Below are 144179 nucleotides of genomic sequence, written 5' to 3' on the forward strand. Positions count from 1 at the left end.
TATCGTCCAAACAAATTGCAGTTCGTCCGAACAAATAGCTAACTCGTCCGAACAAACGGACAAATAACTTCATCGGCAGAACAAATCCAAATTCGCCCGAACAAATAACTTATTCGTCCAAACAAATAGCTAATTCGTCCGAACAAATCCTAATTTGTCCGAGCAAATAGCTAATTTGTCTGAACAAATAGCTAATTTGTCTGAACAAATAAGATTTTTTTTATCTGGCCCTTCCACTCCGCCGTAAGGTTGGATAAAAAAATTTAGAACATGATCATCGCGGGGGTGTTCTTGACTTTGGGAATTAGGGGATACTGTTATTGAACATTTAGCAGTAACTGAGTACTTATGTAGATTTCTAGTTTTAGCTTAAGTCTGAGCTTGGGATAAATATAAAGATTGAAAACCAGTTATTGTTAAGTGCGCCTGATTTCTACAAGGCGTTAAAATGATTTTATAATATAAAAGATACCGTGTGTCATGTCTTTATATTTAGCAAAATGTTGTTGATAAATAAGAAATGAACTCAATGTCTACACAAGTTATACGAGTATAACCTGGGTTGGGACAGTTTAAGCTTTATAATCCGCGAAGCGGTTATTCCTTAAATAAATTTTGTTAAACTTATCTTATATTATATACAGAAAATTTTTGGCTATCCACGAACATTGACCCCCTCGAATAAAAATGATTTCTCAGTACGATTCACAACACTACAAAATATAAATTTCTCTTGTCTTCGTATAGCATTCTATGGGAATCACTTATTACATGAATATTCATTACATCTGTTTGAATTAACGAGGATTTACTGGTTTGAGAAGTAGTCAGGCGTTTAGCAGTGATGAACAAATTTCACGTACTTAAATGATATCTGAAATGACTGAAGGATTTTATGGTTAATATTTCTATATCGTGTGATAAACATTGTATTCGGGGGGGGGGGGGGGGTATATTAATTCAGTAAAAAAAAACTATTGTTATTTGATTTGATATACTAGAATTATGAATTATAAGATTGAAAAACCAGTTCTTCTGAAGAGTACCCGATTTGTTAGCTCTCTACATAGCGTTGATTTTACAGCATAGGGGTTACATACCGTGTGTCATGTCTATATATAGCGAATTAATCGAACAATAACAAGAGGCCCATGGGCCACATCGCTCACATGAGGAACAATTAGTATGATAAAATCAGCTTAATGGAATCATAATTACAAACTACCTGGTCAATGTTGTATAATACATAAATAAAAATCCACTAGCTCCTTGGATATTCTTATTCTTATTATCATTAGTCCCTTTTCTAACAGGATAATTTCTTAGTCATAACACATGTTGAGCATTGCAGTTCTCAAAAAGATCCTAAACAATTGCTTATGTATATGGAATATAAACCTACATCAAACTCTGAACCTCTTGTAACGCCCAAGAATTGTCCAGGGGCCAAAGTCTACATAATTTAAAAGAAACACACGGCTGATAAGTTTCTGAGAAGAAGGTTTTTAAAGAGTTACTCTACATAATTCTATGTAAAAATTCGTTTCCACTGTGGCCCCACCCTACCCATAGAGGTCATGATTTTCACAACTTTGAATCTACACTACCTGAGTTTCAGGAATATATAGATTATATATATCTTTAAAATCTTCTTTTCAGAAACTCATCAGCCAGGAAAGCTGAAACTTGAATGGATGCATCTTCAGGTAGTGAAGATTCAAAGTTGTGAAAAACATGACCCCCTCCCACCTCGGGATATAATGGGGCCACAATGGGGGGGGGGGGGGGGGCGAAATTATCTTTAAAAATCTTCTACTTAGAAACTCATCCGGCAGGTGAAATTGTTTAGACTTTGGCCCGTGGATGACTCTTTGGCCTCAGAATGGGTTCAGAGTCTAATGTAAGTTTATATCCCATGTATAAACAATTGTTTATGATCTTTTTGAGAACTGCAATGCTCAATATGTGATATGACTATGAAATCACCCTGTTAAAAAAGTGACAATTGATATATGTAATAAATAAGAATATCCAGGGGGAAAATATATATTTTTTAAATTTATACAGGATCTACAAGTATTATACAAGTATTATACTGCATTGTCCAGATACGGTATTTTATCATGACTCCATTAAGCAGATTTTATCATACTTATTATTCCTCAGGTGAGCGATGTGGCCCATGGGCCTTTTGTACATAATGTATGAGTCAGCTGGGCTATGGGGGAGATGATATATGGTCTGGATAAGGATTTATCACAAAAAATCTAATATGACCTTGACCTAAAAACTTGTTCAAGGTCACTAGAACCCTTTACCCAAATGCACTCTCTGTGGGTGAAGTATGAACCAGATTCGGCCAAGGGGAGAAAAATATGGTTAGGCAAGTAATGTTAGATGGACAGATGTTTGGACAGACTGATCATTTAATATATGGTTCCCTTGTCGCTGGGTGATGTTTACTTTACCTTTGCCTACGCTGTTTCGTGTTGGAGCTATTCAGTTATGATTTAATAGGGTTAAACCTGCTAGTGATTGTAGTTCCGTTCAAAGTTCTTGACTCTTAAATGCCAGATAAACCCCAAAGGAATGTGAATTCAATTCAAATGAAATTTCAACACGGGCCAAAAAGGATCAGAGAGCCTAACATGTTCCAAGATTTGCAGCCCATAATTGGCACTTGCTATCAAAAGATCAAGTCAAGATGATTTAATAGTTTCAACCTTTATAAAGAGTTTATTTATTCAGATATTTGGTGTAGAGAATCTTTTGGATAGAAAAAAAAGAGTACCTGTTTAGGACATGTTTTTTGCTTTGTTACAATGCACTTTCAAAATTTTAAGTGTGCGTGTTATTTTTGGACGAAGTCAACGCATTTTGAATTGTTTTTCAAAGTGCGTTAAAATCGTCGATGTTTACGCACTTTGAAAAGAACGGTGCAGAGTTTGGTCGAAATACTTAATTTTTTGTTAGACAATAGATGGTTGTTTTAACCTTGTTTAGCTCAATAGAAGCATAATATTTGTTCTCCGTCTTATACGTTTATTTGAATTTGCTGAATATCATATATTTGGGGGAAAAGATAAGGGATAGGGGGAATACTTCTTGTAATCAAATAAATGATGTACTGTACTGGTAATTGAACTGTATCTTTGGTAACCCCCCCCCCCCCGGTTCTCAAAGACGGTAAATCATATTCACTGGTGTTTACAAATAATCATACTATAAACAAATGAGAAGTCAAATTCCAGAATTTGTGGTTTATACATATTTTTAAGTGCATAAAGTGTTTGGATTATAAAAAAAGAAAAAAAGGTTGATGAACCCTCATTCACCTTCATATGACGCACTTCGAATTTTTTTTTCAAAGTGCGTAAACTTGGTCCAAAATTTAACGCACTTTGGAATTTTTTTTTCAAAGTGCGTATTTGTTTTCAAAGTCTGTTGCCACAATGCTTACTTAATACATTTATTAAAGATTTAAAACCCTGAAGTTGGTTCCAAATGATAATCTCAAAATCAGGTGTACAATGTACAACTATAAGTACATGCTTTACATGCACTATTACTAGAATATATATCATATAGTCAAGACATAAGAGTGTTAAATTTTAGGATACATAATTTTCGTCCAAAGGTAAGTTTTATATTTAGTAAAAAAAAAAAAAACGCCTCATGATGAACGCAATGACGAATAAATAATGAATTCGAATAAAAAACGTTCGACTTGTCTAGTATATTGGAAAATTTAGTTTCGGTTTCAACTTCTAGTTCTACAAGGTCCAAATTTGTTGTGTACAATTTGCTATATTTATGTGGTCTAATGGGCAACAGTCCCAGCAACAGTGACGACGAAGACGACAAGGAACCCAGAGAGGTGATGAAAATGTTCTATTTTATTGAAATCTGCGACTAGCGAAAACTATTGCTGTTATAGCATAACGCTACTGGGAGTCTTAGGGTTTTAACAAGTTAAAAATAAAAACAGGATTCAAATTATCATAATTTTTCGGACTTTCCTATCTTTACGAAATGCATATTCTTGTTGTATAGTTTGTGGTTATTTTTTTTAGGAGTTCCATCGAATAATATGTGCATTAGCTTTAGCATTGTTATTTTCATAAATAACTTATTAAATAAGATCTAATCATTTTCAGTTTTTATTGGTGTGTTATTCAAGTATTTTGTCTCCTTTTGAACAATAGTTTAATTTGTCTTATTTTGGTTAGGTGGTTTAAATCAAATCAATAACTAAATTTTTAACATCAGTACAATTCCCTTAAGAAAAATAGTATTGACATGCTATCAAATCAAAACTATGCATATAAGACTTTTTCATATGGAAAATGACTTGTCCTACCAATTACAAATTACATAGGGAACACTGTAAAATAAATTTGTCCTGTAAAGAGTTTTCTAGCCAAGATGTTGTTAATGTTTTAACATATATATACATATACTCAGTCTGTCAATACATGTAACATGTTATTTTACTTTCTTCTTAGATGGATGGAAATAGCTCTGATGGAAATGACTCAGGTAAGTTAATTTTGTTTGTGATTTTTTTCCAAGTTGATTATTATACATAGTTTTGCAAACCTGATTAATTTGATATCTAATTAAGCATTGTGTATACATGTACCCCTGTGTCTAAATTGGTTAAAGATCTATGATAATATTTATATTTATCAAAATTGATTTATGTATACTAGTGCTGAGACGAATGTGCGAATATTTGCGGTTGAATTGTAAATTTCCAATATTCGAATGGATAATTAGTATTCGAATATTCGGTCACATGTTAAACAATCGTCTGCAGCACTGTTATCTAAACAGCGTCGAGTTATTTATTACGATTGAAGAGAGAGAGGCTGGGTTTGGGAACATTTCACTCCAAATGAAAGTAACGACAATGCCATTTGCAAACTCTGTCCAGTTGGACCAAGTAGCATTGTATAGAAAGGCTCAACCTGATAATTCATCTAAAAGGCAAGCACCGATCGGTCTCATGATATTTGTTATTTTTATCATAAATTCAAAATTCTGATCTATGACTGCCATACTTGTTTACATTGAATGTAAAAGCAGGGTTTACATTTGATGGAGACAAACATTCCAGATATTAATATAAATAATGTATTAATAGCAGAAATATTAGAAATATTAAATATATTAAATATTAAATTTGTTTGAGCGAGTGCATGTGAGTTACAGAGTGAAAATATCAAAAGGTACATTGAAAGGTTTTTTAAAGATACAATTTTCAACTAGACGTTTCCTGAATCAAGATTTTATTGGTTTTATGAAATACAAATGTATTGCAATCAAACATGGCGGAAAGCATTGGGTTGATAATGTATCAGTCTCTGGAGTCAGGACTTTGTATTAGCCTATATATTTTAAAAGTAATAAATAATTTGATTGTAGTTGATTGATAGGTAATTTTTTTAATACCATTCGCATAAAAATAAAATGTGCCCCGAATTCAATGGATACTTCTACATTAAGTCTAGCTGACATGATTATACAGTCTACACATGCAACTACATATTAGCCAAATAAGATGACGTCTACGAATATTCGAATACAAATAGAATAGCAGTTACGAATATTCGAATATTGATTTATGATATTCGTTTCAGCTTTAATATATACATTTGATCTACCAAGGACTTTGCCATGAACTGATCATTGTGTAGGGTCATAGTCATAAGAATGGCATTGAAATCATATTTAGACTTTAAAAGTGTGATAGGAACTAATATACCTTATATCAGGTTTTTTCCACGTGTATCCAATTTCAGCTATGTTCGCGACGATTTCTGAATCGCGGAAAATAAATCAGCGTAAATTTGATACAAAGTTTTGTTTTTGTAATAGAGTTCTCTTTTTCCTGATAAAGTAAACAGGTAAGTAATAGTAGTGTGACCAATGTTCAGTTAGTTTAGTTTGAGGTACAAATTGCGGGATCGGAGGACAAGCTAGATAATAGATTTGTAAGCCTCGTTGTTTATATAATAATCCATTGACAAGCTAATAAAAACGGTCCCTTTCCTTGCGTAAACGGATGTCTAATTATACCTGAGCTACTGGTATATGTGACGGTACATGATCTATTTATCTATGACTGTTTGCGTCTCTAAAAATAATTCTCGGTAATTATTTCACATTAAGGAAAACGTGTAAATGGTTTCATTGTTCAAATTTTTCATTTCAAAGAGCGAAAATTTAGATACTTTTCCCCTCTTACCTCACAGGTTTAAACAATCGTGAATTATATTTATAATGTGAATTTGAAATAGTGAAAATTTGATTCGCGTAAATTTTATATACCTTTCTAGGCTCTGATTCACGGAAAAAACATGACGCGGAAAAAACCTGATATATGGTACTTTATATCAGAGGTAGCATTTGACCTGAAGTCAGATTACTTGTTCTTTACATATTATTTGTTGAAATTTCTACAGGTAAACAACCGCTAATTGAGTTGACATAGTTTGTTCAAAACTGTTTTGTTTTGTTTTCAGATGACGGTGGTAATTTGAACCTGACTGACCTGTCAGGGTTGTTTAGTCACACCAGTCTGAGGACTCTGGCCGCCAACATCAAGTAAGGATTTAGTTGGTTCCTGAGGATTGTAATATATGGGTCTATAGAATAACAAAACTTCTTCATAGATTCCCCAAATGTCACATCTCAAATGACAAAAAAAAGAATTATGTCAGAGGTTTGTTATTTTCTATACTAGCTTTGTAACTGTCTGTACTGTTGAGTGAAGTTTCAGGATCGAGTACTTTATAGCCAGGATTTTTCTGTCCTCATAATATTGTTAACTGCTTATACCTTACAGTGCATATACAACTCTCTTAGATATCCCACAATGACATAATTTGATATAACCGGAGTAATTAGATATTAATCGTTTAGGTATTGATTAGAAATATTGAATGAAAAAATAAATATATATGAATTAAATGAATACCAAATAAGAAGACTTAGCACATTTAGCATGCAGTTTTGATTTCACTTAAAAATAAATTAATCTTTTCAAATATTGTGTATACTGGTACATATTTATGCATATGTGATTATAATCAGGGTTCCTGGTTTGCATTGTTCAAAACTGGACACTGACAGTAAAGAAACCCTGGAGTATGGGGTAGCTGCAATGGTTTTTTGTTTACGTATGTGTAAATATACTTAGGTATAAAAATTGTGTCATACAAATGGAGCTTTTGCTGGTGATATCAGGGATTCTTCTTTAAATCCATTCTTAAATACTTTCCAAATGAATGTCGAATATTAGTAAACTTAGTAACAAACTGTATGAAATTAGCAATTACACGCCACAGCTATCGGTATATACAAATGCATATTAAAATTGTATGCACTATAGTTTGAATAAATTGATTTTACATTACAGCGAATTACAGAATACCAGTAGAGTTTTCAATAGTCTGCTGTATAGTTCAATAGGGTGTACAATTTTGTCTGCCAGGTATTATATTAGGTCTAAATCTAGGTCCTACAGTTACTCAAATGTACCGGTAGACTGTTATTACATATTCCAATCATAATTGCACAAAGAAAACCTCTAGAACACTCCTTTCTATAGTTAGTACGGTAAATCTATTTAAAGTCCTTTGAAAAAAACGTTCACCTGGCCAGCACTGGAAGTTCTTTTCAGAAAAGTACTAATTTAAAATATTTCAGATTTGTAATTATACAAAAATTTGTGAAGAAACAATATGGAAACAGTTTCAAGTATGTAGGATTATAAAGAGAGAAATTCTGTTCTTGTAAAAATCATTAATGACTTTTGGTAAAACAATGCCAAATTAAAAATACAGCACTAATAGTGTTTTTTGTGCTATGACTGATGGAATAGTTTAAACTATAGCAATATAATGTTGGATAAAGTAGAATAACCTTTAAATTTCAAAAAATATATTTAATATACACATCTATGTCCTTATTCAAAAAATTTATTTGATTTAAATTTTTCTTTAAAAGGAAGGAAAAATATTAGACGAAGTATTTATATGTGAACGTCGTGTGGATTTATTTCAACCTAAACTTCATGCCTTTTCCTTGAGGAAATTATGATATTTTTATACATTTATAACTATGGTAACCTAATTTGGTCATGTTAAGTATATACATGAACTTCCTTTCTTAGTAAGCAATGGCCTATAATCATTTCTATTTTCTAATAGGGAATACATTACACGTATTATTTCCTTTCGTAATACATCTACTTCTCAAGTGATTTGTATCAATTTTATCAGTACATCATATCAGACTTTAAGATCACTTGATCAGGTTTTTAAAAAAAAAAAAAATTGCAATTAGAATGTGTTTGGTTGGTTTACTGGGTATTTACATGTATGTAAGATGCCATTCATATGTAGATTTTTCTGTCTTTAACTGCAAGAACAAATAAGAGGTTCACAAATGTACATTTATATGCATGTATATTAGATATGTTGATAAATGATTACAAATCTTGAATAGAGTTTAGGTCTTACACATTTTGATTTGATTTAACATCATTCACCATTTAGATAAAAGCAAAGTCATTTGATCAAGGTCACGTCTTTTAGATAACTGATATAATAATATAAAGGATGCGCACTTTTAAATGATGTTTCATGACCCATACAATTAAAGGGGCATGGTCTTGATTTTGGTCAAAAATTATTTTTTTCGATTTTAATGTTTACAATGCTTCAGTAAGGCATTTTAGCGAGTTACAGAGCTTATAATTCTTCGCTATGTAAACAAAGATTTTGTTTACATTTTGAATGTTGATCGAAGGGAAAATTCCAGTTTTAGACCTTAAATGAATGTGGTAAACATTACGAACTGTTTATTTTTGCCTAAAATGAATAAGAAGATAGATAAACCAGCTTGTAAAAGATTTTTTACTAGTATATTGAACCTATCTAAACAAAAACAGGGCACGAGCCTTGTTTATATGACGAAGAATTGTGAACCCTGTATCTTGCTTAAAACTCATCGACTGACACCCAAATTTTATTTGATCACTAGAAATGCATTCCTAAAGCATTGTAAATAAAAAAATAGAAAAAAAAATTGTGACCATACCCCTATAAAGGTTATTTGATGATGGCAAAGTCTTAACTTGATGAAATTAAATTTGTGCAGTTTCTAAAGCTTTTAGCTCACCGGAGCCAAAAAATAAACTAGGATTAAATTGGACAATACTTAGTGAAATTAATTTTGAAGCATTACAGAAAGATTAGTTTTCAAGTTAAATCGTACTTTATTCTGTGAGGTGTCATAGACGCAAGATTTTGGAAGGGGTATGTTTCTTTGAGATAAGAAATTTTTACTTATATGATCTGGGTATAAAAAATTCAAAATGGAAGCTAAGTAGTTTGAAAGATATTCAAATTGATCTATACTGCTATCCATAAAAGTCATCCAGAGGGCACATAAAAAAATTAAAGAAAAAAGAGATCATTTTCTGTGAAATCTTTACTTATCCAAATAATTGTTTAACTCCTAAGGTCAGTGAAAGGCTTTTTTCTTAAGGGGGGGGGTGTCTTTTTGTATTGGATTGTATATGGTATGCTAAAGCTTGTTAGCTACCGTAAAGTTACATGTATAGAACACATTTTTTTTCAGCCAAAATTTGATCAAAATTGGGGGGTGCGTATTGTACATAGGACTAAAATTTTACACTATTTTTTCAATCCGTGATTCTTGATACCATGGGAGTATTGACTGCTGATATAGCATGTTATGCAAGTTGTGTGAGTGTATACTAAATTTACTGCATCAGAAATACCTTATTCTTAGTTTTATTTCCATGTATTGAAATATTTATCCTCTCAACACTATTCCTTGCATCAAACATATTTAGATATTGCCATTGTATTCGCCATTACGTAAGCAGCCACCTGTTGACTCGGCGTGTGGTCAATGTTTGTTTAACAATTTCCAGTGTCAGAAGCATGCACTGTCTTGTGTCAGACTTCACAGGGCGTTTTCAAGTGCATGAAGATTAGCGATTATTATGATTTTATTTAACTTGATTACTTTGTGTCTAGTTTTGCAGTTAAACGTTATTGCTTTACATAGAAACTGCTACAGACCCTGAAACGTGCTACTACACCAGTTGCACGGTTCGGTTCGTTACGCTTTTTGAACGGTACGGTTCGCTTTGTGAACGGTACGGTTCGTTTTGTGAACGGTACGGTTCGCTTTGTGAACGGTACGGTACGCTTTGTGAACGGAACGGTTCGCTTCTTGCACGGTACGCTTTGCTAAAAATAGCTGCACGCTTTGTGAACGGTTTGCGCGCTTTATTAATGAGGTAGGCGTGGCCTGAACGCTTTGATTTTTCTCGATATAATTTTGTTTAAATTTTGCCCGATCTACTTCAGAAAGGTAATACATTTAATTATGACAAGAATTTTTCTTTATTTATATGATATACTAGTATTTCAAAAAATTTTCAATTGATCTATTTAAAATCAAAACTTCCATCCGTTTCCCCGTTTTTGATACGTTGCGTGAAACGTATACTCAGTGACAACCGGGAAGCGGAGGTAATTTTAATTTTGATCAGTCTGTTATTATAAGTTTTTAATTTAGATAAATGTAATCATTAAGATATATTAAAAGAACTGTCTGACTTTAATCCGATATATTTTTGTTAATTCAGCGAGCTGTCGATAATTTTACAAAGCATCTTAAGTTTTCATTTCTATACATGTATTTGAGTTGAAGTCAATAAATATTTCTAATCAATTTAAAATTGCTATGAAAAATTGCCCCGACTTTATTCCGATATTTCTTTAGTTTCCTTTATCGTTGTCTTGATTCTCGGCTAGTTGTTATTATTCATAATTCGTATAATCATTCTTTATTGCGTATTACTGTAGTACTATTGTCGATCGCCGATTGCTCTAGTGAATAGACGATGTAAAATTAATGATAAGACAAACAACGAATTCCAGATAAGAAATCTTGAATTCAACTGTTATATAGTTTTTTGACACGAATTTTTATTCATTTAAATATTGATTCTATGATTTTATGCACTTGTTCGTTTACACAGATCATATCTACATGTAACCGTTGTCGCTTCTCTTATCTGAACTAAGATCGCGTGTATAGTCAAAATATGACTATTAGTTTTTGATTTTCCGTTAAACTATACATGTACATGTAACATATCTCTTACGATATGTACACAACTGGATATACACAACAAGTCAATAACTTTTTTATATATTACGGCGATATTTATCATTCTGTTGAACAAGTGTCCGCTCTTCACTGTGTGCATGCGATTTAGCTAACGTTTTACAAATGCTGAATAACCTGTTCATATTTTATTTACCTTTTTACACACATACACTTGTTGTAAACAGGACACGAAAAAATACCCGGTAATCAACAAATGAATGTTAAAAGTGATAGATATATAAGAATTTATGTAGTAACAAAAATAATACGACAGCGAGGGAAAACGACTCTGATCGCCAGTACATGAATTATAATCATGAAATCGGAAAGAAATTATTTTGAATAATTTAAAATAAGAACACTCTTTTAAATAGGGATTTAAGATAACATAAAACAAATTTCTTCTAGCCATATGGGAGGAGCCAAGTAGCACGCGGCACATGACGTGATCTGTACTGTTACACTTAAACTGATTGACAGGCGAAGCACGTGGAGTCCTGAGATAAAATCCCGGTCAAATGACCAACTATAGCAACGGTGCCTAAAGCGAAATAATTAAGTTCAGTGATAAAAATTTAATTTAAGTACGTTGTATTATAATCAAAACACAACACAAGCTCTCTCTCTCTCTCTCTCTCTCTCTCTCTCTCTCTCTCTCTCTCTCTCTCTGAGGGTGTACGTGATTGTGTGCAAACCATTTGGAATTATTAGATTTTTATTTGTATGAATTGAATTCATTTATTTTAGACACATGGTTTTCACAACGATTTCAACACAATGACTAGTTTGTACAGTGGACGATGTACATATAGATTGATCTCGACGGTTAAAATTTCGACGCTATTTCACATCACAGCATATTAGATTGAAAATAAATTTTAAAAGAGCTGTGTTTGTGCTTACATGTACTTGTTATATCATTCAACTATTTATGATGTAATTAATCATTTTTTGGTACATTAATGTACCCAGTAAATGATATTTTTTATCGCAAGTTAATATGTGAAAATCCCGCATGTACAGAGTCGCTGAATTGTTCTACGGCTCCACGCGCCGATAGTCTTACGTGTAGTTGTTTGTGTCCATTTCTACAGACAGTTCTTTTGTTTTATAGAGATTAAGAAAAGCCATGAAACTAACAAAGTAGAAGTAAGATATATTCAGACTATACACACGACAGATTGTGATGAGCTACCTAACACGTGTCCGTGGAAAGGTGTGAATTTACCGGCATCTCGTGTACACCTGTTTAAGCGTCCAAATATACAGAGTCACTTGTGAAGTACAATAACTGCTAAAAAAACAAAGAAAGACAATAACACCTATTGTGTATAGAACCAAAGATCAGCTTCTGTACACGTGTTTCGCACGAGTGATTTTTGTTCACGCCATTACCAGCTATGCAGGAAATAAAGTTGAAATCAATAATATAGAACGCGTGTACTTTTTTCCGTTCAATGCTTGCATTTAATTTACTAAGATTTTGTACATGTATTTATTTACAATTTATCATATGAGTGATTTTTTTGTTTATTTATTGGTACATTAATAGCTCAAGAACAAATCACTCGAGTCACCGGTAATATGTGGTCGTCATTCACTACAGCACATATATTTAATTTGTTTAGAAAAAAAGCGCATTACTTAAATTGATTTGAATTTTGATAATATATCAATTGACAAATAAATATATTTGGTAAATTAATTTGAATTTATCTAAGAACAAATTAATTAAAAGATACCCATTTACGATTACAGATCACAACTTCACGTTGAAAGCCCCGACAATTTTCTGGGTCTGCGTAACTTAAGTCGACATTCTTTTTTTTTTTTATTTAAAAAGGATATAAAATTATATATATTTCAACCTTTGTTTAGTCATAGTGTATTTATTTCTAAACATACGCTACTTTTTTAACGTCTCGGTAACGATCTCTCTCTCTCCTGAGAATTCCAGTCTGTACCCAATGTTTCAAACATTTCATAAAAACAATCAAAATAGTATAACCACGACTTGTGTGAACGTTAATAGTTTACAGTGTTTAAGAAATCGGCGATGCAAGTTTTGTCGAAAAACAAAGAAATGATTACGGTCTAAGAAAGGAAATATTTTTGTGACTGTTTTAATAAGAATAACAGTTTTAAATCTTTGTATGTGTTATCTAATCCGTCTAAAAAATCTAGCAAAATATTGAACTTATCTGGTCAGCGATAATATCCGTCCGTATTCATCGAAAGACATTAGGTCAATAAGCCGTATATGGAAGTTGCACGCTTATTGCACGGTACGGTACGCTTTTTTGTCCGTTTGGAGGCGGGTCTTGCATAAATTATCTTGCACGCTTTTTGCACGGTACGGTTCGCTTTGTGAACGGTACGGTTCGCTTTCTGAACGGTACGGTTCGTTTTGTGAACGGTACGGTACGCTTTGTGAACGGTACGTTTCGTTTTGTGAACGGTACGGTTCGTTTCTTGCACGGAACGGTACGGTTCGTTTTAGAGGTGTAGTAGCACGTTTCAGGGTCTGTAACAATACATCGATCATTTGTACGACTTGATAATGACAATATACAACATACAAATGTTTCTTCACAATGTTTATTTAACAATTATCAAAGAGTTGGACTATAATTAATCAATTAAATCATTTCCATTGATGTTGTTATGGTTTAAACTACAAAAATGATTACTTTTAAGCACTAAGCTCGAATGCCATTTTTCTCTACATATGATGATCTTCAACTTCTCCGCTGTTATATCAGAAACTCTTTACGAAGTGTCAAAAGATATTTGATACCGCCCATCTAAATCATGCCATCCTATTTATTAAAGTAAAATTGTAAGAAATTTGACTCTAATATCACTTGGGCCATGTTCCGATCACAAAGTTATAGGATTTGCACTTGGGTTATAAAATTATCATTAAACATTGATAATTATTTGGCAAAATAGCAGCCGTTGATTTTCATCGTCTGAGCTATGTTTCGATCACAAAATTACCGAAATTGCCGAAATTGCACATGATTATAAAATCATCATGAAACATCGATAGTTTTTGGGGAAATGGCGACCGTTGATTCCGTCAATTTTTTGGTGCGTGTTATACATAGGACTTGCTGTTTTTCGTTATTTTTTGGTCAACTTAGGGGGTGCGTATTATACACCATACTTTAAGGTATTTGGATGCAAGTTACACATTGTTGTTCTGGTGAGCAATGTGGTCCATGGACCTGTTACTTATCTTTTTGGATGTTCTATTGTATAACTGATTCAGGTTAATTTGATCACAGTTTTTTTTCTTCACAAAATGCTATTTGATACATATGTAGTACAGGGGTAGCATTTTCGTGGACAATTACCAGTATATGACATATATAAAATTCAGAAAATTATTTTGTGTTCTAGTTTATAATGATTAAATACTTTTCTTGATTTCTTGATTTAGTTTTTCTTACTCTGAGTATTTTGTTTATTGAAGGGAAGAAGTTCCAGAGAATGTGTTACAGCAGTACCGGTTTCAGATTCTTCGATGGCTGGAAGACAAAGAAAACAAGATGGAGGTGTTGTGTATTATCTGACAATTAACTTGTATTTAGTGGCGATAATTGTTTCTGCATTATGTACTTTCATTGACTGATATCATGATTCATTGTTTGATGCGTTTTATAGGTTATATAAGCTCCAGTATAATTTCCAGTATTATGAGATGTTTCTGTTTTTTGTGTGGGCTGTTCATTACACTCTATAAATTCTGTCACTGCCTCTGGTAATCACATGCTGCTACTATTTAAGGAAACGCTGACCATCTCCAAATTCTGTGACTGGCTCCAGAACAAGGGAGTATCCCGGGAGGAGGCAGCTAGGGTGAGTACCGACCCAGGGGACATGTAGGTCATCCCTGATGACAAAGAGGTTCCAGCTTTACTGTAAAATCAACTTCTGTTTCAGGCAGGGTTTTTTTCAAGATTGATGATAAAGATATCAAATCTATGTGTTTAAACATAATGAATTCAGACAATAATAGACTGGTTCATGGTGAAACATTTGCGACTACAAGATTCTTGCAAAATTTGGTGGATTTTCTTGCACATAAAAAAGGTTGGTCAGCATACATTGTATAAAAAGGGATGTTGAGGTACTGGGTATATATAAAAAAGCATTTAGTGATCAATTAAATACATCAAACCTTACCCATATGATGTGATTTGTGACATTTTTCCACATTTTATAATTTGCGTTTATTGGATTGTTTTGACAGACGTTCCAGCAATTTGACACGGATGGCAGCGGAATCGTGGAAGTCAGCACCATGCTGACGATCATAAAGTCCATGAATGGTCAGAACGTGATGGGAGAGCTAGGACGAAGCTTCAGGATGCTCCAGGCCTGCTCACTCACACCAGGTTCATCTCACTTCCTGTGGTTTTACAATTTATAATTTTGATGTTAAAATAACTGAATATTTTCATTGAAGTGCTTAAAAAACTGGATTATTTTAGTGAGGTGCATTATTTTTGGCCAAATTTTGCTGTTTTATCCCAACTGAAAAAAAAATCTGATTGTCCAAAATTTGTTTTTTGTATTATCCTTATATTCATCAATTCAGAAATTGCAAAAGTTATAAAATTTCAAAAATTAAATTTATCTATTTGGAAATAAAAGTGCAAAAATTTACTCCTGTAGAAAAAAAAGTAACCTATACTTAGTAGTCTAGAGACCCATTTCATTTGGGTATACTGTCTTCTAATTTGAAGAAATTTTTCTCTGCTTGTTAAGCTACAATTATGGTTAAATTATGATCTAGCCATTTATCGTAATCTACCGGTAATTCTATCAATCAACAGAAATGTGAAAAAATTCATTTGACTTTTATTTATATAATTTCCTATGTTTTCTATCATCATGATCATGATGAAAACTTGAAGATCAATATTTATTATTATAACAGTAACTTGATGCAAAGGATTTGATCACATCGAGCTGCCCTGCCGGCAGGCGCAGATCATCAGATTAAACGAGAGGCAAAGCGTTAAGTTTGATCTAATTATCCGCGCCTGGTAACGAGACTTGATCCGACGTTTTGGATCAAGTTACTGCTATAATGATAAAAATTTATTATATACCCTTGTCTATTTAAGATTTTCAATAATAAATCTATCTTTTTAAAATCAACTGTATGACATTTAATTATTCAAGCTATTTTAAAATGAACTCTTTTAAAACATGCTAAAATACAAAAGTTATATATTGTATACTACGTCATTAGTTTCAGAGAGTGGTGATATGTCATTGGATTAAAAAATCCACAGTGTGGTTTTCCGGAAAATTGGATCACAGTTTGAAAAATTAACAGTATCAAGAAAGGAAAAACTGATGGGTATACAATAATGATACATAGTACATGTACTGTTAAAATTGTGATTTCCTATGTTTTTTATCATCAGGATTTGTGGATGTGTATGCAAGAGACCACGATGCTGTGCAGCAACACGCAGAAAAAATACTAAAGGTCTGAACTGTATTCTAAGCTACAACTAATTATTGATAGATCAAGAGAGAGGAAGAGAGAGGGCAAATTATAAGATTTCAGAACTTGTGCTCTATCCAATTGCATAAAAAGTTGCAAGTAAATGTGTTAAAATCAGACAGATCACGTTCTTTTTTATTATTAAAAAAATTAACTGTTTTACAATTTATTGTATTTTTGTCTAATTTTATGAAATTCAGTTTTTTCTAGTTTTGAAAATAACTGGATTTAGATTGTACATTGTATTTGTTAATTCAAATCAGTCAAGTTTTGACCTTTTGAGTAGAAAATAGACGTTGATTGTGTTTGATGCCGTTTAATCAGTATTTATTTGTGGTTTTTTTTTCAGTATCTTACAAGAAACAGGTCCCCTAGCCTTAGTTTACCCTTTCCTTATCTTAATGGCTTCAACAACACAACCAGTATGAGAAATCTTGTGCTGAAGTCTGTGTTCCAACAGATAAAAGACAAAGGTAAACAGACTGAAGTCCTTGGACGTGACTGTGATGATAAAATCATTATCATATTATAATATTATATCAGGATGAATATCATACACATATAAGACTAAGGTAAACAAACATTGTGCCATGTGGAAAAGGTGCTGATTGGGATGTTAAATGGGAAATCAATAAGATGCAAGTGTTGAAAGTTCTTAACTATTCCAGCATTATGGCCAAATTAATTTTATCATTTTTTTCTGATTTTTGGGAGTTGATTTTAATCAACTCTCCTATGCACTTACTCGGGCAAAGCGAAAGTGAAACAGTGTTTGGACCTAAGCACAGATCAATACTGCTGACAACACTTAGTTCTTGAAAATAATTGATAAATTCGATGCTATGTATTTTGAAGCATTGTTTTTCAAGAAAACTTATTTACTAATACCATGAAAATAATAAGATTTTAAATTGTACCAACAGTTTAGATATTTTTTAAAGTCATATGTATTCCTACGCTAGATTTCAATGTAGTCTCGTTCAACCAGACGCTTGGCTGTCTCCGTTAATATCCGACAAAACAGAGTCTCCCTTGCTAGTCGGAGATAAACGGAGACAGCCGAGCGTTTAGTTGAACAAGACAAAAGTTCAATCTTGCATGGATCCATACAATTTCTCAGAAATATTTCTATTAATGATACTACTTGCCATGCAAAATCACATGTCGTTGATTTTGAATAAATGATAATCGATAAAATCAACTCCCGTTAGTACTTCAGTACTTTGATTGTATTTCATTTTCACATTTTCTGATAGAGTTGCATGTTCTTGCTTTGTTTATTTTCAGTTTTTGCTACGTGTTTACCTGATTTTATAATTTGTTATAAACAAAACATTGCTGGGTGTATTTTCCTGATGATTTACCTTTATGCATAAAAAAATAACCCTAGAGCATAGACTGAATTCATGTTCACTGATTTACCGGTGATGTAGATATACATTTGTTTTACATGTTAGTCTGACATAAATATCATTTTCATGAAGACCTGATTTACATGTACAAATGTACTAATGTGACAGTCCGACCGGTTCGAATACCAGCGCCAGATAGCTCAGTTGGTAGAGCACCTGACTAGAGATTCAGGGGGCCCGGGTTCGAATCCCAGTCTGGTCTGTCATTATTTCTCCCATCCCGTTACACTTGTATTACTGAAGGTTTTGGACACAGTCAGGGGAACCTGGAATCTGGGGAGGAGGTGAGGACAATCAACCCCTGCTTCAGTAACATAGAGGTCTCTTCCAACTATTCAGACGCCCACAGGTAATTAGAACTCATAACACAACTAATACATGTACACACTTGTTGTAAGATTATCTCTTTACAAAACTCCTGCTTCAGATACATATAGCTGCAATAATGTAGCCCTCTGCAATTTTTTATATCTGATGTTTACTGGAGAGGCCTCTCCCCCCCCCCCCCCTCCCCCCCCCTAAAAAGGAAAAAAATGGGGAGAGGACTACATTATTGCAGCTAGTAACATATATAGAGTTGTCCTCCAACACCTCAGACACTACAGGTAACTAGAACGGAACACAACAAATATGTATATACACACACACCTGCTTCAGTAACATTGAAGTCTCCTCCAATGTCCCAAATGCCTACAGTATCCTATGCAATAGCATTGCAACTGATAACCTCATAATAAAGGCCCATTATTTTACATATATATCATTTTTAATTTGTACAGTTAACCTAATACTTGCAAAATAAGGCTTATATCTATACAGTCAAAACCAAGACAAATTTTAAATCATCCAAGAAATGGTGACACTCTTGTAGTGTTTGTGTGAATGTTTAAGTGTGTAAAATGTCATGACACATCCATATTTCATAGTAGTGATGGAAGGGAAATTCTGTTGATTTATGTAGGTTAACCAATGGAGATCCCAGTACCTTTTGGCAGTCTGATGGGTCTGCCAGGTCCCATTGGATTAGGTAAGAGTCATTCTGATTGGTTTATTTCTATCAATGTACGGTTTATTTCTATCAATGTACATGTACTGAAAAGAGATCATGGTTTGTTTTTATTAGTGTATATGTACTGAAAAGAGAATGCATTCATGAGTTTGTGACCTTTTTGTCTTTTTCAGAATTTTGATTGTTGTTACAGCTTTGTATTTATTGTTATTTTTAACAGGCTGCACATCAAGAACAATGTGGTGATAAAGAGCTTGAGTGTGACTGTGGCGTCACCAGACTCCAGTTATATGCCAGAGGTCATCTGGGTGTCTGCTGGAAAAAACTTCCGCACCTTGAGAAAGATAAAGGAAGTCACTATACCAAGGTAGGAACTGACCAGTTTATATCAAATAACATAGTAGACGGCTTGGCTATTACGTGGAGTTTTATTTTGCTATTGATCTACATTGTATATCAGTACAAATAAATTTTTCTTTTTCACAGTCACATAACAGGGGATGTTACTTTGTTGCAGAATATGAAGCACTTTTATCCAAGTAAGTAGTTTTCTTGCCGTCCCAAGTTTTTATATTAATTTAGATTCTAAATTACGAAGAGCAGCATAATTTTTTTATCTACTTTCACTTTTGTTGTAATCATGTCATATCAATTTTTCATTTCAGTAATTCAAATAAACATAAAACGATGCAGGAATGATGGCTGTGATACAAGAATACATGGAGTCAAAACTGTTGGTTACAAGTAAGGAGATCTTTAATTTTCTAAAATGTAAAATATAACTCTTGTACCAATCAGAGATTTTTGATGAGAAGTTTATTTTAAAATCCTAACATGAGTATAAAATAGTTGCATCTATCTACAGAGTAATCAAAGAGGCTGGAATAAGTGTGGCTGATGCCTCTGCAATGTGGTATCTACAGGTCCTAGCAACCACGGTAACCATGACGATACCTCTGGCTCCACAATTGCGGATGAAAATTTTGGAACACACAAAGTACTTACTATATATTTATTACCTCTATATCTATTACCTCTTATTATTGTGTATCTCTGTGTTAAATCAGAGACATAAATAACAGAGATTGGCAACTGATCGAAATCTCGCGAAATCTCGTGGTTCCGATTGTAAAGTGTTCTCAGTTTAAATCAGTTTATCTTTCTGATAGACAATTATATCGAAATATAAACAGCTAAAACCTATTACCAAAACATTCAAAATATTATATTTTCATGAGTTTATGTCTCATAAACAATTTTAGGAGTTTTAGGAGGCAATTGGCTACCAGTCGTCTGAGATTTCGCCGATATTTTATAGCTGGCCATTATATTTTCTATATATTAATCTTATTTTTCAATTTTTTGTTTCAAATATGTCTAAAACCTATGCACATTTTTCATAAAAACAATATACTTTTAGTTTAAGATCATTATCTCAGTTTACTAATATGTAGTTCTCAAAGTAATGTTGGTCCCGTAACATTTATTCAGCAACAAAACACGCTAATGGCAGAGTTGCCAATTTATGTTATTAATGTCTCTGGTTTTATGTAGAATCCCTCTCTGCATCGCATCAGGTAACATGTTACTGATATATTTTTATTTTAGGAAAGCCCTGGGACTTATTCCTCCATTATCTCTCTGTCCAGTCAGCAATGACAGACCAAAGTTCCTAACCAAACACGTGCTTCAAGAAGTGGAGAAATTTGTGACGGACATTGCATTGTAAGTTGCTATGACTGTAAGGTCTGGACTTTAATATACAAATGGACTGTTGTTGTTATTATTGCTGTTGTTTTGGTTATTTGTTTTCAATTTAGAAGAAAATATCAACATGCTGTGAACAACATACATACATTTACGTTTAGGAAAGAAAAGACTGGTTGTGCGATCAATAATTGGTCTATACAATCATCTTCAAACCTTTTAAGTTTGCCTAACTAATCACAATTTTCATTTTGGCACACTAAAACCTCTTTTATTGTGGTCTATTTCATGTCTTATGCAATTAAAATTCATCAAACTCTTCTTTGTTTTGAGGTTTATAAATACTATAGAATGACCATTACTCCACCTAGCCTCATTAATGAGTTTGTTTTGGGATTTTTGTAAATATCAGATATGACGGAGAGGTCCTAACAGAAGGTCTCCAGGTTCTACTGTCCTTTAATTTGGCCAGAGGAAATGTGGGAGCTCTGTTGAGAACCATCAAACTGCTTCAAGGTAATGAATTGTTAAACAATCCGATCAACAGTTATTGGTTGTTTTTTTTTTATATTGAATGTTTATAATAAAGGTCAACAAATAATGATTTTTAGAAATCAATATTTTTTTATTTCAAAAAATTAACAAAGATTACCTGACCATCAATGACATTTATAATTAGATTGTTATATTATGCTTGATTGATACCTAAATTAAGACTCTAAAATATCTTGTTTCTCTAAACTTTTTTTTCTAGTTTTTTTTTTTAATGAAAAAAAAAAAATATATACAACATAAGAATAATTAAGAGCTGATATCAGTTTTTTAATTAAAAAAAAAGATACACGTTAGATCCATCAAATTATAATGTATTGGTGTATCCAGCCCCTTTAAACACACTTTCATTTAGAAGACGTCATAAATTACAGGCTTTTATCAACAGTTACCTCTTTAAAATTTGTAGAAAATCCTGAGGCCTCCTTACCATGTGCAGATTTACTTCGGCAGATGCAGCAAGCAAGAGATGCATGCTGGGAAAAAACTGGAAATCTATTGAACTTGACGTTAAGTGGTTCTGATGGAGGTCAGAGTGACGAAAACTCTGGACCAGAAAATGTGCTTAACCATACCTGGGCAATGCCAGTGCAGTGTAGGTGTCAGCCATAGTCATCGTTTGAATGACTTAAAAATAAAAAATAAAAATTTAATCATTTGTAGGGATTCATGCATGTTTAAATCAATAATTTTGAAAGTTTTTGAATTTTTTATAAGCCATTTTTAATTTGAATACTGGTAATGGTAATGATCTTATGAAATGTATGTAATATTTGATATCAGTAATTCATTAAAATGAAATTTTAGTCTTAAATGCATGAATTTATATTAGTAATTCATTGCATGATGACTTGTTTTCAGACAGTAAGTTTCTCTGGGACTTCTTTCAGTCTATTGTTACAGATATTCTGTCTGAAAGCATTGCTGAAAAACTTCCTGAAAGCTTGTGTTAATGGAAGATCAGCAGCCATTGAGTGGGATTGTCCAACCAGTAATCTTTTTGTGCATTAATATGCTTTAGTTTTTACAGCCTCATATCTTACGAGTGATGGCAACACCAAAGTCAACATGGTCTTCAAATCATCTGAAACCATACAATTGTCTAAGCTGCGCATACGAGTAAGAGACTTTTATATATTTCTATCAGAGCTTAGATGCTTGAGACTTTGTAATTTCTTCATCAGAAGAGGAAAGTTTTTCATATCAATGGTTATGTTGAGCTTTAAGGAATTTTCTCTCCTATAACATCTGGGAAAAAATCTAATTGCTAGTTTAGTTATCACATTTGAAAGATAACTACATAGCCTGACTTCACCTCAGAGTAAGATAACAAGGAAATGCATGTTTTGATCCTAGATAATGAATTCCATACATTGATATTTGCATGACTAGTTATACTGAATAGGATAGTGCATGGTTGGCTGGGTGTACTAAAAACATGGATATTTCTGTATCTTGTTAGTGTTAACTCTAGTGTTATCAATAATGGTTACTTGTTCCATATTCTCAAATTCTAAACTGTCGTATTTTAGCTTATTGAACTTTTATTTGGACATTACAGGAAAATGATAACTTTGTAGGTCTCTGTGGCCTATTGCAAATTAATGGAGGCATGGGGGAAAGGGAATTTATCTTCTCTGTATCAAATTTTAAATCTTATGTTCAAAAGTATTTGGAAACATATTGTCATAGCTTGTTTATAGGGAAATTTTTCAGGACACTTTACGATAAAATGGGAAAAAAGTTGTCTTTTCTTGGGAAAAGATTAAGTGTATGAGCAACAGTTTTTGAAATTGATACTCTCACATAGAAAACTGAAAATTCAAGCTCTTTTGTGTACCAGTAGCTGTTGGTATTCAGTATAGATTGAAAGTACATTGTGTAATGACATTGTGTACTTTTGTATTTATATGGGGATACTACACAAAACTTTCCTAAAAATGGCCTGGACTACAACCTATAAGATATACAGAATTTTTTTTTTATGGCACCTAAATATCCATGTTTTGGTATTGTATTATAACAGTTATAATCTATCACAGGTTAATTTAATGGCAAACTTGCACAATTGTAGGAAAAGTTATGTTATTTAGGATACTTATAATATTGACATTAACAGCATGTAAGGTTCAGACATTAAATTATAAACATGCATGCTTTACACATCTGTTGTTTAAGAAACCCTGAATGAATATTTTAGGGGAGATTTGTTAGTGTCAGTTCTGGTCGGAGGGTTTAGAATAAATATGCACATTAAGCATATTGAGTTCAATGTACATTGTATCTGGAATGGAAGTGGAAAAAAGTGCTTGGGAAGAAAATTTATATGGGATGGGATACATGTAAAACTTTAGTATGTTATATGGGATGGGATCTAACTTAAGTATGCATATGTATTTACATTTAATCTGAGCAATATTGTTTAAAGATTTCTATTACTGGTTTATGAATTATAAAAGACTTTTTATTGATTTGAAATGTTTTGAATTCAGTAAAATATTTTTATCGGTGAATTGTTACTTGTGAATTTAAATGAAAAAATGTTTACACCTGCTTTTCGATCAAAATTGCTTGATAATTGCTTGATGGCATGGAATTTCTTTGTTAATGTGTGGACCACCGTTTGTTTTTGTAGGTAGCATCTGGAGGGAAAGGAGCTAGACGAGGAATGGTTTTTGTTTTCAAAGATGATGGGTAGATATGACCTCTCCATAAGAGAGAGAGAGAGAGACAGAGAGAGAGAGAGAGAGAGAGATTTTTTACCTAGAATCTTGCAGATCTTTCAGTAATTTCTTAGCAGTGCTTCTTAATCATTGTTGTAGTTTGTCGTGACTGACATTTACTTTACAGCTCAAAATTTGATATGGCCAAGATGACAGAGAGGTTTCAGTCCTATGATACGTGGGGAAAACAAGAATATGACTACAGTGTCCAAGTCAGGTAAGAAAGGACCAGAGTGCATGAGTCTATTTGTTTTGCATAATTTACTTAATCGGTCAATGTTTTCAGAAAACTGTAATTAGCCTATTACCTTAGATTATGTTCATTTATTTGGAGATTTTTATGAGTATGCGGACAAAAACCCCCACAAAAATTCATGAAAAGAGGAAGGTACATGTTTTTGAGATAAACAACAACAGTGAAAGTATGGGGGTGGGGTTTTATATGTTGTTTGTTCATTCTACTCTTGCATCAGTGTACTGAAAGTATACCGGTAGCTTTATAATTTGTATCACCATGGTTTGAATTGCAGACTTTACTATTGAATATTTACATTTTCAAATGTCTTTGTCTGTGATAACATTACGAATCAATTTTGAACCCTAAAACCCAATAACTTCATGAAACATGAGTGACACAAAATGGGCATGTCTTATAGCATAACCGAAAAACACTATTGGCTGCACGGCGTATACATAGCATGTGCTACATAAAAAAATAGTGTTTTTAAAATAATGTGTTTTAAAGTGTACAAATTGGAAATAATATAAATATGAGTAATAAGGAATCATTCTTTGAATATTATGAGGTGATAATTTCAGTTGGAGCATGGTCAAATATATCATAAAGCCCTTCGAGCTTTATTGGATTTGACCAGGCCTCGACCGAAATTATCACCTCATAATACTCAAAGAATGATTCCTTATTCCTTAGAAAAACACGGCAGCTTTAGTGGAGCTAAAACATAAAATAATTTTGCTTTAAATTTTTTTATTTGTAGAAATACAGGTCTAGCAGGAAAAGACGATGACCCTGTGGCTTTTTTCTCCTTTGATGATGACTGGTATGGGTTTCTTTTATCATATGTCTTATAACTGCCAGGTGAAAAACTTTCAATATATTTTTACACTTTGGGATTATTTTAAAATGATTGAACACTGGAGAAAGTTAAGGCTTTGTTTACAAACAATTCCTCATGTGAATGCATAAGCAATGTAATGAGTTTACAGTGATGCTGGTCATGTATTGGTGAGCTTTATATAATGTTGTTTTGTCTTTGGTCAGTGATGAGTTGGATGTTCCTGTCAGCTGGCATCCTACTGGAGAGGTGAGTACTTTGCCTTAAGGTACAATGACTCAATGATAAGAGAGATAACTCTTACTGGGTTGAATTGCATAGAAAGTTATTTTTGTTCAAATTTATATTATCATTAACAATAATGAAAGCATTAAATTGCACCTTAGATTTAACATTGATAATTCTTCTGTTGAATTGTATATGATTTAAAATCCCTTTTATTATAAGCAAATTAATAACATTGTTGGGTTCGAATATTTTGGTATCACTCTACTAATTTATTTAGCTTTCTGGTAGATGTTGTTGAAAAATAAAGTGTCAGTGAAGGAGAATAATCTTATGGGAATACATGTAATGACCTATCATTGTTGATATTAGTTGTATAATAAATTGTACTTAATACCGTAACCTATTTGGTGGTTTGCTTTTTCAAGTATGTCTTGGTCAAATTTGTGGACACAAGGCAGGAGGCAACAAAGATGGGCATTGTGGGAATTAAATTCTATGGCTTCAATCGCAAGATCATTCTTGCAGGGGAGGAGTCTAGGGTAGGTACTAAGGATGTGCCCATGTTGTTTTTTGAAACTGTCCAATGATATGATTTGGAAGTTTAAAGAAATTCAAATAAAAATACTGAATAGACATTAAGAAACGGTACATGTATGTCTTTAGTTAAAGAAAATTTACTTGTGTTAGAAATGAGTAGATTATTGGTCTTGTTTTAGATTTTACCTCAAGTGCAAGATCAGAAGAAAGATTGTAGCAGTACTGAAATAATCAGAACAACTTTACAGTTTTTAATTGATTTGTCTCGAGATCAAGTAAGTTCATGTGTGTATATAGAGAGTAGATTCATTAGTGTATGAATATTAACATAAATAAAAAAAAAATTATATCTGTGGACATGTACATGTATTAAAAATGATATGGTGTTCTTTTGTTGCGAGTTTACTTTTGACAGAAAATTAACATTAAATTTTACAAAACTAGAATTTATGGAGAAGAAGAAATATAGATAAAAAACATTTGATGTACTTAGTACTTTAATTTTGCATTCTGTCCTTTGCAGGCTGCAAATTTGAAACATGGTATTCCTGGAGGTAAACCAGAATATTTGGAGTTTTCTGATACCCCACTAGAGGTCATATGGAGTTTGTACAGAGCATTCAAGTAAGTATGAATATGAACAAATATGCAATCTTTGTTTGAAAGTAAATGAATTTGGAAACTGGTTTTTATGTAAAAATCAATCTCATTTTGTTGCAGTGAAACAGAGAAGTGGCAGTCCTGTGCATTATTAACCTTAAAACTGCTTCACTGTTTGTTACCTGTTTTCACTTTCATGACAGAGGAACGAAAGGTAAACCCTCCTGATATCTTGTATAAGCCCACCTAATATCTTGTGTAAACCCTACTAATATCTTGTGTAAACCCTACTGATATCTTGTGTAAACCCTACTAATATCTGGTGTAAACCCTACTGATATCTGGTGTAAACCCTACTAATATCTTGTATAAACCCTACTGATATTGTGTGCATTCTGTGATAAAAAGGTAAACTATACTTAGAGATGTGTTACAAGTTGGACTCTACTTATATAAAGTGCTTACTTTCGATACAAGGTAAAATCAACTGTATCTTGAGTATACTGTGAATACATGTACACTCTAGTCATATTTAATGCTTACTGTTAATACAAGATAAACTTTACTCATTCTAGTGCTTACTTTATTTACATGGTAAATTCTACTCACATCTAGTGCATACTTTAATTACAAGGTAAATCTTACTTATATCTTATGCGTTCTGTAAATGCATGGGTAAGTGCATGTAACTATTGATATCTTGTGTATATTGTAAATATGCGGTAAACTTTACTTACCTTTATATCCAGTGCTACATAAAGTACATTCTATTTACACAAGTTATTACCTTACACATGAAGGCTTAGGAATTCCTTCTGTTATTATGTGCCAAAATACTGCAATGTGAAAAAACCTTATTTAACCTTTGATACATTCATAAGGATGTAATCTTTCTATTATAATGTTATTTTACGTCGACCAGCATTTTATTTGTTTCATTATAATGTTTATGATAATAGTTAAAGATACACTTTATTTCTTTTTGTTAACTTTTCTGACAGAATTCCTCTGCAGAGTTTTTCCAGCATATATGTAAGATAATTGATAGCCCTCATATGAAGGAGCAGTCTTTCACTCAATACGAGTTGTGTCGCCACCTCATAATTGACGGTTAGTATCAGTGTTGTGTTGCCATCCTATTATTACCATGATGATATTAATAATAATTGGTTTATATCTGTTGCATTTAGCAAATAGTCAGAATAATAAATCCCACAAAGATGAATATGAAACACTGATATTCAAAAATAATAATCATTATAGGCGAAAATATGACCTTTGACCTCTATGAATGACCATGACCTTAAATGGACAATGGCCAATGAATTTTCATTCGACTTGATAGGAAGTCCTTTTTTAGCTCACCTGAGCTGAAAGCTCAAGTGAGCTATTCTGATCACATTTTGTCCGTCGTCCGTCTGTCCGTCTGTCCGTCTGTCCGTCTGTCTGTCTGTCCGTCTGTAAACTTTTTACATTTTGAACTTCTTCTCTAAAACCGCTTATCCAATTTCAACCAAATTTGGCACAAAGCATCCTTATGTGAGGGCGAATATAAATTGCAAAAATAAAAGTCCGATCTGTATTCAAAGCGGAGAAAACCTTGAAACTGTAGAAAAAGGGGGTGCATTTTTAAAAATCTTCTTCTCAAGAACTACTGATTCCAATTCAACGTAGTTTAGCATAAATTATCCTTATGGGAAGGAAAATATAAATTGCAAAAATTAAGTGCTAATTCTGTGTCAAATTTGAGTTATTACGAAAATAATAATAAAGGAAATGGGTGTTTCAATCAGTTTAATAGCTTCGGGCTCGGCATCCGGTAATCCGGCATCCGGTAAAATGGGTAGGCAAGACATGGTCTGGGCAAAACAAAGATTGGCAGATATTAATCTGCCAATCTCATTAAAATATCAGGATATTTGATGGACTAGTATATTTGTATTCGCTGTAAATATTGCTGCAAAATAATGCGTATTTGGAATTGACGATTGTCGATCTGCCTTGGCTTTTATTTTGCCACGGCCCGGGTTTGCATACCCATTTTACCTAGACTCGTATTCCATACATCTAAAACGAGGTTCTTTGTTTAAAGCAGCCATGACATTATAAGAAAAAGGGTCGATCTGACTATGATGAATTTGCTTGTTGTGCAACAGTTCGCGTATGAAGGGAAATTTTTGAAACATGCAAAATATATCGTTGCCGATTTTGTGAAGTAAATTGAGGCTAAATATATCAATGCGTTGACAGTTTTCACACATGACGTTGGTGTTAGCTTGCGCTTGTTCCGATTTTCGTTTCGTTTTCATTATTTCTGCTTGTAACCTGGGAACAATCGTCTGTATTATTTCGTGATTTTTACGTATCAAATCAAACAGAGACTTTGGTAAATCAAACAGTTAACTGTTTACCTGCGCAAATTAAGCAAAATCTGATGTATTAAAAAATAATGAAATACAATTCATTCTACCGGTAATTCGATCGGCATTATCTTTTGCGTAATGGTAGATTAATGCAATAGGTTTTGTTGCGATGCTCGGCATTTTTTCGAGTTTATTCAATTTAAATAAAGTTTGACATTGCTGACGGAAATATGTAGGTATATACATGTATCTATATGATTCATTTCGAAAAAATAAATTGTGTTCTTTATTTGTTATAGTGAATGTTTCTTGTGTTTAATTGTTTTCAATTTCTAATAACTAACCATATTTGAGTGTTAAGCTTCAAATTATAAGCAAGATACAGAGATTTGCTCACAATTCTATGTTTGTACACAGATCTTAAAAACTAAAGATTAAAAAAGTAAAAAATTTGTCAATATTTATTGAGAAAATTTTCAAAGTCTGTTCGTTCAGAAACCAACTTTAACATCTTATTGTATTGTAAACTTAACATTTTTTCGTCATTATTACTCCTACTGTACATGTGATCCTTCACTGTGTTTGTGTACATTTGTATAAACTGATTTTGAACCTCAAATACCAGTGAACTGGTATTGAGTGAATAAAAGAATATAAAATCTTAGGCCATTCTTTTTTTCCATTTTAAATGCTGAATAGGAAATACCAAGTTAAAAATCATAAGCTGAATGTAATAAACTCATGTGAACAAAATATGAATCAAACCTAGGCGAACTGTGAGCTCTGTATCTTGCTTATAATTCTACAATTGACGCTGAAATTTTGGTTGAACATTAGAAAATCTCTATGAATTAGAGTATGTTAAATACTTGTACAAACAAAATAAAAGAATGATACTGTGAAATCATTAGATTTCGTGGTGGCTCATTTTTCGTGGAATTCTTGGGTACCTCTCATCCATGAAATAACATCCTTCACGAATTGATGAATTAGGGTAATAAAGTCATATTCCCTTTTGTAGATATATATGAAAACACGAAATTACGTCCCCACGAATCTGTAAAATTTAAGTCATCCACGAAAATTGGCCCCCACGAAATTTAATGATTCCACAGTATTCTGTATATATCTACTCTCCCTCTCTTTATACAATAAATAATGTGAAATCTACATCAATTTTGATAGTTTTTCAGACACGAGTAAATAAAAACGACATCTTTAAAACAGTTTCCATATTTCTGACACATTTCTGTTGCGGGGATAAAGTAATTATCGCTATTCCTAAGAATATCACAGCGGAAAATTATCCTGGTTTGTACGCGAAGTAAATAACAGTCATTTAATTGTAATGGAGAAGACAAATAAAATTTTTGAATGTTTTTAATTTGAGAAATTGAGCACATTGAGGTACAATTTTCTTCTTCACATCTATACATGTAGGGTTTTTAAAATAAAAAACAATAACTATTATTTTTTTTTAAAACAATAACTAGTAAGTAGTGAGTAGTTGATGAAAAAAATGTAACTATATGCACTCATATATTTTGATCGCTTTACAAAGTGGGGGGGGGGGGGGCAGAACGAAAATATAGGGATTTGGAAGTTAACAACTTAACAGTATACCTCTACCAAATGTTTAGTTTTATATCTTGCGTAGAATTTTCTTATTCTGGTAAAAAATAGTATTTCATGAAGGTACAATGTCAAAGATTACATGTATACAAAAAAGTGTAAAATTCGAATACTTTACAATATTTATTTTTTGTTTTTCTACCGAGGGACCATATGGCACAATATCTTTTGAACGCCCATTGTTGCTCAGGTGAGCGATGTGGCCCCATGGGCCTCTTGTTTTTAGGGGGGGGGGGGGGGGCTTAAAGTTGCAAACAGACATAAATGTCATAAAGACAAATAGACCAAAAACAATACTTAGCAATAACAGAAAGATGTGTACAAGTAAGAGAGAATGAAGCTAGCTGTTTTGTTATGAGCAGCAATGCATGTATTTCTGTTTGTAGGAGCTGCTGTGTTTTTCCCTGAGAAAGAAGCAAGGAGAGAGCAGTTGTTTTCTATGATGAGGAATGTTGAGGTACATACAAATACATACAGCCTACTCCGGATATATTGAAATTCAGGGGACCATGCAAATTATTTCAATATATCCGTATTTCAATATAAGCGAAATTGACTGACGTGAAGCTGCCATTATTTGAAAGCTCAATCCGGATGTAAGCATAAAAAACCAAACCTGAACAAATTATTTGGTCTTCATTTATCTATTACAGTGATCAGATTACATGGATATTAGTCCTTGAAAGTTTGATTAAAATTATATTCGTAAGTTTTGTAAGTTTCATTTTGTTACTATCTTAAACCTCATCATAATCTCCGATCGCATTCTTTTACGTTTTAGAGAAAAATCACCAGACTCAAACGCTTCAAATACTGCTGTACACTGCTTGTATATCATTGTAAGTGTACTCGCGATAATCTCAAAATCCTTAGCTATTTCGTATTCAGGCTTTGTCCTTTTATCAGTAGCCATAACTAGTTCGTATTAGTGTCCGAAGATAAGGTTTTTTCTTTTCCGTGGAGTTTCCATATTACGTATAGCCTCAATACATCCGTATGCGTAAATACAAAAAATTCAACAGTGAATAAATTTTACTTTTTAAGGTGGTATGGGACATCTGTTGATATTAATGTTGACTAAAGTAATATGTAATTGAAAAACTTTCACCAGTTTAGAATTTTCAAATTTTACAATATTTAACCAAAAAATGGCTTTTAAAACTATTTGAAAAGGTAAAAATTGTAAAACCCCTACCTGGATTCGAACTCATGACTTACAGGTTCGTAGTAAACCCTCTAACCCACTGCGCTAAGGAGTTAGGTGACCATTTTGGGAAAGAAAATACTTATATAATTACACTTTATTTTATTGTTTATTTCAATAAACAATACGTCACAACATGGAAGTGTCCCATACCACCTTAAAAGAAGTATAAAAACACATGATGAGAACTTATCAATTCACACCTTTGTATATCAACCGGTCAGTCTGGAATAATTACTGTCACCAACCGTGACGACAGCCGCCAGGGAGTACTTCAATAAAACCGTTATAAAAACAACTATATATTCCCTATGGGGACCGATCAGTGGCTTCAATATAAGCGATATTTCAAAATAGCCGATTTCATTATATCCGTTAAATCAATGCAAAGAAAATGAGAGGCAAAAACTGGGGATTTATTTCTATTTCAAAATAAGCAGAATTTCAAAATAAGCGAGTTTACGAAAGTCCATTGAGCTCATTTTCGTAGGTAAAAAAATTATTTTTTTCACAAATAAACGCGAAACTTTCGGGATATAACGCGTTAGTTTTGCAAATAAACGCGTAACTTTCGCGAATAAACGCGTTAGTTTCGCGAATAAACGCGTAACTTTCGCAAATTAACGCGAATTATTATATAAATATTGTCATTTCATACAGAACCCATATGAAGAAAAACGATGGAAAACAAACACATTTTAAGTTTTATATAATAAAATATTTATTATTGATTATTATTATAATATCCGTGTTACGTTGATTTATGAAGACAAAATTATCTTTTTTGCATATAGATATTAATAAATCTGATAAAACTTTATCATAACATTTTATATGTTATATGTCCAAAGTAGATAATAAGTTTGAGCATCATATTACGATTTTCAGTTGTTCGCTGACCCTGTGTTCGAACAGGCATTCATTGATGAATTTTTTCTTATAGAATTAATATAAATTTAACCGTCACAAACCTTTTAAATCTTAGTATTAATTTTTAAATGACATATGTGATAAATTTGGAGGACAAATTTACGTCATCTAGATTTGAACAAAAGCTTGAAAATTTCAATTCACAGCTTGACTAATCTTTCTGATATAAAACTAGACGTTAAGTTATGTTGCAGCGATATAATATATATTATAACGTTTTAAACAATGATATCCTTTATATTCTAGAATGATACCTAATTAAACGTTTAATTCGAATTAAAATTGTTATAATAAAAATATGTTGCTGCTTCATTTTCAATAATAAAGCGCCCATTAGAATGTGAGAAGCGCGATGCATTATGTTCTTTGAAAATCAGTACTTAGATTTAAAAGAATTCATACGTTTGAATTTATGTTAATTTGTATAAGGTAAATCTAATTCATTTTCATCTTTATATAATATTATTTTGTTTTATTTAAATTAATATATTTGTTTTCAGTAATTATTTTTTATAGGGTTTCTTCTATGAAATAACAATATTTATATTTAAGTTTCAAATAACAATATTTATATTTAAGTTTCGCGTTTAATCGCGAAAGTTTCGCGTTTAATCGCGAAAGTTTCGCGTTCAATCGCGAAAGTTTCGCGTTTATTCACGAAAGTTTTGCGTTTATTCGCGAAACTAACGCGTTATAACGCGAAAGTTTCGAGTTTATTCGAGAAAGTTATGCGAAACTAACACGTTATATCGCAAAGCTTCGCTTTATTCGCGAAAGTTACGCCTTATATTGCGAAAGTTTCGCGTTTATTTGCGAAAGTTACGCGTTATATCGCGAAAGTTTCGTGTTTATTCGTGAAAGTTTCGCGTTTATTTGCGAAACTTACCCGTTTAATCGCGAAAGTTTTGCGTTTATTCGCGAAAAAAATATTTTTTTTCCTACGAAAATGAGCTCAATGGGCTTTCGTACGATTTCAATATAAGTGGAGTAAGCTATATTGTTTATTGTAGCTATTTGTTCATGATCAGTGAAATGTCAGTACCTATAATTGGAATCTCTCTGTGGCTTCTTGTGGGTGTTAAATTTCAACTTTTCACTGTCTGCTTATCTTAGATCAGACTTTGGATGGATGCTAGTGTATTTTGGTCCACCCAAGTGTGGTCTTTGATTCCTACCCATTTAGGAGTATTTTCAAAATACTCTGGTATATTATGTGTAATGTAAACTGTAAGATTTCTATGTATATCTTTCTGTGTATTTTTTGGTGTGTTAGTTAATATACATGACTTGTATAATGACTGCAGTATGTGTATGTCCATTTTGCAGAGTTTATCCAAAGCCCCATCAGTGATGCTGGTGTTTCAGTCCCTGTGTCAGTTCTTCAGTTCAGTTGACCCCAGTGGACTGCTGGACCTCCCAAAGCCAAATACTCAGGTCAGTCTTACTAACAGCATTACACTAACTTAGTTTATATACAACAGGTACTTTGACTTGGCTTTTTAATGGCCATTAATGGTGCCAAGGACTTCAATACATATTTTCTGGTTTTAATATATGTCAGTTTGCAAAATTATTTAGCCTTCTTATAATTGTTGTCAAATTTGAAGTCAAATTGGTCATTTTTGTTAGAATGTTTACTTGCTCTTCAATTCACATTTTAGAGTAGGATAAACAGTTTGTTCCTTAAGGTGGTATGGATACCTCCATATTGTGACGTACTTCCTACTAAAATAAACAATAAAATTAAGTACCGTATTATGTTATGAATTTTTTCTCCCAAAATTGTTACCTAACAGCATAGCACATGGGTTAGAGCGTTAACTACAAATCTGTAGGTCATGAGTTCAAATCCTTCTGGGGCTTTCATAAATTTCATCTTTTCCAAAACAAATTTTTCTATTAAACAATGAAAAATTTAAAAATTCTTGTAAAGTATTTTTATTATAATTTACACTGTACTTTAATCCACATTAATATCAACAGTTGTCCCACACCACCTTATGGCTTATTTTATTTTCAGTGTTTTCTTTAAATGCTTTCAGCACTACGATATCTCTAAAGTATTAACAATCATGGAGACCATGATTTCCGTGTCTAGTCACGAGTTCACGGCTACATTGAAGACGGGCAAGAGCCAGGCCCAGATAGAGCCCCTCCTACAGCTGGTCAGTGCCCTACAGACCAGTCTCCTCAGCTGGTGCTGGGCCCAGATTGTCCCAGAGGAGGAGGGCAAGAAAGAGGACAACAATGGGTTGAGGGAGAATGCTCTCCAAATAATCACCAGATGTGAGTGTATTTAAACATAGAAACTGTGTAGGGGGGGGGGGGGGTCCACTCAAAAAAAGTTTAATGGTCAATTAAGCTTTAAAATTTTTAGAACGAAAACAGTTCATGAATTTTATCATCTAGCAATACAATGTATGGTACTTTGAAGTCCTTTTTTATTTGTTTATTCCATTTGCACTCATCTCTGCTGGAGAGTATTTCTAAGAAGTGTTGTCCCCTTTTTCTGTTACAGATTCTGTGTTTGTGGCAAATAAAGCATCAGATGCTTGTAAATTGTTGCAGTCATGTGATAGTGTGGTAAGATTTATCTCAAGTATGACAACTCTTGCATGACATTTAGTGTTCATTGATTTTATAGAGCTAATATTCCCCTTTAATAAACTGTTAACATCTACAAGTACATGTACATTGTTCCTGAATTTTTCAGCTTTCATCAGTTGAGCTGCTGGAGAATTCATTTCTAGGAAGCACGGTCAGGCAACTAGTAAGTGTTATTCCAGTAGATGTCAGCTTGATTATCGGTAACAACTACTCAATATGATGTTGGTATTGCATTTCATTACATAGTATTGATGGCTTTAGATTATGAACTCATCTACATGTATGATGTAAAATGTGACTAGATAGATTTTTTTTACCAGTAGATGTTGATCTACCCCAGTAATTAAGACTAGACTTGTAAAACTGCTTCTGTACAATATGCTATAAAGATCTAACGACATCCCCATGCGAGGTCATCTCAAAGCGACCTTTCAAGTACGAATAACCATAGAAATCTTAGCCAATCAGACTCAAGCTTCAACAAACAAGTCATAAACGAGATTGATAGCTTTATCACTGTTGCTTAGTCGTCTATTATGCCAAATGAAGTTTTTCCTGCCCAAATATCCATCTGATCTGTTATTCTTCCATAAATTATGTAAACAATAACACAAACTTAAAATCAACTCTTGCACTTCGCAATGACTGTTTAATTACATTAGGCACCTTGGGAATTTAGGTCCATCGTGATAAAGAAACACATATGTCAGAACTTCTAGCCAAGATTTCAACAGCAGTGATTTTATTGGCTATTTAAAAGTGTGCTTAGAGATGACCCTATAGGGCTATTTTTAATTAGATTGGAGAAGATGTGCAAATTTTGACAAATGTGAATTATGGTTTTTAAAAATGTATCAATTATTTCCATTGCTAGTGAAAATTTTGAGTAATTTAAGAGTTTCACTAGTTTCAGTTTGGTTTATGTGCCTTTGTAAATTGATAAGGAAAATTGTAACAATTTCATGTGAATTTTAACTTTTACAGGTAAATTGTAATCATTAGATGTTAATTGTAACATTACAGGTTTTGATCCTGAATTTCCTCTGTGATAGCTGCTGTTCTGATACAAGAATTCAGCTCTTTAGAAGTTTCCAGTCCCTGTGTAAAGATCTACAATGTCTTTCAGAAAAATTACCAAAACTATTCCCTCCAGTAAGTATCTACAAAAATTATCCAATAAAAAAGAACACCGGTCCATGAACTAATTAAAGTTGATGTACAGGTGGAATGTTCGAAATACAACCCAAAAACTTAACAGAAGAATTCTAATTTTGCTCATTATTTTACTTGTTTCTTATTATTGCAAATGTGCTTTCGAACAATTGATCAATTACCGGTACTGTAAGTCGTAAGCTCTTTATTAAACAAATACTGTGGATTCATCAATATCTGTTAAACACCAATTTTGAAATTCATGGCATTCATTGTTGATAAGAGCAATGGAAACAAATGTTTATTGAAATAAGATATACAGTGTATGACATCACTTACTATTGTTGGGACCATTGTGTACATGAAACTTTGTTTTCCCAATTCCATGAAAATCAACACTCATAAATGCATGTATAAATGACACCACAGAATAAAGATTCATGTTATGACCACCCTTGGTTTGATCCCTTTAGATAACGAGCGACCACTGGGCCAGTGTTCAGACCGAGGACATCGTGCTCAGGACCTGGGAGGTGGAGTCTTCCCATAACTATGAGAACAACCAACATCAATCTCAGGTGTTCACCTGTCCAGGTGCTAACAAATTTGTGGTGGATTTTGATCCGAGATGTGAAACAGAAAGGAGGTACTTGAATAAATTAATGTATTTTAAATAAAAGAACATATTATTTTCGGAAATGTAATTTATCTTCATCTGAATACCCAGAGAAGTGACATTGACATACTAAATTTAGCATTTGATACATGTATGAATTCAGTTGTTTATCTGTTTATTTGTTAAGGTATGACTACCTTGCGTTCAATGATGCCAAGGGGGTCCAGATGAAGTTCGATCAGAAAGTGGGGACCTCCAAATGGCCAAAACAGGTCAACTTCAGTGGGCCTCATCTCCATTTCCTGTTCCATTCTGACAGCAGCAACACAGAATGGGGGTACAAGTTCAAGGTAAGCCCACAGTCAAAGTTTATGTTTCGGTAAAAAACAATTTTATGTACTACATGTAGTTCATTTGCTTCTTTGCCATTTTATTTCACATGTACCAGGCTATTATGTTTTAAGTTTATCTAAGAATGAGTTGTCAAAGACAATTTTTTGCTTTGTTTGTTTTTTTGGTTTATTACTCAATAATGAGGATTTGATGATTTAATTCAGATGGAGGCTGATTTATGAATGAGTTATGTTATTTGAACAGGTGACAGCCCGAGGAAGCCCAGACATCCCCTTGTCCTGGCCCTTTGACCTTCAGCTGAGTCTGACCAAGCTGATGGGTCGACTGTGTGGGGCCACACTCAAAGCCAATCCTTGTAATCATCATTTTGTATTATACATGCACAAGTGTCCTTTGAAAATCACAAATTAAATCACATGCCGGTATTCATGGAAGAATGATAAATACACCTGATTGTATTGAAAAATTGACATGTTCACTGAAAGTGATAAGAAAACTTGTGAAAAATATTGAAGCTAATTCAGAAATGAATTTGAAATTTTTTTATGATTTAAATTAATAAGATGCTGACTAAGACATACCCGGTATATATAATTGTGTTTGATTGACAGTTGCTGTGACTGACCCTGTATTAGGGGGCGTGTCTTCAGAACAGGATGTACTGAGGAGCGAGCTTTGGACCTCCCTGTTCCGAGGGGGGTACATGATCGGGAAGCTGGAGAGATCTCTGTCAGGAAAATTTGCCACAGCGGACAGCAGTGTGTTGGAGTTCCTCTGGAATGTCATCAATAAGACAGAGGGCATAGCTACTAAACTAATACAAAAGTAAGAAAAAAATGGAAATCTATGATATTGCATGATTTTGGTTTTAGGATTCAGTTGTTCAAAGAGAGAGTGTAACACTCTCCTTTATTGACTTAGATGCAAGGAGCAGCAGAAAGGGGTGCAGATAGAACATGGTAACACAGATGAAGCCGTTCTTGCTGTGTTTGCAGCGCTAGTTTGGCACACCCAACAGCTGAGGGAAGATGTCCAGAAATTAGGTCAGTTGAAAACAATGACTGTATTTGTTAGGTTTTTATAATGCTTTTAATTAAAGATTGAGGAACAACTTTATTGTTTGTAATCTGGTTCTCTACAATATGAATTTCCCCCACACTTTTAAACTTTGAAGAAACTCGATATTTACTGACCTTAATGACCAAGGTCTAGATGAGTAGTTACTTTTAAGTAATTTAAAGATCGAATTCAAAGTCAATGATTGGTTGATATTTATTTGGCTCTGCTCATGTGTAAAGTGTTTAAGAATAATCTAGTTTGTTGTTTTACTACAAACTGTTTTTACTCAATGATGTGAAAAGGTGATAGTAAATATATATTGTGGGATTTTCTTACATATAGTTCAAACCCCAGGTGAATTGAATGTATCTGAGGGACTACTTTTAGCTTACACCACTGCCCATTCCTTGAAAACCAATCTGGTAAGTCACAAAGTATTACCGGTAATTCTCAAAGTTAAGAAACACTAGTATGAATGTTTAAGGTCTCATTGGGGTGAATTGCAAGCCGTTTATTCTTTTTATTAAAGCTCTCACAAAAGCAGAAGTTAGCTGTGGAGAAGGCAGAAGGAGAAGATGTTCAGGATCCAGGTAAAATAAGAAAATTAGTGGGAGAGAGAGAGAAAGAGAGAGAGATGTCATTCTTTACTTTCTCAATGAATTTTTGTAATATGATCCTATTAAAGTTCAAAAAAATTTTACTTCATAAAACTAGTATAACCTGTACGTTGCATGATTATTGTTTCATTTTTCTAAGGTTGTTTAAATGAAGCTTGTGAATGATGACTTCCTGTACATTATATTTGTTGAAAGGTGGTGGTTATGCTTTTAGATAATGAGTTAGTCTATAAACCAATGTTTATTTTTTTCAGCTGTGGCATGTAAAGAGAAAGCATTGTTTCTGTTGAAATTTGCTGGATTGACCAAAGTGCAATTAAAAAATGAGGTAATTCTGGGAAATGTACTTCTTTTTTCTTGATCACCAGAATTTGAAATGGAACTGTTCATGTAAAGTCTTATTGAAATGCAGCACAAAAGTTGCCATCTTGGAATAACATGAACAAATAGTTTTATGCTGAAACTCTTCGAAGAAATTGAGGTGTGTTTGTATGCATGCAGTTTTGTTTAGAAATGCATAATTTTGATTAAAATGGCACAATCATGCATTTTACTTTTAGATTAGATCTAAGGCATCAAAACAGTGGAAAAAAATGATTCACAGAAGAGACAAGCAAGGGCGGGTGAGATATCTCAGTCTATACATACATGTATATCATTATGATGTCTACATGTGGATGAGTTTACTTTTTCAATACAGTAAACTCAGAAATTTCTCTTAAGTTTTGCAAATAGCATGCAGTTGTAAATTACTGTGGTTTCATTAATATTTAAGTGTATCAATTTTCATGGATAAAGTATAAAAGTAGAAATAGCACTTTAATGAACACTTAATTTCGTGGACCAACTTAATAACGAAATCCACGAAAATTGGTATTCAACGAATATTGATGAAACCACAGTATCCAAAAATGAATTACCGGGTATTCAAAAATGTGTAAACTGTAAGTATTCTAACATTGCACCACTGTTCACAGTATTATATTTACTGTACACTGTACTGGAGTTACTGTTCTTGTTTATTTTATCTCTTTTTGTTGCAGTTTGATGCTCTAGAAAAATACCCCTCGTTTCGACTGGTCATTGACTTTGTGCAAGACCCTGCTTGGATAACTGAAAGGTCAGTTACAGAAAAACAGTAGTTCAAAAGTGATGAACACATGTCTAATTTCAAAGTGTTATGATCTCTTTTTTATTGGTTATGCTTATGATTTTAATTGTTGACAATTGTTATGTCATATAATGTACAGTGTATCAGATGAAAAGGTGGAGTGTATGAGATGGTCTGGGTACGACTTGAATGTACATCAAAACTTTGTATGATATATTAGATACACAATTTACATCAAAATTTTGTTTGATATAGAGGTTGTAAATTGAAATGACCATCTTGTGATTTTGAGGTAGCAGAAATTTCTGCTTGGGTTTGACCTTTGGTTCTTTAGCATGCAAATCTAGTCCTCTATCCATCAAGCTAAAGAGTAAACCTATTAGCCAGAGCTAGAAGGAATGTCTTATAACTAACTCTATACCACATAATGATGGTGCTGTGTGTTGATTTTGACAGAGTGAACAGCATGTTACAACAGCGCTCCCAGCATGCCAAGGCTGTGTCCGAGGTCTACTCCTTCTGTGTCCAGTTCCTGCAAATCCACAACAAACCCGACATCTTCCAGGTCAGACTTATCTTATTCGTGGTGACTGACAAATTATTCTCAAAACTGGAAAGTTATAAAACTAATTCTGTATTTTGTTTTGCACATGACTGTAACTAGGTTTAATTTGAAGTTTAATTGATGATTTGAATGTCAGATACATGTTCTGACTTCGTAAATCCACAGGCTCAAAAGTACTTGATCAAATTGGATTCAGTTCACAATATAATGTCATACTGTTAAAATTACTGTTGTAATTACAACCCACGTTATTTTTCTCCCTTTTACAATGTAATTATTCTCCCATTTAGAGTACCTGTATATGTACTGTAAGTGTGAATATTTTGTGGAATGAGATTTTGGGAATTTTACATGACAAAATGTGTAGATAGGGTTGTGTTGTGCATAAAGGATCTGACAATGAATTGGTTATTACTTAGATCCCCAACGTGCTGTTTTTCCAAGAGATGCTGTGTTATCAAGATGGATTCTGTAAGCACTACGCCGACAGCTTGGATGGATGTGGACTACAGCAAGAGTCAGTAGTCAGGGCGTCCTTCTACAACCTCATCCGCAAAATCACGGACACCTACCACAAATATCACCGGATACAGATGGAAAAGTTGGTCTTTGAATCAATGGAATTCGTGCATGAACTTAGTTCTTTCTTTCTTTTTTAACCTCAGCTTAAGACTTTTGGCCTTAATTGTAAGAAAGACAACACAAAAAGATTACATAATACATGTATATACTCGTACACCTTTAATTTTGTAGAAGTGCAGTTCCAGCGTATGAATACATACAAGCCTGTTTACTCCATCTGTTGGATGTAGAATGGCAACCCTATGACCTGTCCTTTGTCCAGGAAGTTAACCTCCCAGCCTTGTATTTAGGAATCACAAAAGGTTTGGTTTTTAATCTTGATTCCCCTAAAAATTAATTAACTTTGCAACACACTTATTGGTAAGGCAACTAAAAACTGAGACCCTGGGCAGAAAGTTTTTTCAACATTTAAATTTCTTTTTGCTTTACATGTAATACATTTAGTAATGCTATGTTTACTTTAAAATAAGTAAACTTGAATCGTTTTTTAAATGGTTATCAAAATTTCTTATAGAAACAGTGAAGATGAGAGAGTGCACATTTGGGCAAGAAGAAGAAAATGAAGAGCTCGCTGAGTACAATCGCTGTATGAGCTGGTTCAAGGAATGCTCCGAGGGCTTCAACCAGTGGTACAAGAACGCCAAGAAGGACAAATCGGAGAAAGAGGAGAGGGAGGTGCAGATGTTTGTGGCCCGATTCTGTGATCTCCTTGAGGTAGAGATAACCTGTGATGGATGTAATGTGACACTGCCGGGCCGCAGGTTTCGGTGCTTACAGTGCGTGGATATGGACCTATGTGCTACGTGCTACGCCAGCGGAGTCAAACCTGAAGGCGAGCACTCGGACGATCACGATATTGTGCATTTAGTGTTAGTGACTCTGGATATTGTCATTTTTTCTAACTTCTGCAGAATCAACAATTAACAGAATTTTTAAGCAGTTGAAAGTCTAAAATATGTGTCCCATAAATTGTTTTCTTTTTAAATATGATATTTGATTTATTTGCACATTAATGTACCTTTATATGCAAAATTTTAATTTTTATTACAAAACAGAAAATTTGATTATTCTCTAGAAGTGATTTCCTATTTTGACATAATTTTGATTCTGTTTATAGCTACAAATGTAACAAGTGCCAAGCATTCATAGTGGGAACTCGCATCCACTGCAATGTCTGTGATGATTTTGATCTGTGTTATGGCTGTCATGAAAAGGGAAGCTTTCCTTCTGAGTAAGTCAGCATGAATATTGTCTGATGCATCTTTGATCCAAAATAATTGTGTTTATTAGAAACATGTTAATTTCTTAACAAGTTCCAGTTTATTTCATTTAGAATGATTTCTTTTTTATAACAGGCATAATTCTTCACATGACATAACCAAATTTCCCTTGGTGAAATGTAAGTACCATTACACTCTATTTAAACCTTAAAGTAATATAACCCAGATTTTACTTGTATCTAATATTGTTCATTGTTTTATAAATTACATGTACTTTGTTAAATAAAGCACATGCCCATTATCATTTTATCATGTACCAGGCCTTGAAGGGGATTACTCAGTTACTGTCCTTGCATACTTTTGTTTAGATCAAATTATCAAAAGTATCCTGTTCCATTCCTCTATTGGTTTCTCGAATGTTGTAGACCAGTATTAAATGAGTGAAAGTTTCAGCCAGGATATTTCTCTAAAAAGCAGTACCGTTTACTGATCATTCTATGTGATTATGGGCAAATGTATGTAGCCAAAGGGAGATAAGTCAACATATAAGGGGAGGTAATAGAGTCATTATTGAATCTTGTGTTCAGAGAGTTATTTACTTTTTGTGATTTACATTTTCAGTGGGCACCTCTCTGATTCAGGGCTACATCCACCAGCATGTGTGGCTTCTGTTTACCATTCTCTCCCTGTCGACTGGAGAAATTGTGACCTCTTCTCATGTAGACCTGGACTATGTAAAACTGGCCGCCCAGCTCCAGAGTCAGTGCATGCAGATCATTACACATTGTCTGAAACAAGTACCCGATGACACAGAAGGTATGTAGTCAAAGGGAGGTAAGGCAACATGTAACGGGATGTAATATAGGCATTATTGAATCTCTGCTCCTGTCTTAAAAAGTGACCAGTAAAAAAGAAAGGTAAATTAGGGTGAAGTATCAATATGTAAGGGGGATGGGGGAAATACAGTTTTACATTTAGCTTTTTTAATCTCAGCCCCACATTGTATGCAGTCTTAAAATTAGTTAAAAAAAGAGTTAGGTAAAGGAGATAGGTCAACAAGTAAAGGGAGATAACTGAGTCATTGTCATAAGAGTCTGTTTGTGTCTTTATAGATAGTGGAAAAGTTTTGCAGCAGTCTGATAAGAGTCTGCAAGCCATTGAAAGCAGGCAGATGGAGGCATTTGCCATCCACACACAGGAGAGGATCATGGGATTGCTGGGAGCCATGATTCCGCGTGATAATTCGGTCAGGATTTACCCACCTTATTGTGAATTTTGATAATATACCTGTACACTGAATCGGTTTCTTACTTTGTTCAAGCCCTAAATTATCACAGATAAATTTATGATGATAAAGATTTACTTTACATCTTGTTTTTCATTGTTTTAGGTCATGTCTTCAGGAAATTTTAATTTCACCACCAAGGAATTTATTCAATTATTGTTTAGAATTGCCAGGCAAGTTGAAAAAAATTAATAAAACATCAGAATTTTGCCAGTCATTTAAATTTGCACATTTTCAATCAGTGCTGTTTTCATTTTGATATACAGAGGGGAAAGTGGTCATGAAGTGAACACCCGACATTTAGCCATGGGACTACTAGGACCCCTGCTCAATCGCTGTGATATTGTAGTGAGTTGTACATTTAATCCTGAGATTCATAAGACTTTGTCTCAATCCTAAGATTTATAGGACCTCAACTCAATACCAAGATTCATAGCACCCCAATTCAGTCATAAGATGTGTAGGATCTCAATTCATTCATAAGATTTAAAGGACCTCAATTCAGTCATAAGATTTAAAGGATCTCAATTCAGTCATAAGATTTAAAGGATCTCAATTCAGTCATAAGATTGATAGGATCTCAATTCAGTCAGAAGATTGATAGGACCTCGATTAAGTCATAAGATTTATAGGACCTCAATTTAGTCATTAGATTTATTGGACCTCAATTCAGTCATAAGACGTATAAAACCTCAATTTAGTCATAAGATTTATAGGATCTCAATTCAGTCATAAGATTTATTGGACCTCAATTTAGTAATAAGATTTACGGGTATAGGACCTCAATTCAGTAATATGATATGGTTTGTCATAAGTTTCTAATTAATTAAAATATTCATAAAACCTCTGCCCAGTTGCTGTTACATTGTAGCAAGTTTTTATCTGGTATCTAATGACAGAACTGTTCTGTTTATCATAAAATAATCAAATATACATGTATATACAAGTACTTTGTTGTCATCTGCTGTCTGCTTTTGCAGGTTGCTGATCAAGCTGTGATTTCAAAAGAAAAGGAAGAAGAGAAAACTCCGGGGCTACACTGTATAAACTATTTATTTACCTTCGGAGCTGACTGCTTGAAAAAGTAGGTGTCAAAGTGTCAGGCTGTATTTAGAAGTTGATTGTAAATAACAATCAGTTGAACAAAATATAGAAAAAGTGGCTTGTTTTGTTGCTCTTTGTTAATTTATAATTGAGAGTGAAGAGTATTTATTGAATAACCTGAGAAGAAGAAATTGGTTCATTATCACTTTCATGGTTTTGACTCACTGTGCACATTTATTCATATATTCAAATAGAAACCTAATTATTTTGATTGTTTTCTCTACATAAACATGCATAATATAGATGGCATGTATACACTTCTGTGGAATACTTTGGTAGGTGTGGTTTGGAGTGGGCCTGCTCCGTCTCGCGGATCCTCCAGAGTCTATATAGCTCCCCCGAGTGGAAGGCCGTTATCCAGCACTACCTCAACGACTGTGTACAGATGCTGACCAGTGAACCAGACCTACCCTCCATCTTTGCTCTCTTTGTCATGGCTGGATTTCCAGAGGTTAGATATTATATTATTTGATTTATACATTTTTTTTATCTTATACATTTTGTAATTGTTACAAATAAGTATATATATCGATATAAGTAACGGTATAGAATTTTATCGACCCGTAATTCTTTCAAGAGAATCCTTCTAGAAATACCAGATACCCATTGTAGTTGTGATCAGAGCTTAGAGGAACATTTTGACTTTGTGTAGTAGTTTGACTTGACTACAGACTGTGTTAATACAGTGGAGAACCTGATACTTTTTTTTTTTTGTTCAGGTGTTGACGATTGGGACTCTGGTGAGCTTCACTCAGTACACAGGCATGGAGAGAAAGACGGGGGTCGTCCTCAAACACTTCCCCGACGAAAACCATACTCTTATTATAGAAATCAAGACCAGGAAAAGACACACGGTAAGTGATGGATCAAATAGTAACTGAAAACCTTAAACGGAACAATTAATTCTTAGTAGTAGTGCTGTACATGTAAGCTATAGATCAGAATGGCCTCCTGACCTTGTGTTTGGGTTGTAGATATCAGATAAGTACGTGGACTGTGTGAGCAGCAACGAACAGATCTGGGACTCCAACTACATCTCTGTCTTCTACCGGACAACCAAGACAATCATTGAAAGCATCAGGGGAGGTATGTATTAACTTAAAGATATGTAGATAAAGCTAGACCATGAAAAATTAATGTATTGAGGTATGTTTACCTGGAATAACAAACTTGTATATGTTTTATATGCAATTAAAGAATGACTAAGATATCAATGTGCCAGGACCTTAAGTATACATACATGTAATTATACATCTTTTTGAAAGTTAATGAATAGCCTCTGAGAGGAGTATCGGTATGCTGTTCTTCATGCAAACATCTATATTGTTGTTTTTTCTTTCTCTTGACTCAGATGCAGAGGTGACTGTGGAGACAGCCTGGGTTCTCTCCCTTTGCCTTAAGGTACTCAGCAACAGTTTGAAGAATTCCAACCAGCCGGTTCTACCAGAGTTGTACCAATCTAGCTTCATCCAGTGTCTGGTGTTCATCGCCAGCAAGGGGACAGAATTCAGTCAGCAGTGGCTTCTGAAGGACTTGGAGGTTAGTCTCATTATATAAACCTTCCGTGAATGTTGATGCAACTTGAGCAGAGAATATTGACTTTATATTCTTGGTAATTAAATGTCTTCAAAATATGGTTAGATTCAGTTCTGAATAATCCATACCCCTACTGGTGATAACAAGTGGGAGAATGTTAAGTTTCATCGACATCTTGTCTTTCCATCTTTCTTTCCCATTTGGATTTTTACACTTTTTCATCTAAGGGACAATGCATCGATTTGATTTACAGTAAATCTTGCAAGATAATTAACCTAGAATGAAACTTTTTTTCCGCAATCCATCCACAAGTTTTCAAAAGTAAAACTTTTAATTTTCATTTTGTCTTTTATAAGATGTTCATAATGGAGATATGCAATACTGTCAAAATGTTTGGTCAGCTGTTGAGTGAATTATCTGTAATTTACCTCTATTTACCTGTAAATTATGTACATGTATTGCACTATGAGAATGTTTGGGTTGGTAAACTCTCTCCTTTTACCTGTAGGTTCTGTCTCTCATGCTCTACACCAATCAGGGAGGCACTTCCACTGCGGGGATCAAGACCCACAGTCTGTCTCTGTCTGAGAGACTGGCGGCCGCTCTGGAGAAGAGGACACAGTCCCGGGGCGCCACCTTCAACGGTCTGTTAGACGATGAATCGGACGATATCTTCATGTCATCTTCGTCGTCATCAGAGTCATCATCAGATTCAGAGGATGAATCGGTGGACTCTGATGATGTCACAGTGACATCAGGAGCCAAGGGCAAGAGCGACTCTGACGTCAACAAGTTTCTGGAGGGGATCGATGAAAAGACACGGACAATGTTTGAGGTATCAGATGTAGACCAGTCAAAGACTTCAGACAATCTTTCTATAGCATTGCCATGTATGATAATAATGTCTATGTAAAAATTGATGTAACACAGACACTATTCTGGACACTCACATTGATAAGATTACTGGATTAAAACCAAGATATTAAATGTTGGCGTATATTTGAAATATTTTTTTCATATTCTGTTGTAAACATGTTGATAAAAAAATTGAACTTTAGCGGATGCTAATTGTGATGATCTTTCGTATTAGATACTTCACAAAGAATTCAAGCTGCCGTTAGATGTTCTAAAGGCCATGTACGAAATGAATGACAAAAGCCACGACAGTGTGGTCGAAGCTATTGTAGAAAAGTATGTACTGGTCTGTCTTTTTTTCTTACACAATGCAATTTTTTTTTTCAAATTTAGAGAGGATTGTTAGATACATGTAACTGGACATGTGTATTAATGCTTTCTGAGGGTTCTCAGTTTATGTAAAACATGCATGTGTATTTTTAGTTTGGAGACGTACCCAATTACTGGGAAAGCAGATCTAAAGAGGCTGACAGAGAAATGGTAATTCTGACAGTCATAAAAAAATTATCTGATGTAAAGAGTAAGATTAAAGAATATACATGTAGGAAGTAAGAAATTAAGTATGTAATTAATGAATAAAGGAAGTTAGAAATTCGTGAAAAGTTGACACGTAATTTCCTTAATTTGATTGACAGGGAGTCCATTGCCAGAGCCAAGAGTCCAAAGGCTGCTAAATCATCTTCTGATAAAGTGATAGACACTGGCATACATTATCATCCCGCTCTCAATCAAACGAACAGGTAGACAACTGGTCAAGTCTATATAAAGGACAACATGCCTGATAAAATTGATGATGATCATTTCTGTAAAATGTTTTAACATGCTGAGAATGATAAAAAAATATTTATCGCTATATGTTTATTGTACAAGATGTTTGACGTGGAAATTTCATTTTACAAGTAGGCCTACGTGGCAAAATGTATTAAAAAGTGGTATTGAGAGTGTTCTTAGTGGTTTCTACCTTTTCTTGAACAGAATGTTGGAGAAGGCGTCTCCAGAAGACCACAATGAATCTCAGAAACTGATCCCAGTCCCAGACAACGACATAGAGAGTGACTCACAGAAAAAAGAGCGCAGTAAGAGCAGCGAACTCCTGAAACAGGAGCTAGAGAAGCATGGCCGCACACCCTGTCGTGACTACATCCTGAAGGTGAACCTGGCAATGTCTGTGCTGTACGCGCGACAGCTGCTGGCCAGTCTGTTGGCCCAGTGGCCTGACCAGGGCCCGGTGATTACAGCCGAGTTACTGGGATGTAAGGACCCTCAACAGATCCCCTGTGTGTTGGACCTGCTGAACAAGTCTGAGTGTAGGAGCAGGTTTCATAGTGTGAGTCTTACTGGAAAACTGTATTGTTGTGCTGTGATTTAGGTCTTTTTCTCTCTCCTCCTTAAATCCACCTTGTGCAGGTTGTTACATTGTGACCTGAAAGATTCAGAGTTAAATTTGGATACTTTGATACTCAAATTAGAATTTTCTATTGAAGGATCTTACTGATTTCTGTTCGACGTTGTGACAGGTAATTTTATATGTAAGCTCTACCACTTCTTGGACCTGTGTTGTAGGTCGTAGAGAAGGTCATGCTGTATTGTGAACCCAAGAGCCTGGTGCCGATCGCCAAGACCGCCGGACAGTTCATGGAGGAAGTAACCTTATCCTCCATTCTGAAGGAGAGCGACCACCATTACAAGGAATCCTCGGCTTGCAAAGACTCTGTACGACTCCCAGGGGCCTCCTGTCTCAGGATATCATTTGATGGAAGGTAAGAATCACACACTTACGGTACATGTACTTTTAGTACTGTTTTATCTCTTGTTAAAACACTTACCTGGTAAACTTACTACAAGAACTGCGTTATCTCTCCTTGGTGTTTTTGTTAGTTGAAGCTTTACGGATTCCTCTGTATATTTTTAGGTGCTCATTAAAAGAGGGTGATGTTTTGGTGTTCGCCACATCTTCAGACCTTCAGCAAAACAGACAGGAGTTTACAGGGACTTCGGGGGCTAACTGGACAAGTTTCCAAATCCCAGGTCAGCCATTGTTAGGCAGTCATGTAGTATACAGTAAATGTATGTCAGTACATCTAAAAGAATCACATTCTGCAAAAACATGATGAATAAATAAAAATATATCTGTAGTTAGTTAGCACATTTTTAGTAATTCTTAAAATAATGCTGATTGTATGGTATAACATGATGTTAAGTTACATGTACCATGGTTATAGTAATGCAATTTTAATTAAGTAATTGAAATGATGGGATAGCTGTTAGTAACATGATGTGAACATAGATTTTTGCAACACAGACTTAAAGATTGTATTTTCTGTACTCTGAACAGACTGGTGTTTTATAGGTATACCATATTTTGTCCAGTCAATCAATACATGTACCATATACATGTATCTTTTTTTTAAAGAGTTGTTTTTGGTTATTGTTATTTTTAGGTCTGTTCTCTATGCAATATACATGTATTTCATTATCTCTCATCTTTGTTACACAGGTGATGCAGTGTACTTTGAGTTTACTGTTGATTCTGGAGGAGTCAACACATCATGGGGTTACAAGTTTACTGTTACCGCGGGAACCAAGGACAGTTTCGAGACAGGATATGTGATTCTGGGCAATGTTCTCTCCACAGATCTAGCTCTGTAAGTTCAATATGAGCTACAAAAACGAGTACATTTTGTATTTACTTTACTATCATTTATAGAAATTCTTTTTGGAGGTCACTTACAATTTCTGTTTAAAATTTCAGAAACCTGCATATCAGCGACCTGTGGCTAATTATGGTGTATGTTGCTACCAAACAAACTGGAGAACAAAGACTAAAGGCCATACAGCTTTTGCTGAAGATATTAGAAACCCAGAACAGGTTTGTTACATTCACTTCATATTAAAAAAATTGAAGAAAAGTCTCAACAACAACACCATCACATCATTGTTTAGCAGTGGCACGCCTCTCAGTATAAACATTCTGGAAAATTTCAATGTTGAAAATGTTTGTTACATTCATTTCACTTGTTTTGTGTCTCCCACCATGCTTAAAGTGCATTTATTGTACAATTAATGTATGATGAAATCTTGTTTTGACGACAGGTGCCCCTTGATCGGTAAGCTGAAGCTGGATCTGGGCAGCCTGAAGCCGCTTTGGCAGCTCCATGACAGCCTGAGTAAAGAGCAGACGGACGGTGGTTCTGTGGTGCCCCCGGTGTTACGTGCACTCACCGAGCTCTTCCTGCAGGTGGAGGCCACCGCTATGGTAATGACCTCAGTCAGGTTTTTTTGTCCCAAAAACTGAGGATGTAGACCAAAGAGGGCTTAATGATTGTGGCCATTTTTAGGGAATATTAATCTCCACAAGACGAGGAGCTTTGTATAAAGATATAAGGAAGTATTAGAATTTTTAAGCCAAAAAAATATGGAATTTTTCTTTGCTAAATAGTAGTGTATATAGATTAAAAAAGCATGTCTAAATATTTAAGGTATCTGTGATGGCTAATTTGTTGACCACCCAACTTGTTTAGTATTTGAATTTTTGTATAAGTTTTCTTGATTCACAAATTTTTAAAAACTGCTATACCATTAGGTATACAAATCTACAGCAAAAATTTATTAATAGGTTTTTCAAAAAATATCTTTTCTCAGTTTATAGTCTTTAAGTCTGGTCTTCATTTATGCAAAGTAATTAAGTTGTGAGAATAAATCAAGTTATATAAAATTAAGATTTTACTTGTAGATGAACAGCTGTAAATTTTTTAAAGATCTTTATTTTTCTGTTAAAGTTGTTATTTTTTTTAAATTTCATTATAGAACTGGGGGATGACTCAGGAATACCTTTTGGCAATACAAGATTTTGATGAACTCAAATTGGCTGTCCGACAGGTAAATTGTATTGACCAACTCTCTCTCTCCTTAACAGTGAATATAGATTTACTAATAGTAAACATATTCTAAGAAGCCACCAAATGCTTATATTTTGATGTAAATGTAGGGAAGTACTCAACTCCAAACTAATTACATCTGTTATGTATAAATTTTCTTGCTGGTACATCTATTAGTAGTATTCATGGATGTGCATGCATCATATTATGCAGGACCTCATTTTTATTCAAAATTTCAATTTAAATATTGGGCTAAATTTATCATGTGGTTTACTTATGCATGATTTCTTTCTCTAACAATGTCATGCATTTAAGATTTCATAAATGAATAAATTTCCTTTCTTCTGTTTCAGGGAATAATGAATGTAGCTGCTGTCAGCACAATGATTGGCTACAATAATGTGGCTACAGAACTTATAGCACTAGTAAAGAAGAAGAAGATGCAAGAAAAATGAAGTTTTAGGATTTCCAATTGACTTTGTGTATCACAAACGATTTTATGTATTAAGATATTATGATTTTTGTGACAGATTGGAAGATTATTTATCTGAAATATTATGATTTGTGTGTACATGTAGTAGTTTAATCATTTTATTTAATTATATGATGGATTCAATATGCAGTTGTCTCCCTTGTATGTTTTTTTTTTAAATTAGAATTAATTAGAATGACAATGACTGTTTCTGAGTGAATAGGTCATACAAGGCCTGTGATGTTGTTTTATAATAAACATTATTTCTTTTACTAGTATTTTGTCTTTGCTCTTCTTTCATTAAAAAACTAAAAACTAAAGATATCTCCATTAAATATTAATTAAATCAAAAATTCAATGTATTGAATTAACTTGTCACATTACTTATTGTATTATATTTTATCAAGGGAAAGAGGGGAGAGGATTTATAGATCATTTTTAGTGTAAATTAAGACTGTTGGCTATATGTATAAAATTATACATGTATAACATACATGTATGTCTTTCCATATACATGTATATATCATTGTTATTTATGAAAGTCATGAAAATCCACACTCGGAGAGTGGTATCCACCATTTATATAAGCCGAATTTGAGTTCTTGTTTTTAGCTCACCTGAGCTGAAAGCTTAAGTGAGCTTTTCTGATCAAAATTTGTCCGTTGTCTGTTTGTGTTGTCGTTGTTGTAAACTTTTCACATTTACCTCTTCTACTCAAGAACCACTGGGCAGATTTCAACCAAACTTGGCACTAAGCATCACTAGGTGAAGGGGATTCAAGTTTGTTCAAATGAAGGGCCACACCCTCTTTCAGGGGAGATAATTTAGAATTATTGAAAAAATTGTTGGTATTTTTCAAAAATCTTCTTCTCAAAAACTTTTCGGCCAGAAAAGCTGTATCTTGTGTGAAGGCATCCTCAGGTAGTGTAGATTCAAGTTTGTTCAAATCATGGTCCCCGGGGGTAGGGTGGGGTCACCATGGGGGGAATGAATTTTTACATTAGAATATATAAAGAAAATCTATAAAAATCTTCTTCTCAAAAACTATTTGGCCAGAAAAGCTCAAACTTGTGTTGAGGCATCCTCAGGTAGTGTAGATTCAAGTTTGTTCAAATCATGGTCCCCAGGGGTAGGGTGGGGCCACAATAGGGAAATAAATTTTTACATAGGAAGATGTAGAGAAAATCTTTAAAAGTCTTCTTCTCAAATACTATTTGGCCAGAAAAGCTTAAACTTGTAAGGAGGCATCCTCAGATAATGAAGATTCAAGTTTGTAAAATATAAAGTGGGGAGAAAATCTTTAAAAATCTTCATCTCAAAATCTATTAAGCCAGAAAAGTGATAAATTCTAAGACTGAGCGGGCTTGAAAGGGAGAAAAATTGCACAAGGATTTTCACAGAATTGCTTTGACCTTAACTTTTGACATAGAAACTCCAAGGCCTCTACACAACCTTTACCCACAAGCACTCTTTATATTAAATATGAGTCAGATAGGCCTAAGGGGAGAGAATATATGGTCCAAATAAGGATATTTCATAGAAGTCTAATGTGACCTTGACCTAAAACTTGTTCAAGGTCACTATAACCATTTACCCAAATGCGCTCTTTGTGGGTGACAAGGGGAGAAAAAATGTGCCTAGGCATGTAATTAAGGTGGACAGATAGACATACAAATTATTTTTAATATGGTCCCTTTTTTTTCAAGTGATGTTAACTTGTTCTTTGTCAACATGCACAGCTTCATGTATGTTAGATAAGCCCCAAAAGAATCTGAATTCAAAGGAAGCTTCATAAATGGGCCAAGTAGGTTCAAAGGGTTTAACATAAATTTACATTGCTCAAAGATCTAGAGCCCGGCCATAATGGAGAACAAAAGATCAAGTCAAGATGATTCAATAATGCTCTTCCGTACGTTCCTTGAGACTGACACAAATTATCAACTTTAAAATACATTATTTATATATTTCTTGTATGGAATCATTTTGAAACAAAAAATGCCTGAAGTTTTGTTTACATAGATGTATTTTTAATGTACCGGTATTGCTAAATTTATACATTCATTTAAAACATTCAAAGTTGATACTTAATGATAGATCACAAATCATGTGTACATAAGTATAATATACATGTACTATTACTGTATTACTTAAATAATTTCTGCCAATAGGCATTTATAATACATGTACACATGCATATAACATGCAGCTTGAATGATATTTATTTCCATGAATAGCCATTCAAATAACACTGTCTGGTTAGAGTTGTGGTCTCATTTGGTATTTCTGTTACTGTCATTACTTTTATTTTCAAAAAATTATCCACCAGCTGGTCTGCATGAGAACATTCAAAGTTCATGGTGACCCAGAATCAAAATCCAGTCAGTATTACAGGCAATCTGTCATCCTGCCAATGGATTCGCATGTATTGTTACATTCAGTAAGTGTATGTCATTCAAAGGACGGTAGTTCTTTTCGTTCACTGGCTGCTTCTCTATCTCATCAAGGGTTTCAAAGCCATCTATTACTTTACCAAATATTGTGTACTTCAAGTCCAAATGTGGCTGCTTGGCATAAGTAATAAAGAACTGAGAACCATTGGAGTCGGGGCCATTGTTGGCCATAGATACCACACCCCTAACATTGTGTTTTAAGGTATCTGAGAGTTCATCTTCAAACTTATCTCCCCAGATGCTGTTTCCTCCTTTACCAGTTCCAGTGGGATCTCCTGTTTGGAGCATAAAACCTTTTATATTTCTGTGAAACACACATCCATTGTAGTAATCGCTTGCACAAAGGGCCAGGAAGTTTTCACAACTTTTGGGACATTGTTCACAAAACAATTCCAGTTTTATATCACCATAGTCTGTGTGTAGCGTTACTGCCATTATTCGCAAACGCACACCTTGCGTTGTCTTTATTTACCCAATTCCTGATTCGAAACTAATATACCGTGTATACACAAAGTGACTAAATTTAGAATTTAACAATTTTGCGAAAGTGTCGCAAATGACAGATTATATTTAATTATAGATAAAGATATATTATGATAATTTCAATTCTTTGACACACTTTTACGGATGTCATTTCCCTGTAGTTTCGTATGATTGATACAGACCTTGAATGAGGTCACCCTGTGAAGGCCGTCATTTTTTCTGTTGAGCAGACGGCATTTCCTAATGATATCACTTACAAGGTAAGTATCACTGCACGTATATTGTGAAATTGTACCTGAAAACTATTTTAATCATTTTATTGCAACTTAAGTAATGTCATGCAGTGCACTTTTGCTGTCACGCAATAAAAAGTCAGCAAAATAGATGATAGAAGACCTGAAAATACAGAGGTGGATCTAATTGTATTGATACCATGTTCTCCTGACTTTTTAAGATTAGGGAATCATTATTGAATTGATATGATTGTGTGCATAACTTTAAAAGGTTGTATGCCATGAGTTTAGTTATGTAGTCAGTCAGATAGTTAATTAATGCTATTATTTATCACTACATGCATGTATTGTCTTCACTTTAAGGTCATGTACATGTAGCTTACATTCGTGTTCCTTATCTAGGTCAAAGACTTTTAAATTCTGAACATGCTGAACTGTCGGCAACAAACAGGTGAAAAGTGCATAAAAACCATGGTGTCAGCAGATATACTGAGTCTATTTTAACAGTTTTAAAAACAAAGAGACAGTAATAATAATGTTTGATCTAAAATGAAAAATTCACAAATCATATATATCAAGTACATGTATTATAAATGATAATTAATTGATAAAATTAAAAGCTTTCTGTCAGGTATATAAAATTCTTGTTTATAAAAGAATAAAATTATTGGGCAACAGTGTTAAGGTAATGCTAGCCAACAGCAGTTTGCTGTTAATATTTAAAGTTAAATAACTTCAAAAATTTGTAATTTTAAATGGTACTCTTTTGAGATTATATATTAATGAATTTCAAAATCTTCAGTATTATAAATATGGTAAAAATTAATGAAAGAATCATGGCACATGTTATTATATAGATATCCATTTGTTGATTAAATTTGGGTAATTAGTCAAAGTTAATAATTCGATCAGACATGCATATATTGACAGAAACACTTAATACTGCTAATGTTAAATGCACATGAATATTGATATAATACGATATATAAAAGATTTGAGGAGGAAATTCATAGGCTAGCAATGGTGGAGTTCAAAAGATTTATTTAATTGCCAGGTATATTTTAGTTTTTAAAAGTTACATATTAGTTTTATAATTATGAAAATTAGTCTAATTGATATCTGCTTGTGGTATACTTTTCCAGCTTCCACCAAGTTGCAATGAACATATATAGCTTTTATTGGGATTGATGCACATGATAAAATACATGTGAAACTTTACAATTTCGATATCATATTACAATAGTTTTGAGGGAGAGAGTTGAATGAACAGTTGATTTTGTTATCTTTACCAGGAGTGAGATCAAAAACTTGTTTAACAATAAACTACTCAATGTATTCCAAAAGGTTAATTTATGCTTACTGAATCATTAATCTTTAATTAAGGCTGTTATCTCTTTCTATAACTATATAATCATTGTTAGATAGTAATCAGAAACCTTAAAGAAAGGTCAACATACTAGAAGTTCATCAGTGTATGTGAATACTGAATAATTAACCTTTATCCTTGTAGTGGCGACATGAACTTTGAGTTTTATATACAGGTATCTTATAATTTGGTTTGATTTTAGAGCGCACAGAAAACCATGCTTACCAAGCAGATCAGAGTTCTGACTCTGAATGGAGGCGAGAACAGGGAGACAACTCTTTATCGCTTACAGAAAGGTAAGCAAGTCTTAGAGTAGAGATAGAAAACGAACATATCATTGTAGGTAAGCAGTGTGTAAGCAAGGGTAAGGACTAGAGAGACAGAAATGGTCATATGTTAAGTTAGGAAGCCGAGAGAGAGCTCTTATAAATTACAGAAATTTAAGGTATGCAATAAAGGTACATAAAGGTCGGAGGAGGTAAAACAGTCAGGGAGAAAAAACTTTATAGGTTTACAGAAAGAGAAGCAAGCTTGAAAAACCAGAAAAGATACTTGAAAGTTAGAAGAGATAGAACAGGAAGGTGATTGTACAACTTTATGGAGGAAAATTAGAGAAAGTTTAGCATTGGTGGGAAATAGAAAAAAAGGTAGGAAGCAGGGAGACAACTCTTCATAGGTTACTGAAAGGTTATCAGCTGCAATGAGACAGAAAAGGTACTGGTACCTAAAGGTCTGAGAGGATAGAACAGTCAGAGAGATAACTGTTTATATGTTACAGAAAGGTGAGAGAAGGATTTAGAAACAGAAAAGATACATAAAGGAAGCAGGAATATAACTCATAATAGGATGCAGGAAGGTCTTCCCAGAAAATGGGAGATAAATATATATAGTTACAGAAATTCAAAGTGCATGATCTTAAACTATATGCTTTCACCTTGATCATACATGTATATGTATTCTACAAGGAACAATGTTAATAGTCATCAATTTATACAATGCTTTGGCATCTTCTTCCTCTTTGATATAATGCAAATGAACAGCTCTCTATTTGTGAATCAGCAGTTGTATGAAGACCATTGCATGATACCCTTTGATATTTGCAGCCATAAATTTTTGGTAAAATCAATAAATTCACGTTGGTCTTGTTGTAGGATGGATCCTGAGATTTAATCTGGGACCTTCACTCTTTGTGAGTCCTGTCAGAATATTCTGTAATCACCCAACAAAGAAAAATGAGCCTTTTGATCGAAACAAGTACACAGAACTGAAATGGAACAGCCCCAGTGGTTCCAAGGTGGACCGTCATGATCTGTTTGCGGAGGTTCAGATCCACACTGCTGGCTCCTTCAACTACTACTTTACAGCAGATGGAAGGTAACTAGTCCCCCTAATATGGTGACATAATGTCACTCTACATGCACTTTAATACTCACCGTTTTTTACTTTTAAATTTATTTGAAAAGAATTAACTGATTTTCTCCTAACTTTTAGATTTTAGGTACAGGAAAATTTTCCCCTGTAAAAATTGTAATAGTTCTCTGTTTTTTAGCTATCAAGTTGTGAAGTGGTTTCACTCCTGAGTTCTGACAGGATTGTGAACATTTGTTATTTATTTCCTCTTTATGAAAATCAAAATTACAAGAATATACCTTCTTATTTTTTACTAAGTCTAGCCTTGGTCCTTAAATAGTAATTTTAACATTTAGCAATTATGCGAAGAGTGATTATGTTACAAAGGAATACTGTAACATTCAGACAAATAGCTGCATGAAGATATTTACAACTACCATATCTCTTCCTCTCAGAGCATTACATGGCCGTGGGATTTATTTAATCTGAATGTGTACTCAATGTCTGATGATATTTTACATTTGTGATCCTATATGCATATAAAGAGGATAGCTGACTATGCAGAACTAGCTGTGATATATGCTATCTGTATATTGATTAAGGAATCAAAGGCTTTATATTTTTATATTCTTCAGACATCTCTGTGATTTTTATTACAGTCTATAAAATTCAGTATTTTTTCTCGTGTCTGCTAGTCTTAGGACGTATTCAAATAAATCCTCTGTAAATTGAAGATTCTCAAACGAGGACAATAGTGCTAACTACGACTCAGAATGTTCTTGTTTATGAACGTACCGGTAGTTGCTGATTATATGCTAGTTCAAGGTCATGTGGAAAAAATTGTCTGTAAAGTAATATCTTGCTAGGTAATTGCAACGAGGTTTGTAACAATCTTAGATAAGTGCAGTCACTGAAAATCCCCTTTTCTCAACAATCCAAACATCCATCTATTCCATAACCTTTTTTTATTTAATAGTCATAATTTTCTTCATATATATACTGATGCAAGATGCAAAAATTGTTTTTCCTCATAAATAAGAGAGAGATTATCATTTCAAGTTTTTGAAAAAAAAAATTCTTTAGAGCAGTATACCGGTACTATGATTTTTTGATTACAAAAAAAAAAAAATTAAATCAACTGACTAATCATTGTTATTCACGAAGGGAGCCATCGGAAAGGTGAGTGTACAGCTAGATTTCTGTGTTGTCACCAGTGTGTGTATTTTGCTTGTCAGACTCACAACTTGTTATAAATTTAACAAAACTTTAAGCTTTTAAGAATTGGGATTTGCTTTTATGCTCTGACAGCTAAGACACCTCCCCCCCTCCCCTAAAATGAACTATCTGGACAATTCATATTAATTTTCTACTTATATTTCCCTTTTTTTTTTTTTTTTTTAAATTTTCTAACGTGACTTGTCCATTTCATTATTTTGTGAACCAGGATGGTAGTAGTAGTACACTCAACTTCCTGGTGATTTGTCATCTAGCAATTAACGATCAAACTTCCTGATTACCTGTTTGTCATGAGCAGTGTATAGCTTGGTTTGGGTACACTATATTAAAATTTCAAAAAGCAAGAGGATATAAAATTTATATAATTATTGCTAGTGGCAGTGCTTTGAATTAATCTCATTAAACTTTATGGGTTTGATGAAGAGTTTTACATGTACGTTTATGATAAAAAATGATGGTTTTTGGCCATTATGATGATTGATCTTCGTATGAAGTGAACTGTTCTCATAATGTATGGCCAAATGAAAATTGAGTTTCAAAAGCTCATTGATATTGTTTGACATGATTCATTACCAGTATATGAGAAGAAGCTTATTTGCACTTTTTATCGATAAAATACTGGTGCATTAATTGCGTCACCACCTTAAATGTATCAGTTAGAGTTGCAACATAAGTAATTTTTTCTAGTTGATTGTGGAGTATTATTTTGTTTACTGATAAAAATATCAATAGAGAAAGTATTTCATCAATTCTGATGGCAAATTTTTAACAAATAAACATCATGTTAGTCATTAGAGCTTGTGGTTCTTGTTAAAGGATCTGAGAGTGACACAATCATTTCTGGTGATGTAAAGGCTGGTTGATGATGAACTTGTTTACATCACATTGCTTTTGTATCTCATAACATGTCATAGTCAAGATAATGTAATTTGATAAGGTTCTCACCAGCTACATGTGTAGTACAAAAGTATAAAACCACACATGAAGGGTAGGTAGGGTGGTTCTTGTAGATTTTGTTTTCTTTTAATTGAGCTGAACTTTCAAGTTAGCTAACTAGCTGATAAAATTTGTTGTCTGCACAGTTGTTATAGTGTTGTCATCTTTCATATTTTCTTCTGAATCGAACCACTGGGCCAATATTAAGCCAAACTTTGCACAATGTATTCTTTGTAGTATGCTTTCTGGTTTGTCTATTGTTCATGACATTGTGAAGAGACAACCCCCCTTCCAAGGAAAGAAAGCAAAAAAATAATGTAAATATAGTCGAAAAAAAAAACAGTTTACGTAAGTTTAATTCTTTTTATGTGATATTTAAGCTTCAATCTATGACCCCTGGAGGTCAAAATTGAGCCAAAGTTGGCATGTCACATTCAAAGTTAATTTTCTACAAAAATATTTAAGCAAACTACCAATGATGTATAGAATGTGTAGAAGTTTGGTCATATCAGGAATCCTAGGTAGTGCTCAGAAAGAATTTTTGTAGAAACAAATATATAAATAAAAATCCAAAATTTACATTTAAATTAAATTTATACAATGTTGAAAATCTCGTATTCCTTGATATTGAAGCAAGCTGATCTGAAACTGAAAGAGTTTCAAATTTGTTCACACAGTGATACTTTTGTCAGAGAAGGGCTGCAATGGGGGTTCAAATTAATTTTTAAATTGAAGTGATATGGATAGTTACTCTTTGAAAGAAATAATTAATTAAGGCTTCGGTTTGTAAAATGAATAGATGCAAGCAAGTTTTAAGAGTTACTTTTAAAAATCTGATAAATTAATGACATTAGCATATTAATTTTTTTAGCTCACCTGAGCTGAAACCTCAAGTAAGCTTTCAAGCTTTTCTGATCACAATTATCATCGATTATGCCCCTGTCATTATATGGGGTTTTTTAAAGTGGAATTAACAAGTACATACAAACATGCACTACCGGTATATTCAGTTAATGCTACACATGTATATATAAGTAAACAATATGCTATGACATATACCAACATATACAAATTAACCCTATTAAAACTAAAATTCTTTTAACATGCCTGTATTTTGACATGTATATTATGGTATTTTGGATCCATGCCCAGGTTTGATCTTAAGTTGATGCATCATGGGGAAAAGTTGTGTATATACCTTAATGTTTTCAAACTACGGTATGTCTTGATAATGTCTTGAACATTGCGAGGCCTTGGTCCATTAAATCTGGTCTTGCATTAGGTCATAATGTTGTACTTTTGGATTTCATTGAATTTTTAGTCATATCTTTCAAGCTTTTGCCATCAATTATTCCAACTTGAATATACATCAAGCTAATGTAGTTTCAGACTAGCTAATTGCTAGACAAGTACCTTTCAATGGCACACTTTATCATATAGCAAAATACCTGGTAAGCAAGGTCTTTTTTTTTTAATTTGCACCATGAAATAGACTTTTCAAGGAAGTTCATTTGAGCTAAAGACTTCACTGGGTATTAATGATCAAAATTGTCGGTGTTTTTATTTCTTTTTTTTATTTCCTTTAGAACCACATATCCTATTTCACAAAATTTCATTTTAAAAAAAACCTTGCTTTCAAGTTTGTTAAAAAGAAAGGTCAGACCCATTTTCAGTGGGTATATGATAATAAGGGAATGAATTGAATGAAAATAGGATGAATGCTTAAAAAATCATCTCCAGAACAAAATGGACATTAATAAGTTTTGTCATAATTTTTTTTAACTGAGGTAAATTCAAATTTGTTCAAGCCTTGATACTTTGGGATCATAAACAGGAATTTGTTCTTGGTTTAAACAACCTAATATTTTTCAATAGATAGTCAGTAACAAATCTAATGAGTAATATTACCTGATGAGATCACAATGCTCAGATGAGTGATGTAGTCCGCAGGCCTCTTTATTTTTGGTTTGTTTTAAAATTTAGAACCATTTTAACAAAACTTAAGGTATAATGTCACTATCTAGGCTAGGCCTCAAACAATAAAATGACACTGTACTTAAGTGACTGATTTCTAAAATGCACAGTGTTATAAAATCAGACAAATGTTGATTTCTGAGCCAGTGACCGTTACTGAAGATTCCTGAAGAAACGCGATGAATTAATTTCCGCATAAAATCACAAGAAGCAACCCTAGCAGATTTTAAAATCTTGCTTTATTTTTTAGACAGTTTTGAACGAAAGGAAATTACAACCTAAAAATGGTGATACTGATTTTATTTTGTTCGGATTTTATACAAAACAGCGGAATCACGAAATTAAGTACTTGCGTAAAATAATGAATTTACAGTACTCTGACAATCAATCAATTAGATAGGCCTACCAGTGTATGAAATTTCTGTTTTACACAACTACCCAAAATTCATGGTCTTGTAAAAAAATAGTTTAATTCACTTAGCTGTGGTGAATAAAATAGCTAGAGGAACTTTGTAGAATCATAAATGATCTTATTTGAAAGTCTTTGTGTCCAATTCAGTAATTTTGCTACATTTGTTTCTTTGATAGTAAAGACAGACAGCATGCTGACGGTGAAGGGTACTTTTTGGTGGACCCCATCCTCTCCCTGTCTACAAATGATAACCCCAGTGAGGAGGCAGATGATGATGATGAAGTGGAAGAGCTCTGCTTGGACAGCATCCAGTGTCAGACAGTCATCGCCAAACTCCTGGGTCCCTTCCCGGAGTGGGAAGGGAGGCTCAAGGTGTCCTATGAGACCGGCTACAACATGATCCACTTCACCCCCATCCAAGAACTAGGTCAGTCTAACTCGGCTTACTCTATTAGGAATCAGCTGTGTCTGAATCCAAGTTTTAATACAAAGGACAAGAAGTACGGTTACGACGACGTAGAGAAACTTGTTAATGAAATGGTTGTTAACTGGAAGACTCTGTCGCTGACCGATCTGGTGCTAAATCACACAGCGAATGATTCACCCTGGCTACAGGAGCATCCAGAGTGTGGCTACAATCTAGTCAACTCTCCGCATCTCAAGCCAGCATTCTTAGTGGATCGGATTCTGCTGCACTTCAGTTTAGATATTGGAGATGGGAAATATGAAGCCAAGGGCATTCCTGATACAATTGACAAAATGGAACACCTAGAGGTACTGTACATGTATTGGATTTTACATGTATTCCAAAAAATCATCAAATGAAGAAATGCATGTTAGCTGAGATTCAATCTTTTCTTTTCTATATCAGCTAGTGTACATGTAATATTGGTTTATATCAGCTACAGTTTGAAGTTGATTTTTATTTCATCACAGGCAATCAGAAGAGTTTTACATGAAGAACTTTTACCTCACTACAAATTGCATGAATTCTTCACCATGGACATTGAAATAATTTTGAGAGACTTCAAAAGAGCAGTTGAAGGTAGCTATAGTTCAAATCGAATATAAAGTCATTAGGTAAAACGAACTATTAATTGTTAGTTTCTTATGCTATAATTTTCAATTATAATGCATCAGGCAGGGATTTTATGTTATTGCATAATAGATACATGTATTTTTAAAGGAAAAAAAGCTTTAAAATTCAGAATTTGAATTACCGTATTGTCTTTTGATTATAGCAATATAGAATTAAACAGTGTGGCAGCAATGTTCATAAAGAGGCTTGGACTTCGAAATAAAACATTGAATTGCATCAATTAATGCTAGCTATCTATTTGAAAAGATTATGAATTGCCTTTGCATTGATAGAGGCTAGACCCATTGTATCGTCGAGACCTCAGCTAGATCTGATACAGGACCCGCAGTACAGGAGGAACAAGAGTACAGTGGACATGAACACCGCCCTCCACCTGTACAACACAGACAAGTACACACTCATTTCTACCCACTCACACCTCCAACAGATTTTGTCCCATTTCAGATTGCTCTCGTATTTTGTGGGAAGAGACAAAGGGTTGTAAATTGATATTTTGAATAACCTCTTTTAGACAACTACTAAAGCTGGAAGGGGGAAATGGGGGAAAAAATGAAAAAAATATAAATATGTGTCATGGTGCTAAGATGCTTTGGTGCAATGTGATGACAATTTATAATGAAAATGACCAGCTTCAACTCTACGAGTTAATATAGTTAAATGATAAAAGACATTTGAATTATTGCAATATGAAATTGAATGACCATTTATCTGTTATCACATAAAGGAAGGCCTTGTGGGTGTTCTTTTTTTAGACCTGGGGTATCCAGTAGGGCAGAGCGTATCCAAAGATGTTGTGCTGACTTTAAGGCTAAACTGGAAGATTTAAACAGACACAAAATGGCTGAAGTACAGGACCACCTAAACACAGCTGTGTCTAACTTTGTGGCCAATGTTAAATACAGATTTGTTGATGGTCATGGCCCAAGAATTGGAAAAGTTTCTGCAAAGGAACCTCTCATGTGGAAGTATGATTATTGATAAATTACATTTATTTATGCTACATTTATTTATACACATGTATTTGTGCATGTAAATTGCAAGGATTTGTATGTACATGTAGATTATCAGTTGCAGAATATTTCAGAGTTTATTTCTTAAATTGCACTGAAATTCAACCAATATTGACATTGTATAATATTAGATATACTGTAAAATGTACAAAATTTTCAGTTACTTTGTACAACCTAAATCATACGACGGTACTTTGGCTGCTGAGGAAGTGAACATGGATGGGGATTCTGGGAAACTTATCATGGCCGTAAATGGTTGGGTGATGGGAGACGACCCCCTTAGGAACTTCGCTGATCCAGGTTGATTTTTTTTAACTGCTAAGTTTATATGAAGTGTGTGCCAATGTACAATCTGTAGAAAATCACCATGCTAAATAGAACATGTCCCTGAATAACAGACAGGTATGTGTACCTGAGACGAGAGCTGATTCCGTGGGGAGACAGCTGTAAGCTGAGGTTCGGCAAGGAGCCCAAGGACTGTCCGTATCTGTGGCAGCACATGAAGGAGTACACAGAGAAAACGGTCAAAGTGTTCCATGGAGTGAGATTAGACAACTGTCACAGTACTCCCATTCATGTGGCAGAGGTAGGAAGGAGTTCAGTCAACCACTTGAACATGCATGCTTTTAGGATGTATAAATTAGAAATCCTTTTCTTATAAGATTGATAGTTTAATATCTGTTATTTTCTGCTTACTTTAACATAGATAGATGGCATTAATGAATGTTCATGAGTTTGATAGATAGTAGTATATGTAAAAGTAAATGGTTTGCTGCCTCAGTGTGACCATTTTTTGTTTTGTTTAGTACATGCTGGATGCTGCGCGTAAGATCAGGCCAGACCTGTATGTGGTAGCCGAGCTGTTCACAGGGAGTGAGTGTGTGGACAACATCTTTATGAACAAGTTAGGAATCAACTCTCTAATACGAGGTAAGAATATAAACATCTTTAAAATTTCATGTACTTTTATTTTAAGGTGAGATATAACATGTACAGTAAAACATGGTTACAGCAAATACAAAAATGGAATCATGCTTCTTTCCCCTGATCTTAACATTGTATGATAAACTTACAAAATGTGATGAAGTAAGTTTACATAAAATCAAAATCGCTCATCCCATGTGCTTCACCATAAGTGTGTTTTACTGGACATGTAAAAGCCTTCTTTGTACAATTCCTTACTAAATTGAAATTCTATACTGTGACTAGAGGCTTTAAGTGCCAATGACTGCCACGACCAGGGGAGACTGGTGTACAGGTACGGGGGTACATCTGTGGGGTCCTTCATCCAGCCCAGGGTCCAGCCCTTACTTCCTACCACCGCCCACGCCTTGTTCTTTGATCAGACCCACGACAATGAAAGCCCGGTCGAGGTTTGTTAATACAGTCATCCACTGTGAGCAGTGTGTTACACTATCAGTTTTGAACATAAAAAATTCATAATGTATAGATAAAGTACAGTAATAGCAAACCAGTTCTATGAAATTTAGTGATACTGCCAGGTTTTTTGTCTGTGAAATGAATATTCAGTGCACTTTCTTTCATAGAAAAGAAGCCCGTACGACTCATTTCCATCATCAGCCATTGTGGCCATGGCTTGTTGTGCCACAGGCAGCAATCGTGGATATGATCAGCTGGTTCCTCATCATGTAAGATCAAAATGGCCATGAGTTAATTTAGAATTGATAAACATTACTTATAGAAGAGTTAATTGTCCATTACAAAACAGCTCATATTTCTTTGACAATTTTGGGAAAAATTGCATGACAAGTTTAAAGAGAATAAATTTAAAGAATTGTAAACTGAAGTCTGTTTTTTTTTTTCAGATTCATGTTGTAAATGAGGAGAGGTTATACATGAGCTGGGCCACTTGGGATTTTCCAGAGCCTCCGTTCATGAATGACAAGTTTGGAATCACAGCAGGGAAAAAGATCCTAAATCAACTCCATTACCAGCTTGGTGTGACAGGGTTTTCTGAGGTACATGTTTTTCCATTGATAAGTGTTTATTGTTATACTGTGGGTAAACGGTTAATATTTCCTATCAGTATACCATATAACAATTTGCTTTGTTGTAATTTCAGTTCATCATTACTCTCTGTTCACTTAACACGAGTCGTGTACATGTATTTGTGCAGTAAAACTTATGTTGGCAAACTATCTTTCACCTATTAGCAGAAAAAGATTAACAAAATTACCACATTATGATTTACTTTGTTTGATTTGTAGGTGTATGTTGATCAGCTATCCCATGATACCGTAGCAATAACTCGACACAATCCTATGAATCATGACTCCTATGTTATGGTAGCTCGAACAGCATTTCATCATCCCCATAATCCTAAAGAAACCGGCTACATCAGACCTCTAACTTTAGATGGTAAGGATCTTTTCATTATATCAGTAGTATGCATATAACATTGCTGTCATGTAACATTTACATGTACATTCATTTGAAGAAATAGCAAGTTTAATTGTTACATTCTACACTATATGAACAAAGGATATCGTAGTATTTGAAGCAAATATATACATGTATGATTTTTGAGATTTATCTTTCGAAATGAAACTTGCCCAACACATAGTTTATAATGCCAGGTCATTAAAAACTGATGATGTTTGTTTACAGGAGATATCACAGAAATAGTATTTGAGGCCAAGTTCAGCATGACAGATGGATACAAGTATGAGAAGAACCCCAAATACATCAATGGTCTGCCCAACTACTACCTGGACATCAGTGAGAACCTGAGCCCTGAGGCTAGTGGTCTGATTAAGGTCCGGAAGCAGGGGGATTCCTCAGTAGTGGACTTCCATACCTTCACCCCTGGATGTGTGGTTGTTGTCAAGTAGGTCATAATAATTTATCATAAAATTACACTGTATCATAAGTAATGAAATTAAAGTTTCCAAAATGTTAAGTATTGTTACAGTGTCAAATATGGCAAAACACACTAGGGATGGACAATTTTGCTTAATTTTTGTAAGCGTAATTCTTTTTACCTTACAAGTTTACAACATGTAATTAAGTTATTGGGAATGAAAATCACTTTGCTGTAAGTGTCAAATTCATTAAAAGCTTGTTTGCTATAACCATGTTTTACTGTATGTATGCACCTTAATTGATAACACCACTTATTCTGTTTGTAATTTGAGTTTTTCTAAAAGACAATTAATTGTTTTAATAACAACTAGTTCATGTTTTACAGACAGGTCCTGCCCACCAGAGCCAAGAATGCCATATTGAAGATTCGGCGAGGAGTGAGCCAGTTTGGCTACCTGATGAGATCCTACAGCGGTAGGACCATGTTTGACGAGTCGTTTGACAAGAGTAACTTCCATGCCATTGTTAGTAAACTCACCCTCTCTGACATGAATATTGTGCTGTATCGGTGTGATTCTGAGGAGAAGGCTGATGGGAATGGATTCGGAGCATACGACATCCCTGGTCACGGTCCAGTGGTTTACTGTGGATTAAGAGGTAGGTCAGCATAGGCAGGTGGCTACAAAACTTTTGAACGTACCTGGTATTTTTTATGAAAGGTGCATATAACCATTATGATTTATACAAGTACTTAGTTGCAAGAAAAGAAATAATTGTGCATGGACATGTGTAGGAGATCTGAAATTTTTTTTAGGACTAATGGCTGTTTTGGCGCACGTTCGCCCAAACAATGACTTAGGACATCCACTATGTAATAATTTGAGAGAAGGCAACTGGTTATCAGATTATGTTGCCAAGAGGCTGCAAGTTCATCCAACTACCAAAGATGTGAGTACAAACATTATTGTTCACAAGTACAATTACATGTTCTATCATAGGAATAAGGAAAGTGTCAAGTATTGGTACAAAATATGCATTTGAAGATTTGAAGAATGTAAGCTGTCCATATCTTTCAGCTCGGTCAATGGTTTGAAGGAGTGTTGGGACATCTGAAAGACATTCCTAGATTCCTGGTGCCATGTTATTTTGATACAGTGATCACCGGAGCATATGTTGTGCTGAGAGATCAAGCCATGAAGCTGATGTCAGAGTAAGATCAAGTTTTTTTTGGATTAGATGGGGTTTTTTGTCTAAGATGTAATTATGTGTAGCATGGTGACAAGGTACCTGTAGTGGTTTGAATGAATTTTGCGCAAGACACTTGGTCAAAGTCTTTGTAAAGTAGGGCTGTGCTATAACCTAGCTCTCTAGACACGCTCGATAATTAATATAAATACTGGATGTAATGACAAATATTGATACAGAAATGGAGTGAAATGAATTAGGGCCATTAGAATTTCATTGGATTTATAATGAATGTTGAATGTTTATGTATACATGTTTTAAAAGAAGTGTTGATGAGCAGCATTCTCATATGTATTTATTCATTCAGCACTTTATTATGTCTTATATTTTGGAGAAAAAAAATGGAGATTCAGTTTTATATAAGGAATCATTCTTTGAGTATTATGAGATTTGATCACGCCCTGACCAAAATTATCACCTCATAATATTCAAAGAATGATTCCTTATTACTTATATTTATATAATTTTGTACGATTAAATATTTAAATATAAATAAATTAAGTAAACCCTGCTGGCGCCTCAATTTGGCGTTATTTGAAGTTATGGGTTTTGTAGTACAAAATCGATACATAGTGTTATCACAGGCAAAGACACTGGAAAATGTAAATATATGTGGTATGAACAACATGTAATATTTCACAATTTATTTATGCTTCATTTTCAGATTCATTCAGGATGGTTCCACATTTGTCCACATGTTGTCCTTGGGAAGTCTTCAGTTTTGTGGATTTGTCAAGAATGCAAAACTTCCTAAGCTGTCAGAGTCTGTCAAATCAACAACCCCCAAAGTGGATGTAGACCATCCACTGTCACTGGCTGCCGGTAAGGACCTAGAGAAACCAATAAAACATATCTATGAGCCGTCGTAGGCATCAACATGATGTTTTGTTTTCCTTGTCTTTGTAGGTTTTCCCCATTTTGCTAGTGGGTACATGAGGAACTGGGGTCGAGACACATTTATTGCCATCAGAGGTTTACTGTTGTTGACTGGTCGATTCTGTGATGCTAAGTATGCTTGTTTTATGCAATTTAACAGCTAAGTCATCCATTTGATTTATAATTAGGGCCCCGCAAGGATTTGCGGGTGCCCTATAGTAATCACTCTGTCCGTCCGTCCTTCTGTCTGTCCGTCTGTCACTCTTCCGTCCACAAATTTCCTGTTTTTTTCTAATAACTTTTTTTATGGTTGCCCAATCAAGTTCAAATTTGGTATGGTAGTTCAGTAGGCACAAATACATATTTTGATGCTAAGTTTGGTTCTCTATGTCTTCTGGTTTGGAGCTGGGGTGGTGGGGTAGATTCCTAACTATGCATAAGAATGAATGGGCAAAGAGAGATAACTGCTGAGAATGAATGGGCAAAGAGAGATAACTGCTGAGAATGTTACCATTGTATACATGGAAGGCTGTGCAATATTTGTTCTTTGGGATTAATTAACCTTCCACAGGAAGAAAATCCTAAGCTTTATCTTTATCTGTCACATTGAGATTAATTACTGCACTGCCTATGTCTGCAAATGAACTTTGTTTTGAAGTTAAGGTCAATTTTGAATGATGTGTAGTATTGTGTACATTCTTTGAAATATGGATTTAAAATATAATATTCATATTTTGTTTTGGTTAAAATACCGTACACAATGATTTATGATCATTTTCTTGAATTCTAAAATCAAGATATATATTAAGATATCCTTTTTCACTATTTTATTTTTTGATTATTTATTTTATTTTTTTCTGCCTTAATGCTGTTAATTTTAACAGGTAATCAGATAAAAACGCCATTCTGTTATTTCTGAAAAAAAAAATCTTATTGTAAATTTAGAAGAAAAGGATGACAGAGCAGAACAATTAATCCCCTGGGATTAATTATCTTGCCTGCTGCAGAATATTTAGAGGCTTATCTCTATCTGTCCTATCGAGATTAATTAACATCTTTGTCTGCACTCATGTTTGTTTTGAAGCAAATTAAACTCTCATTCCATGAGCTGCACCCTAATATTTTTACCCCTCAGTTTCAAGGATGGTATTTGATAAAGAATATATTTCATTCTAGTCCAAATACCTATATTCTGTAAAATAAAAAAAATATATGAATTACAATAAATAAACTTTTTTTTTATTAGATATCAGTTTTTTTATTCTTTTTTTTTCTTTTTTAATGGATGTTTTGGTGTTGTTTTTGGTTGCTATGTTTATATTAAAGGAAACTTAAGAATAGTACCTGAAAATGTTCCTTCTGTAAGCCCTGATTAAATTCAATAAATGGATGAGAGCAGGATAATTAATCCCCTGAGATTATTTATCTTGCCTGTTTCAGAAAATCTAAGGTCTGTCTTTATCTGTTATATGTATTACCGTACACATGTGTCTGCAAGTGATGTTTGTTTGAAGTTTAGGCAAAGCCTAGGTATCATTGCATTGGTATCAATTCTTTGTTTTTTTAACAAATTTTATTTCATCCCATGTTAACCCCCTTTATCCCGTGGATATGACTCATTGGATATTTTTTTGATATCCCACAGTTGTGACTTTACAATGGGATTTGCGTAGGCATAATAAAGTAAAATAATGTGGAGTTTTATAAACAGTGTAAACATTGATTGTGGTGTATAAAACATGGGATAAATAGAATCTCATATGATTTGTAGTATACCGGTAATATGATTTTTATCCAACTTGTGTGTTTTATCCCCTCAGTAAGGCTCTAGAAAAAAACACTTTAATTGTTTAATGAAAATCATATCCAACTACAAATCACGAGATCCTATATATTCCAGCTCTTTACATCTTCTGCCGGGCATTTATTTTTCATCATTGTTAATATTAAGAGGATGGAATTCTAAGTTTTTTTCACCTCTCTATATTAATTGTCATAGCGGGGCCCTTCCTGACTGGTCAGTTTTCTAGTTACAATAGTGCTCCTTACTCTGATGAGAACTTGGCTCTAATGTAACATCTTTTTTAAAAACCTCTGAGGTATTAAAGACTTGACTGCTGTTTTTTCTTTGATATCTAGATGTTAATGCTTCCGCTTAACTGTTAGGATTTCTAATTGATAAAGATATTTTTGTTTATTCCCCCGTGCCTTTTTTCAGGTTGATAATACTGGCATATGGGGGCTGTTTGCGGCATGGGTTGATTCCTAATTTACTGAACGAGGGAAGTGGTGCAAGGTACAACTGTCGGGATGCGGTGTGGTGGTGGTTCCAGGCCATTCAGGACTACTGCAAGTTCAAGGGCACCGATATACTGAAGGAGAAAGTGGCTCGTCTCTATCCAAGTGATGACTCAACCGTTCACCAACCGGGAGAATATGCAAGTTGATATTTTACACTTGTCCAATACAGAAAATTAGGTTTGAGGTTGCAGTTTTTCCATGGAGACATACATTTTCATGGATTTGAAAGTGTAGATGGTTATTCTTGATATCAGTGCAGACCCAAAACTGATTTGATTTTGCATTTTTCTCCCTCCATCAATCCCTTCCTCTAAAATTGCAGTTGCCATGTTATTATAAAGATTTTCAGACCAGTAATGTTGGCTGTTTAAAGTTTTATATTTAACAGTTATTATACATTTTCAGGATCAGCCTCTTTATGAAGTCATGCAAGAAGCTTTACAGAGGCATGCGGAGGGGCTGAAGTACAGAGAAAGAAATGCAGGCACTCAAATTGATGACCAAATGAAGGATGAAGGTATGGTAATTGATCATGATGGGAAAAAAAAAGATGTACATTATACCTGAATGCATGACTGTATGATGCATTTTATCTTATTTGTATGTGAATATTTATATTCAAGACAAATTATATTAATTAACAATTGATTGAATTATAGATAAAGAACAAAATAATTTCAGTAAAATTATTCTGCTGTTGCTATACTTGTATGAGTAAAATATTTTAAAAGAAATAGCCAACTTATATATACTGTAGGAACTGATCATAATAACATATTATGCATGAATAGATGGAGTTTTCAGATATAAAGAAGAGTCATGATATGCACATACATGCTGAAAGTGTATTTAAAAAAACTTAACCCTTAACCAAAGCTTGATTGTATGAATGAATTTTTAATAATGTTCCTTTTCAGGGTTCAATAATGAGATAGGAGTGGACTGGGAGACAGGTTTTGTGTTTGGAGGTAATGAACATAACTGTGGAACCTGGATGGACAAAATGGGGAGTTCAGCCAAAGCCGGAAATAAAGGCAAACCAGCTACTCCCAGGTAAAGAACTTATAGATTACATTTGAATTATCAAAACAAAATTTAATGTCAAAATTAATCATAGAGTAAAAATATGAACCAGCAGATTTAAAAAATATATATTTTTCCAATCTTAGAACTTCTTATAGACAAAATAGTACATACTGTAGATTCCTTATTTTTGTATCAAAATGCAAGAATATAAAATTGCGTATGTGGAACTTTTATCCTAACCTTTTACCGGTATAGTTCTCAACTCTCAGAAAATACTGAAAAAGCAAAATTTTAAAAGCATAAGGGGTGCTCCTTGCAATTTTACGCAGATGTTCATTCCTCGCGTTTAATTAAGAATCTACAGTAGTTACAATTTGCAAAGAGGAATTCTCTAAAATATTGAAAACATGGGCCCTGGGTCAAGGCTGATAGAACTTTCCCTCCTCAAACTGTTTTTGCATGAATACTGCCTTGTGTTTGGCCTTATTCATTTATGTGAAAATGTGAACTCTATCAATGTTATTACTGTTTATTCATTCTGTTGAACATAATAGCTTGGGCCTACCAGTATGTAATGAATTTATTCATAATCATGAAATCTTATTTCTTATTGGTAGGAGTGGTTCTGCAGTGGAGCTGGTAGGATTAAGTATGTCTGCACTGACTTGGTTGGAAAAGCTAGCAGCCCAGAAGGTCTACCCTTATGATGGAGTGTCTGCCATTAAGAATGGTAGGTTACATGCATTTGTGCACAACCTGTCCAAAAGTGTACCGCATGTATAGATGAACATAGATATAAAATTTTGTATTAAATATTAAAATAACCCCGTAAATATTGTTTTGATAATTGGACTTTTTCAGGAGTTTCTACTAAAGTAACATTCAAAGATTGGTGTGCTCTTATAAAAAGCAACTTTGAAAAACATTTCTGGATCAATGTGGACCAAGAAGCGGAATATGAGCCACACCCAGAATTGATAAATCGACGAGGAATTTATAAGGACTCCTTCTTTGCCAAACCATTCTGGGCAGATTTCCAACTTAGGCCTAACTTCCCGATTGCAATGATTGTGGTATGTGTAAAACATCATTTGGAGCTTATTTTATAAATGAATAGGAATCAAAGATTAGATTTAGTATTCTCATGTAAGTATCTGTAAGTCTATATCAATCTGTTAAGCTTTTGTTACCTACATAGTATTTCAAAATACATTATAGTATGTAAATATTTATGGACTTTGCCTGGCCAAAAAGATCCAGCAACCCTGAAATTCAGTTTTATATGCACTACTTTAGGCTCCCCAGCTGTTTACCCCTGAACATGCATGGATTGCCCTAACACAGGCCGAGGAGGTACTGCTGGGTTCATTGGGCATGAAGACACTAGATCCCAGGTCAGTGCTTGCTCATTGTGTACATTCATGGTACATCGCAGGTATTTTTTTACTGTACTTAACCTGGGTAATAGTATTACTGTACTTTTAATATAGTTAAAAATGGCTTAACATACAAACATTAGAACATGCTTAAAATGAAGTTCCAGGGACAGGTGGGTTTGCTTTGTAAGCATAATTAGTTATATCCGTCAAGTTTTTCAACATGTAATAAAGTCACGGGGAATGAAAGTCATTTTACTGTATGCTTCAATTCATTATAAGTGTGTTAGCTATAACCGTATTTTACTGTACAATGAACATGTACTGGTAATTTCAATGCTTGTATTATAAACAAACAAAAATTGATGTTATAAATTTTTTTGTTAAACTTGTAGGGATTGGGCATATGTTGGAGACTATGACAATTCAAACGACTCCAGCGATCCAAAGGTTGCTCATGGTTTCAATTATCATAATGGGCCAGTAAGTATCAATTGTGAAATTGATTAAGAGGTAGTTATTGAAATTTTGTAAAAACAAAATGAACAGATGCATAGCACATGTTGATTCATGAATTACATCACTACCTTATCTAAACCATCGTGCAGGAATGGATATGGCCAATAGGATATTTTCTGAGAGCAAAACTATATTATGCTAAAGCATTGGAACCAAAGAAGAAGGGACTTCTGAAGAGCACCATCAGCTTCATCAAGACCAGACTGACTTCTCACTACGCTCACGTCATGGATTCTCCGTGGCAGTCTCTCCCAGAGTTAACTAATTCCAATGGCCAGGTCAGTACTGTGTGACTTGTATGGTACAGTGTAGACATTCAGATCAGAATTAACTAATTCTAATGGCCAGGTCAGTACAGTGTGACTTGTATGGTACAGTGTAGACATTCAGGTCAGTACAGTGTGACTTGTATGGTACGGTGTAGACATTCAGGTCAGTACTGTGTGACTTGTATGGTACGGTGTAGACATTCAGGTCAGTACTGTGTGACTTGTATGGTACGGTGTAGACATTCAGATCAGAATTAACTAATTCTAATGGCCAGGTCAGTACTGTGTGACTTGTATGGTACGGTGTAGACATTCAGGTCAGTACTGTGTGACTTGTATGGTACGGTGTAGACATTCAGGTCAGTACTGTGTGACTTGTATGGTACGGTGTAGACATTCAGGTCAGTACTGTGTGACTTGTATGGTACGGTGTAGACATTCAGGTCAGTACTGTGTGACTTGTATGGTACAGTGTAGACATTCAGGTCAGTACTGTGTGACTTGTATGGTATTGTGTAGACATTCAGATCAGTACTGTGTGACTTGTATGGTACAGTGTAGACATTCAGGTCAGCACTGTGTGACTTGTATGGTACAATGGAGACATTCAGATCAGTCTAGTTCATTGTTCTGTGGGATTTTAGCTTAAAGTATCAACCCGTGTAGCATCTATAACAATGTTGATTTTCAACATTTTTGTTTGGGTGTTTTATTGGAATTATTTGAGAGAAACATGAAAGTTATTGGCTACACTCTGTGGTACTTTTATATTGTACTTTTATATTGTCATCATTATGTTTAACTGTGGAATCATTTTTTTTTGGGGGGGGGGGGCAAATTTTGGTGCATTGCCAGCATTTTAGAGGTTTGTTGGAATGTGACATATTTCATATATGTATTCACTGCTATATGAATAATAAATATACATGTAAATAAAATTTCTTAATATGTTGATGACCAATGTAAATTAGTGGGTGATAGGAACCACAAATATCAATGACTTTACAGTATCATATTATAGGTAAATATTTATTGTCACTGTGAGATGGCTTTTACTTTCAGTTCTGTGCCAGTAGCTGCCCCGCCCAGGCCTGGAGTGTGGCCTGTGTACTGGAGGTGTTGTATGATCTGGAGGAGGTGGGACTGGTGGACGATATCGCACCCCGCCGCAACTCAGCTGACCTCTCCCAGCAAACTGTGCTTGTTTAGAGGACCTCTCTCAACAAACTGTGCTTGTTTAGAGGTCCTCTCTCAACAAACAGTGCTTGTTCAGAGGACCTCTCTCAACAAACTGTGCTTGTTTAGAGGTCCTTTCCCAATAAACTTTGCTTGTTCGAATGACAGTCAATGATGGTTTGTTTAAATCACAGAAAAAAGGATCTGATTTTTAACCCTGTATGCTGTTTTTGCACATTTTATAATTCTGTGATATGTGGGTCTGTGCTTTTAATGTGAAAGTTTGATGTTATTTAGATAAATTATCCAGTAGTAATTTGTAATTGTACACAATATGTAGTAATGAAGTACATGTATAAGGCTGAAGAAAGTTGAGGTCACTTCAGTTTGATGTGTTAAGTGTTTATTGTATGCAAAGTATACATGCATGGTATAGACATTGCAGCTGGGGAATTGGAATAATTAAATTAAAAGAATGTACTTTTAAAAGATATACATATATATTTGCATGTAAGCAGCCATGTATTACCAGTAGTTATTTAAATCAAAATAACATGGTTGTAATTGTACGTTTACATTGGAATGACAGTAAAGAGGCCAGTACAATTACCTGGTACACTGTACAAATACCTGGTACACTGTATCCTAGTATAATGTACTGTGTACATGTAGGTCATTATTTGCTGGTGAATTATGAAGAAATTCCACTTGATTTATAAAATACAATTTGCCATTCTAATTACCATAAATATTTGGTTAAATCATCAGACATATGATGATTTAGATTAGTAATGCATGTACATGTAGAGTAAAATTTAATCTCAAGGTAATGCACACATTTTTTCTGAAAATGCTCCATGTTTTCCATGTTGGTTGAATGCAATATGTACATGTACTGCTTTCATTTTTCTTCTCTGCGAGTTCAGCATTGTACTAATCTTTGAGAAAGAGTCCAAGCTGTGGTGTTTTTATATGTCAGTTTTATCCATAAGTTCCAGTACATGTATATTGTGATGTAGATCCTGTGATAATAAAGACACTGCAGTTTTAAGATATTTTAACTAGCTTTTACATAAAAAATACAATCAGCCTTTTAGTAGTTTTTGTGTATTTTTTCTTGGGCAGTATACAGTACCAATCAGGCCCAACCTAACACCAGAGTAAACCCCAACGAAACCCCGGGTTTACTGTCTGGGTTTACTTGGGGTTGACTGGGTTTACTTTTTGAAATTTTGGGTCCACTTTGGGTTTACTCGGGGTTTACTTTGAAATTGCTTTTGAGGTCAACTGTATGCACTGAAGTGTGAAGCAGACAAGTATTTTATCTTACCATACTACTGCCTGTAATTCCTACCCTTTGTATATTCCGAATACACAGCGTCTGCTTTCAGGGGTATACTTCTGACTGGGTTTACTCTCTGTGTCCACTCTGGGTTTACTTTGGGTTTACTCTGGGTCCACTCTAGTAAACCCGAAGTAAACCCAGAAAGAAAACCCAGGGTTTAGTTGGGGTTTACTTTCTGTTAGGTTGGGTCTGATCGGTACTGTATTCATAGCAAGTTCATTGTAATCCTTATAATCACTCTGATCATTATTCTACAACACATGATTTACACGATTGGTGGACCAAACATCATTTGCATGCAAACAACTTTACAAGTCATTCTTGGAAATTGCACATTCATGAGGCAATATGGGAGAGGGGCTGAAATTTATAGATTCTTTATATCAACTTTAACAAGTAGCTCGATCTGTATCATAGATGTGTAAAAATAAGACATTCAAAAGAAATTCTCTACTTAGTTTATTGCACTTCTAATGATAAAAATGAGATTAAAATAATGTATAAAATAGGGGGAAAACAAGAACAAGAGGCCAAGGGGCCACATCACTCACCTGAGCAACAATAGCCTTAACTCTGATCAAATTAGAATTACTGTATCGAAATCAAAATATCTTGACAACTAAGTATAGTACTGTGGAATCATTAGATTTCGTGGTGGCTCAATTTTTGTGGAGTTCGTGGGTACCTCTCATCCACGAATTAATATCCCCCACGAATTAATAAATTAGGATAATAAAGACATATTTCCTCTGTAGGTTTAAGAGGATACACGAAATTAAGTCCCCACGAACCTGTAAAATATAAGCAATCAACGAAAATTGGCCCCCACGAAAATTAATGATTTCACAGTAGTTCTTGCTAAAAAAATATTTAAATCTGCCAATTTTTATCCACATATTTTTTTGGGTAAATACCTAGAACCTTTTGTTGTACCTGTAAGAAGATTTATACCCCCCCCCCCCCATTTTGTGGCCCCACTTTTCTCTAGGGAATCGTGGTTTCATCAAACTTTAATCTGCACAACCGTGCTTTCACACAAGTTACTGCTTTTTCGACTGTAAACTTTCCCAGAATATTTTTAAAGATATTCTCTATATATAATAAAGTGTAAAAGCATTTCACAAGAGTTTTTAAAGTTTATAGTACCGGTACTATGAATTACAGGGATGCTATAGACATTACAACAGAGATCATTTTTAAATGATACTGGAGAAATACATGTTAAAATTGTTTTGTGAATTAAAAATCTATCCTATATATAAGGCAAAAAATAATTTTAATGAATATTATTTTCTGGTATTTTCTTAACTGGGTTTCACTGCAAATTCAAAATAGGCAAAATAAATTTTAGAAAATAGAACTGTGTTTACCCTAGATGTCAGCATGCAGTGATGGTTCAAAACTGAACAAACAAGAGGCCCATGGGGCCACATCGCTCACCTGAGCAACAATTGGCGTTCAAAAGATATTGTGCCATATGGTCCCTCGGTAGAATAACAAAAAATAAATATTGTCAAGTATTCGAATTTTACAATTATTTTTGCATACACGTAATCTTTGACATTGTACCTTCATGAAATACTATTTTTTACCAGAATAAGAAAATCCTACGCAAGATATAAAACTAAACATTTGGTAGGGGTACACTGTTAAGTTGTTAACTTCCAATTCCCTATATTTTCGTTCTGCCCCCCCCCCCCACACACACACTTTGTAAAGCGATCAAAATATATGAGAGCATATAGGTACATTTGTTTCATCAACTACTTACTTGTTATTGTATTTAAAAAAAATATAAAATAGTTATTGTATTTTATTTAAAAAATCCTTCATGTATAGATGTGAAGAAGAAAATTGTACCTCAATGTGCTCAATTCCTCAAATTAAAACATTCAAAAATTTAATTTGTTTTCCATTATAATTAAATGACTGTTATTTACCTCGCGTACAAACCAGGATAATTTTCCGCTGTGATATTTTCTTAGGAATAGCGATAATTATTTTATCCCCATAACAGAAATGTGTCAAAACTATGGAAACTGTTTTAAAGATGTCGTTTTCATTTACTCGTGTCTGAAAAACTATCAAAATTGATGTAGATTTCACATTATTTATTATTTATGAGGGGACCCCAGAGAGTAGGTATATACAGAATATCATTCTTTTATTTTTTTGTACAAGAATTTAACATACTCTAATTCATATAGAATTTCTAATGTTCAACCAAAATTTCAGCGTCAATCGTAGAATTATAAGCAAGATACAGAGCTCACAGTTTCCCTAGGTTTGAGTCATATTTTGTTGACATGACTTTATTACATTCAGCTTAAGATTTTTAACTTGGTATTTCCTATTCAGCATTTAAAATGGAAAAAAAGAATGGCCTAAGATTTTCAATTCTTTTATTCACTCAAGACCAGTTCATTGGTATTTAAGGTTCAAAATCAGTTTATACAAATGTACACAAACACAGTCAAGGATCACATGTACAGTAGGAGTAATAATGACGAAAAAAGGTTAAGTTTACAATACAATAAGTTGTTAAAATTGGTTTCTGGAAGAACAGACTTTGAAAATTTTCTTAATAAATATTGACAAATTTTTTACTTTTTTAATCTTTAGTTTTTAAGATCTGTGTACAAACATAGAATTGTGAGCAAATCTCTGTATCTTAATTGCTTATAATTCGAAGCTTAACATTCAAATATGGTTAGTAAATAGAAATTGTAAACAATTAAACACAAGAAACATGCATGCACTATAACAAATAAAGAACACAATTTATTTTTTCGAAATGAATCATATATACACATGTATATATACCTACATATTTCCTTCAGCGATATCAAACTCTATTTAAACTGAATAAACTCGAGAAAATGCCGAGCATCGATCTCAACAAAACCTATTGCATTAATCTACCATTACGCAAAAGATAATGCCGATTTACCGATAGAATGAATTGTATTTCAGTACTTTTTTGATACATCAGATTTTGCTTAATTTGCGCAGGTAAAGAGTTAACTGTTTGATCTACCGAAGTCTCTGTTTGAATTGATACGTAAAAATCACGAAATACGAGAGTTCCCAGGTTAAATTACAAAGCATAAATAATGAATACGAAACGAAAATCAGTCCTAGCTAACACCAACGTCATGTGTGAAATCTGACAACGCATTGAAATATTTAGCCTCAATTTACTTCACAAAATCGGCACCAATATATTTTGCATGTTTCAAAAATTTCCCTTCATACACGAACTGTTGCATAAACAAGCAAATTCATCATAGTCAGATCGACCCTTTTTCGTATAATGTCATGGCTGCTTTAAACAAAGAACCTCGTTTTAGAAGTACGGAATACGAGTCTTGGTAAAATGGGTATGCAAACCCGGGCCGTGGCAAATTAAAAGCCGGGGTAGATCGGCAATCGGCAATTCCAAATACGCATTATTTTGCGGCAATATTTACAGCGAATACAAATATAACTGGTCCATCAAATATCCTGAAATTTTAATGAGATTGGCAGATTAATAACTGCCAATCTTTTGTTTTGACCAGGCCAAGTCTTGCCTACCCATTTTACCGGATGCCGAACCGAACCGAAGCTGAAACACGCCTTTCCTTTATCATTATTTTCGTAATAACTCAGATTTGAAACTGAATTAGACCTTAATTTTTGCAATTTATATTTTCCTTCCCATAAGGATAATTTATGCTAAACTACGTTGAATTTGCCTCGGTAGTTCTTGAGAAGAAGATTTTTAAAAATGCACCCCCTTTTTTCTACAGTTTCAAGGTTTTCTCCGCTTTGAATACAGATCGTACTTTTATTTCTGCAATTTATATTCGCCATCCCATAAGGATGCTTTGTGCCAAATTTGGTTGAAATTGGATAAGCAGTTTTAGAGAAGAAGTTCAAAATGTAAAAAGTTTACAGACGGACGGACAGACAGACGGACAGACGGACGACGGACAAAATGTGATCAGAATAGCTCACTTGAGCTTTCAGCTCAGGTGAGCTAAAAAGTGGCACTCTTGAATTCTTGTATTGTACCATGCAAACAAAATAATAGTTTTCTGAACTTGTACAGCAACACAAGCTGTAATTGCACACTGGTAGTCATAGAAATAATAAAATTTAAAATGATTGCAAATGCATTAATTACAATGTTAAAATAAGGTATCTAACAGTATTTTTAATATATATTTGCATTTCACGTGAAAAAACGTCGTTTACGCAAAATCTCCCCCTTAGCCAAGTTGGTAAGGGGGAGATTCTCCCACATAGCAGCTTTGAAAGGTTAACAGGTATGTATATTCCTAAGTAAAATTTCATCCCGCCATTGCGGCCCCCTCCCTACCCCCTGGGATTATGATTTAGCAAACTTGAATTTACACAACCCCAGATAGCATGACTACGTTGGGCCAACGTTGGTAATTGGTTGTACCGTTGGTCGATGGTTGGCGTTGGGCACACAATGTTGGCCCAACGTTGGGCCAACATTATAACACATCTTTCATAGCACATTGATTGCTTTGTTGGCATGACAACGTCGGGCCAACGTTGGGCCAACATAAGTAAAACATGTGATCTCTATTTGTTGGTAATGCACAGTTGGCCCAACGTTGGGCCAACATCTTACCATGCCATGAATTTCGACTAAGTGTTTGCTGGTGTAACAATGTTGAGCCAACATTGGGCCAACAAAAGTAAAACATATGATCTATATTTGTTGGTGATGCGCAGTTGGCCCAACGTTGGGCCAACATCTAAATATGCTATGAATTCCAACTAAGTGTTTGTTGGCGTAACATTGTTGGGCCATTGGTGGGCCAACGTAGGTAAAACATGTGATCTCATTTAATTGTTGGTAATGCGCAGTTAGGCCAACATTGGGTCATTATTTTTACATGCTACGAATTATGACAGAGTTAAAACAAACAAACAGATAACATAAACACAACCACAAAAATTTAAGGTATAGGTTGGTAAATAAGTGATTTGCTCTGTTAATTTTGATGGCAATTATAAGGAATTTATAGTGTCTTAATTATGTTTGAACACATGAAAATGTTGATTAAAAAGTTTGTATGTATAACTAGTTGAGTTTAATCTATTTCTCTTACTTTGGAATACATAACATATGATACATTGTATGCATATAGATCTCAGTAATTTGGGATGAAAAATAGTTAATATATGTTATTGATATAAAAAGTTTTAAACTGTCAAACATTGGCCCAACGTTGGTTCTTTGTTAGATTTTAAACACGACAATGATTTTTTTTATTTTTAGAGAAATTTAGTGGAGGATTGTAAATTGTATTGGGCTTAGTTATTTAAAACTGTTGGGTCATAGATATTGGCCATTGTTGCTCTGTTGAGGGATGTTTATTGTTTACCGTATATAAATCTGATGAGCTGTATGTACATGTGTAGCTGGAGCGCCTATTGCATAACGAATCTTAAAGTGTCGAAATTAAGAGGCAGACGGAGCTCCTTTACTGCCCAAGTATCTAGGTCAGTGCTACTCACAGCATGGGACTGGCCAGTTTCCTTGAAGATTGGTCATCTGATATAACCAGGATGGTCAAAACTGCCACGTTTTATTTCAAATATATTGCAACCGTTGTGCGTGTACACCTATAGTAAATAGTGCTTTTTCTACTGTACAAATTATACATTAGAGGATTTGGGATGTATATGCTACAAAAAGTAAGTACATGATAAATTATTATATATTAACTTATGTAAGTAATGATTTTCTTTCAAGAAATCGAATGCATGTGCAATGTTTCTTTATATTAATTATATAATGTTTGAATTGTCAGTGAGTTAAATTAAAACAATATAGAAGTATTCATAATCATATTATACATTCCTTTACAGTATAACAGATAACGTTGATTCATATTGCACAATAAAAATAACAACTAAAATACATTTTCAGCCGCAGTAAGAAAAAAACAGACTGTGTGCCTCTGCAACAGATGTAGAGATAGGGAATTAGGACAGGTTCCGTTTTTCAAAGACCGTGAAGGTGAAGGGAAAAAAGGGAAGAAAGAAAAAAAGCAAGGAGGTAACCCAAGCCACTGAAGCCAGTGACCCGGACAGTGATCAGACCCTACAGTTCGATTGTTACTAAGGAATTTACATAGACAAAGAAATATGCTAGCGATTCTTTTTAATTCTAAAAAGTGTTTAAATGTATTGTAAATTTTTACTAAGAAAGAATAAAATCTGTATACAATGTTTTCGTTGCATAGAATATTTGAACTCCTGCATCTTAATAGCCAAAAAGCAACAGGAATTAATTGGGACATGAGTGTTGAATTTAAATTGGGATTACATTGAATAAGTGCCGACATGCTACGTTTAGCCATTGGAAGTTTGATCGTTGTCACTACGTTAGCCCTCACCTGTTTACTAGGATGGACCAACGTTGACAGAGGACGTTGGGCCAATGTAATTTTCCTCGTAATATTTACGTTGGGCCAACGTTGACCCTCAGTTGTTAACTAAGTTGGACCAATGTTGGCGGGCTACGTTGGGCCAATGTAAATTTGCTCATCGGCCCTACGTTGGTCTAACATGTTGGACCAACGTAGGCCCAACATGTTGGGCGAACGTAGGGCCGATGAGCAAAAATACGTTGGCCCAACGTAGTCTGCCAACGTTGGTACAACGTAATGAACAACTGAGGGCCAACGTTGGCCCAACGTAGTCATGCTATCTGGGACCTGCGGATGCCTTGAAGCTTTTCTGGCCTAACACTTTTTAAAAAGAAGATTTTTAAAGAATTTCTCTATATATTCCTATGTAAATATCCATCCCCCACTGTGGCCTCCCCCTACCCCAGGGGACTAATATTTAAACAAACTTAAATCTATACTATCTGAGGATGCTTCCACTAAAATTTGAGCTTTCTATGCCTAATATTTTTTTAAAAGAAGAATTTTAAAGATTTTCTATATATATTCCTATGTCAAAATTTATCCCCCATAGTGGCCCTGCCCTACCCCCTGGGACCATGATTTGAACAAACTTGAATCTACACTACCTTTCTGTTGATATTTATATATCCCCCCATTGTGGCCCCAACCTACCCCCAAAGACCATGATTTGAACAAACCTGAATCTACACTACCCGAGGATTCTTCCACTCAAATTTGAGCTTTCCTGGCCTAATTGTTTTTGAGAAGATTTTTAAAGTTTTCTCTATATATTCCTATGTAAAAATCCATTTCCCCATTGTGGCCCCGCCCTACCCCCAGGAACTATGATTTGAACAAACTTGAATCTACACTACCTGAGGATGCTTCCACTTTAATTAAAGCTTTTCTGGCCAAATATTTTTTGAGAAGAGAATTTTTAAAGCTTTCTCTTGATATTCCTACGTAAAACTTGACCCCCCCCCCAATTGTGGCCCCACCCTACCCCCGAAGACCATGATTTGAACAAACTTGAATCTACACTACCTGAGGATGCCTCAACACAAGTTTAAGCTTTTCTGGCCAAATAGTTTTTGCGAAGATTTTTCAAGATTTTCTCTATACATTCATATGTAAAAATCTATTCCCCCATTGTGGCCCCACCCTACCCCCATGATTCTACACTACCTGAGGATGCTTCCATACAAGTTACAGCTTTTCTGACCAAATACTTTTTGAGAAGAAGATTTTTGAAAAATACCAACAAATTTTCAATAATTCTAAATTATCTCCCCTTTAAAGAGGGCGTGACCCTTCATTTGAACAAACTTGAATCCCCTTCACCCAGTGATGCTTTTAGCCAAGTTTGTTGAAATCTGCCCAGTGGTTCTGGAGAAGAAGATGAAAATGTGAAAATTTACAACAGTGACAACGCCGCCAACGACGACAGGCAACCGACAAATTTTGATTAGAAAAGCTCACTTGAGCTTTTAGCGCAGGTGAGCTAAAAAACATTAAATGTGTGCACATTGTGGTTAAAGCACCAATGTTATACCCAATTCAAGCTACCAATTTCACAGGCTATTTGCAATATTAGGGCTTTAATTTTTCTCAACCTTCAGCTGTAAGTTGCACATATTTTAAAAATAAACTAAATAATACATGTCATGTTAAACTGCAAATAGACATTGAATCACCAATTTTATTACTGTAAACCAACTTTAATTGAGCGAGAAATTTTCGCAAGGTTAGCGAAAAGCCTCGTCTCCGCGAATATTTCTCGTTGTGAACCAGTCCTTGTTGTATGTTATTTTATAACAACTTTGATCTAAATAAGGCTTTGTCGCAAACATTAGTCGTCATGAATCGGTTTTTCGGCAGTTAATCGTGAAATAAATTTGTCACCAACAAAAGTTGATTTACAGTATTAGCTGTATTGTAGTATTCATAACTAATAACAGATATACATGTATTAATATTTGAACAGACAAGGGTTTTTGTAAAATCAACACTATTTTCCAACAACATGTATATAGCAACAGGAAAATTCAAACAAGATGTTTATCTACACAACCAATCATACAACCATAGTAATAATAAGTAAATGCTTAATTCTGATTATATTGTCTATACTAAAACAAATAGTGGAAGTGTCAGATTTTTTTAGGGGGGGGGGGCATAAATTTCATAAATTTTTCTTACCCATAAACTGAACACAAATATGAATAAAAAATTTATCACAATCTTGACTTTTATATAAGGTGTAAAAACAGTTGTGATCAAACAATGTTAAAACAAGTTATTTACATTTTCAAAATATCAGTCTTTGTAAAAAAAATTTAAAAAGTTGAATCCATAGGATTTAAAATACAAGAACATTATATGTAAATTTTACAAATTAAGGTACAAATATGTACATGTACATGCATTTAAAAAAAAAATGGCATAAATGTTCAGAAAAATTCAGGTTCCACTGAAACAGATTCGAAAATATCAGAGCTTGGACTGACAACAAAAATACTTGTGTATCAGTCCCTCAAATTACCCAAATAACTGTTTATGAAACAAACCATATAGGTATGGGATAAAAAATTGTACAGACATATAAGACGTTAATATTCCTTTATAACATAAGAAAAAATAAAATAAAATCAGGACAGTATGACTAGCTATTGGATAGAAGACATCAACATGACAATATACATGTCAACAAGCCTTTTAACAATGCCAAGGCAACATACAGTAGCTATCAACACAATGTACATATGACTAATATCAGAATTCTGCTTCAAACAAATTTACAGCCTCCTTTTTTCAATTCCCTATGGGTTCTCGGTCTCCCCCTCATCTTCCTCTGTCTCGAGTCCAGACTCAAGCTCAGGGTACCAGGATTCCTTCTCCTTTTTGTTAAGATAGAGCACAACTCGATCATCTTCAACCTATAAGTACAAATACCAACTTATAATTGTTGTTCAAAAACCCAACTTTGATGTTCACACAAGGTTGGTAGTTTACTATTTTAATTCATTATGTTCATGTTGTTGTGCAAACAAAGATTTACTGAACCTAACATTATGTGTAGTTTCCATCTTTTCAATTCTATTCTTCTAAGTTTGTGATACATTGAACCTATGTATAACCAGTCAACCACATTGAGATATTTTAGTATAAAGCATGAGTGGTACATGTATTACAATTTATTGGTATTCATTCCAAATTTCACTACTCTCCAAAAAATATATGTATTAATGTTATATGTAATTTTACAACCAAGAATAATCAAAGTTTAAAATATTTTTTTTGACCATCAATCTATTTTCAGCTTGTGTAATAGAATACCATACCTCCATATAGCTATTTTCCTTTACAATATCATGTGGCAGTTTTTTTATCTTCAGCTGATAGCACTTGCCCTTCAGGCTCCCCTTGTCTAAACCTGTAATGGTGACCTCCATAGATCTACAACAAAGTCAGACAATATGTTACTGTACATCTATCTTTCATTTTCTTTGGGTTTGGGGTTTCCTTGAGACAAAAATCTTCTGTACTATGACATAAAAAAATCTTATTCATGAATTATAGAACAGTATGGTTATTAAGGCACTTGTTCCTTCGTTCCTCCTTTTACTTCATCTGATTAAAATCAGATCCTTGATCCGCTCCTAATTTTTTTTAATTAATAAGGAGCAGGTCAAGGATTAGAGTATCTTTAGACTATTTGGGCCATTCTTAAATTTTAACCATAATCTATGTTCTATCATCTGTACCTTTCCTCAAATGTTGAATTAACAACAGCATTCTCTGCCTTTCTGATGATCTTCATTCCTTTCAGCGATCTGCTAGTTTTCAGGCCTTTTGCACTCACTATGACGTGGACATATCCATCTTTCTTTTTCTCATCACATACTGTATTGATAGATGAGAGGAAAGTCAGTCTACTATTATAATTAAAAATCTATCTGATATAAAACGATTGAATTAAAACTAACAATAACGACAAAGAGGGGTAAATTAATTAATACTCTTTGCCACAACCATTGCAAGGAAAGGCATATTTACAGATATATCTTTCATGAGGTGATAATATAATGTAAACATAAGGGATAACCAATGATAATTTCTGGGTATTTTGGAGTTTCTAATATTAATAATTCAATAGTAATACATAATTATTCTTTTGGCATGCAGATAAAATTGCATGCAGTTGTGTTAAAATATTGATCAGCTGTTGATCATAAACTCCTTAAAATAATGAAGGGAGTGTTTTCTTAGATAAATACACACAGTATGCTGGTTCCACGATGTTTTCGCTGCTTCATCTCCCATTTTAAGTTATGTGGTAACACTGGTCTGCATGAATATCACTTGGTTCTTGTAAAGTGACCTGTCTATTAACAAAGGAAATCTATATTTAGGTCTTTCACTTTTTAAAAGCCAATGTTAGTATTTACAGAATGATGGACAAACTTAATAATCCATAAAAATAAATGCATTTAAATTATATATTTGAAAGTATGACTGCATTCGTAGAAATGAGACACTGCTGTTTATAAAGTCTCTATAATAAATGCATTGATATGATGATGCAAAAGTTTTTTTTATTAATATTTCACATTACTTTTGACATATAACGTTACATGTTGTACTTTGAGGGAAAACACCCCTACCTACTCACAAGGTCACTGACAGCATACGATTTTCTTGTACTCAACTAGTTCTACATGTCAGTAAGCAGTAAGACATAGGTTACAACGTTGTGTATCAAAGACTGTTTCCTGTTTACAAATAGACAAGTTAGATAACTCCAAATTTTCTACTAATAATTTCATATCCAGACTAATTGGACCCGGACGTTTTGGGCGCTCTTTGTTCATTCTAAATGAATTTCATTACCTAATATTTGATATAATTGTAATAATGTTTGTTATACAAATGCGTTATAACTATCAAATTACATTGCATTTGTGTAGCTGATATCTAAGAATAACATTTTTTAAAAATAAAAGTTTAACCATGGTTTGAAAATTTATACTGTAGAAGCACATATTTTTGTTGGGTCAAAATTTCATTGTTTTTGAACCAAATAAAATTCTGTTGGCATTTAATTTTGTCATATTGTAATCTCTTTGTTTTCAATGATGCTTTGGCTAAAAATTCGTCATGGATTTAATTTCGTTGATTTATACTGCCAACAGAAATTAAGTAATTAAATCCTCAATGAATATTAATTATATCACATTTTTACAAACATAAGAATTTGCATTTTTTTTTCACTCTAGTCTCTATATAGAGGAGCCTTATCATTTTTTTCAAATTATGATTTTCGTTTGAAATACTGGTATTCTCGATATGTCTAGACCTAAAAAAATAAAAGTTTAACCAAACATGCATAAAAATTTAAAAAAAAAAATTTACTGGTAAGATTTTTATACATTTCTCTGTCATGTTTCATGAATGAAAATTCTTAATCAGGTCCCACAATTGGAACTATTAAAGTATGCGAATGTAACTATGAATCATAATAAAAACAAAAAAAAATGGTAAATAAAATATTTAATAAATAACAAACAATGTATCATTCTGACATAACGCTATTGACAACAACTACAAATATGGGACCCGGCACTCTCTAAAGAATCAAACTGTTTTTCACACAAACCACACATGTACACAATGTCTTGCAGCACTGGATTTTGATACATGTATACGCTGACTTGTTGAGTTAATGGATTAGCATCGCTACATGTCTGTTGATGTCTCTTCAGGGAGTTAGATGTGGTGTATATCTTCCCACACTGACAAGCATACTTTTTTTCACCTGTATGAAGAATCATGTGAGCTTTCAATTTGTCTGGGTACCTAAATTTCTTTTCACAGAAATCACATTTTATAGGATGGTTAGGTTCATGGGAGGCTTCATGCCTCTTCAGGGCACTGCTATGAGCAAACTCAGCTCCACATAAGGAGCATTTGTGAGGTTTTTGGCCAGTGTGTGTGTTCATGTGTTCGGTCCATCCAGTGCGGTTGTGAAACTGCTTCATGCATATACTACATTTGTATGGCAGCTCCCTCTCTGTCACAGGTTTGTGGATCTCAAGATGACTTTTCAATTTGCTCTGTTCAAAAAACTTGAAGCCACAAATGCTACACTGAAACTTTTTCTCCTGAGTGTGTCTCTTTCGGTGCTGCTGCACATAGCGTTTCTTTGCATAGGTCTTTAAACAAATATCACAGGTAAACAAGTTGTGTGCTTTTTGGTTGTGTTCTGTCAATTGAGATAAGCTCTGATGCTCTTCTTTGCATTTTTTACATTTAAAAACTTTCTCTTTGTCAGGATTTTCTTCCATCTCTGTTTCCATCTGTTCTTCCATACTAGGGCTTGCTTCACATTCATCATTCATGTCACTTGAATCTCCTCTCTTGTCATCAAGACTTTCATTCCCCTCATCGCTTTCTCGAGAATCAACACCTACAAATTAATAACACATCACACAATGTGAAATTTAAAATGAAACATAATGAGGATAAATTTAGAGCAGGAGGATAGGATTGGTATTAAAACCAACATTTATAGATTGATATTCTTATTATCAGGTTTATGTACATGCATCATTAAATTATTATTATCATTAAATCATGTCATATGATAAAAATTTATAATACAATTTATGCATATTTGTACATGTATATATTTTAGATAGACTGTTAACCATGGTCTTACCTTCATCACATTTTGTAGTCACAGGAATTTCACTAGATCCATTCTTATCTGCAGCTGATGTTTCAGGTTTGACTGTAAACTTTTCCTAAATAAAATATTTACATTGTAAATTCTTTTTCACATTTCACAAACCTTTTAAATAAAAACTTGATATGTTTCAACTGATGTCATAAATTTTTACCAAAATATCTCTTGCTCTTTGTAGTGATTTCCAGCTGCCATGAACTGTGTAACTGTCACTTTCAACTTGCTTCAGTAATGTTATTCCTGATCCTTCAACGACTTTCTGTATTTCTTCCTCTGTCAAAGCTGGGATTATCTTTATTTCTGCACTAAGCAATCCAAATACCTAAAACAAAATGAAACATATTTATAAATAAATCTGAATATTTATTAAAATCCTTTACAGCCATTTACAAATATAGATATCTAAAGCTATGTACAGTAGTAACAAGACGCAACTTAACAGAAAACTAACCCTAAACCCAAACATTTGCTTTTCATGTCCATATTTGAGACCCACATGGAGTGACCCAAAGAGAAACAATGAGCAGTCACCAAATGCGAACCCAAATTTCTGAAGCAGATCCAGTGTAAACTTGGTTGTGCTTTAACTAGACCTGTCAGACACACGGACAAAACATATTGATCAATCAGTGTGTCACAAATCGGCAAAACTGTTGGGAGTATAAACTATAAACCCTCAGCTAAAGTGGTCAAAACTAATAGCACAAGATATTATTTTATAGTATAAAGGACTTTTTTACATGCTTTAAACACATTTGACTGCTCTTGTTTAACGGTACTACCGTTAACATGTGAAAAGATAGGGACGTGTATAATACTCAGGGTTGTCACTAAGACCCGGGAGGCAGAGAATTTCCCCACCTATATTGCCTTAATTACCCGGCTATTTTTCCATTTCAAACACAATGTAGCTATAAGCAAGACCCCCATCTACTTTTTCATTTCCTCCTTCTACTTCAATTTTTAGAGACAACCCTGAATACTAATAAGTTCCTGGTTAAATTAAGTATCAACTTAGAAAGAATAATGATCAGGCTACACTTCAAAGGACATCTGTCATTTTAACGATAGCATATTCTATCTACATGTAGTATCTATGTGCGTAAATGCACATACAACATATTTACAGTAACTTCCAGTGTCCGAGCTATCATGCACATTAACAGACCCAAACATTATACATTAAAAACCATTGCCCACGGACCATTCAGCCTTCATTGAAAAGTATACGACAAATGTTTTCACCCAAAAATGGTTGTGCACATACCTTATCAGACAGTATTTCCAAATCAATTTCTGTTTTGGTGTACATGGTTTGTAAAATCAAGCAGTTAGTCAACAGACAAGTCTGTCTGACTTTCGATGGAAACTCAAACTTCCGGTTTGACTGTTTTGGACAACTCGTACTTAAAGTAAGTCGATTACTTATAACTTTATTGTCTCTTAAAGAGGAAAATTTGAGGTATAAAAAAAAATTAGTTATTTTATTAATTGCATAAATTGTAAGAAGTTTTGGACCTACTGATAGATCAATCTCCTTAATATCAGCAGGGCTGCAGAAAAATTGTTCATTGTAATGCCAATTTACAATTTTTTTTAAACAAAAAAGATATTTAAAAAATCCATTTTTGCACTGTATATTTATACCTAAGTAGGCATTGTATATCCAAAATGCGCTTTATAACCCATTTGGGTACTTTTAATATTGGACTTGACTTATTCTGTAGTTAAAAAGAAAATTACTCAAATTTGACAACCTTTGGCAATTTTACACAGTACTTAAAGCCCATATTGTAAATCTCCAATCAAGTAACTACCGATAAAATAACTAATTCTGTTTTGAAAAATCAATTTGCTGAATATAAAAACAGACCCCAACCATACATTAGAAATTTATCATTATTTTTTATTCACTCATTTTACTGTAGACTTTCAGTTTTTTGCAAGCACATTTTAAGTGTCTTTTTGAAATAGAAGCGGAATGGACATTAAGACTTATGAATTGCAATGATGTGTTAATGTCATCTTTTATTTAGTTTGTAATGAAAATCAGCACACTCAGGTATTTTCAGTGGAGTCATTTACTTTCAATACAGCACCTGTTGTTTTGTCACAACATGTGCTTGTACTTCCATCCTTCTCATTAGCCTGCTTTTCACTTTCAGACTCTGGAATCAGTAGGTCATCTTTTGCACTGCCTTCAACTAAATTGTTCCCATCCTCAATATCATTATCAGGTATTACGCTAATATGGGCATCCTTTGTTTCCTCACATTTAACTTCTTCAACTTCAGTAGTCTCTTGAGATAAGTTTGACTTTGCGTCCTCTTCAGGAGTAACATAACTACTGACAGCACAACTGCTTTCCTCCCTGTTTAAGTTTCCTTGCTTAATGGATACATTTTCAGAGTTTGTCTTCACTACTTCTTGCAAATTATACTTTTTGAATTTGAAAAAATCCTTCACGATTCCAAGACAACACACAGACTGAGCGACTTCCACCAGCACAACAAAGTCTGGTTTGTCATGATTTACTCTGTGTAGTGGGTTCAGGTCCTTGATAATACCAGCCAAGGCTGGGATGACAGAATCTCGGCCTAAGCCATTGTTATTCCTGATTTTCACAATTATGCTGAAATTGTAACCTTCCCCAAATGGCGTCTGAAAAATCGGTGTAAACAGTTCCTTTCCCAGCTTTTTGACCTCATCCTCTTCTGCTCTGCAGGTCCCTGCTATAGGGAGTAGACGGATAGCAAACCTGGATTTTTGTACTTTGGTTTCCCACAGATCAGACAAAATAGAATGCGCCAGCTGACTAGGGTCGGGAATTGTGGTCCTAATGAAGATCAGGTTCTTGGCCTTTGTATTAGTGTTTTGAAATCTCCTCAACTCATGCTTCGACTCCTTGATTTCATCCACCTCCTTCTTCATTGCCTTCTCAATATCTTCTTCCTCTTCCTCCTCTGACAGATCCTCATCTTCCTTACTGCCTGATGACTCCTAAAGCGAAGAAATGAGAAATGGTCTGAATTTGCTGTTTGAATGTTCATGTCCTTAATTTTACAAATTGTTGTTTGGTAGATTATTTTACAATGAACATAAATTCAAAACAAAGTATGATGATATGGGTTCAAAATAGTATTATAATGTACCTAGTACAAGTACATTGAAGGCTTATAGTTGTTGTTTTCATAATCAAGCATTTATAAGGACACTATCCACTACCTTTTCAGGACCATACAACTTGTCCGCATATTCGTTCAGGATATTGTAGGCATCCCGGACTGCTCCTTTCTCATTGTTGTTACAAGTGACCAGGAAACCTTTCATGCCAGCCTCCAGCTTCCATGAATCCCTCTTTGGTTTCTTGTTGGCACATTTTATGTAGTATGACTTTGGACGCTTCTTTCCTTTCCTTTCACTCATGATCTGATCTGTGCAACTGATAAGTTATAAAACATTCATTACAAAACATTTAAAAAACTATACTAATAATTCTTAAGAAGGTATAGAGTTGACTAGAGATCTACCATTAATTCTATTAATGTAGTCTCAAATATCGGATGTATTTTTCAGGGTTTTAATTACAATTTTAATAGATACAAATGTATTTGTTTGGTATGAAAAATATGAAAACCTTTAAAAATATATTTTAATTAACTGTTTGTTCTGGCAAAGACCCATCATCTAGTTCTCATGGCTATTATTAGACCAAAGAAATAAAGTCTTCAACAATAATTTTGTGTCAACTCAAAAGGCATGTCGAAACAGGGATGTGGGGAGGCATGCAGGGGCCTGCCCCCCCCCCCCCCCCCTCCATTTTATATTTTGTAGTTTACAAAAAAATAAATTAATAATGACGAACTGGTCTTTCCATATGAGATAAACATATACTATTAAAAAGTGAACAATATTCCGTAGTTGTTTACATAGGAGCTCCCCAGCTGATTTTGTAAATGATATCTATTTATATAGAGGGTAGATATATATATAACTACATTTGTAGATATCATTCATCATATACAACATTAGCTAGGGAGTGCCTATTGTTGTTTATAAAGAAGACAGTTCAAGACACACAAATAAAAAATGATGTTCATCTTAAACAACAGTATGACAGTTAATACAACATCTGTCATCCCTTGAAAGGATAAGGTTACAATATCTGCAAACCTCTATATGTTATTTGTGGGTACTTATTCTTAATTGAGTCAAAAAAAAAATGAAGCAAAAATAAAAGGCAGAGTACACATACATAGGCTCACGAGACGAGACACTGCCTCTCGTCTATATCTATCCTGATTATGTTTCTCCCCACCCCAACATTTAAAAAACTACATGCCTTGTAAAAACATATAATCAACTACATATTGTAAACGGACCATCAAGACCGATTGATTCACATGATTCATGGAACATGCACTAAAACGTTTAAAATATTTACAATTTTACATAACCATTATATGCTAAAAAAAACGGTTAAATAACTACTAATTGCGGAGAAGGATCTGTTTTTATTTCATCCAAGTAAGAAAGAAGCCAATTTCACATCACACTTACATATCTGACCCAATAACAAGGCAATCACGTCCCCAGACTTCAAACCATGGGCGCAGCCATATTGAAAATAATAAATTCTGTTCCGATAATGACCCAAAAGTTCCGGAACTTATATGAACTTCCAATCCTCATCATATGAAAAATATTTTTTGACTTTTGAAAGTCATATCGATGAGATATTAAAATAGATTGAGATTATTTGAATCAGTTTCAACATACAGTGCTTACAATTTCCCCGAGAAAAAAAAGTGGTTTGATATGATATTTGATTACGTTATCATAGTCACTTATATCTTGATCTGATATGTATTGAAAATACACATGTGTGCATGTGAATTTAGTGAATTTATTACATATTGAATGTTTACTATCCATGTTTCACTTTATTCTACGTGAAATGATAATACTAGATGCTGACTCAGTCACTTTTCTCATCAGTTTTGTAACACAAACAGCGCATGATATGTCATATCATGTTATAATCTAATCATTGGAAGTAATTAATAACGGAGCTTCATGCAATTCATATTTGGTAAAAAGTTAATAACTGTGATCAAGTTTCAAATACATCACTTAAGGAACAATATTTACATCTACCGAATATGATATAATTCCCTCTATTTCCTTCAGAAATTTCAGTTATTGTTATGAATAATTCATAAAATGTAGCTCTGTAGAAGCTGATAGGACTGAAATCTACACGCCTCGTTCATCGATTGGTGGATACCTACTGCGACTGAAACTGACAGGACTGAAATCTACATGCCCCGTTTATCGATTGGTCGAAACCTTCAGCGACCAAAAAAAATCACGGACTGTACGAAATCAGACTCAACTTCCCATGGGAGTTGATTTGGCTGTTTAAATTCTTTAGTTTTAGCTAACATACATGTACTGATGTACATTAACAGTAATTTGGTTAATTTAACTTACTGTTTACAATCAATTAATTCAAAATTTTTTAGAAGAGAGTCAACTACGAAAGCCTATAATATAGTATAGTATAATTTATGTTTCTGATAATGAAAAAGAAGCATTGTACGTAACGCAAATAAAGGCATTATAACGCGACTAAAGGCGCTATAACGCATTTCTAAAAGGCATTATAACGCAATTCCATTAGGCAATATAACACCATTCCAAAAGGTATTATAACGCCTTACAGAAGGCGTTATAACGCTTTTCCAAAAGGCACTACAATGCAAATAAAGTTTTGGAAAAGCGTTATAACGCCTTTTGTTTTGCCTCGGACTAGAATGTCGCGACGTCATTGGATGAAACGCGTCACGTGGCTGCCTTACAAATTTCTTTAAAAGGCAAGCGTCAAAATTTATACGGCAACATGGCGGACGTAACGTTATTTGAACTGATTTTCTACACAAACGTTTGTTTACATATCAAACCTTACGTCCTCGACAAAACAAAACACTTATTAGGTTTGTTACTGACTGTTTAAAAAATTTGTGGGGTCGGTAAAGTCCATAGAAGGCTCGGCTCCGCCTCGCCTTCTATGGACTTTACCGACCCCACAATTTCTTTAAACAGTCAGTAACAAACCTAATAAGTAATATTGTCGCGTTAATACGCCTTTTGGAAAGGCGTTATTACGTTTTTTGAAAAAGTGTTATAATTTTTTTTGGAAAGGCGTAACAATTCTTTAGGAAATGCGTTAATACGTCTTTTTAAAAGGCGTTACAACACCTTTATTTGCGTTATTACACCTTTTGAGAAGGCGTAATTATGACTTTTGTTTAAAAATAGCTTTGAACCAAAATTGGCCAGTCCATTGATCGATAGGTCTCGATGAGTTTTATAATTTCCAAACGTACTGAAATGTACATGAAATTCATTCTGCGGGGTTCTCAGTGATTTAATGTACGAGAGAAAAACAGGAGACAAACAGTATTGAAAATGTTTATTTAATTGCTTCAAAAATCTGTCTCTGAGACTGCTTTGAAAAAGTCAAACACAACGTAATTCAATGTCTAGGGTGCTTCTCTTTATTTCCCTCGGTCTATCCGACACTGTACTTTTCCATGAGTCTTCTGTGTAAACAATGTACATATAATGTACAAAGTGTATCAAAATACAATTGAATTTGAAAGGGGGCAAAGGATTTTTTTCTTCACAATAGTTTGTAATGTTAGTCTTTGGAAGCACCGTAAACTTGTGAGTCGTCCTCGCCCCCAGATTTGGTCGCTCTAGTGAACGCTGACACACCCCTACTCGTTCCGGCGTTGTTCCGCAGTGACCCAGCAGGAATGTTTGAATTCCCTACATCTGTGTATACAAAATATAAAAATCATAACAGATATTATAAAGGCTACTTGTAGTATACTGTATAAATCAATATTTTCCTTGGTATCGTAGGAACTTTCCTATAGTTTCGATATACCCTAAAACTTCTTGGTATACATGCATTGAGATCTTGTTTGGAATTTTTGAGGTGTTCTTGGTAATTTTTAATCTGTGCTACTACGGTAAAGTTTAATCAACGGTATCAAGACTTCAACACCTATTTAATTCAAAGTTAATTCTCTATTAGCTGACAGACTTTATTATCGGAAAGGCGGGGCTTTGCAACGTCAGATTCCATCTTCCTAAAATGATATTTACGAAGGATTGTGAGAAATAAAAAAAAAATAATAATAAAAAACAACAATGCAAGCGAATATTTCCCATCGGTATCTGAAACCGTCTCTATATATAGTAAATTCTAAGTTATCAACGCATCTATCTAGTTGTACTTCAATATTTACACGCCGATAACCGCTTTTAGATCACAGAACACGAAGTACACTTCGAATATCGACTTGCACTTTAAGCGCTGGAAAAGGAAATATTATACTTTTTTACCGATAAATGATATCTATTTTAATAAATTGAATAACCAATTAACGAAATTAAAAATAATCATCATGAACAGATACAGTTTGGTTTGGAGTATCAAAAGTGCTCTGTGGGTTCTACTGATTGTCTAGATAATAAACATAAAATGTGCCACATTGAACAATAAAAAGAACATAGTCATTTAAAACGTTTACTGTTAAATGAAATGTTCTAGACCGAATTTACGTCTAGTAACTTTATTTCTGTCTTTAAATGATAAAAAAAAACTTAAATCAACGATCTTTTATGACTTTGAGATTGTATAAAGGGAGGAAAACACTCATTTCGATACATTTTTTAAAGATGAAATATGTCAAAAATAGGATATAATAGTGTAGATGTGAAAACAATTGCCCTCAAACTTCTGTTCTTTCATTGAACAACTTGATTTTATCTCCTACAGTGTATTTTAATTACGATTTTATAAATGTATAATTTATGTAGAAGCCTTGTTATATGTATATTGCAACTGCACAGATGAACATAGCTAAAAGATACCCATTTCAGATTTTATATTCGATGATATAGGTAATTACGTGTGCATTTTTGAACAAACAATTGCAAAAGAAACATATTTTCTTGATTAACGTTGGTTGGGTAGAATACCTGAATGTATTCTATTTTTCTTGCTCCAAAGTCGGCACTTGAAGGCGTCCAAAAACCCGCGCCGGAAATTCTCGTTGAAGCCTGCGTACATGATCGGGTTGATGGCGCTGTTGGTGTAGGCAATATACAGCGCCATGTACTTCAACGCTACCACATAATCGTCTCTCTATTTAAAAAAACCCAGGTATATTACCAAATAATGGAGTTAAGAAACAATTGATTACTGATTAAATAAACAACGAAGAATTCCTGTACCAATTGATAAAGTATTATAGATCAACTCGTTACAGAAGCAAAATGGAAAAAGCGTATCCATGACTTTTTCTCAGCGCATTCCCCATTGCATCTTGACTTATTTTATCATGACCATCACGCAATGTCTAAATTTATCGAATAAACGGTAATTAGTGATATATAATGGTTTGATTCTCAAGACGACTAATCTGTGTGTTAGAATTTGTCTGAGAGAGAGAGAGAGAGGTCCAACCTTTTGATTTCCCTTTGGTGGGAAGTATGCATCATTGAGGAGTAGGCCCCACTGTGGAGTCCAACAGATCACAAAGAACACCAGAACCATTATCAACATGCGGATGATCTGAAAAAAAAGGTCCCAAATTCATAGAGAAGAAATGGATAAGTCCAGTCAATATAAACATTCTATAGAACCAATTCAACGAATGCAAGAAGTAGAAAACCGATCAAAACATTTTGATTTTTGATGAATAATATATTTTTGCATCATTTGACGAAGACAGCGATGCAGAACCTATAGGTATTAGAGAGTGTGTACCTTTTTTCTGGCCCTGTCTATGGAGGAGGTTCCTTTACCCCCGGGCCCCTTACGTGTCATGAGGGTCCACGTTATAATACTGTAGGTGACTCCCATAACTAGAATTGGCATGGCGTACATGATGACGAAGGTCAGAGTGAAATATAGCCTCATTCCAGGCTGGTCTGTCTCGCATTTCCTTTCAAAAAGAAGAGAAAGCTTTATGCAATGATTGTGTTGTTTATAATACTAGTAGTTGTTGTCGTTACATTGACGTCGCAGTTGTTATATTGATCTTGTTGTTGAAGGTCCCGTCGAGGAGATGCCTATTTGTTGTCAGGCATCACATTGAGACTTTTTTCGTAATTTAAGGGAAAAAAATACCAGGCAGAAAAAAGAGAATTAGCTCCAACTCATGACTCTATAACAAAAGGATTAAGAATTCTACTGAATGTATATAATTCTTTGCCAAACTTTCTTTCGTATTCATTTAATCGCACAGATAGAAAGAAAAAATATAAACACGCATCAATTCACATGTAAGTGATTTGGAAGATTTTAAATATATCATTATTCTCAAGTTTTGAAGTTCATCAGTAAGTCCTCTGTATATTCTTTTCTGACTTATGAAAGGATTAGGCACGTTCCTCCTTTGTTTATTGATAACGATTTTACAATGAATCACACTGAACGAATTCAGGATCCACGTACAGCGAGGGATTCCGAATGACGGTCGAGATAACCCTGGAGGGTGAAGACGCCAAAGTAATGATCGAAAAAACTTCTTAATTTATTGTTACATCGATTTCATGAAATGTTAGATAAATAGCCCATGGAAAAAAGCATTAATCAACATTTACATGTCCAATTTTGCGCGGAGTACTGAATGGCACTGATATTTCAACCAATATTTATTAAACCCCAAAAACCTGAAAATGGTACGATGCAATCTGCATATTTTTTAAAATAATGACGCAGACATGTTTGAGAAATGATGATTAGGCCTAGTTAACGCGATGAATACGCTTAATATCATCAAAAAGGGAATTGAAAACGCATTGAAATTATATCATTTTTTCTTTCCGGCAGAGAACAGTCTTTTTCTCTCACTTTCTATAAAGATTAAGATACACTGCATGTTGTTTTAAACCTGTTATCTTGGTTCGCCTGTCCATGCAACTGTCACCCTCTCTCATTTTCTTGAAAGCTGTACTATTACATGCATGGATCCGGAAAATTTTTCCAGTGGGGGGGGGGGGGGGGGGGGGGGGATTGCAACGGTTATTTGAGTATACCCGGGGGGGGGGGGGTGTCTGAGGCATATTTTTGGTAATTTTATGATGTAATTAAAAATATATGAATTTTTCAGGGGGGGGGGGCGTGTCAGCGCATGTTATTACGTACATCTCAATCAACGTGCAACATATTGTTTCCATGTAACGTGGAAAGAGTCGACAACGAAATCCACGAAAATTGGAAATCATAGAAAAGTGATGAAACCACGTTAAATGATGACACTAGAATATTTAACTCTTCTTGCATCTGAAAAATCTTGTTGTGGTCGGTGCGCCATTTTGGGAACAAATCCAATACAAACGAACTTTTTTTCTTCTCCATCACCCTTTTAAAAAATTGTTCTACCATAATATCTTACAACTTTTGTAACAACCCAAAACCAGTCATCTTTTTATTCTTACAGATTCACGGTGAGGCTCATATATGTGGCACGCCAATTCACAAAAATTAGCTAATCATAGTTCACAAGTCGATAAATTAGGTTTAACGGTTGTTAACTATAGTTTACGGACAGAAAACTATATTAAAATCTATATTTCACATCTGTAAACCATAGTTAACGCGATCATCTATGTTTCAGAAGCGTAAAACTATAATTAATACAGAAAAACAACCATTTGCGATTACAAAACAGGATTTATCTGATAATATAGCTTCACGATTGTGAAACTATGATTAACAACTCTTACCTATAGTTCAGGAATGTAAATTATAGTTTACATATGTAAATCTATATTTATCAGCAAAATCTATTTTTAACGTTATTTGCAGACAGATAAACTTAAATTATCTTTCGTTAACTTTAATTTACAACCGTTAAAAATAGTTTTACAGATGAAAACTATAGTTAACGAATCGTTAACTACAGTCTGCGGTTCGTAAACCATATTTACCAGTCGATAAACCTAATTTATCAAATGTGAAACTATGTATAGCTCATTTTTGTGAATTTGGCGTGACTTACATAAAGGTATTTCCTACCACAATTCTATCTATATTTAAGATACTAGTAGTTACTAATAGTTCAAAAATTGAACACAGGTTATTGGACAGACATTTACATATATGTGCAAAATTAATTAAAGGTTTTTATCTAAGAGTCTAGAGTCTAATTTTTCGCTCGGTATTTTTAATTTCTCAATATTTTTTAGGGATTACCCGACTAATTTTTGACGAGTGGTTGGTCACGTCTTTTGAGTTGACAACTAGTAGGTGGCTTGATTTTTATTTCATCCGATATTGGACAAATTTTCAGAAAATTTCTAGAGTTTTTCCTTTATAAGTATTGATAAAGATATACCAAAAAAGTCACTCTTGATCAATAATCAGTGCTTATTCTATCTGCGTTACTGCTCGACTATTCTAGACATTTATTAATCTAACAAACCGTTCTTAAATTTCGGAGGATTTCATGTGGGGGGGGGGGGTTTCTCTCAAAAAACAGATTTTTAAAAATATACTTCTTTGAAAAAATAATCGGAATGGCAGTTTTAAAGTAAATTTCTGTCTCTTAATGTTAACAACCAATTCATTTTGGTCCATGATGGCAGTTTTTCACAACACTGAGTATTCCCCTTTTAACCCTTTTCAAAAGCATAAAATATGCCAAAATTTCATGTGTAACCATATTTGAATTCATTCCATAGTCTTATAAAAGTTGGTATAAAGTTTCCAGTTAGAATTCTACATTGCTTAATATGGCAACAATAAATGTGTCTCCGGTCTAAGTAAAGTAATTAAGTTAGTTGGAAATAAATCTTTAGCTTACCCATCTTCATCGAGGCCAATATAATATGACGGCCAGTTCTCCTTACACAGTACTTGCAACATGTCTGAATATTGTCGCTCACTCTGTTCTTTAACAAATAAATAGGGGGAGGCCGTCCCCATGGATATAATCCAGGAGCAGACGATCACCACCATAGTGATATTGTGGGACAACTTCCGCTTCAGTGGAAACACAATCGCTTGAAATCTCTCCAAGGAAATGACGGTCAAGGTCAAAACACTTGAGGTCAAGGCCGCAACTAGAGAATAGAGAAGGAAACAGATGAAGACAACATATTTATCAAATTTATTTATTAGATGGAATATAGGTGGTTTACAGCTATTTCAAATGTGCCTCATACAAATTTTACATTACAAGAGCAAATTTCGCGCGAAATCAATGTGATTTTCGCGGAATTATAAATTTAACGTGAAAATTATACAAAGAACAATTGTTTGAATTATTCGTTTCGTCAGCATGCCAGATAAATAACAAGACTGATTTGATTTAAACAGGCTCCTTTGATGTTCAGATAATCCTTGGTATTTCTTTTATAGCGAGGAATGACAGAATGGTGAATCATCTCTTATAAAACAGATGTGTTTGGGTGTGAATTTTAGAGGCAATTTTAACATTTAAGGAGCGTCTTTTTAAAGCCCTTGAGAAATTTGGGGGGAGGGGTCTCTTGTTTTTGGTTACAAAAATAGTTGACAAAGACATATCATGGTTCAATTGCCAATAGAAGGATTGTGAATTTCCAACTTCCATAGAAAAAGACATGGAACAATGTGAAAAATACACATTTCTCTTCACCATTAGTTCAGCTATTTCTTAATACATGTATCTTATTTTTATTCATAAGGAGTTTTAATTAATGTATGCAATCAACAGATGTTGCAAAAAAAAAAATAAGTTTTCAATATAAACTATCTTTAAATTAAACTTCAAATTATAGTCTAAACATACAATGTGAGACGAAAATGCAATAAACGAGTATTTGTTGTATGTGTACATAAAATATTTGAATCATCTTTGTAAAAAAAATTATCATTAAATATTAATCATAACTGTCCAAAGTGTGCAAACATATTACGAAACAAAACCCCTAAAATATGATAGAGATTGCTTCTCCCGAAAACCACGTGTCATATTACAACTGTAACATCAGTTTTCTGCATATTGGTAAAACTATTCTGTAATTTGGAAGAAAAAAATGAAACAAATAAAGAAACAAAGAAAACAATGTTTATCATATCTCAGTTATAGTGACACCATATCCAGAATGTTGTAAAGCTTAATTTACAATTGATATTTAATTGAAAAAGAACTTATGACATAAACTTCCCAGGAATGAAAAAAATAATAAACTGAAACGAACTGAAATAAAACAATTTATACTTAAAATCTTGAAACTTATCATAGAAAATATGCTTGGCAGTGTGTTTTATAGGATGTTAAAATAAACCGATGAAAACTCTAATAATTTTTCTTAATTGGAAAATTTGCAGTGGATCATAATTATGTTTGTGCTTTTCTTCTTCATTTGTGCACAGGACATAAGGGACCTATTGCAATTTTCTGGGAAAAACAAAATACTTCATACCTTATAGAAAACAATTCTAAGTTTTTATGTAAGCATGACATGTTTTTTTTCTTCTGAATATTTCTTCTTAAAGATTGATAGGTCGATTATGTTCGGTGGTTAATCGTTTAAAAAGTTTTCTTCAATAGGGTCAATTTTAATCCATGGATATTGTCCAGAATATCATATTTTTCGTTGTCTATAATCTAATTTATTTGCGCAATTACAATAGTCTCCAGTGTCTAAATATTTTGGGAGGGGGGGGGGGTCATTCGCGGGGAAAGAGTACAATGAAACACATGAATTCTGGCCCTCCACGAACTATAATACCACAGCTGCTGAGTTTGAAGAAATATCAGTGGTCCCACCACCGACAGCCAAAGAAAGTGAGCGCACAAGATTGTAAGTTTGCAGGTATCCTCGACACGAATCAATTGGGATTTAAATGTCTATAACCTCGAAAGGCTATGTACAGGTTTCAACAAAAATATATTATGTTGAGAGTCGAAGTACATGGCTATTCCGGTTATTAAAAAACTCACAAAGCTTTCAAAAAATGGCAATGAGAGGTAAACCGATAGCTAGTTGGAAATGTTAATGAAAACATTATTTAATGAAGTTATATTGTGTTATCCTAAAAAACTAGTAATAAGAAAAGAATTTTTTTTATAGTGTTCATACAGCAGATCTAGAAATCAATAAAAACAAATTAAAATATACCGGTATATTATAATTCAACATCATGTTATAATAACATACATTTAAAACAAAAAAGTTTAATTTTTTTTAAAAAGACCACCAGTTGGATTTGAACCCAAAACACTGAATGTATGTATTCACTAAATCCAGGACGAAACCACTGAGCCACGGAGACTTGTCAATATATGCTCTATAAAGTACTGTTTGAAACACCACTGTCATATCAATGGACTTTGTTTTTTATCCTTCAAAAAATAATTTGAAAAGTACATAATTAGTCATCTCTGGGTCATCTCTCCATCTTTTTTTAAAATGCGACATTTTTAATGTTGAAATATGTTACCTTTACACGTTTCAAATTTGTGGAAAGAAGACCCAGAGACAACAAAATCATTTAAAAACAGTTGTAAATAAGTAGGATTTTGCATGAATTGCATCGTGTTGCTATATCTAGACCCATATTTTAATAAAACCTTTTGCATTTCAAATATTTTTCCACTCATTCCACATCCAACAGAAACCAAATAACGGTTATAATTCGAAAAATATTCAAAATTAATTGATGAAATTTTCACTCTCCTTGTGCGCCCAGATTCCTGCCGAATCTACATCTTAAGCGCCCACATTCTTTGTTTAAAGAAAATCAAAATTTTTAAAAGTAATTTTAAGTAAAAACCTTGTAGATTTCAAGTAAAATGTTCACTATATGGGGCCATATGCATCCCTTATCGTTGATCATCTAATATATCATGACTATGCACTGCCCTAGTGTATAAGTAAGCCTGCTGTAAGATCCCTCTGTTATTAAATGTAATTCTATATATGGTCTATATATGGTGACGACGAACCATTAATATGTCTATTTCTAAATATATTTTGTTTATATAGAAATACTTAATTTTGAAAAACCGATTTTCAGAAGTAAATAAATTGTCTTAAAGTAAAAGAAAAATACAATTATTGTTTGACCCAACACAAAATATAGTTTCACAACCCTTTGAACATGCCAGCGCTGAATATATGTACTGCAGCACGATATCTTGCAATTGAGCAAGCTGCCGCTCGATTAAACCCGATTTCTTCATTAATTTACAAATACACATTATTTGTAAATACATCAAATAAGATGGACCCTTTATACATGTAGATTTCTGATTTCACTCATCAAATAATATATAACATTCAATTTCAATTCTTTTCTTACTGTGTAACTCCAATTGTAACTAATTTTAAATGGTAATCGCAATCATGTGACATTCAATTCGATGTCCAAACCAACCCTGTTTGTTACCACGTGTAATTCCAATACAATTTCAACGGCCTTTAAGCTATTAGGACTAAAAATATAAAAAAAGAATGCGTGAAACCTCGGTTAAGTTTAAATTTCGTATATACACATGTATGTTATTATTCACTCTTTTATAATAAATTCGCGCCACAACGTCCCTTTATGTTGACAGATGAAGAGAACATTTGTTGTCACCCAAAAAATGGTTTACATTGTATGGTATCTAACTTTTACCTTGAGCAAAAGAACTGAATTTACACATAAATGCGCCAAATATCCACTGGTTACCAGCTGTCACTTGTGAGACCAAATGAATCCAGGAACAAAAGCAAGCGACCAATATATCCGAAACACTCAAGTTCAGTATAAGTAAGTTTGTGGTGGTTCTCATCTTCTTGTTGAAAGCCAGAATCAAGATCACCAGACTGTTTCCGACAAGGTTAATGACAATAGACGGAATGTAGAAGGCGATTTTCAGTCCTATTTCCCACGCTGGGATCTCGGGTGGATCCGGTGCTTTGAAAAAACTCATGATTTTCAGGAGTTGTGGACTCATTTCCGGGACCCTATCCCCGGGGGGACAATTGTTCAACGGGCTTAACAGATTCCCAAACAGATTCATCTTTTCCCTCTGAACAGTTCGGTTTCTTTGGGACAATAAGTTTTTCTAACTTCGTAAATTCCTGAGCTTTTGCTCTTCATGCCATCGTAAACGATTCGAACTATACCAAGTTATGTTGTTTGGTCGAAGGTTGACAATAAACTCCCATTTGTATCTCATAGAGGCGTAGGAATATTTACATTTCATCAATATTTATGAACAGATTGTTAATTTGCAGAATTAAGCTGATTTATCAGCTCTAGGCATTTTGCACATAATCAGGATCGCAAGTCAACATCACTCTCTGGTTAATACGGTATCGATTTCAACGGGAAAAGGATGACATGGAAAGTGACATATGCCGCTGTTGTGTGAACGTTCCCGTTAAAAAAAAAAAGAAGAAGACTTATTGTCCGCAGTGGAGGTGATACATTCAGTCTAAAGACCGAAACCGCACAGAACAGACCTCGGAACTGGCATGTGCTTGTATCATTGCATCGTTGCAAGTCACGTGTTTGGTGTCCATTCCATTTCCACACACTTCACGCAGCCGCCTGTTTGTGGAAATAGAATGGACATAAAACCAGTGAATTGTGACGATAGTTATCATTACGTCATCTGTTCATGTTTCTATGGCGGGTTTAAAATTTTATTTTAGTCTCTTCTAAGGTTTGCATTTTCATAAACATGTTCCTCTTAATAAAGCGATGTTGTATTTTTGATTTCTGACATAGATCCCAAGTAGTAGAACATAAGATCTAGTATGTTTCCTCTTGCAGACCCCAGAACTGTAAACATTAACATCATGCCTTATAATTTTAAGGTCAGACGCGACCTATCTTCCCTATCTCCACAGTGTGAAATTTCCACTTCGTTATTTCATAATTATATTTTTTATAAAATATGAATTTTCTATTTATATATAAAGTGTTCAATTGAAAATGTATAGTATGGCTTTACTTATAAGCATTTAAATGCATTTTGTGTACTATTTTAAGGAAAATTCGAAATATTCTAGCTCCGAAAAGAGCCTGGTAATGTACTCTAAGTTTGGGAACTAACTGGTTTAAATGTTAATAGATAAGGAATAAAATATCAAGGAAAATTATATATAAACGAGATTTAATTTCCTATCTATTGGAAAAGAAAATCAAAGTACTGAAGTACTGACGGGAGTTGATTTTATCGATAATCATTTATTTTAAAAACAATTTATCTTGCATGGCAATTAGTTTCTAGTTTGTATTTGAATTACGCATGCACTTTTTTACAATATGAATTTTTAGACTTTTGCGACAAGAATTTCGAGAGACCCCATATAAATAATGATGTGTAATATTTAAAGATGGATTTCAACTACTAGTATGTATTAGTTATCGAAACAATTCTAAAAATTGTATGGATCCAAGCACTATCGAACTCTAGTCTCGTTTAACCAGAGGCTCAGCTGTCTCCGTTATATCCGACAAGCTTGTCGCAGATTTACGGAGACAGTCGAGCGTCTGGTTGAACAAGACTATATTAACTCTGGCGTAGGAATACATGAAACTACAAAAATATCTAAATTGTTCATAGTATATCAAATTTGACTATTTTCAAAGTGTTTCTAGATAAGTTTCCTTGAAAAACAATGCCTCAGCATACATAACATCGAATATTTTTTTTTATTATTTTCAAGAACTTAGTCTTGTCAGCGGTGATGATTTGTGCTTAGGTCCAAACAATGTTTCACTTTCGGTTTGCCAGAGTAACTGCATAGGAGAGTTGATTAAAATCAACTCCCAAAAAAAACTCCAAATATCTTAGATTCAAAATTTGAACAAATACAGAGCTCTTTATTCTAAGAAGACAATTATTGTATAAAAATGGCCACCACCATTCAGTTAATACCTATATGAACGTAATACATAAACCAGTCTACCTTAAATTTCTTCTTACCTTAACTGTATAGTACTTAGTTTAACGATGTTCTGCTGATACAAATTGGCAAGAAAAAAATAAAATAAAATAACCTGTTTCTTCATATTACTCAGATCGATACAATGATACACGCGTATCATTGTACATTTGTATTTGCAGCGGTAAAATTTTTTTTTACGTTGCAAATACAAATGTAACATTAGACAGTGATGCCCGACAGAAATATTTCAAGTTCTTGGTATAATTCCGGTATTGTGATGGCCAGGAAGTATTTGGACACATTAGAACGTACATGCTGTTCTTGTGTTACAAACGATCCTGGTCAACTGGTGGTAGGTGATCATCACAGTGTATACAATCAAGTATCATAACGGAAATTCTATAGAAATTGGTTAAAGTGTATGCGTAATATAGATAGCGTATGTTTATTTATGTTCATGGAGAAATGTGTTAACTTATTAAGTCCAGTGATGAGCCTGGCGACGCCGGGTCAGAAATCTAAATAAGATGCTACTACTGACCACAGTGCGTCAGATCATTAGTATGCACTTGATCGCATTTACTTATTGGGAGGAGAATGTTGTAGCGCAGTGTCCGTGCGTATAAAATGGGGGTGCGGGAAACACTGCTCTCCATAAGTCATCTGGAAGCTGACTTTCTGCCTCCTCTTTTTATAGGTTAGATAAATTAGTAAAGTTAATAGATTCAGAGGGTTCAAATAATATTTTATTTTCAGAGATTTTTGTAATCAATATTAATGTTGATCAATTTCATTGTATTAATATTGATATTTATTGTTAAAATGTCATATTAGATTGTTATATCTAAATAAAAGAGAAGTCATCTGGAAGCTGTCTTCCTGCCTCCTCTTTTTATACAGACTGAGACCCGGACTACTCCCCATGAAGAGGAGGAGACATTCCGGAAACACCTTGGCTAGGGCACCCGCCAGGTGTGGGCATGTTGGAACAAAGATCTCGAGGATCTTAATAAATTAAATATCATAACACTCCATATAACCCCTAGTGGACTTTTATAGAATAGACTGGAGGCGTTCTGATATAGTGGTGGAGAATCCGAGTAGAGATGTAAATATTTCTTGTTGGATAATAAATGATACCCAGAAACAACCTCAGACTGACGAATCATATATTTTGTTACCCGATATTTAAATTATTCATGACTATAAAATAGACTGGAGGCGTTATGATATGTCTCCTTCAACTGCGGAAATCTAGACAATGTTGAGATGGTGACCATCTTTGCAAAATTAAACCAATTGGAAAATGGCCCAAACCCGAATTTTAAAGATATCAGCAATGGCCTTCACATCACTGCACACTCTTCACCTAAAATATCTTGTTTTTGTGAAGCACGAGCCAGAAAGAACTCAGGGGAGAGAAAATAAGCTTCGTACAAAGATTTTGTTATGTGTCCGATATGATCTTGGTCCTTGACATAGAAACTTTGTTCAAGGCACTGCACATCCTTTGACCAAAAACACTCTATGTGTGAAGTATGAGCCAGATTGGACAAAAGGGAGAGGGTACTAGTGTATGATCCAGAAAAGGATTTTCCTTGTAACACTGTGCCAGATAATTATGCCAGTGCCAAGGTGGCATTTTTGCACCCGTCTAAGCTGCATATATGGATAAATTCAAATAAGCCATATGATAGACCATTGCTTTGAGAGTTTACAGCCACCGTTATTATCATTGTATCTCACCTGTCAGGTGAGATACAATGTACAATTGGAATACAAGAACTTCCTATAGAAATTTCAATTCTGATAGGATTTGATAAAACCCGATAGGAATTCTTAATTTCCTATAGAAAAACTGCCTGTATGAAGCAAATTCCTACAGGAAATATCATTCTCCTGTAGGAAATATAATTCTTACGCGGGTGCAAAAATGCAACCTTGGCACTGGCATAATTATCCGGCACAGTGTTTTGTACGTAATTCTGCAATGACCTTAACCTTATACCTAGAAACTTGGTTACTTTGTGGGCGTAGTATGAGCCAGATTGGGCGAAAGAGTGAGGAAACTCTGGACATTCTTTTCTATACTTGGCACACCCAATGGCTTTTAAATTACCATTCCTAATTTGCTCCATTTGTTAAATCTGTTCATTCAATCTGATCCCTTTTCCCCAAAATACATATTCAACAGAAAACCTACTAAAATTATGGAGAAAACTGCATAAACAAATACTATATCAGTTTTTCATGAAGGTTACTACGGGGGAATGTACAAGTTAATAACATGTTAAAAGGAGATGTGATCAATGCAAAAGAACATTAACAAAAATTAAAATCAATTTTAATATAATAAAATCAGGAGTTTTTAAAGCAATACAAGCTGTAACAAAATTTAACACATAATGTAAAAAATATAAGTGTATATATAAATGGCGTTTGTTAAAGGTATGGCAACATAACAGAAAAGAATCACTTTCAACCTAAAATGTTTAAAGTCAGGAAGCATGATTCTCTTGATATTGTCATGTTTTTATCCCCATAATTCTGAAGATGAATGCTGCAATCTTTTCATAACAAAGGAACATGAGGGCGGCCGTCAGTACTGTTTGCACTAGTTTGGCCTCCATACCTCTGTATAGTCCCAGGAAGCCCTCCGATCTGTGGGGAAAAGTTGGACTGGTTTTCAACATTTACGTCTAAATAACTTTACAAATATCTATTTGAAAATTTCTTCGAATCACTCTTTTTATTTAAAATTGTCTTAAAAAATTTGAAATGGTATTACAGGAATACTACTAAACTATTGTTCTATTGGGACTCTGTAAAATTTATGTTGTACTTCTTTGGCAAAATACAAGAACTAGCATGCTTGTTTGTCACTTCTGTCTTCGTGGTGCAATTTCATTATTTTTACATCATAAAGATATTTTTAATGCATAATTGTGAAAGACAACACATTGCTACAAAAATTTATGATATTCATGTTTAGCACTGAATCATTTTTTTTAACATTTACAGTGTTTTTATTACCTGATAATATTCAGCAAACTTTGTGTGATCTTCTTGGAATGATCTGACTTTTTACTTCCAGCCTTAAAACAAAGATTTTAAAATGCATCATATATGGTCCTAATCACATGCCATTAACAGCTAAAAATGACAAGATAGTATTTATCCCCACAAGACATAAATTTCTGAAGAAAATATCTGAACTTATTCTCTTGTCAATTTTTAACGTAAATTCCATTTCATCACCACAAGCTTACCCTAAAACGAGACTGCAAAATTTGTAAAGGGTATGTTGCAACAGTAGCCACCATCTTTGATATTGCACCAATGATAAAGTATAAAAAGCCACTAAGTTCCTATTTGTTTGAAAACAAAAAATAACTTGCATGAATTAAATACCAAGTGATACTTGTAAACCTGCTTTGAATAGAACAACTGGAACAATAAATAGAAATGGTTATACATGTACTTGCTTTTGATTTGAAAAACTGCTGAAAGTATCGTTTGATTGTTTCATACACCATGAACTGTATGGATGGATTGGAGGCTAGGATTATGGATGCTGCCGTTCCATTCCAGAGGGCTGACAGACCCTCTTGTGACGCTATCTTACATAAACCATCTAAAATCAAACATGGACAGATATCAACATCATGTTGTATGTACATGTACAAAGATAATGAACCTAAATGTAATAAGAAATCAAAATGAAATTCTCATCATTTTTCCTTCCATAAATGCATCTCAAACAGCAAAAAAAATGATTATCTTCTTTCCCTGACTCTTCACTTCAATCAATACCAATGACAGTGAAATGTAAAAGTATCTCCCACTGTCGGTTAAGATACTGCCTTATTGTAAAATTTTTAGTTTTCAGGAGGCGTGTTACATATCCAAATGATTTCCCTTGAATAAGATAGAAAATCTTGAATTTCAGATCCAATTTAGAAATCAGCCTGTTGAGTTGCCTTGGACAGAATTAATTCTTACCAATGATCCCCCTGTAAAGAGGGGTAGGTGCTGTTTTCTGTTTCTCAGTGCCACATTTCAGTCCCTGGATTTTTATCCTTGTGTTGACAACCCAGAGAGGATTTGTGATCACAACATTTATGACACCTAAATGATTGAAATCATATTTCAAAAACAAGTTCCTCTAAACACCTTGTCTCTTTAAATCTTTTAGCAGAGACTTTAGATTAAATTTATACCAAATTGAACTTAAACAAATAAACCATACGTGTATATACAAATGTACATGTATTATACCTAACTTACTGTTAAAATTCAGTACAATTTAATATGTAAAATATTGTTACATCTCTCTCTCTCTCTCCATCTTTTCAATTAAAAAATTACCACTAAATCAATTCTCAAAATTCCTTAATATATAAAATATACAGTTAACTACCGGACACGAAGGCCATCAGAAGGTCTTTGACAGGGCCTGGCTTGCTCCCCTCCTCCAGTAAGGTGGTTTTCAGTCCGTTGTATGTGTAGAAGTACACAAAGTTTGAGCAGCAGAGCGTGACCAGCACAGGAAAGAGGCCCTGGTATAGGGAGGATCTACACACAAATGTTTCAAACATTGATTTTTTAGCTTTAAATTCATCCATTAGTTCTAAATTCATAAACCAGTAGTCATTTGTCCGTTCATTATATTATTTACATCAACTGTGTATCTTTTTAGCTATTGGATAAGAAAACTAATAAGCAATTCAAGTCAATGAACAAAACTAGATCCAAGCAGTTTAATCAATGACAATTTCAAATGCAATTTAATGACAGCATATAAACTGTGGACCAAACCCCAAACAGCAAAATAAACCTCTGCATGAGAAGTTAGTTAGATTTTTTTTTATTGTTGACTGTCTATTCAAATAACTTCAACATATAATGTTATTGTTTAACAAAGAGATTTCCGTAATTAGATACATAATAACATTTATAATTCAATTATGAAATGGATATATGTTATTAACATTTTTATAACCAATGATTATCTCAATGTTGATGGTAATGTATCCTGAAGCTAATAAGTAAGTGGCAACAACTTACATGCCCTCTTCTTTCATTATGTCCAGGGCTTCCACTGGTGCATGTTTGGCTTGCCGACCTACATGAACTGTATATGAAATAATAATAACCAACAGAGAGTGCTTTTATTCATCAAATACATATTTCTAGTAGTGACTAGTATATATCAAAAGAATTCTATGTTGATTTGTACCTCAAATCCAACATAATAACTGTAATCAAATGAAAATGGTGCTAGTGCAATAGTAAATGACAGCCTAATTGAAGAGTTGGAGTTTGGAAGCATTAATTACCTTGTAATCTTGTTCTGACAGTTTCCAGGGGGTAAAAAACCGCCATGGCAATCACACTGCCCTACAAAGAACAATAAAGTCAACAATGTAGAAAATTGTTTCAAATGCCACACACGAGATACATATAAATTTCAGCATTATAACTACATAGTACATAATAACCTTAGTTTGCTTTTTTTGCAAATTCAAGAATACTTTAATTCAATTTCAATGTTATAGTGTACAATTTTTTTTACCATTTCAAAGGGCATTAGTTAACATTGTTATACTTTCATGTTAAATACTGAAATCTGATTGGTTAAGACGCAGTTAATAATATTTACTATTACCCTCAGCGTTAGCAACGCACTTGGCAACGGGTAACATTAAAAAATGTTACATGCGCGAAAATTATGCGCGTACGGTTCGCTGTAGAATTCACGTTATTCCTATATAAAAGAAGTAAAATTTTCTTAACAATTTTAAAAAAGACATTCAGTATAACAAAATAAATAGTGCCTGTTTGGGAGGGTAACAGTTGAAATTGACACCCCTCGAAAACCATTGTCAACCTCCGCTTCGCGTCGGTTGACAATGGTTTTCTCGGGGTGTCAATTTCAACTGTTACCCTCCCAAACAGGCACTATTTATATAATAACATTCAGATGGATTTTTGTAACATTAAAAAGTTGGTAAAAAGTCAAGTCTCATCCATGACTGATTGAACACAGGACATCTTGTGTATCATGTATAACCACTGAGCTAATCAGTTACACACCTAGTGACATAGAAATTTGGGAAAACTAGGTAAGTTTGTGACTTAGGGGCTTCCTGACACACCTGTTGAAGTTTTATTGAACATTTATACAAAGGTTTCACACATTTGACATACTGTAAACAAAATTTCAAAGGCGATTAATGCTTACCGTGGCTCCTGACACAGCATGTACGAAGTTGGAGTAGGTCAACAGACCACTCAGTCTCCCAGACACCATGCTTTTATCTACAGCTGTTAGTTTGGACATCATCCTGGATCTCCATGTGTAAACATTTTTAGAGTTATCTGCCCTTAGTTACACTAATATACCACAAGTATGCAAAAACACTGTAGTTCAACACATTGTGTGTTACACTGTATTTTATACAGACAAAGTAGAGGTAACATAGTAAAAATATTTCTTTTACATTTTATACATATGTGTCCAATCAAATTATATCAATATTTTCAATAGATTATAATATTACATACAATAATCAGTATAGTGAATGTTGAACATAGTTTCATAAATTTTATAATAATAATGACAATATTTATTGATTTTTTTGCTCTCCAATGATAATTCAATCATTTTATGGTCATTTACACAAAAATTATCATATCACTTGAAGAATTAGCCTAGTGCACTGAGATGGAGAATTTGGTCCATGACTTCCAGGGACCATGATCTCTCGGCATTCTCCACTTGTGTCAGGCTCTGGAGTTTTAATGCATTAACCACAGGAAGATCTCCACAGCGGGATACCGAGGCAATGACCATTACATACTGTCCTACAGGGGGAGGCAAGACAAAGATAATTAATCTGCATTTAATTCAAATATCATAATTAATCAGTAATCTGCATTTAATCAGACATGATTATAAAAGAACATGACAGGATTCCACATCAAGCAGGCAAGGGCTTTTTAAATAAAATTATCTATATAACATTCAGAGCATTAAAACTACGGTATACATTTTGAAATTCTCTTATATGAACAACTCAGGGCTTGACAAGGGCATTAATTGAAGATATTGAGATATTTGATATCATGAATTCAGAAATTTGATTTAAAATAAAAATTACCGTAATAGACTGGTTTTCATTTTCGAAATTTTCCAAAGCAAAAGCCATAAAATTTGAAGGTGGGGGGGGGGGGGGGGGGGGGTCATTACATGTACTTTGTTCAATTGATTTTACTAAAAATAATGTATTGCACTTCTGAAAAATATTTCTTTGCATAAGAACATGAATCAAAATTTCATGAAAACTGACAATTCAAAATTACTGTGGAAATTAAATCAGATTGAGACCTGAACTTTCCATATCTTTTAGTCAAATACAATGTAATGTCATTCATAACAATAAACAAAATTACCCACCTGTTGCCAGTGACAGTGATATAAAGGGGATATTGTTGTATCCAGCCACCTTTACTCTGCCTGTACTGTCATCCAGAATCATGAAACCCTCCTCCTTGTTTATCTATCATATAGAATTTGTACCTATAAAGTAAGTTCCTTTACCCTGCGCAATTCATCAATATGATTTCATATCATTACTATCTAAGTTTGTACACATCTGATATATGCCACCAATTCTATATTTTTTCTTTTTTAAAAAACCTCGTTTTGTGATTCTATAAAGTTGCATGTTATATTTGAAAGCCTTGCAGTTTTTAGAGAAGACAAAATGTGAAAAGTTTACAATGCCAAAGACAGACTGACACTGACAGAAAACAAACAAATTTTTATCAGAAAAGCTCCCATGACAGCTTGAGGCTTCCGCTCAGGTGAACTAAAATAACACTCATATTAAACAACCCGTGTATATGGCAGAGATTAGGGATGGACATGTTTGATACACTGATTTATAGTCTCTTTAAAGCTGTTTTGCAGGTCCAGTACAATATCTTGATTTAGCTATAGGTTTAGCTTGAAAAAGCTATATAGCTTTATTAAGGTACCTCACTACACCCAGACTTTTACTTTTTAAGACACTACGCATCTGAAGGCGTCCAATACAAGCAGGCTTGGCTAGCTGTGTTCGGTCCTCTCTCCCATATATCTTGATCCAGTCATGCGTCAGGTCTTCGTTCATCCATCCTTTTTTGTGTACTCCAACTATCACTCCATCTGGAAACTTCTCTTTAGGCAGGGTTTTCCTCTTGAAGATGAAGTATGGTGGCAGCTTCCCTCCATCAGTGTACATACAAGCATGGCTGTAAATCTGTTCTTTTCATTCCCCTTTGTCTTAATGCTGATAGACCTGTCTCCTTTGGTGGCAATTATAGTGGTGTTTGGAATGTTGAAGGTAAGTGGTGCTTGGTCAGCATTCCCAATCTGGACAGAGGCGTTATCATTCCTCTTTCTCTGCTGTATAAAGAATCGCTGAAAATCTGTGACTTTGTCCTCATAGTTTTCTGGTAGTGTCTGAGCAATGTGCGTTCTTCTTCTCATGGATAGGTTGTGCCACCAGAAAAATCTGTATCACCATCCATAGGGTGCTTTGAAGTTCGCTATCTTCATCTGTTTGGTGATGATCTTTGCCTTTATCTTTACTTCCGCCATAGATACTCAAACCTCCTGCTAACACACGTCCTGGATCCAGGCGTTGAGCTGTTCCTCCATCTGTGTCTTTGGGAGTTGTTTTAAGCCGGTTGTTCTTTAGCTGCAATTGTTCTGATTTTCACATTGTTGACCTTGAATTCTCTCCCCAAAGCTCGGTTGTCGTTTGTCTCAGCATAATTGATGATCTTCAACTTCTCCACCATTCTATAGAAATCTCTTTCTTTACCATCATTGAAGTGTCAGATGTCATTTGATACCGATGTAAATCATACACTCATATTTATGTAAAATTGCAAAAACAAAAAACATTTGATCTTTACTTAAATCCACCTATTTAATCATGATAAAAAGTGGCTGGTGTTTTTTTTTAAATGAAACACTAACACTTAAATCACTTGGGCTATGTTCCGATCCCAAAATTACAGTAATTGCACTTGTGTTGTAAAATTATCATTAAACATTGATAGTTCTTTCGGAAAATCACACCGTCAATTTGATCGTTGGGCTATGTTTTGATCACAAAATTACGCTTGGATTTGAATTCATCATTAAATATCGATATGCTGGGGGTAAATTTGCTGCCGATTTTGATCACTTTGGTTATGTTCCAATCTCAAAATTACAAAAATTCTGTTTGGATTTTTAAATTACCAGTGAACATCAATAGTTTTAGGGTAAATGGCAGCCACAGATTTTGATCACTTTGGCTATGTTCCGATCTCCAAATTACAGAAATTACACTTGGATTGTGAAATTATCATTAAACATCTATAATATTGGGGAAAATGGTGGCCGCCAATTTGATATTTTTGGGGTGCATATTATACATAGGACCTGTGGTAAGGGGGTGCGTATTATACACAAGTACGTGCTATACCCGAGACTTTACGGTATCTTTTTTTTATCTGACATAACTGACTTCGTTTATTTATATTTCATTCAAGAGGTAACTGTGTGGTCATGAATCAATTAATTGTCCCAAAGCTTTTAGAAATTTTTGCGCAAAGTCTCTTCAGAAGAAACACTTTGATGTCAGAGAATTATTTTTACATGCATTAATTTGCTTACATAACAATTTAACGTTGAAAACTATCACTGCACTAAAGTGCCATTTTTACATATACTGCAAAAGTTACACTTTCATGAAAAATGTACGACAAAATAGCTAAATCAAGCCTTAAAAAAGCTACATATCTAATTTATAATTAAAGCTATCATACATGTATATACCTAAATCAAGAGATTGTACTGGACCTGTTTCGTTTGGAAACTTCGAAATTTATCGGATTTACTTAAAGATATCTAATATTCATTGATAATTGTCAATAACTCAATATATCTCAGAATAAAGAAAGGGGGGGGGGGCAGTGGCTGATCGCATACCTCTGTGACAAGTCCTTGCATCCACACCACCGTGGCGATGAATTCAACTCCATTACACTCGATCTTCCATTCTCTCTGTTTCTTTTTTCCACCGTTCTCGATCCCTTGGGTCTGTAAACGAACACATTTTGTCAAATCTTTAACAAAGACTTTTCTTGCCGGATAATCAAGAATAGATGCCATCATGTCAATTTTGCCGCCTTTTTTTTCCAACTTGAAGGTAACTTCGATCCCGACGTTAAAACTTATTGCTGCTCCAATAAGAGTCCACGGAACTATAGACCATTGAGTAGAGAGTAACAAACAATAACCACTTTTTAGTGTGTATCTCCCGAATGGTGAGAAATGTACGTTTAAAAATTAAAATACAATGGAGAAAAATAATTTCTATTGGAGAACTAATTTTCCTAAAGGATTTTTTAAAAATCCTGTTGGATTTTTAAAAAAAAACAACTTATCGGAGTTATATTTCCTATTGAATAAAAAAATTTCCTACTGGAAATTTATACAGATATGTGTTTTTTTCCTGTAGAAAATTAAAGATTTTCGATTAAATTTTAATTTTTTACAGTAGGAGTTTTTTTTAAAATCCTATCGGCATATAAATTCCAATAATAAATTCTTTTTACGGTAGAAAATGGTAATTAGACTATCCCATCGAAATATTTTTTTTCCTGTACGTGTGAAAAAGTTAAATTTCCCGTAGGAAATTCAATGTTTAGGTACTAAATATCTCCCCAGACAGGTGAGATACATCAATAATAACAGTTGTTATAAACTTTTTAAAAATGGGTCTATCATATGATTATTTGAATTTTTTGGGACATGCACCTTAGGCAGCTGCAAAAATACCATCTTGCCACTGGCATAACTATCCAGTACAGTATTCTTTTTTTTTTTACAAGATCAAAGTACTGACACTCCAAGAGGCGTCGCACATAACGTAACATTTTTAATAGTGTAGCATTCGCGATATTTTTTCCTGCATGGAATCAAGCATAAGAAAATTGGGGGGGGGGGGGTAAAAAAAACACCAAATACACAAAGTTTCTTTTTTATTTTATTTTCGCCAACTTTTCTGTGAGTTCAATGAGGAATCGATATTTTTTTGTTTAGATTCTCTTGATCAGTGTTGATTGCACTTGGGGCAAACACAGTGTGATCTATTTAGAATATATCAGTTTGAGAAAAAAATACATTAAAGCCTATTTTTAGTTGATAATATTTTAATGTATTTACAATGTAATCCTCTTATTTCAATAATGAAGTGACTTGTTTGGTTTAAATTTGAGATGAGCGTTTATGTTTAGACACGTCACCTAAAGATTTTCAACATAACATGGGAGAAACTATTGTTTGGCCAGCTCGTTTTGTTGAAATTGCTGTACTTTAATTACAGCTAGCTTATCCTTCCTTTCGTTAGGGGAAAGAGGTATGAAAGTTTTCAAAGTGGGTTGCTTTGTTCCCAAGTTTGATTTTAACAAATTTTATTGTGTAATTACACAAGAGGATTGGAAACAAGTTCTAATAACTTACGTGTTCCTCTCCTAATGATAATACATACAATATACACAATTATCATTTTTAATATTACATGTTACTTATAGTTATTAACTTTATAATAGTAATATTCATAAAAATGCATTTACAAAGTATTTGCAAATAAATAATAAATAGTGTTGATGTACACAGTATAAAATAGCATAAACAAGAAAAATTAGTTATTAAATCTTCCAGACTCTTTAATAAAGTTTTGAACTGCTAAAAAATAAAACAGTTTGTATTATTTATAAGACAACTTGTCACTACCATTAAGAAGCAAATGTGAATTAATTAAGATTGTTTCTTCAAGCCTATTAAAAAGTAGTTCAAATAGATTGTTTCTAGCAATTACATAATTCTTGCATACAAAGAAAAAAAATGATAAACATCCTCCTTTTGACCACAAATACAATTAGGTGATTCAATAATGTTTCTTCTATACAGATCATAATTCAAAATACAGTTGTGTCTCAACTTGGTATATAAAATTTTGATGTTCGTTTACCAAATGAAAAATATTTCGGAGGTTGAGGGATAGTTTCAGTAATATTTTTCTTGAATATGTTGAGAGACGTTGCTTCCATAACTTCTAAATTGAGAGAATTCCAAATCAGAATGATGTCAGGTACAAAAGATTTTTTATACAGTTCTAATCTGCTGATTGGAACAATATACTTTTCGTTATTTCTTGTGTGATATTTTGAATCATTTTTTGTTACAGGAGGAATAATGTTGCTCAAGTACTCGGGTACTTGATTTGTATGAATTTTAAACATGGTTATTAATTTAGCCTTATCACGTCGGCTGACAAGAGGTTCCCAGCCAGTTTTTGTGTAGAGAGATTCTGTAGATGCTAAATGGGTAACCCACTAACTATCCTTGCAGCACGTAATTGAACTTTTTCTAATCTCTCCATGTAAAACATATTACAACCTTCCCATACTACTGAAGCATCTTCAAGAACTGGTCTAATAAATGTGATATACATTTTTGATAAATTTGTTCTACCTATAGTAGCCTTTAGTTTTTTAAAGTCCTAATTAGGTCTTTCCACCTTTCAGGTGGAAGACCTTTTGTATTTCTTATGTTTTTTATTATTATTTTTTTTCTTCTCTTTTTTTCCAGGGACAGCTTTTTTGTTTCTAGAGATATTGAAACAATTTTTTCTTTATGTTATTGACCATTAAAAGTTATGGTACCAAATGACCCTTTGCGTGATAACTCCCAGAACTTACAAAGTTCTTGCCCTTTATGTACGAAGTTTACTAATCTATTCAGTACACTTAGACGCTCCTTCAATTTATTCATACCGAAAGGGTCCAAAGTCCCTTTTTAGCAGTTATTGCCCCTGAAAGTTTCGAACATTTATTAAAAACAAAAAAAAATTTGAATCAATAATCATAGATACATCGGACCACTTGGTATTGAAGCGTCTACCTTGTCAGATCAAAATGACATAAAGGTCAAAGGTCAAGGTCAAGCAATAAAAAATTGCAAACTTAATCGTTTGACACTTTTTTATGAAGTAACGCAGAAAAATACTTTATTCTATTATAGTCTGTCCCAAGATATTTATGCAGCACATTTGGGCGATTTTAAATAAAAATACACTTACCTGTGAAAGAAGTGCAATTGAAATAGTTGAAAGGGATATTTTCCAAGATAATTTCATTGACACATTATCATCTTTCACTCGGAAAAATTCACAGGAACGAAAACAGATTCCTTACGGAGATTTATAATGGGGATTGTTTACATCTTTTCTCCATTCGGAATACACTCGGAATACATCGCGCAATATTTCAACGTTATCATCCGGGCTTGCTGCAATACAAAATCTCCGTAGACATCACATTTTTTAGCATTGTATTGAAACCTGATAAGCTAACAGGGGCGTTTTGACTGAGAAATCTTGGAAATTTTTCATACTTTTGAATGAACATCGTTTGAATCCTGAGGTATTTATAAATATCAAGCAATTAAGCCAAAGGTGAATCCAAAATATCTTGGGACAGGGTATAAAGCAATCTTATTTCAAACATAAAAAACAATAAGGTGGAAAGACCTCTGATTAGTCTACTAGTATTTTACATATATGCACTATTTACTATTATATTATTAATATATTGAGACCAACTTAGGTCGTTAGAAAAAAGTAATCCAAGATTTCTGTGGGTTGAAACATATTCCAGTTGACACCCTTGAAAAAATAACCTTGGAAATTCTTCTACCTGTCTCTCTGTGAAAAAAACCAAGCTTTTGTTTTGGACGGATTAAATTTTAATAACCACTTGTCAGACCAGTCGCTGAGAATTTTCAGATCATGGTTCAATATAATTTCAATTTTTTAGTATATAAATCACAATGCTGTAATGAATTATCATCAGCATAAAGTCCACAGAATGATAACATATTCGTTGCTACATCATTAATGTAAATAATAAATAGTAGTGGACCTAATACTGGCCCTTGAGGAACACCAGCATTAATACATAAGGTTGATGACAACTTGTTTTTGTACATGACTCTTTGTGTTCTATTACTTAAATAACTGTTAAACCACTGTAAAAGATGTCCACTTATACCATACGTTTGAAGTTTAAAAATTAAAGCTTCGTGCCACGCCCTGTCAAAAGCTTTCGAGTTTCGACAAATCACAAAAAATCATACAACACATTTTCCCATCTTCTATACTTTTGACAATGCTGTGATGTGTTTCTAATAGTTGAAATACCGTGGAATGGCCAGGCAAAAAACCTGCCTGGTATTCATAGAATAATCTATTTTCGTGAAAAAAAATTGTAAACATGCTTACAAATTATTCTTTCCATAATTTTGCTGACACAGCTTAGCAGGGAAATCGGTCTGTAGTTACTTGCAACAGATGGATCATCTTTTTTAAAGAGCGGTAATCCATGGGCTATTTTCCAATTATTTGGAAATAAATTTTCTTAAAGTGATTTGTTAAAAAGCATAAATAAAGGTTTTGACATGGAAAATTTTGTATATTTCAACATTCTATGACTTATAGGGCCAACAGCTTTATTAACAACCAAGATTGATATAATGTCAAAAACTTTCTGAACCTCTATGTGAATGTCTGAAATATTTTTATTACACATACAGTATAAATTGGGTAATGTACGATTCGCAGATTCAATATTTGAAATTGATGAAAAATATTCATTCAAAGTTTCTATTTTATCAATATCTGAGAAAGCTAATTTTAGATCGTCCATTTTCAAGAAATTGCAATAGGGGTATTTCTGTTGTTGCTTTAACATGGAATAAATCTTTCATCAATTTCCAATATATTTTACCATTCTTACTACTGTCATGCAATGCAGACTCGATATTATCGTAATAATTAGCTATAGCGTATTTCTTCATATTGTTTAACACACTTTGAAATTTATTTTTTCAAGGTGTGTTAAGGATTCTAAAATTTTTTCATTGTGTGAAATACTGAATACGAGCTGTTCCTTGTTAGAACTAGAACCATGCAACTGGATGAAACTGGTTTTGCCACGATTTCAAAAAGCGACATGAAAAATAAAACCTTTGATTTAAGACGAGCGAATTGATTACTTTTTATTACTTATTTTAGCATGCTTGAAATAAAGCAAAAAGTACCAATGCATTTCCGTATTCCGACAATACATGCAGCTCTAATTAGCTACTGAATTCGACAAACGTTCACCGAAGCATTAACGCCAGTTCGAATTATCAATGCCTGTAATTAATAGAAAAACTAACATAGCGGAATATTCATTAAATCTTGAATAATATCGAACGGCTCTTTTTTTGCCTTATATCTTATATTTGATCTGAGAAATAGTTAACATACAGTTTGACTTTGATCTTCTCCCAGAGAAAATAAACATTTTTGCCATGTCCAGATCACTTCTGTTGAACACAGTTGGTCTTATTTTTCTTTTTGTTACCTCGTCAAAAGGTAAGATAATACACGAATTGTTCCTTTTCTCTACTAGAAACTCTAGATATATTCCGGGAAGTGAGACGGAGGATATCCTGCTTGACGACAAGAAGTCCGTGACTTGGTGCGCCGTCCGATGTCTGGGATCCTCTGACTGTTTAGCCATAGACATCTGTTACCTCCAAACCTCCACTCGATGCCGCATATGGAGTGTTCCACCGAAGGATAATTCCACCAACGAACCAATCTGCCGCCGTTTTAGAGAGCTAAGTGATACACATGTACGTTAGTTGCAATTGTTAAAATCAAACGACCGAAATAAGATTGGATTAAAATATTTTTTTATACTTATTTGCATAAAATTAGGAATTTCCTACTTTAAAATTGGGAATTCCAACATTAAAATTGAAGATTCTAACTGTAATCTCGGAAAATCTAACTTTGAAGTTTGCATTTCGGGAAATTTATCTTTAATACGCTTTCTTCCAACACTATTGTTTTATTAGATATTTGATGTATTTCTTTACAGGAAAGCTCAACAACAAACAACTCAACACCACAACCTCTAGCTTCAACAACACAAACACAGAATCCATCGGCGAACCAAGATACAACGGTTCAAGAAACAACGTCAGCCGCCATCGGTAAGCCGTTGATGTGATGACGTCATCTTAGTTTTAACAATAATTATAGGTTTTTTTTACAGTTTTATAGGAAATTTGTTTTTGTCCTATTCTGAGTATTAGATACAGAACTTACAATCAGCCAAGAACTTGCATTTTTAGAGTGTATCAATGGCTGTTCTTGCCCTGTCATTACTGACCAATTTTCCACCGGAACGGAACTCTACTCTGGAGGCTCGACCACTTACGCCTGCAAACAAGGATATGATGGGAGAATATGGACCGTATGTCTCTTCGCATCTTTTCAAGAAAAAAAAATTAATCTTAACAAAATGAATCCCGTTATACGATCCTAGTTAAGTGTAGTTGAAAAACTATGAAATGACATATACCCCCGTTTTGGCTCAGACTGAGTGAAAAATTTGTGACAGAAATTAAGGCTCTTATTCTAGGTCTAGTTTAATGGTATAATGAAATACTAAGTATCAGTAGCACTGAATTATTTTACAGAATTTATACTGCATTCAACGTTCATCTTTTTCTCAGATCATTCAGCGTAGAACAGATGGTTCGGTGAATTTTCATCAAAAGCTTTGGACGGATTACGAGAAGGGGTTTGGATCAACTTCGAACGAGTTCTGGATAGGTTATTTAAAATTTCGAGGAAAATATATTTTAAATAATGAATTTAGGGATATAATGCCGCAAAAAAACCTTTTTAAATTGATCACACTATATCATTTGATATTACGACTGAAAACTTTACCTAATGCAAAAATAAGATTCTATTATTTATAATTAATAAGGTCGATTTTATGGGCTTTACAAAACTGTTTCTTAAGTCACGTGACTTTTCTTCTCTTAATTACGTTGAATGAAAATAAGCGAAATAGAAGTTACTGTAACATGTTGAATATTTGATACAATAGTCATTGTCGTCAAGGAAACGTCAAATATATTTTCTCTGAAAATGGTCTTAAAATAAAAAACATGTAGCTAGGACTTGATTCCTGGTTTGTTTTTTTTTCGTTTTTTGTTTGTTTTTTTGGTTCAGTAGAAAATTTTTGTACTTCAGAACAAGATTCAATTTCAATCTTAGTTCCTAATTTTCTATTTCCCACACGAGAATAACAAACCAGTCTTTAACCATGCAGCAAAAAAGTCTTCTCGAGCCAATCTTTTTAACTGTAACATCCTGTAGGTTTGGGGGAAATTCACCGCTTGACGTCGCTAGGACTGACCGTGCTGTGGATACAGTTGGAGTTCTCTGACAACACCGTACAGTACGCCATGTACTCCAACTTTACCGTGGGAGGACCAGACTCTAATTACCGCCTGTACATAGGAGGGTACAGTGGAGACGCAGGTTAGATAGTAAATTCTTTGTTTCGGTTATAAAAATTATCAAAATACAAACATATTCATTCGAATTGTTGCTTTATTTTACTTTTTATCTTAACAAATCGTTTTTTAACACGCTCTTCTTGGAGTGACTTGCATTTAAGGTAACTCAATCCATACTCGTAAAATTCTCTGATGAAAGTTGAAAAACAGAACAGCTGATTTCAACTTAAAAGACTTAAATTTCGCCAATCATTAGAAAAAATATACATTTCATCACACATTTTGAGAAGTCAGATAAACATGAACTAGAGCATATTTTAGCATCAGAAAACCGTACTTTTTGTTGTAGGCAGAAACTTGTTTATCTTTTTTAATTTTATTGTCAACTGTGTTAGAAAACTAGTTGTTTGGATTAAAAAAATATAGCATTTAGACATACAACTGAGAGAAAAGTCAGAAATAGAATGATTTCCCCTTAGCAAGATAAAATGTATGAAAAATTGGAAATTTAGGATAACATTAAAATTGAACTTAACAGTATTTCTAATTACATCCATGTGATTATATTCACATAAAATAAATAAAACTATTCAAAGTTTTACAATAAAGTCTGACATCACAGAACACTGGATCTACTTTAATTCATCTAATCTCACAACAATTAGATTAGAGTAATTTATGTAAAAATGAGTGGAACAAATTGATACGTTGTGCATTTATTGCATGATAGAAACGGAGATAGGAAGATTTATTCTCCCAAGGAAAATCATATTTCCAGAGGCAACGCCCGAGGGAAATAGGATTTTTCTGGCTGAATAAATCTTCCTATCTCCTTTACTATCATGCATTAAATTGGTTTTTTTTACTTTAGAATACGCCAGGTTCTAATAGTTTTTTTTAACTCTCGTGAAGCAAAAACATAGTGAATGGTTACTGATTTCTTTTATGTTAGTTTTCTGATATAAAAAGCAATTAAAATGTTGATATAAAAAGTAATTTAAATGTTGATATTATCAGAGACATAAATAAGTTTTTTATCCAATAAAATTTTAGAATTGATCATCCTCGGGACTTTCCATGCGCTTCAAATGAAAATTCACGTAACTTTCGAAGGCGTAGGATATGATGACGATGACAGAGAAATATGAAGTTTTATTACCCTGACACGAGATTGTCTAGAACCAATCAAATAACGCGTTTTATGTATATAAAATTATTATAATAAGGCACAATATAAAATAAGATATTTCAAGTACAATGTACTATAACAATCATATATAGAGGGGTTTGCACAAACTACAACTTAAAATTAGGTCTAAAGTAGATTCTTTTATTTTCTTCTATAATATTTTAGTATTGTACATGTATGGTTAAACAAGATGAATGCATATAATCAATACATCCTATATATATCTATCCTACATTACCAAATTGCTTTGTGTGGACAGCTTTGCCATAACACTTTCAAAGCCCAAAATCAGGACTTGTAGTTTACTTTGTATAGAGTGATGCACAGATAGAAAAAAATTCTAATTAATTTTCGAATACTCGATATACTAGAATTCCGATATATTTCATTTTATCAAATAAAATATAAAACATGATTATATTTTATTTGATAAAATGAAATATATCGGAAAGGACAATTAGAACTCTTTTTTCGAATATTCTTGTATGGATAAATGAATGCTTTCATGATCACATATCCATTACGGGGATACACCGGTTGTCTTGCTTAAGGTCAAGATCTAGTAAATGGAAGGTGCCTACAGGTTTATGAAATTCAAGATATACATTCTTTTAATGATGCTTCATAACAATAGCTTTGTTTCATAGGGTGTACCGGGGCTTAAATTTTTGGTAAACACAATGAAAAATCATGTTTTAAACAACCATTTTCAATGAAATATGAAGGATAAAAGTAACAAATCTCGGAGTTTTGTCCATTTTTGACTAATGAAATATATCAAGAATGCCTGCAAGCTCTCCAAAAACGACATTAAACAAGCTCTTGACCTCCTCTTTAAAATGATGTCAAATTGAATGTAGGTACCGGGATTACTTTACCCGTGATTAAATATAGAATGTCAAAATATTGTTTTATTTTCTACGTAATTCCTTTAAAGCTGTAAAATACGGGAAAAGATTGATCAAATCAATTATGACGTCATAATGGTTCTTGCACCAAAAAGACAGTCTAGAATCATTTACTAGATCTTGACCTTAACTAGCTATCAAGCTCAAAGTGCATGACATACAGCAAGTCTAGCATATAATGACTATTCAAGCCTTTAAAGGTGCATAGCCACGATTTTGGTTTAAAATAATTTTTCCGATTTTAATGTTTACAATGATTCAGTAACTAAAGACATTTTATCAGTCGTTGAGATATAAGCGAGTTACATTGCTTGCAATTATTTGCTATGTAAACAAAGATTTGTTTACATTTTGAATGTTGAAGTGAAAATTCCAATTTTAGACCTAAAATGAATGTGTTAAACGTTAGGAACTGTTTATTTATGCTTAAAGGGGCATGGTCACGATTTTGGTTAAAAATTATATTTCCGATTTTAGTGTTTACAATGCTTAAGTAAGGAGTTTTTAATTTAGTAAACATAATTTAACAATTGTTTCCAACAATTTAAAATAGAAAAAGTTAATACTATATTCCTTTATTTTTAAGAAATATTTAGAATATAATCCTTCAAGAATGAGGTCACAGCGAACAGTCAAACTTAGTATTCTGTCAACAATAAACCATACTTTGTTGAAAGTAATATTTCCATAAGTTGTGCTTAAAACCAAATATTATTGAAACTTAAAATTATGAATTGTCATGATATTCTATGTACCAAATAATGACGGGATATATAAATTTGTTGAACAGATATCAGTAACCAAAGTAACGTCCTTAAAATTGACTGAATAAACAACGTCATCTGACATTTAGGGATTTTCTTACTGTAAACAAAGAGACATGCGGTTAAAAATAAGAAAACTTAGAGGATCGAACAAACTTATGATTTTTGAACAAATGTGAATAAATTAGACGTCAAGTGATATAGTGACGATTTAAATTGTATGGTGAAGAGCACAAAAGACTAAGGGTGGTATAAAGATTGGCAATTTCTATTAATACCTGTGCGTAAATCTAAATCATCTTGACGTCGTGTTTTCAATGTTACCGTGCGCCGTGGTGACAAAAATGTTGATTTTAAAATAACTAAATAACCTTTTCATCAAATGGAATGAAACTTCGTATATCAATAAAATATGTGTTGTTGCATAATTTAATCTGTTAATTATGACTTTTATAAAAATTTATGATAGACAGCCCAATTGTCTTCGTATTTTTGGATTGACCCTCGTATTGAACCTATGTAAACAAAAACAGGGAACGAGCCTTGTTTACATGACAAAGAATTGTGAGCCCTGTACCTTGCTTATAATCTACAACTGAATTTCAAATTTCATGTTGTCATTAGAAATGCATTCCTGAAGCATTGTAAATAATAAAAACAGAAAAATAGAATTTGACAAAAATTGTGACCATGCCCCTTTAACCGTTAGCGAAACTAACTATATAGTTTCGACGATGTATTTAGAGCTTTTTAATTGTTTGTAGTACATTTTGAGACGCTGAAGGTCCTTCTATTTTTCAGGAGACAAAATGATAAATATTGACCCCGAAGTCAATCTGAACGGCATGATGTTTACGACATCAGATAACGACAACGATCTGTATTCCGGCGGGAACTGTGCCGTCTATTACAATGGCGCCTGGTGGCACAATTACTGCACGTTGTCCAATCTGAACGGGTGGTATACCGACGCCAATTTTGCTTGGGGGAATCATGCCACTAAGTTAACCAAAACTTTGATGTTGATTAGAGCTCCATGACAATTTTGAATTTAGAACTACAAACCATTTTATGATACATCTTTAAAACTTTAATTTTATCGTTAACTTGTGGAGATTCTTTGATCATTTACAAAATATTAGGGGTCATTTTTTTCAGAGCTTTGTGGCTATGTGATTTCGCAGATTTCCTTGTATATTTATATATAGAATAAATACAGTATTTCATGATTTTTTGAGTTGTTAGTTCGTGAAAAAGAGGTAACAACTAGATTGAAAAATTCAACCACCACCTACATCTAATGACTCTACAGAAATTGTTCTATTAAAAATCACTACAATTCACTGAGATGGAAAACTTAATCCTTCACTTCCAAGGACCAGGGTTGTTCGGCTTTCAATACTTGAGCCAGTCTCATATCTCGGTGCCATAAAACTTGGACAAGCTCATTTTTATGGAAGGGAATTGCCGCCAAAATTCTATGTATCTTGCTTTTATTCTTATTATGCTTACTTCTTTATTCTTCATTACATTTTCACTTGCATGTCACTTTATTGTTTTCATATTCATGCTTATCCAATTTCACTTTGATTCTCTTTGATCCTTCATTGTTTGCTTAATTCTATGTGGCAACATTCTCTTCTTATTCGTGTAAATTCTTTCTTCTATCTCTGTTACAAACGTGAATTCAAACAAGCAAACCATAAAGCACTTTCAATAAAGACGAATACAAGTTGCATGAATTTAATGCTGCATTATGACGCCAGGCGGCAGTGTGTGCGCTACAATTGCTGCTCCCGAAAATTTATTAAAACGAAACTAACAAATGGCATAAATTTAATAAATTCGTGAAAACATCTCAAATTAAGGGCTTAGTATAGGAATATGAAATACATGTTAATATAATTAACTTTTAACAAGCCACGATATACGCAGACTTAAAAAGATACGGAGTTTTTTTTGTGTACATGTAAAATGCCTCCGCGCGGTTCTAAAAAAAATCAGAGGGGGGGGGGGGGGGGGGTATCTGAGAGATAATTTTGTATTAATGTTTTTGTTACATTAAAAGTTTATAATTTATCAATCTAAACTTAACTATAACAGTTTATGTAACAGTTAAGTTTAAATTGATAAATATTTAAACTTTTAATGTAACATTTTTATTGGTTGATTAAATAAGGGTGAATTTTCCATTGGGGGTGGATCTGATCTCATTCTATATCCGCAATGCAAAGTTGTACCGTATATATATGCAGTAACAAATTATTTGCAAATTATTTGCAGGAACGCTTAATTTTTAGAAGAAGAACATGTCACAAGTACTTGTCGACAGGACTTTATTTTCATTTGAGGTGAAAAGAGGTGGGGTGATGCACGGTTCTGTCCACAGGTACCCGCGGAATATGTAGATGAAATAGAAATAAATTTAAACCAAATTTAAAGATGTTTTTGAAAAACAATAAAAGGACTGGGGTACGAAATAATTAGAAGTAGCTTTTCTTGTACTCCAGTACGTGTGAAAATTATCACTTGCATGAATCACTATGTACCTCTCGTTAGGCTACAGTACTGTGTATCCCTGATAAAATGCGATGAATTAATATCCGCGTGAAATTCCGGGTTAAAAAACATAAAACTGCAGGTTTTAAAATCTCACTTATTTTATTTTCTAAAAGTTTTGAACTTGTGATATGAAAACTAAGTTTGGTGCACGCGATTTTATATTCTTGCGATTCGGCACAGAACGGTGGAGTCGCAGAAGTAAACGCGGTAAAATTAACGAATCTAAATTATCAGTGAATTAATTACACAATGAGTATACGAAAACAAACCAGACAGAGAGATTAAAATACGGTATGTGATATGACTGTTTATGCGTTTTGGTTTAAAATCTAAATCAAATCTAAATAAAAATTCTTATATAAAGTTCTAAATAAAATATTTTTTTTCTTCCAAAATACAAAACAGTAATAATGTATGCTTCTTATTTACACAGATTTTTGAAGTGATAAAAATGTGTATGTATCACTCACAACCGTGCTTATTGTAGGTTTGTTTATTTTAATAAAAATCATGTACATGTAACTGAATGTCCATGTTTAGATTTGAAGGTGTTTCGGCTATGATACATGTAACTTAGAGACATGAACCTCATACATGTCGTCCTGATTAAATGAATAGTTGAATTGACCGACTTCCATATCAAGCTTGCGATGATGATAATTATGATACGGGTGCTAATTATGAGTGTAAGATTATATCGTCTCATAAATATAACTGATGGGCAGACTTAGAATTTTATTTTATTTTAGGAGGGGGGTCCAGTCACCCCACCACCCTTGAATATTCAAACTTTTTTAAATTCACATATGAAGTAAACCTACTGAAAATAGAACTCGACCTACCCCCCCCCCCCCCCTCCCCGGCAAACAAAATTATAAATTATCCCTTAGTACATTAACCTCCCCTCCATTTCTTGATCTGAACATATAAACATTGGAGCGAAATGCCATGGTGCGAAACATCCCACATTTAGCTAGCTGCTAGCTACGTTGGTTTTTTTCGGGGAGCAGCGATTGTAGCGCGCACACTGCCGCCTGGCGTCATAATGCAGCAATAAATTCATGCAACATGTATTCGTCTTTATTGAAAGTGCTTTATGGTTTGCTTGTTTGAATTCACGTTTGTAACAGAGATAGAAGAAAGAATTTACACAAATAATAAGAGAATGTTGCAACATAGAATTAAGCAAACAATGAAGGATCAAAGAGAATCAAAGTGAAATTGGATAAGCATGAATATGAAAACAATAAAGTGACATGCAAGTGTAAATGTAATGAAGAATAAAGAAGTAAGCATAATAAGAATAAAAGCAAGATACATAGAATTTTGGCGGTAATTCCCTTCCATACATTTTCAGTCTCACTTTTTTCTACTATATGTTCCTTAAGAGTAAGACAATGACATAAGTTTTTGCCGCATTTACCGGTCCCCACAGCGGGATATTGAGACAATACCATTACGTACGTGAACTGAACGGAAACATGACGCGAAACAATAGCAACTTCTATCGATCATATCTACCATTACATAAAGCTACTTGATTTAAATGTAATAATAAAACAATCTCAGTAACATTTACCTTAACACCAGGAAACTTTTATCTTCATGAAGCTAGATGTCTTCTTAGAGTACATACATGTAAATTTACATCATAGCTTTACAGAAACAGCCAGACTGAAATCCACACGCCCCGTTTATCGATTGGTCGAAATCTACAGCGACCTGAGAAATGAGAAAGATCACGGACTGCACGAAATAATCATGATGGTGTCAAACTCAAAATCTCACGGGTGACAATTTGGCTGTTTCTTTGCAAACGTACTGGTTTACATTAACAGTAATTTAGTGAATTTTACTAACTTTTTACAATCAATTTGATAATTTGTTAAAAGAAAGATGTAAATACACAGTATAACAATAAAATGCTTTATTTGATTATTCATGCGGGGTATAAAGGCAGGGATCATTGCAGAATTTTTTTTTTACATCTGCAATGTCGCCACCTTTATATCCCTCATTTTTAAATTTCGACCAATCAATTAACGGGGCGTGTAGATTTCAGTCTGGCTGTTTCTAGATTGTTTTATACGCCAGTTTGAGCTGCACTTAAAAAGAACATATTATATATTGAAAACATTATTAATATGGGTGAGCACATTAATAAGAAAACAAATTCAACTTGGATGTAAAAAAAAAAAAAAAAAAAAAGGACAAAAGCAAGGGCACTTGCTGGTCCTACAGATATAGGCTGATACTATTGATACATGTATCCAAGCTTTAGAGTATTTTGTAAGCATAAAGGATTGTAAGTTATGTAATAATATTATGAATGGTTGATCAAAAAGTGGTCGAAATGGTGAGTGTATTTGTAAACTAACCAGTATTGTAGATTATTGAATTTCCAACATATATTCACTATATAGCTACGACTCTGGACTCACAACGGAACAAAGAAAGTTATAGTTATTTTCTAAGATATATTTTCAGTCGGTGGGGTTACATTGAGTTGGTCGATTAGCATAGTGAAAAACAAACGTAAGGATGTATTTTTAAGTTGGTTAGGAAAACACAGAAATAGCGACCATTGAAAATTAAATAAATAAAAAATAACATCATCCCGGATAACGTACATACTATTTTCTTAACTACTCTCCATACCCATGGGCCACCAAAGAGAATATATTGTGTTCCTGTAGTACTTGCATGTTATATATACGTTTGTTATAAAAATAAGTGGGGATAGGAAGAATGATTACCATAGCATAAAACAAATCAAAAAGCAGATTTTTAAAAAATTGTTTCAATATACTTGTTTGAAAGGCTGAGTTGAAAAATTAGACTAAATGGTGTTTTGACGTGTGTAACACGTGTACAACCCGAAAAAAATGAACAACGTTTTTTATTGGCTGCCGAAAATTATTGTGACGTCACAATGACTTTATACGTCACGTTTGTTGTGGATACATTTCATACCCGCAAGAAGTTCACTACTGCAATTTGAGGAAAGTTTTAGATTTTGAAGTCGAAGAAAATGACATCAACATCGAATAAGAGGGTAACAAATCATACAATATTTTTTCTTACTATTTTGAATCGTTAACTTTGTTTGATTTTTTTTTAGTAAAATTAGAAATCATCTTATTTGCCAACTATTTATTGCAAATGCAGGCAAATACGTTACACAAGCTAACGGCGATATGAAGTGCAATTGCTCTTCTTGCATATGTTCAAGAGCGCTTTATGGACTGTTTTAGCACTATACTCATTTAAAAAAACACAAACATATGATTATAGACGAACAAAAGTTATAGTTCTATGTAGCAGCTACGAGATATTCTCCATGAATGACATACTAATATGCGTTAACAGAAAATTGCAGTTAGCGTAAGATACCATTTATCACTATATTAACTTCAATGATAATATGATTGAATTCTTGTTTATGTTGGATTCAAAGAGGGCATCTTTCTTTAAATTACTGGAGAATGAACAATTTTTCTAATAGACGTTAAAGAATAATGGTATAAAAATATAGAAAAAATAAATTTTCTAGTTATTGATTTGATTAATACAGTTACGCTCTCCTTTCAAACAAAATATGCAGACGTTAATATCTTATCTTATTTCAGAGTATAGATGATTTAGACCTTGAAGAGTGTTGCCGCTCAATCAAGAGGTTGGCGGTATCCCTTCGCGGAGAGGGTGCGACTGGAGCCGGGGACAAGGTTAGGAAATTTACAGTACTGTCATTGTGTAAAGGTATTTACAGTCCTGTCATTGTGTAAGGGTATTTACAGTACTGTCATTGTGTTCAATGTCACATGTCAATGATGCTTTACAGTTTGAATCTAAGGTGTGGTGCAGTATTAGATTAAGGAGACAGAGTAGATAATGAATTACCAACCAGATTTAAGAATATCAATGCAAATGCAAATCATCCACCCATTTACCATTTAATGTATTCAGAAAGAAAGGAACCTAAATGCTTCAGCTTTGATATTTCATTATTTCACTAGTATACAGTGATTTCTTTTTCAAAAGAGTTTAAATATTCTAATTTGGTCATGATTATAGCACCCCTTTAAAACAACAGATTGATATGTTTATACTGCTTTTACTAAGTATCTTCGTCAAATTTCTACTGAGTAACAATGGGTATAACATGTAAAAACTTTTCATCGATAATATATTTTTTTAATAGAACACACCTTCGTGTCCAAAAGTAAAGAAGAAACCATGGCGCGTACAGGTACATATATTATTTATACATTGTTTTAAAAATGCAGGTCATTTGGACTACATTCTAATTATTTTCGGAGTAAGAATTATTTTGATGAAACGGTATATTTTTGTTTACTATTGAAATTTTAGGTTTCAGTGTTCTTGGTGTTGAGTTTAGCTCTGTAACATTACGGATCTTTTTTACTGTCGCTAAATTCAATAAATAATCAATATTTGCATTTTCATGGTCAATCCTGAATAAATTGAGTGTTTGTTTGTTGATAGATGCAGCCAAAACTGTCACCGAAAACCAAACCAGATCAGAAGATTTGCTCCCCTTTGAAGGTTGGTTTGTATTTTATTACATGTATCATTTTCTTACAACTCCTCTGAATTTCACAATCTTTCTCAGGAGGTTGCTTTTACTTTTTATATTTCATTCCATTTCTTTCAGAATTTAGAAGATCAAATTTCGTTGATGCTAAAATCCATCAGATACTCTGTAAGTTATAAAACGTGTCCTTTTAATTTTAAAATATTTTACAAACATATGTTGCTTTCGTTTTGCATTAAATAAATTAAAATAATAATTTAAAAAATCGCACAGATTCCAAGCATCACAGGAAAAGAGGCGACAGATCCTGTAGATGTGAGCGGAAATTCACTCCAAATCAAAAAGAACAAAAGGCACGCCAGACAATCAAGGAGAAAACCTTATCAAAAATCAAGACCCGACAATGCTCAGGACAAAGATCCAGCAAAAGATGTATGTAGATTTCCAATACAGTAAAACTTTTTTTTTTATTTCGCGCGATCACTTTATTTTGCGAAATATTTTCCGTAGAAAAACTGGTTCGCAACCAAGAGATTGTATTGAACCCCGAAATTACCAGAAACATTTGAGAACTGATTCACGGCGAGAAATATTTGCGACGACAAAACTCGATATTCCAAACCTCAGAAAAATTATCCACACGCGAATTAAAGTTGGTTGCTATATATAACACCAAATCTACTTACGATTTCTTTCTTTATATAAAATTTCATCTATAGCTGTGGTTCATGTACAGAGAAATTATATGATATTTTTCATTATACAGAATCCTATGATAACCCCTTCTGTGAACGGTCCAGTCAACAAAAAACAGAGGCAGGGTACCAGCGGCAAACAGGTACGTAATGTCACCATCGTGTACACGCGAGCGAGTGGTGCATGTGAACTTTATTATGCACTGTTCTTTCGCATGTTATTTTGATGTTTAATTTTAAACAGATACCGCCGACATTAGTGCCCAAAGCCATAATCACAGCGCCTGATGCTTCAGAATTTGCACTGCCAACTAAAGACAAGGAGACCACCGATAAAGCAGTATGCACCTACTTCTATCACTTGTCAACTTGTATTTCTTTCCTATTATTGGTTTACACTGGTATGCTTATTTTAAGGCCCAATTATAAATCAACGTCAATTTGATAAAATTGATAAATTCGTGTACATATATATATATATATATATATATATATATATATATATATATATATATATATATATATATATATATATATATATATATATATATATATATATATATATATAATATGTACTACATATTCATTTCAAATACAGCTTGTACCAGTTATAATCTTATCATAAATTGAATTTTATTTTATTTCGTCTCTCTTTTTTATTTCAGAGTTATCGAAAACGAAAGCAGAAGATATGTAATATCCCAAACAAGAAAAGGAAAGTCAACAAATCCGAAGATGGAGTTATTAAAGACTTGATCAGAAAATTTGCTCAGCTAGCAATCTAAAATATCCATCCCGTTTGTTTTTCGCATTTAAATATTGTAAATACATGTAATATCATATTGTAATTGTTCGTTGTTAAAATTATAAATGTGGATGCGTTTCTATGAATTGTTGCATGTCTTACATGCATTTATCAGCATACATGTGTTCTGTTTTATTTGAAATAAGAAAGTCCTAGGCATGAAAAACTGTCGAAAAACAAAAATTATAAATGGTCATCTACATTTTAAATGACAGCAGTTTATCATGATCCATCTCCAATAAAATGAAAATAATGGTTCAAGTATGCAGTGTCGGAAGATAAATATGAAAGCACATGCTCAAAGTGCTTCAATGTAGGTACATGTATTGTATAAAGTATGAACACGGTGTTAGAATATAATCATTTTCTACATTTAAATGTAATTTCCACAACCCTATTTAGGTACTATACGCACTTCATAATCATTGTAGCACAAAATTATTCATCAACAAATGCCACAAGAAACTGATATAAATGGAATCCCGAAAAAATGGAATCATGCAATGATTTTGTTGATGATAAAGAAGATTATCATTTTGTGATAGAACTTGAAAACTAAAACATTTGATGTGAAAATGTTTCACATTAGAATTTATTGATATTGTTGTGTTTTTTTTTAACGGATCAGCTGTGTTCTAATCAAAAGGTTCTAAAGACGCATTGGGGATGACACCAATTTTTACAAAATACAACTGAAATTTAACTAATTTCAGTTATATGAAAACATGGTTTACACATGATCATTAACATGATATAAAGAATTTTAGAAAAACAAAGCGGTTGTTCAAAAAAGTTAGTAGAAATATTCTTAATGACTATTTGCATGAAAAAGAAAGGCTGTATCATAAGAAGAAACTAAAACAATTCAATGCCTTGAGTAGAAATTAAGAAAACCCCTTTTAAGGTCAGACGACACGTTCCTCGAGGACATTTTTGTATCTCCTCGTAATAAAGAGTTCCAATAAAGTTATTATTATTTATAATCATTTTGTATTGATTAAAATTTTATTTTTCAATGTATGCATGCCTAGATGACCGAGTGGTTAGAAAGGTGGCCGCTCACTGCTAAGTGAGTTCAAGTCCAGGCCTAGGTGGAGCTCCATATATATTTATCTATGTATGTATATACATGCCAAACATTTTTATGTCAGCAATTTAAGTGTATTTTCAACAAGATTATATTGCAAAATGCATACTCTAGTATCTTGCAGAAATGCCTGGTAAGGTATCCTAATAATTTTTTGCAAGAAAGCTTGTCAAAGTAGTAGCGAATCAATAACAAATTCCTGGAAAAAAGTTATATAAAATTGAGGAACGTGTCGTCTGACCTTAAATCAAAGATAAACAAACCCTAAAGATCTATGACTCATAAATAGGCAAACAAAGGTGTAATGCAGATCTGAACGATCTTTTTACTCTTTTAAAAGGAATGCTGTAACACGAATTTTGATAAACGAGAAGAATAAGAAAAAACAGGTTAGGCTACTATATATACTGTGGTTTCATCAATATTCGTTGAATACCAATTTTCGTGGATTTCGTTGTTAAGTTGATCCACGAAATTAGATATTCATTGAAGTTCAATTTCAACTAACATTTTGTATTGATAGGATCATTGGCCACGAAATTACGTATCATCGAAACTGTGGTTTTTAGAAAATCCACGAAAATTGATACCCACGAAAATTAATCAAACCACAGAACAATCTTTGAATTTTATAATTAAAACTGTTAGATTTATTTATAAACACTGTTCAAAACATTGAGTGACGTTTTTTTTTAAATCCAATATACTGTAAATACATTGTCTACATTTTTAAATGACCTCATAATCTGCACGTTTGAGCCTTTTTCTGTCCTTCAATTATTTCGTTATTGATCGAAATTTTAGCAACATTGATTGCACGTACTGCAATTTGTTGTAGTCCGCCAAATGAAAAGTCTTCTATGAAACATATTAATTGCACTAGCAATAATTTACATGTACGTCCCTTTTTAAATTCATATGGATGATTAAGAGAGATTAGGAGAGAAATAAAATGCTTTCTTTCGTTGTTAACACTTTGTTTTAAAGATAACAATTATTGCAAAAAATATGTATTTTTATCTGATAAACAACCAACATTCTGATTTGATTTTTTAATTAGTTTTAATGAATTCAGATGAAAAAATCCTTGATCGATGTGGGCTTTTTAAAAACTCTTTGAAAATATTAATCGCACGTACAAAGTAAAGTTACAACAAAGAGAAAATGAATCTATATAAAGAATATTAAAATAAAGGGACGAAGCGCCGATAGCCTATCAGATTTTCATCAAAAGAGAAACCAAAAAGGCGAAAATTTCATCATAATTTGATTGACTTTGATTGATGAATCTTCCTTTTTTATGTTTCATCTTTAAACTTGAGATTTGAAACACTTCTCTTGTAGCTGTAGCTCTCAGAGAATAAACATGTCTTACATGTTTAGACCCCTTCTGTTGAACGCAGCCATAACACTTTCCCTATTCTGTCCTTTCTTGCAAGGTAGAACTACACAAGAATTGTTCTTTTTCTCCACTAGAAACTCTAGATATATTCCAGGAAGTAAGACGGAGGATATCCTGCTTGACGACAAGAAGTCCGTGACTTGGTGCGCCGTCCAATGTCTGGGATCCCCCAGCTGTCTGGCCATGGACGTCTGTTACCTCCACACCTCCACTCGATGCCGGATGTGGAGTGCTCCACCGGGAGAGGATTCCACCAACAAGCCGAACTGTCGCCGCTTCTTAGTAAGATTGATCTAACATTATAGCTTATACATGCAATTATGTGATACGTTACTTGTAATCAAGTGACCAATAAAAAAAGGTTTATATACATACATAAATTTCAATGAAATAAAATCTATGTAGAAGACGAAATTTGATACTTTTATACCACGGAAGCCTGTTCTTGTACCGAAATAACGCGATATGAGTGTAGTTGTTGTTGTTGTAAGATGCAAGTGTGCTCTACATCACAAAATAGGACAACTGAACAATTAACGCTCATTCTAGAAAAATACCGTTCCTAATCAAAGACCAAATTATCAAAATCCTATCCGAAAAACATCGAAAATATCGTTTTCATTATCTTTGATGTAGTTTTCTTTACAGACAGCACAAACACAGAATCCACCAGCGGACCAAGATACAACGGCTCAAGAAACAACTTCAGCCGCCATCGGTAAACCGGAACTATGATGAATTAATATTACGTATAACCATAAGAATGCAAATATTTTGTTTTATATTATTACATGATATAAAATACACAACTTTATATCAGGAATACATGTATGTTTTAGAGTGTACAAACGGCTGTTCCTGCTCTGCCATTACTGACCAATTTTCCGCGGGAAAGCAACTTTACTCTGTCACTCTAAACGGAGACTCGACCACTTACGCCTGCAAACAAGGAGCTGATGGGAGAATTTGGACCGTAAGTTTTATATACAATTTATTTTTTATTTTACAAGCAATTCATTTGGAATCTTTTCGAAAAAAAATTTTACATAATAATCTCATCTACATGTATACAAAACAAATCACAATTAATGGTCCTACATATTTAGGTGTAGCTGAATAATTAGGAATCTTTTTGTGGAAACTGCAAGGTGGTGGCTCAATCTGAGCAAAACAAAAATAAATAAGATAAGGTGTGAGTGGGTGAGTGGTAGGGTTTTTGACTCTATGGTAGGATCATATAGTGCTAATGTACATTTATATGATGTAAACAAATCTCCTTTTCTTCTGCTGATACTGCCTTGAAATCAATTGCATATTTAAAAAGATTAAAAAGTGCTTTAACAAAATTGTAAATTTCATGTCCCCTAGGGTAAGTCATGATTTTTTGTTTTTCTTTTGTTCGAATATGCTGAGCTATGACTGAGTTCTGGCCTCAGGATCATGGAGCAATTTCAGACTCAAGTCAAAATTTCCGTCATTAATAAAATTATTGATAATCATAATATGACGATTCGATTGAAATTTGCAATTAACAAATTTATATCAAGACTCTTTTAATAGCATTTGAATTTAGTCACTGTCTCCTATTCAACTTTTGACTAAATCTATAATTGCTTTATGATCCTGGAAACTGTTCTTTAAATATGCTAACATTAGAATGTATGCAAATTTAGTAAGAAAATAAGGCATTCTACCAATTTGTCTATTTAAATGGCCTGGGGGAAGAATTTCTATTTGGCTTGTTGGAGTGGAGGTTAGGTAATCCATGTTCAAATTTAAGTGCATTTTTTGAATTAGCATAAAGCTCCTTTCATGATATTCATCTTTAATGAAAGCATATAAAAGCAGGCACTGAACAAAATGGGAATGAGAAAAAAATATTTTTAATATGACATGCATTCGTGCACCTTTTTACATCTAGTCATTCACTCTTTTTATTTTAAAGTTTTTCACCAAAATTACAGTTTTCAGTCCAAAATTAGTTGTGGCAAGATTTTAGGTGGGGGAGGGGTATTACTATATTTTAATGTTTTCGCCCCTTTTGCTAAGGTTTAGATTCTGGGATGAAGCTTGATTAAATGCAACTGAGATTCCTTTGAATATCGTATGGTACTCGGACGTTTAAGGCATGTGACCTCTTGTTCTTCTTTTCCTTAGACCATTCAGCGCAGAACAGATGGTTCGGAGAATTTTCATGGAAAACTTTGGATGGATTACGAGAAGGGGTTTGGATCGATTTCCAACGAGTTCTGGATAGGTATTCAAACATCAGTTACTCTGAAGCAAGATATTTATCAATGGTCCTACAATCAAAATACTCGTGTTAAGAATCAGCATAGAAAGCATTTAATTGGTTTATTATAATACACGTACAAGTCCGTAAAAGGTCTATCGGCAAGTTAGTTTCGGCTAAAGTATGAGTTCGGACTCGGAATTTTTTCTTAGATCAAGATTCGCTGCAACAGTCGTCTGCAATGAAGAAATAAATTGCTATCATGTTAAACATGAAAGTGTATGCTGGAATGATTACCCTGATTATCTATATACACATAATAATTCTAAAGGGGTTTGAAAAATAGATATCAAAATTAATGTAACCCGTACATAGATTCCTATTTTGTTCAATTAAGCTGTAAGACAATTTTTTGAATGTAGCAGCTGTATCAAAAATGAGATGATTAATTTCACTATCCATTAACTCGGTAGTGTTTGTTGATAATATCTTTTTTAAAGATCGATCGATGCTCTTGTGTTGCTTTTTTTTTTTTTTTTTTACTATTTTAGGCTTATATCTATTTTCAATTGTAGTTGACTCTACAATAACGAGTCAATAATCAACTACTTCGAATTGCGAAAAAAAATTGGCTAAAAACGATTAAAATATTGGCTAAACTGTAGCTATATTGAAAAAAAGTCTTAAAGCTTGATGACAGACCGAAGATTTCAACCCTCTTAAATTGACATGGTAAATTTACATGTCTCGGACCCCCCATCCCCCACTCCCGGTTAAAGTAAAATATCCCTCGACTCCCGGAAAAAATTCTGGAACCGCGCCTGCAGTTCGATACTCGAGAAAGCCCTTTTAATTTATCATTCACATAAACCTGAGCCAATCTTGGACTTTATTCCCTATTTTGCTAATCTGTGGAAATAGTTTACAGCAGACAATTATGAAGATAATCGATTCATTCTGTTGCTCAAATTTTTTTCAATCATCCTCATCCACGGCGGTAAATAAAGTAAATGAATGTAGATTTCACATTTTTATGCGATTAATGTTTTCCATTACTTAATGCGATAGGTTTGGGTGAGATTCACCGCTTGACGTCACTAGGACTGACCGTGCTAAGGATACAGTTGGAGTTCTCTGACAACACCGTACAGTACGCCAAGTACTCAAACTTTACCGTGGGAGGACCAGACTCCAACTACCGACTGCACATCGGGGGGTACAGTGGAGACGCTGGTGAGGCATAGAAAATATATAACAGATGAGTTGCTTACTGACCCCTTTATCAGTAAGAATGCAAGTATCAGACAAAAAATAAAAATGTCAGTAGGAGGACTTATGCAATCTGGATATACATGTAACTACTCTTTCTCTTCGTAATCTAATAAAACCAGACTTGCATGTCTATACTTGTATATTGCAGCGTAAAGAAGCGAATTCACATGTTTAATTGTTTTTATTTATTTTTTTTTTTACATGCATTAATGATAAGCATTTTCACATTTAAAGCCCAGTTTTCGCACTATTAAAGAGGCCGACTTAAGTTTTTTAATTGCGCGAGTTTTTGTGCATTCTAGTATATTTCGGTGTATTTATACCTTTTATCAAATTGAATACAATGAACAAAACACAGATAAAATATTCATATATTTTATTGAATTTTTTTTTTAACGATTTTCGGTTGTTCTGTAGTTGAGCAATGCCACTGTGCGTTTATGACGTTGTGAAGCTTTGTATGAGTACGTACAATAACATGTACATGTAAGGAAAAGTAAAAAGTGTACGCCTATAAAATTTTTACACACAGAATAATTATATCGTCAGGATTATTTTTTCTTAATTTTTGAATAAATCCATTTTACTAATAGACATTTATATTCAAATAAATGGATATAGCAAAATGTGGTGCATTTTGATATTTTGCGATGACCCCCCCCCCCCCCCCCCCAAAAAAAAAAAACCTCCCAAAAAACAGACGGTAGAATTTGGTATTTTTTTTTATACGTATGAGCTAAAAAATGATATTACTAATCATATATTACAATTTGAGGATAGTCGCTATTGTAGT

General features: G+C 33.7%; 12 protein-coding genes across 15 annotated transcripts in view; 5 read left to right on the plus strand and 7 right to left on the minus strand.

Moving 5' to 3' along the window:
- Positions 1–3735: 3735 nt before the first annotated feature.
- On the plus strand, positions 3736–52365 carry LOC128165626 (zinc finger ZZ-type and EF-hand domain-containing protein 1-like). Its single transcript, XM_052830347.1, has 70 exons — positions 3736–3877; positions 4506–4539; positions 6528–6609; positions 14699–14780; positions 15013–15084; positions 15479–15623; positions 16665–16729; positions 17097–17220; positions 18403–18508; positions 19121–19186; positions 19389–19535; positions 19655–19707; positions 19834–19912; positions 20034–20165; positions 20777–20893; positions 21288–21391; positions 21837–22022; positions 22458–22546; positions 24063–24121; positions 24278–24367; positions 25149–25211; positions 25433–25475; positions 25880–25993; positions 26171–26266; positions 26515–26615; positions 26712–26805; positions 27593–27701; positions 30973–31043; positions 34047–34154; positions 34763–35006; positions 35239–35303; positions 35434–35490; positions 36351–36479; positions 36953–37125; positions 37283–37445; positions 37693–37804; positions 38061–38274; positions 38371–38492; positions 38851–38930; positions 39038–39098; positions 39380–39453; positions 39686–39748; positions 40169–40245; positions 40693–40801; positions 41221–41402; positions 41555–41685; positions 41898–42252; positions 42501–42614; positions 42739–42782; positions 43225–43419; positions 43716–43849; positions 43994–44061; positions 44155–44236; positions 44869–44972; positions 45272–45443; positions 45712–45846; positions 45967–46078; positions 46344–46531; positions 47037–47363; positions 47619–47719; positions 47867–47923; positions 48079–48183; positions 48419–48770; positions 49007–49203; positions 49356–49471; positions 49941–50088; positions 50196–50312; positions 50537–50699; positions 51251–51322; positions 51675–52365. Exons 1-70 carry the CDS (start codon positions 3824–3826, stop codon positions 51774–51776), a joined length of 8301 nt encoding a protein of 2766 aa, XP_052686307.1. The 5' UTR covers positions 3736–3823; the 3' UTR covers positions 51777–52365.
- Positions 52366–53800: 1435 nt separating this feature from the next.
- LOC128166676 (peptidyl-prolyl cis-trans isomerase-like 3) lies at positions 53801–54733 on the minus strand. The gene has a single exon (XM_052831980.1). It carries the CDS (start codon positions 54676–54678, stop codon positions 54193–54195), a length of 486 nt encoding a protein of 161 aa, XP_052687940.1. The 5' UTR covers positions 54679–54733; the 3' UTR covers positions 53801–54192.
- A 162-nt stretch (positions 54734–54895) lies between these two features.
- On the plus strand, positions 54896–77044 carry LOC128164999 (glycogen debranching enzyme-like). 2 transcript variants are annotated; one of them, XM_052829178.1, is made up of 30 exons: positions 54896–54986; positions 56528–56621; positions 57477–57699; positions 58840–58854; positions 62410–63007; positions 63170–63278; positions 63605–63722; positions 64085–64297; positions 64503–64642; positions 64741–64928; positions 65149–65272; positions 65552–65715; positions 65890–65991; positions 66169–66321; positions 66571–66721; positions 66971–67190; positions 67551–67822; positions 67980–68113; positions 68242–68375; positions 69075–69232; positions 69317–69419; positions 71505–71724; positions 71993–72104; positions 72505–72640; positions 73231–73343; positions 73475–73686; positions 73910–74007; positions 74385–74472; positions 74598–74786; positions 75840–77044. In XM_052829178.1, exons 2-30 carry the CDS (start codon positions 56543–56545, stop codon positions 75984–75986), a joined length of 4713 nt encoding a protein of 1570 aa, XP_052685138.1. In that variant the 5' UTR covers positions 54896–54986; positions 56528–56542; the 3' UTR covers positions 75987–77044. The 2 variants fall into 2 exon arrangements, with proteins under 2 accessions (XP_052685138.1, XP_052685139.1); XM_052829179.1 differs by lacking the exon at positions 58840–58854.
- Positions 77045–84045: 7001 nt separating this feature from the next.
- Positions 84046–88551, minus strand: LOC128165009 (uncharacterized). Of its 3 annotated transcripts, none has more exons than XM_052829189.1 (5): positions 88408–88551; positions 88017–88120; positions 87500–87638; positions 87077–87191; positions 84046–86671 (listed from the first exon to the last, which is right to left on the minus strand). In XM_052829189.1, the coding sequence occupies exons 3-5, from the start codon at positions 87553–87555 to the stop codon at positions 86555–86557; spliced, it is 288 nt and encodes a 95-aa protein (XP_052685149.1). In that variant the 5' UTR covers positions 87556–87638; positions 88017–88120; positions 88408–88551; the 3' UTR covers positions 84046–86554. The 3 variants fall into 3 exon arrangements, with proteins under 3 accessions (XP_052685149.1, XP_052685151.1, XP_052685150.1); XM_052829191.1 differs by having other exon boundaries at positions 88400–88550; XM_052829190.1 differs by having other exon boundaries at positions 88404–88524.
- A 717-nt stretch (positions 88552–89268) lies between these two features.
- Positions 89269–91867, minus strand: LOC128165001 (zinc finger protein 184-like). Its single transcript, XM_052829181.1, has 4 exons — positions 91748–91867; positions 90635–90802; positions 90454–90538; positions 89269–90201 (listed from the first exon to the last, which is right to left on the minus strand). The coding sequence occupies exons 1-4, from the start codon at positions 91790–91792 to the stop codon at positions 89324–89326; spliced, it is 1176 nt and encodes a 391-aa protein (XP_052685141.1). The 5' UTR covers positions 91793–91867; the 3' UTR covers positions 89269–89323.
- A 498-nt stretch (positions 91868–92365) lies between these two features.
- On the minus strand, positions 92366–95149 carry LOC128165002 (THUMP domain-containing protein 1-like). Its single transcript, XM_052829182.1, has 3 exons — positions 95041–95149; positions 93706–93922; positions 92366–93480 (listed from the first exon to the last, which is right to left on the minus strand). Exons 2-3 carry the CDS (start codon positions 93904–93906, stop codon positions 92539–92541), a joined length of 1143 nt encoding a protein of 380 aa, XP_052685142.1. The 5' UTR covers positions 93907–93922; positions 95041–95149; the 3' UTR covers positions 92366–92538.
- A 1814-nt stretch (positions 95150–96963) lies between these two features.
- Positions 96964–106626, minus strand: LOC128165000 (QRFP-like peptide receptor). The gene is made up of 6 exons (XM_052829180.1): positions 106172–106626; positions 102369–102627; positions 99326–99503; positions 99023–99130; positions 98536–98701; positions 96964–97320 (listed from the first exon to the last, which is right to left on the minus strand). The coding sequence occupies exons 1-6, from the start codon at positions 106557–106559 to the stop codon at positions 97184–97186; spliced, it is 1236 nt and encodes a 411-aa protein (XP_052685140.1). The 5' UTR covers positions 106560–106626; the 3' UTR covers positions 96964–97183.
- A 4139-nt stretch (positions 106627–110765) lies between these two features.
- LOC128165006 (peroxisomal membrane protein PMP34-like) lies at positions 110766–114933 on the minus strand. The gene is made up of 9 exons (XM_052829185.1): positions 114683–114933; positions 113778–113838; positions 113506–113572; positions 112859–113013; positions 112441–112566; positions 111924–112072; positions 111708–111806; positions 111472–111533; positions 110766–111099 (listed from the first exon to the last, which is right to left on the minus strand). The coding sequence occupies exons 1-9, from the start codon at positions 114782–114784 to the stop codon at positions 110964–110966; spliced, it is 957 nt and encodes a 318-aa protein (XP_052685145.1). The 5' UTR covers positions 114785–114933; the 3' UTR covers positions 110766–110963.
- A 92-nt stretch (positions 114934–115025) lies between these two features.
- LOC128165008 (recQ-mediated genome instability protein 2-like) lies at positions 115026–118699 on the minus strand. Its single transcript, XM_052829188.1, has 3 exons — positions 118469–118699; positions 115898–116000; positions 115026–115305 (listed from the first exon to the last, which is right to left on the minus strand). The coding sequence occupies exons 1-3, from the start codon at positions 118652–118654 to the stop codon at positions 115148–115150; spliced, it is 447 nt and encodes a 148-aa protein (XP_052685148.1). The 5' UTR covers positions 118655–118699; the 3' UTR covers positions 115026–115147.
- Positions 118700–123659: 4960 nt separating this feature from the next.
- On the plus strand, positions 123660–129973 carry LOC128165005 (fibrinogen gamma-B chain-like). The gene is made up of 6 exons (XM_052829184.1): positions 123660–124228; positions 124477–124591; positions 124733–124854; positions 125117–125216; positions 125772–125936; positions 129577–129973. Exons 1-6 carry the CDS (start codon positions 123902–123904, stop codon positions 129813–129815), a joined length of 1068 nt encoding a protein of 355 aa, XP_052685144.1. The 5' UTR covers positions 123660–123901; the 3' UTR covers positions 129816–129973.
- Positions 129974–134368: 4395 nt separating this feature from the next.
- Positions 134369–137473, plus strand: LOC128165007 (uncharacterized). The gene is made up of 9 exons (XM_052829187.1): positions 134369–134392; positions 134967–135062; positions 135539–135586; positions 135844–135903; positions 136013–136060; positions 136166–136324; positions 136659–136730; positions 136832–136927; positions 137253–137473. Exons 1-9 carry the CDS (start codon positions 134369–134371, stop codon positions 137370–137372), a joined length of 723 nt encoding a protein of 240 aa, XP_052685147.1. The 3' UTR covers positions 137373–137473.
- A 950-nt stretch (positions 137474–138423) lies between these two features.
- LOC128165984 (ficolin-2-like) overlaps positions 138424–144179 on the plus strand; it is a 6942-nt gene continuing 1186 nt past the window's right edge. The window contains exons 1-6 of the mRNA XM_052830908.1: positions 138424–138461; positions 139956–140163; positions 140530–140599; positions 140721–140854; positions 142039–142138; positions 143183–143347. Of these exons, the coding sequence (XP_052686868.1) occupies positions 138424–138461; positions 139956–140163; positions 140530–140599; positions 140721–140854; positions 142039–142138; positions 143183–143347 (715 nt within the window). The remainder of the gene's footprint in view (positions 138462–139955; positions 140164–140529; positions 140600–140720; positions 140855–142038; positions 142139–143182; positions 143348–144179) is intronic.

The sequence above is a fragment of the Crassostrea angulata genome, chromosome 10, assembly GCF_025612915.1.
Source record: "Crassostrea angulata isolate pt1a10 chromosome 10, ASM2561291v2, whole genome shotgun sequence".
NCBI classification, from domain to species: Eukaryota; Metazoa; Mollusca; class Bivalvia; order Ostreida; family Ostreidae; genus Magallana; species Magallana angulata.

Bases quoted from the DNA above. Each gene is read 5' to 3' on its own strand.
- LOC128165626 (XM_052830347.1), top strand. From the start codon at position 3,824: ATGGGCAACAGTCCCAGCAACAGTGACGACGAAGACGACAAGGAACCC. The intron at 25,212-25,432 runs GTATGGGTTTCT...GTCTTTGGTCAG, and splicing joins TTCTCCTTTGATGATGACTG to TGATGAGTTGGATGTTCCTG. The intron at 43,420-43,715 runs GTATGTAGTCAA...GTGTCTTTATAG, and splicing joins AGTACCCGATGACACAGAAG to ATAGTGGAAAAGTTTTGCAG.
- LOC128166676 (XM_052831980.1), bottom strand. From the start codon at position 54,678: ATGGCAGTAACGCTACACACAGACTATGGTGATATAAAACTGGAATTG.
- LOC128164999 (XM_052829178.1), top strand. From the start codon at position 56,543: ATGCTTACCAAGCAGATCAGAGTTCTGACTCTGAATGGAGGCGAGAAC. The intron at 64,298-64,502 runs GTATGATTATTG...CAAAATTTTCAG, and splicing joins AAGGAACCTCTCATGTGGAA to TTACTTTGTACAACCTAAAT. The intron at 68,376-69,074 runs GTAAGATCAAGT...CTTCATTTTCAG, and splicing joins GCCATGAAGCTGATGTCAGA to ATTCATTCAGGATGGTTCCA.
- LOC128165009 (XM_052829189.1), bottom strand. From the start codon at position 87,555: ATGAAGATCATCAGAAAGGCAGAGAATGCTGTTGTTAATTCAACATTT. The intron at 87,192-87,499 runs GTACAGATGATA...ACTTTGTTGTAG, and splicing joins AATTCAACATTTGAGGAAAG to ATCTATGGAGGTCACCATTA. The intron at 86,672-87,076 runs GTATGGTATTCT...TTGTACTTATAG, and splicing joins AGGAAAATAGCTATATGGAG to GTTGAAGATGATCGAGTTGT.
- LOC128165001 (XM_052829181.1), bottom strand. From the start codon at position 91,792: ATGTACACCAAAACAGAAATTGATTTGGAAATACTGTCTGATAAG. The intron at 90,803-91,747 runs GTATGTGCACAA...ATTTTGTTTTAG, and splicing joins TGGAAATACTGTCTGATAAG to GTATTTGGATTGCTTAGTGC. The intron at 90,202-90,453 runs GTAAGACCATGG...ATTAATTTGTAG, and splicing joins GACTACAAAATGTGATGAAG to GTGTTGATTCTCGAGAAAGC.
- LOC128165002 (XM_052829182.1), bottom strand. From the start codon at position 93,906: ATGAGTGAAAGGAAAGGAAAGAAGCGTCCAAAGTCATACTACATAAAA. The intron at 93,481-93,705 runs GTAGTGGATAGT...TCTTCGCTTTAG, and splicing joins AGTTGTATGGTCCTGAAAAG to GAGTCATCAGGCAGTAAGGA.
- LOC128165000 (XM_052829180.1), bottom strand. From the start codon at position 106,559: ATGAATCTGTTTGGGAATCTGTTAAGCCCGTTGAACAATTGTCCCCCC. The intron at 102,628-106,171 runs GTAAAAGTTAGA...TCTATTCTCTAG, and splicing joins ATTCAGTTCTTTTGCTCAAG to TTGCGGCCTTGACCTCAAGT. The intron at 97,321-98,535 runs GTATTCTACCCA...TTGTATACACAG, and splicing joins GAAAAATAGAATACATTCAG to ATGTAGGGAATTCAAACATT.
- LOC128165006 (XM_052829185.1), bottom strand. From the start codon at position 114,784: ATGATGTCCAAACTAACAGCTGTAGATAAAAGCATGGTGTCTGGGAGA. The intron at 112,567-112,858 runs GTAGTTAACTGT...TCAATCATTTAG, and splicing joins TCTGATGGCCTTCGTGTCCG to GTGTCATAAATGTTGTGATC. The intron at 111,807-111,923 runs GCAAGTACATGT...TCAAACAAATAG, and splicing joins AGCAGTTTTTCAAATCAAAA to GAACTTAGTGGCTTTTTATA.
- LOC128165008 (XM_052829188.1), bottom strand. From the start codon at position 118,654: ATGATGGCATCTATTCTTGATTATCCGGCAAGAAAAGTCTTTGTTAAA. The intron at 116,001-118,468 runs GTATGCGATCAG...TCTATATGATAG, and splicing joins TGCAAGGACTTGTCACAGAG to ATAAACAAGGAGGAGGGTTT. The intron at 115,306-115,897 runs GTGGGTAATTTT...CTCCCCCTGTAG, and splicing joins ATCACTGTCACTGGCAACAG to GACAGTATGTAATGGTCATT.
- LOC128165005 (XM_052829184.1), top strand. From the start codon at position 123,902: ATGTCCAGATCACTTCTGTTGAACACAGTTGGTCTTATTTTTCTTTTT. The intron at 124,855-125,116 runs GTATGTCTCTTC...TCTTTTTCTCAG, and splicing joins ATGATGGGAGAATATGGACC to ATCATTCAGCGTAGAACAGA. The intron at 125,937-129,576 runs GTTAGATAGTAA...TCTATTTTTCAG, and splicing joins AGGGTACAGTGGAGACGCAG to GAGACAAAATGATAAATATT.
- LOC128165007 (XM_052829187.1), top strand. From the start codon at position 134,369: ATGACATCAACATCGAATAAGAGG. The intron at 134,393-134,966 runs GTAACAAATCAT...ATCTTATTTCAG, and splicing joins CATCAACATCGAATAAGAGG to AGTATAGATGATTTAGACCT. The intron at 136,061-136,165 runs GTAAGTTATAAA...AAAATCGCACAG, and splicing joins TAAAATCCATCAGATACTCT to ATTCCAAGCATCACAGGAAA.